Source organism: Perissodus microlepis, chromosome 20 (assembly GCF_051167445.1).
Source record: "Perissodus microlepis isolate ML-2025 ecotype Zambia chromosome 20, ASM5116744v1, whole genome shotgun sequence".
NCBI lineage: Eukaryota > Metazoa > Chordata > Actinopteri > Cichliformes > Cichlidae > Perissodus > Perissodus microlepis.
The window spans coordinates 3,659,226-3,803,404 of NC_140480.1; the positions used below are offsets into that span (position 1 = coordinate 3,659,226).

General features: G+C 40.5%; 2 protein-coding genes and 1 long non-coding RNA gene across 4 annotated transcripts; 1 reads left to right on the top strand and 2 right to left on the bottom strand.

The window, feature by feature from the left end:
* Positions 1-22,782: 22,782 nt before the first annotated feature.
* LOC146363841 (uncharacterized) lies at positions 22,783-27,060 on the bottom strand. The gene is made up of 2 exons (XR_014799107.1): positions 26,547-27,060; positions 22,783-24,067 (listed from the first exon to the last, which is right to left on the bottom strand). It is a non-coding gene; the product is annotated as an uncharacterized LOC146363841 (long non-coding RNA).
* A 208-nt stretch (positions 27,061-27,268) lies between these two features.
* cpne5a (copine Va) lies at positions 27,269-114,333 on the top strand. 2 transcript variants are annotated; one of them, XM_084918380.1, is made up of 21 exons: positions 27,269-27,587; positions 40,587-40,627; positions 41,464-41,510; positions 48,669-48,772; positions 49,875-49,914; positions 50,884-50,898; positions 51,059-51,135; positions 68,542-68,605; positions 72,964-73,067; positions 73,348-73,452; positions 75,734-75,775; positions 75,987-76,062; positions 79,163-79,216; positions 79,768-79,829; positions 95,605-95,651; positions 97,782-97,963; positions 103,340-103,467; positions 106,143-106,245; positions 108,799-108,856; positions 109,105-109,178; positions 110,312-114,333. In XM_084918380.1, the coding sequence occupies exons 1-21, from the start codon at positions 27,478-27,480 to the stop codon at positions 110,495-110,497; spliced, it is 1,719 nt and encodes a 572-aa protein (XP_084774506.1). In that variant the 5' UTR covers positions 27,269-27,477; the 3' UTR covers positions 110,498-114,333. The 2 variants fall into 2 exon arrangements, with proteins under 2 accessions (XP_084774506.1, XP_084774507.1); XM_084918381.1 differs by lacking the exon at positions 50,884-50,898.
* Positions 114,334-131,059: 16,726 nt separating this feature from the next.
* Positions 131,060-135,465, bottom strand: dclre1b (DNA cross-link repair 1B). The gene is made up of 5 exons (XM_084918175.1): positions 135,257-135,465; positions 134,787-135,070; positions 133,883-134,048; positions 133,577-133,759; positions 131,060-132,990 (listed from the first exon to the last, which is right to left on the bottom strand). Exons 2-5 carry the CDS (start codon positions 134,982-134,984, stop codon positions 131,777-131,779), a joined length of 1,761 nt encoding a protein of 586 aa, XP_084774301.1. The 5' UTR covers positions 134,985-135,070; positions 135,257-135,465; the 3' UTR covers positions 131,060-131,776.
* Positions 135,466-144,179: the final 8,714 nt, after the last annotated feature.

Here is a 144,179-nt window from a genome sequence, read left to right on the forward strand (position 1 = left end):
CTGAACTCTGATTGTGTATGTGTGTGTATAATATCAGAGGCCCTCAAAAGATGAAAGAAAACACACCTATATTTCAGTCATGATGTGGAGATGTGGAGTGCCCTTTTTGAAATGTCACCATCAATATGTCTGTCAAGTGGCCCAAACAGAGGAGAGGGGACGTATGTTGTCCGTGTTTTCCTGCAGGTGCTTTTTTGTGTGTGTCTTTTACAGATGTGTTCACTTTTAGACACGAGTGCCTGTTTCAGTCAGTGTGTGTGTGACTGACGCTTCAGTCGTTATGCAACCTTGTAGAAGAAGTAATAAGAAGCAGAACCCCGCCCGACATTAAAATTTTGGCGAGGCGGTGCTGCAAAAGCTGTGGGGAAATTCTTGCTGTTAATTGGACTGTGAAGGATTTTACTGCAGATTCAGCCCACTCTCCGTGTCACTCTTCTTCTCTGCAAGTTCACCCCATGGCTTGTTTAAAAAAAAAGAAAAAAGAAGCATGCTCGCTTACAGGATGTTTACTGTTTCTGTTTCTCTCTGACTGTGTTCTCTCTTCATTGAAATATTCACAGAATACAGTTTTTGCTGTCACAGTGCTGTTGTAAGGAGAAAGCAGCAAGCACCTCCAGATATGTTGCTGTGATTTATGGGAATAATTTGACTTTCTTTTTCCTGCTCTGTAGCCTGTGATAAATGTAACACGCAGGGGATTAGTTTATCTAAGCACAGAGATTAGAACTTACTGCATTTAATCTTGTTTGTTTCATCATCTACTCTTTATTGATTTGTGTGGGTGAGAATGGTTTTGGGCCACTTTGTCATTTCTCCTGTGTGTATGTGCATGCATGTGCTAAACTTGAATTTTTTGTAATAGACAGACATAAAAGTTAAGAATAATCTTCTCATCCAATTCTTGTCAACCAGTGTATTTTCAACAGCTCTAATTAAATATAAGTGGTATACAATGTAAACAAAAACACAACATAAATGTTCTGCAAATCACTCGAACTCTATATTTAATTGAAAACAGTATAAAGACAGCATTACCATGTTTACATGGAAGCATTTTTCTTTAGAAGTCCTTTAGACTCGTTGGTGACATCTTTAATAAAGCTTTTTGATGCTTAAAATAAGAAAAGAAAGAACAAACACCTGGTGGAACATCTCAGAGGTAATTAAGTGAGATGGCAAACAGGTCAGTAGGCCAAACATGATTGGGTGATTATACCAGATTATACAAGAAAAGCTGAGTCTTTTAGAAGTAATGACGAGGAAGGCTTCACCCCTCTCTGATTTGCCGAAAGACTGTTTCAGCAAATAGTTCTGCTATTTAAAGGTTACATTTTGCAACACAAAACTGCAAAGCAAATAAGGACTTTCATCACCCAGAGTAGATAATAACAAAAAAAGATTCAGAGAACCTGAATAAATCTCTGCACACAAGGAGCAAGACTGAAAACCAATAATGCGCCGCCAATACAGCACTGCATTAATAAAAAACACTAATGTTCAGTTCAAATGGCTACACAGCATCACGAAGCTTTTTCTTATTGATTTTGCCTCGCAAAGAAAACAACCCCTCGCTGTGCAAAACTCTTAAGTCCCCCCCCTCCATATCTTTATTTTTTGCTAGGAAAATGGGAAATATGTACAACAATTTATTGAAATGTCCAAACATACATGGAAACACAGTATATAAGACAAAAACAGGGTTTGCACAATTCTAGCAATTCTAAGGAGGTAGAGCAGGTCACCTACTAATTGGAAGATTGGTGGTTCGATCCCCATTTGCTCCTGTCTGTATGCCAGGGGTGTCGAACTCCAGGCTTCGAGGGCCGGTGTCCTGCAGGTTTTAGATCTCACCCTGGGTCAGCACACCTGAATCAAATGATTAGTTCATTACCAGGCCTCTGGAGAACTTCAAGACATGTTGAGGAGGTAATTTAGCCATTTTAATTAGCTGTGTTGGATCAAGGACAGAGCTAAAACCTGCAGGACACCAGCACTCAAGGCCTGGAGTTGCCTACCCTTGGTTTACCATATAGCGTTTAACAAGCTTGAAAGTTAATATTTGGTATGACCACCTTTATTCTTCAACACAGCCTGAGCTCTCTTAGGTAAGCGTTCTCATAATTTCTTTAAGTAGTCTTCAGGTTCACTGAAGGACATTTAAAGCTCTTCTTCAGACGCCTTTTGTTCTGTTCTCTGTTAAGCTGATGTCGCACTGCTTAAGTACTGTTGAGGTCCTGTGTCAGATCTTTGTTGGATCTTAAGGACATGACTGGCAGACACTGTTCACCTGCTGTAGATATACACATATTTTTTTGTCCTCCACTTGTCTGTCTTCCTCAATTACTTAAGGACACACTGCACACCATGCTGATATATGCCAAATTTGCAGCAAAGAGCTCTTTAAGAATCACCTTGTTGGTGCAATGATACAGTTTCATGCCTGCCAAACAGTGCTATCTTTGACAGGTTTCATTACAAAGTTCATAAAGATGCAATTTAAAATTGATTCTTTGCTAAGTTGTGTGCTATGTGTAAACAAAACACTGGTTTTGTCTCTAGAACGCCTGGAGAACTATTGCTCAGGACCAAAGGTTACAAGAAAGTCTGGCTCCTTGGGAAGTATAAAGAAATGAGGGGTAAATCGAGACTTTTGCACAGCACTGTACAGAAACAAAAAACCCAGCAGTCCATTTGAAGCAAACGAGACAAAATCAAACCACCTTCTCCGTGTAGTACAACACTGCTCCACAGTGGGTTCAGAATCGGCTGAAACAAAATACAAACAAAGGAGGCTCTGAACTGCTGATCCGAAGAAAAAGCTTCACTTTCAAAAACACAGCTGGTCTCAATTTCCACCAGTTTACAGAGCATTGTTAAAAGAAGCGTTGATGCAGCACAGGGATAAACAGCCCTTTCCCAACGTTGTTGGAACGTGTTGCTGGCATCAGATTCAAAGTGACCCCTTCTGAAGTGGTTTTCTTTTTCTTTTCTTTTTTTTAACTAACACCACCAACAACAAGATTTCCTTTTTTTTATTATAGTATTTATATGAGATGTATTGTTATTGTATTCTATTTTGGATAAGTTAATGTATAAAACATACTATCATGCTACTACAACATTAGATTTTGCTGAAGCTGCACCACACAGAGCTGCTTTGATATGATGCAACACTTTATGTTCTGCACCTTTGCCCATTAGCAGCATGCTTCAATATGAAATGACTATGGAAAGCATGCTGATAGACTTAGTTCACATTCAAGAGTTCCACTGTGAACGCTCACATACCAAAACCCTGCTGGCATTAACGTTCAGTGTGAGATGAGTGTATAGCATCTGTGCCTTGCTAGCTCATCTTCACACATTTGCAATACGGTTCCTCAGACGGATGTTATCCAAACAAACATTATTTGCATCGAATGCTGATGAAACAGTGACTGATGATGATGCCAGCTCATGTAAACGGCGATGACAGGATGTTGCTTCAAAAGGAAGTTTCTGCATATGCAAAGACATTTCTCATTCTCGCAACGTGTTCGCTTCACACACAGCATATTTGTGCATCTGCTAGAAGTTCCTTTCTCCCTCTCCCCCCTGCCCCCTCGTCCTGTCCCATTGTAGTGATCAGAATTGTTGTCTGAAGGCTAAAAAATGACAGAGTTACTTTCACAAGTAGAGCATTACTGCCTTCGCTATAATGGTCCACTTGATTGTCATATTTGATTAAAACTTTATTAGGATTTTTTATTTTGGATTATTACAACCATAATGGACAAGACTGGGGGGTGGAAAAGGAGGGAAAAGTTGAGGATAATGGAAGGAGAGGACAGGGAGAGAAAAATAGAGGAGAAAAAGAGCGATAGACAAAGAAAAGGAGAGAATCTACAACAGGGAGGGGGAGTTTAAGACCTGAGCTGACACACAGACAAAGACAAACACGCACACACACACACAAACATGCATTCCCACCCTCATGTGCACAAACACTCACACAAACACTCAAGTGAGAGACACATAGAAATGGATTCCATACTCACACTCCTCATACACACTCTATACTCCCAGGTCCAGGCACCAATACCCCCCAGAGGGGCAACCAGCCCCCACACCCAGTACATGGTCCCATTCACTCTGGGGTGGAAACAAGCAGACAGTCCCGGTGCTTGCAGCAACAGAGCAGCCACCAGCCCAGCTCCTGCCAGACAGCAACTGGCATCAGCATGGACCCTCCCAAGAACCCTCAATGGGGGCACCGGCACCACATTGTTGGCTGAATGAATGAACAAGCCCTCCGAACGTTGTTTAGTGTGTCCATTCCCAGTGCCCTATATGTACTTGTCATGAGAATGTAAGTAATGAGAGTGTCTAAGTTGTGGAGTAAAATTAAGACACAGACAGCCATGAGGGCACAGAGAAGGAGGCCCTCCCCTGCACCTCAGTGATGCACCTGCATGTGTGGTGGTATCATGGAAAACTACACCCACCCAACATTCTGTCAACTCCTGGACTAAATAAGACAATAGACTCCCAGGTTGTGTCCATCGATCTCCCGCCTGCAGAGTGGTCTCCTCAAGGGTAGAGAGCACCTGCAAAAGATGGTAAAAACCTCCCTGGCAGCTAAAGGGCCCTCCCTGTTCAACCAGTGCACTGAAGGCTTCTGGGCCTGGCCCCAGTGCATGCACCAACCTGCAACCCTGGCAACACAGCAGCCAGAACCCCAGCCCACAGACAGAGTGCCCTCCAGAACCCCAACTTGACTTGAAGTTTGCCTTGTGAGCTGATTTATTGCAGTAATGTGGCAGCGGCTGAAGGTGTGCAGAAACGCTGCTTTACCATACAGGCTATCTGTTTATGGAGCTCAAAGAACTCTACCAGACACTTGTTGAAACAGAAAAAGATTTTCAGAGTCCCCCCCACCCCCTTTTTTTTTTTTGTAACTCACAGGCAGTTACAGTGTACAGATGCTAAACACATGTGACACTGAACTCTATATGTGTGCGACATCTCAGAAGGTACAATGGCAATGTAAATCTGTTGACTCTGTAATCCCAGCCTAAGGGGGCGACAATCAAATTTTGGAAAGTGTGAAGGACAAACTGTAAACATTGTGCGAATGAAGAAAAGCATTCGCTGTAAGTAAGCAATGAGTCCCTTTCACTTCATCGCCTCTTCGCTCATTTGATTGTGGAATACGACGGAGGCGAGCGAGCTGTCATTTCAGTCGAAGTTGTCAAGCGGCAGCTGCTGGTAGTAAGGAATAGCTCAAGGGACTGTTGACGTTAACGAGTCCACAGCAAGCCTGTACTGCTACCAGTACTCGCCACTGATGAGTGCTTTATTTTTTTGGCCTGCCAGCAATGACTTCCTTGGGCCCCTGTGTGCACACATATGCCCATCAACTCTTAAAAATCACGCTGCTCCTGTAATGAGGAAAACCATAATGGCAGATCCTGCTTGGAGCATTCTCTGGCTGTGATGGTTGCACCAGAGGGTCTATGCATGGAGAGCAGGGGAGGAGGTTGCTTCAGCCGGCAAGGCAAGCTTTCCTCATTATCTAGATGTGAGAGCCACGAGGGTTGAATAACACCGAGGGTGGGGAGTCACATTAATCATGCTGTCACACACATACAGGTTCCACTCCAAAAACAGTTCACACCACTGCACGCTGCTGCAGTGCAAAAGACAACAACCAGCCACAGTGGTGTTTAGTCTCATACCACAGGACTCTTCAGATTTTTTTCTACTTAGCAAGCAGATCACTCTTGATAATGTTCAGGGATGTGTGCAGTACTGTTAGTCCTCCTCTGGCTCAGCAGTGCTCCATTGCACCTGCGTCTGATCTCTGCGTGGGAGGAATCCAGCTGTTTCCCCTCAGTGAGCCATTGGTGGTTACCTGTTGTGAGCCTTACACAGCAAATGTTCACATATAACTCTTTCTGTGTAGTCATTCCCGGCCGTTCTGCACACAGTGCACAGGGAACAAGTGCAATAATTTGCATGAATATAGCTGTGAGAAAACACTGTGATAAAAGTCCCTCCCACCCACAGTGGAAAGCAAACTTTGATCAGGGTGCTAGAGAATAGTATCCCTGCCTCTTGGCGCTGCAGGGGCACGAGGCTACATGGGTGCAGCATTTGAGATTAGACTCAGTGCTTACTGAACAAATAGATGAGGTCAAAATGCTTTTGGAAAGTGCTCTGGGTGGGAGGCCCCTCGTTTCTCTCACTTTAAGTTGTAGCCCAGTCTGTGATGGTGCCACTGAAGGCAATTTTATTTTTATCAAACATCTAAATTATTCAGATTTTGTTAAAGATGAACAGCCGCGCTTCCTTCACTTTGCATCCTGAAGCAGGCTGATAACAAGTGTGCTGCTGTGGCACGACGACGCTGCAATGCAAAATGTAGATGATGCTGTGGACTATAATTCAGAAGATGATACATTTCTCCCAGGCTCCCAGCCTCCAAAGTAATTCAATTCATTTTATTTCATTGATTTCCACTGGACGCAGTAACGTCTGCCGTGGATGCGGGCAGGCAGGAATTTCTAACAATTCAGCCCCTGACAAGAAAAAGCAGCTTTGTGGATGATGACAAATAGTGACAAGTGTGTATGCGCATGTTTTATTGCACTTCTGTTTTTGTAAGATTCATTCTGAGATAGAAACCGTCTCTGCTCAATATTTCTTTGGGGCAGGTTTAGTTGTGTTTTGTATCGTAAGCAGCCTATTTGAGGTTTGAGGGTCTTTTTATTTTAAGACAATGACAGACAGTCCACCGGAGAGCCTTAAAAAAAAGCAAAACTTGATGGGTAAAATGATCATTTGTGGTTGAATTTTTGCCCACATGAGATTTAGTATTTAAAGTACAATATTAACTCTCTTTTTAGCAACGTTTTAGGGTTTCACCAATTCCTGGAAGACAGATCTTCCTCTCCAGAGGCCAAAACATCCACTATGTTCAATTGGCTAATGTTTCTGCAATCTGGGAGTAGGAAGGTGTTGTATGGGATAGCAAATGGCAAAAACGATGCAAAGAAGAGAGGCGAGAGTGAACTGAAATGATAAAAATTGGGAAAGAGATTAAAGATGCTAAAAAACTCTTTGGAGAAGAACGGAACTGAAGAGTGGATTCATTTCTTTCTGGGATTGATGTCCTCACATATATAAGAAGCACACAAACTTGTGTGTTTATTTTTTACTTTTTGAATTCTTTCATCAGAAAATAACAAGAAGCCGTCAGCTTTGTTTGTCTTTCTGGCATTTTAACTTTTGCAGCCTTTGAAGATATTAGGATTTTTTTTTCATTAAGCCCTCTAACACGTCTGTTTCTGTCAAACTTTAGGCTGATAGGAGAACTGCTCTCTTTTATTCACCTCATTTCAGTGTAGTTCTTTCTAAGCGTTTTGACTTTTGTTGAGAATTGTATTCGTCTCCATCCTCTTCGTCTGTGTCTTATCTTTTGCACACCTGAGCTTCCTGGAAGGGGTTTTGTCCTCCATGATATGCAACTGAAAGATGCACTCAAGCAGTTTTACATGTCAAATTCATTTTCTTAACCAGAGAAGTTCTACACATCAAATTAAAACCAGTCTGGTATAATTTGTAATAATCTGTGGCTGAAAAATGTCACACAGATATAGCTTGACGGACAACGACACTTAAAATGTGGTAACTAAACACAGAGGATGTTACAAAGAATGCTATGAAGATGCTTCGAAGAAGGATGTTAACATCCTCCAAGACAACCCCCCCTCAGTTTGTTCTATTAATTTGTTTTTCTTATTTACAAATTTTATTTGTTTCAGAGTCACATTTATTCCAATAATGCGCCACGTTAACAAGCTTTACAGACCCAGAAACACACTGTGGTTTGAATTTTTCACAGAACTTAACAGTGTGATGCAATCCACTGGGTGTAGCACTGATATGACTGGTTAAAGTTCAGCTCTAAGACCCTGCCTACACTTGGTTTTAAAATGTGATTGTATATGTAGATTTCTTTACTTTCAGTATCACTTCCACCAGAAAGTCGAGGTCTAGTAATTGAGTTTGGGCTCCTGTTTTTAATTTAATGGACATTGTGTGTTGTTTTCTGAGGGTTTCCTTGTATTTGACCTTTTCTGTTTAACCAGTATGTTAGTTTTCTTGTCTTTCCTCACTGTGACTTCCTATTTTATTGTGGTAATGACTGTCTGACTTGTCTGCCTCTCTTAATAGTGTCACCTGAGTCCATTGGGCTTTCAGAGTCTTGTTTCTCCCCCTGTTAGATGCCACGTTGCCTGCTTTCTGTCTGGTTTGTTCTCCCCTTACATTTTGTGCTCCTTTAGAATCCTGGATCAGTGTTTGTTTCTGGATTTTGTTGCATTGGTCCTTAAAAGCTCATTTTTTGTTTATTAATCCTATCTCAGTGTCCCTGTATTTCAGTCTTCTCTCGTGGAATCACAACACAAAGACTGTCACAAAAGTACTGTTTCGACTGTTCCTTGTGAACCAAGCATGCAGTTTGTTTAGCATGACCCGTTCCAGCTACTGCTCGCTGGACAAAGTCATTTGCAACTTGCTAGAGGGCACAAGACAAGGCGGACATTTTTACAGTATCATTGTTAGGGTGGGGTCAGGACAAGGAGGATTACTGAAGTGGCTTATGTAACTGATTCACAAGGCAGCTTGGTGGTCATTAACGCTTGCACTGAATGTGTCCACTCATGATCTGAGGGCCCAAGATGCATATTAAAACCAATTAAGCTAAATTAAATCCAGGGTCTTATTTACACAGAAAACTCTGGAGGTTTCTGGACAAGGAGAGAAGAGTAACACACTCTGAAGAAGCTGAGCACCCTTCATGGATTTTTCTGAGAGTCGGCAGCTACAAACCCTAGCCTTTCCATTATGACGGTCACGTGGTGGAGTCTCTGAAGCACTACTACTACTACTACTGAAGAGACCGTATCAAGCATGCCTCAACATACTTGTAATTGGATTTCAGGTGCATCATAACCCTTATTTTGCAAGTGACCACAGTTATGGCAGACGACAACCGGCCTCGAAACAACCGCACCAACACACAGTGACAAAAACATGTGACAGGCAAGACAAACGGAGCCCAATGAGCTGCCATCGGATGATAGAAACTAATTAGAGAGTTTTCTCTTCCGCTCAAGGGGCTGTCTTATGATTAAGAGAGCCCAATGAATATGCATACGAACTGAGCACAGGGATGGCAGGATCTAGGTCAGGCTGCTGGTGGATGATGAGTTGCCTGTGAAGTGAAGCAAGGAGGCATGCGGCAACACCACGCTATTCAGAGAAACCCTCAAGAGGTACTCAGATACAAGGAACCCTAACTTTTCCAGATTATGTCTCCAACAAGTTTATGCATTCTTGGCATTCAGAGGGAGGCGGCTCATCAAGCCGACGAGCCCTAAATGACTTCTCTAGAGATCGTTTCTGTCTCTTACAGCTTGGCATTTAAATACAGCAACTGGATTCATTGATTGGACAATCTGACCGCTCTGCAAACAGAATGTGAAACATATTTTCACAAAAATGGTGGAGCGATGTCGTACGCTGCCAGAGAGAAGGCCGCCAGAGTCGTTCTATTGTTGGTGGGGGGGAAAAAAAGCACACCTGCAAACCACGCGGAGTCCCTGGAGACAAATAAGCGAGAGATAAAAATAAAAAGGCAAAGATTCGACCGTGGCCCGCTGTGGTTCACGTATCCCAGTGACCCTTCAGTGGTGTCTGAGGTAAGGTGGGTGTGCAGTGCAGAGCTGCTGCTGATGTTTTCTGCTCTCCTCTCTCTCCAGGATCATTACAAAAGAAATTACAACAGCTGACAAATTTCATAGCCTGTGCTACAAACCGCCGTGGCTGTGTACATGATCTGCATTAATAATACAATCCACAAGCTGAGTTCAAAGTTAAAATTTCCTTTGGGTATGAAGTGAAAGAGAGAAAAAAATGTCTGCCACACATCCGAGTCCTCCCAGCTGTCTCAGCTGCCTAAGGAACAGATCTGTCAGAGGATATGAGAAATGACCCCAGTATTATTTTCTTTTATTAAAATGTGCAAGCATTTTTTTTTCTACCACTTGCAATCACACTTGGGAATTATGAAAGGTTATATGATCCCTGTATGCATGACAGCTCTCAATAAATCCAGTTATTTCTTTCTGTTCATTTTTCTTTTGGATGGAAAATGATTGGAATAAATTACCCTGTGTTACTGTACGTGCGCAACATTTCAAAGCAGAAACCACAGAGACACAAACCTGCAAACCCTGAGCTTTTCAAAACACGCTTACGTAACTACAAAGGTATCCGTGACTGTAATTCTCAACCTGTTATCACCGGAGACTGGCCTGACATTATCTGTGAGTTCTGCAGCTGGTTCCAGCCTTGACTTACAAGACTCTGAAACATCCTAACTGTGCTCTACAATAAGGAATGCCTTCACTTTATAGGACCTTGCATCTCTGTCTCAGTATAATGAACCCCCTGACAGGGGACTGGCAGGGCTTCAATACAGTAAAACAAGCCTGTTTTCTGTCCCCTGATTTTCAGCGATGGTGGAAGAGTGGCTGGAGACATCACATTTCTTTGCTCAATCAGTGTAACAGATGAATCCCTGCTACAATGATGGTGGCACACACACACATACACATCTATGTCATGCATATATATGCACAGAGCGTACCAGTCCCGTGATGCCCTCTGTGGTTTTCTTCGACACACAGAAGATGAATGAGCCAAAATCCCTCACTGTTCCCATCGGCATGCTAAGTGAAACCACCTCACATCAGTGCAGCTCAATTGGACGGAGCAGCAGAGTAGAAATGGACTAAACACAATTTTTCAGTTGGCTTCAATTGTTCATTTGTACTCTTATGTATGAGTTGATATCCACACACACACACAGACACACACCTCCTCTAAGTGTAATCTGAACATCATCGCACCAGAGGGATCTAATACTCCCCAGTTTCCTTCTCTTTAGAGGAAGGAAACAGCACTGACAAAGTGATCGGATGGTCTGAAACGGAGAATGACAAATGTGTTTCCAGCTCAGCACAGAGGCGATGATTTATGTGATGAAAGGGAGAAGCTTTCCTTTTAGTCTTTTAGGAGATTCAGGGTTCACGTTAAAAGATGCTACACAAATAGGAGATGCTTCCTGTGCTTTTCTAGAGCTGCCAGCACAAATTGTTAGTTCAGGTTTTCTCCGTGAATTCTAAATGAAGTGACAGGCATGTTGTAGCTGCAGGGACATAGATTGACCAATCAGTAGTTGTCAGTTCCTAGATTACTCAGACTACTAAGTGAACATGGACGTTTTATTTTAGCTAAAAGACACATAATTAGCCAAAAAGAATACAAAGCAACATCCCTGTGTACAAAGCACTAAAAGCCACGTCTAACACTTGTCATCAGACGAGGTTAAAAAACAAGCGCTGTAGTCAAAGGCAAGGCACTGTGCAAAGCAACTGAGGCGACTGTGTAAACATAGTTAGAAAACAACAGCACTAAGCAAGGTAAAAATACAAAAACAGATGCATCAACACATTTTTTTAGTGCAAACAGCCTCACACAAACAGATTTTGGTGATTGCAAGAAGCTCTGCTGTCAGTATTTCTTCTCCATCTCATGCTGCTCTCGCCTGATGCCAGAAGGCTGCAAATTTGTGCCTCAGTCTCTGCATTAGACATTTATTTTCCACAAGAAAGGAAAGATTAACTGAAATTAAGTGAATTCATTCAGTGTTTCTTTTTTTCTTTTTAAAACACGACAAACTTTTTGCACAGATGGCACGGTTGTCCTTGAAAAGTGTTTGCTAATCGACAGAGAGGCAAAAAAATGGAATTAAGACCTAAAACTCAAACAGGCAAAATGCCGCCTTTAGCAACCAGGAACTTGGGAATTGTTTCCAGTAGTTCATCTGCTGTAAATTTACAGTAGGTTGCTTCAGAGATGTTCATTTCAAAGCAAATGCATGGAATGTTTTCAGACTACACAATAAAAGTTGGTATTACAGACTCTCGAGAGTGCTCTGTCTTTATTGTAAGTCATTTCACAAAAACAGGAAATGCCAGCAGCGCAGATGCACTGATGTCATAACATTTAGTGGTATAACAAATATACAAATTCCTCCTTTAGGAAATGCAGCGCTATCACAGTAGAAAAATTAATACCAAGCAGAAGATCCACACTGAAAATTGTGCTCAGAGCTCTGTTTAATATCAATTTAATTAATCAAACAAGCCTGCGTTTTGTGAAATGGGCGACTTTATGATAAATCCATAGCTGTAGCTGTATGAAGCATTTTAATTTCTCATTGTTTTGGTTTATTCTTCAGGTGTTTGTGTGTCAATGATTTGTTTTGTACTGTTTAGCAGGTACTCTATGTACAATCACCTGTTTCTGAAGGTATTTGAGACCAGAGGGGTAAAAAGCAGGATGAATAGTGGAATTTTACAAAACTCTCAACAGCACAGATTACTTACTTTTGTCATTTAAATAATAAAAATCTATTTTTTCCCACTGTTATCATAAAAACACACACAGAAAAGTCAAATTTGAGTCAATAAACATAGTTAAATACATGCAATCTTTGGCGGTCCCCAGTCGTCATGAAGCATGCGGCTTTCCTGGGGATTTGCTAATTTAAAATATACTTCATGGAGCAGAAACTACTAGCTTTAACTTTCTGTTTTTTCCACCCAGTCTTAAGTATCCTGCATCCTGCTGGAGCAGCTGATAACAGAATCGACGAGCCGGTTTTACTCCTTTAAAAACACAAAATGAAATGTGTATGTCTCTTAGATAAGAATATTTATTTGAATGCTAAATGGTGACTACAGATTTTTCAAACACGGGAGAAGGCTGTATCTCTGTAGACACACTCATGCAGGATAACAGGTTTGAAAAATGGGATTTGACTTTCTGTCTATTTGACTGTCTCTTTCACTGTATGTATAGATTACATTGCATTGATCAATAAGAGTTGTCATCATGGATAGATGTTTTCCTTCCTCTTTTCTTTCCATAACTGGAAATTGGAGCTAATGAAGTGCGCTGGATTCAGTGAGTTGTTGGCCTCATTTTGGGGCCCATTATATTTAATCCTTGTTTTGAGAATTAAGTATGCTGAATTGATCATACCTAATTCATTCCTGCTATGTGCCACTGCATGGAATAACAACTATTTATGAGTTACTTTGACACTGAAGAAGACTTAAAACATGGTGACTCAGCTAAGTGCTGTGAGTGGGGTTTAAGGGTTTTTTTAGACATTTATTTAGAACTGATAATTATATACTTGGAAAGTGTCAGTCAGTCAGTATCTAAAATTATCTGTATCATGTCTGCATTCAGATTTAACTAAATAACGACCATTAAAACATAAAAACAAAAACAAAACATTCGTCCAGTTATGTAATGGCGAAGTTTCGCCTTCGTCTGTGTCTCCGTGAACACAGAGGAACTCCAAACAAACACACTTTCTTTTTCAGGTGTTCATGTTCATCATATTTTTAACTCTATACCACAGACTGTGTATTAAAGTTGGACGCAGTCACTGTGAGATCACTGATGTGCTTGTAGCGTTTTGAAAGCTCATTGTTGATCTTTTTTTGAGTCAGATGTCACCATATTTAGACAAGAATGAACCAATATGGACACTCTCTTTCAAACATGGTTAGCAAACTGCATTCAAACACTATAATGGCGCAATGTAGCTGACTAATAAGATCCCAGACTTTCACTTGACAAACTGAAGCACAAACCTTTTGGGTGGACTTTACCACACAGCAAGCCATTATTTATGGTTATACTGTTCCATTAAAAATGCTCCAAAAGACACCAACATGATCAGGAGGTCCAGTTCAGTGACTGCTGCCCCCCATACTTTCTTTCACTATGTAAGTAGGCGTAGAGGAGAACAGTCACACGAGAGAGCAGCTACAGTGTCATATGACCACTGCATGAACTGTTGTTTTTGGCCACTTGATTGAAAAAGAGGAGCAGAGAAGGACATTTGTAAGAATAGTGGATTTAAATGTTGATTTTTATCTCCATTACAGGCAAAAACTATTATTAAACTGAATAGTGGAACAATAACTTAATAACGATAAGGATGCACAAACAATTCAAACGCTGGAAAGCTTTCTAACCAATACTAGATGGCATAGATTCAAAAAGGTGTTGGAATCATTCCTCAGAGATTTCGGTAAGAGATGTACATGATAGCGTTACAGAGTTGCTGCATATTTATTGAGTGAACATCCATAAGGCGAATCTCCCGTTCCAACACATCCCCAAAGATGCTCTATTGGATTGAGATCTGGTGACTGTGATGGCTATTTGAGTAGAGTGAACTCACTGTTGTGTTCAAGAAACAAGTTTGAGATGATTTGAACTTCGTGACATGCAGCTTCCTGTTTGAAGCAGCCATCAGAAGATGTGTTCACTGTGGCCATAAAGGAATGGACATGGTCAGCAACAATACTCAGGTAGATTATGACATTTAACACTAGAATTACTGAGCCTTTTTTTCCCTGGTGCAAGTCCCTACTACTAGATTTACTAGCCTGCGCAAATTTGCGTAAATTCCCCCGACCCTAACACCTCTTGGCACCCCGCTGAGATTTTCACAGGTCTTCAGCTCCATTGTTCTCCTGCTTTTGTTGTACAAAGACACCCTCCCCCAACCCCCAACCACGAGAGATTCAGGTCTTTCCTTCCCTGCAAGGCTACTTTCCTTCCTTACCTGCAGGGTACAATACACCATGTTAGTTCTTGTCAATCCTTGTCACTACATTGCATGCCTGTCCATAAGCACATATACACAGAGTTGTACATATATTTATATAGCCACACCTTACATAATATGCATAAAGTCTAGTTATACACACACACACACACACACACACACACACACACACACACACACACATCTATATCTACATATATATATATATATATATGTGTGTAGATATATATATAGATAGATAGATATAGGTGTGTGTGTGTGTGTGTGTGTGTGTGTGTGTGTGTATCCACACACCAATATTTTTTGAATACATGTGTCCATATTTATGTTTCCAGATTGTTTGTATAGTGCACTTTCTATACCGTGCTCTTTGTACAGTTTTTATTTAGCTGCTTTTGTCTTGCACTGTAAACTTTTTTGCAATGACAATGCAGATTTTCCACTTGTGGGACAAATAAATGCAGATTTGTTGTGTGTGTGTGTGTGTGTGTGTGTGTGTGTGTGTGTGTGTGTGTGTGTGTGTGTGTGTGTGTGTGTGTGTGTGTTTGTGCAACATTGGCATTTGTTTACTCAGATCCAAGGCAGGCCAAACCTCTGTGTTACAACCTACATACAAAAGACACACATTCACAATATATGGGTACACAAGTCTGTTTTATTTCAAAGTGTTTCAGACTTTACAGCGTTTGCAGACCCAGTGTCCATCATCCCTGCATTTGGTACAGGTGAATTTCTGACATGTTGCACAGGTAAACGTGCTGCGATTCCTGTTGCAGCTCTCTTGCACTTGGCACTGCGTTGTCTTTACAGTCCCTGGCACAGCAGCTGCAGCAGCTTCAGCAGCCTGCCTCTGTGCTAATATTTCCTTGAGCTGCATGAATCGGCAACGAAGTTGCTGAGCTAGAAGACTCAGAAACAATCTTCTTTTGCCTGTCCACCCTGTACATGCCTTGTACAAAATGTAGGCATTCACCGCCGCCAGGTCCAGCATATTGTAGAAAACCGCTACTGGCCACCTGCGTGTTGCTGCTCTTATGGAATACATCCGTGCCATTTGGTCCAACACGTCTACACCACACTGTAAAAGCAGAGAGAGAGAGTCATGAGTATATGTTTTTTTTTTTCTATAGGCCTGTATAACACACATCAGAAAACATTGTAGCACTGGTGTAAAATTGTACACACATTCACATACCTTCATGTGGTTATAGTCTGTTATCGTGTTGGGTTTCCTCTTTCTGCCGTCACCGATCATCACGTCTTGGTGCATGGAACTTAGAACACACACAGTCTTGGTTTTTTTAGGTGCATAAATTGTCAAGGAGACACCGCCACTTCTAAGCACTGAAGTGGAGAATACCTCTCGCTTTGCAGTATCTTTTGCAAGTTGAGGAAGTTCACGCCGGACTTTATTCACCGTGCCCAATAACGTTGTTTTGCGCTGCAGCAGTCTGTGCGACAGTAACAGTGAAGTAAAGAAATTGTCCGTTGTGACGTTTCTCCCATCATCCAAAAACGGCTCCATCAGTTTCATGACCACGTTCTCTGCCAGCCTCTCTCCCCTCTGAAGACTGGGGTCCTTTCCCAAGTAAGGAGATGCACTGCAGACATATTTGGTGTCCAAATCCATGGCCATCCAGAACTTGATCCCAAATTTGTCTGGCTTGGTTGCGATATACTGTGTGAATGGACAACGAACCTTGGTAGGGAACAGCTGTTCATCTATGGTCATGTGTTCTCCTGCAGTGAAACTCTTAGCACAGTTCTCGTTGAAGCTTGTCCAGATGTCGGAGATCGCCGCAAATTTGTCTGTTTTCACCCGTTCTGCCCGCGTGTCCCTGTCATCAAATCGAAGGTGTTGCATAATTGAAATGAATCTATCTCGGGGCATTGTCTCTTTGATTACTGGCACCAGAAATCCTTCTGACCAGCAATCCACAATGGCACCAACAGGACACATGATTGCTCTTACAAACAGGATTGAAATGAATGCCATCAGTTCATGAACTGACAAATTCCAGTCCGGCTCTGTTCTGCGGGCTTGATGTACTGTGCACTCTCTGATGGTCTGCAGCATTCCCACATGTAACAGGCAAAGGAAGCTTTGGAGCACACTTGTAATCTTACGCTGTCGGAAGATAAACAAATAGAGAATGGTAAATTTACATGAATCTCACTCTAAATGGGTTTATATAAATATCATATCTACTATGGCAGTGACAAACCTTAGCAGACTCTGTGGGTCCAGGTTGTGCAGTGAAGCACGAACGATTTGCTACTGCACTGGGCATTCCAATGTCCTCTTCAACCCACACAGTGCCGTCTTTTGCCGTGTGGCTCTGGCTGGGCTTCCCAGTACCACGGGGCCTCTTCTGTGGTGGCATGTTGGGTTCTTGTTCCGTCTCCTTTTCAGATTCTTCTGAGGAGGTATCAGTGGCCTGCTGGACAAATGAAACCTCTCCTCCATCAGAATCTGCTTCGTCCATTTCCTGAAGCAAGGCCAAAGCCTGTTGCGCGGAGAGGTTCTTCCTGCGTGGCAGTGATACGGAGGCCATCCTGATGTGCATTCTCAGAAATGCGAACAAGAAATCATTCTCCCGTCTGGGTCAGTCTGCTTTTATGCACAGCACTGTGCTGTAGTCAAGCAATGCCACTCCCTCACATACACAGTGACAATGGAACAATGGAAGATCTGTGCTGAGAGTCAAGGAAGGTGTGAATGTGCGTCTTTTATATTTGCAGGTCAGTCAATGTGTGGGATATTTTGTATAGATAGGGCAGGCATTTCTGAAAGTTGTAACACAGAGGTTTGGCCTGACTTGGACCTGAGCAACTCTGAGTGAGCAAATGCAAATGTGCCAGGCCTCAAGGATAATGGGTGGTTTGCACAACAAAAGCTGGAGGAGAAACGAGCTGACGACCTGTGAAAATCTCAGCAGGGGTGATTAACACCTCGGGACTTGCACCAGAAAATAAAAAAGCCAGTAATTCTAGGGGGTGTTGGGTTTAGGGAAGTTACGCAAATTTGCGCCGGTTAGTAAACCTAGTGTTAAACTTCCATTGTTTTCATTCAAATTCTGTTGTTTTCATTCAAATTTCATTGTTTTGATTCAAATTTTGTTCTGTTCATTGTAATTCCGTTGTTTTCATTCAAATTCTATTCATTTCATTCTAATTCCGTTCTTTTCATTCAAATTCCGTTGTTTTCATTCAAATTCCGTTGTTTTCATTCAAATGCTTTTGTTTTCATTCTAATTCTACTCTTTTTCTTCAAATTCTATTGTTTGTTTTAGAATTCTGTTGCTTTCATTCAAACTCTGTTCTATACATTCTAATTCCGTTGTTTTCATTCAAATTCTGTTGTTTTCATTCAAATTCCATTGTTTTGATTCTAATTCCGTTCTTTTCATTGAGATTCCGTTGTTTTCGTTCAAATTCTGTTGTTTTCATGCAAATTCTTTGGTTTTTGATCAAATTCTGTTCTTTTAATTCAAATTCTGTTGTTTTCATTCAAATTCCATTGTTTGTTCTCAAATTCTGTTGTTTTCATTCAAATTCCGTCGTTTTCATTTTAATTCCGTTGTTTTCATTCTAATTCTTTTGTTTGTTTTAAACTTCCGTTGTTTTCATTCAAATTCCGCTCTTTTCATTCAAATTCTGTTCTTTTCATTCTAATTCCGTTCTTTCATTGAAATTCCGTTGTTTTCATTCAAATGCTGTTGTTTTCATTCTAATTCTACTCTTTTTATTCAAATTCTATTGTTTGTTTTAGAATTCTGTTGCTTTCATTCAAACTCTGTTCTGTACATTCTAATTCCGTTGTTTGTTTTCAAATTCCGTTGTTTTCGTTCAAATTCTGTTGTTTGTTTTACACTTCCATTGTTTTCATTCAAATTCTGTTGTTTTCATTCAAATTCCATTGTTTTGATTCTAATTCCGTTCTTTTCATTGAGATTCCGTTGTTTTCGTTCAAATTCTGTTGTTTTCATGCAAATTCTTTGGTTTTTGATCAAATTCTGTTCTTTTAATTCAAATTCTGTTGTTTTCATTCAAATTCCATTGTTTGTTCTCAAATTCTGTTGTTTTCATTCAAATTCCATCGTTTTCATTTTAATTCCGTCGTTTTCATTCTAATTCTTTTGTTTGTTTTAAACTTCCGTTGTTTTCATTCAAATTCCGCTGTTTTCATTCAAATTCTGTTCTTTTCATTCTAATTCCGTTCTTTCATTGAAATTCCGTTGTTTTCATTCAAATGCTGTTGTTTTCATTCTAATTCTACTCTTTTTATTCAAATTCTATTGTTTGTTTTAGAATTCTGTTGCTTTCATTCAAACTCTGTTCTGTACATTCTAATTCTGTTGTTTGTTTTCAAATTCCGTTGTTTTCGTTCAAATTCTGTTGTTTGTTTTACACTTCCATTGTTTTCATTCAAATTCTGTTGTTTTCATTCAAATTCTGTTGTTTTCATTCTATTTCCATTGTTTTGATTCAAATTCTGGTCTGTTCATTCCAATTCCGTTGTTTTCATTCAAATTCCATTGTTTTGATTCTAATTCCGTTCTTTTCATTGAGATTCCGTTGTTTTCGTTCAAATTCTGTTGTTTTCATGCAAATTCTTTGGTTTTTGATCAAATTCTGTTCTTTTAATTCAAATTCTGTTGTTTTCATTCAAATTCCATTGTTTGTTCTCAAATTCTGTTGTTTTCATTCAAATTCCGTCGTTTTCATTTTAATTCCGTTGTTTTCATTCTAATTCTTTTGTTTGTTTTAAACTTCCGTTGTTTTCATTCAAATTCCGCTCTTTTCATTCAAATTCTGTTCTTTTCATTCTAATTCCGTTCTTTCATTGAAATTCCGTTGTTTTCATTCAAATGCTGTTGTTTTCATTCTAATTCTACTCTTTTTATTCAAATTCTATTGTTTGTTTTAGAATTCTGTTGCTTTCATTCAAACTCTGTTCTGTACATTCTAATTCCGTTGTTTTCGTTCAAATTCTGTTGTTTGTTTTACACTTCCATTGTTTTCATTCAAATTCTGTTGTTTTCATTCAAATTCCATTGTTTTGATTCTAATTCCGTTCTTTTCATTGAGATTCCGTTGTTTTCGTTCAAATTCTGTTGTTTTCATGCAAATTCTTTGGTTTTTGATCAAATTCTGTTCTTTTAATTCAAATTCTGTTGTTTTCATTCAAATTCCATTGTTTTGATTCTAATTCCGTTCTTTCATTGAAATTCCGTTGTTTTCATTCAAATGCTGTTGTTTTCATTCTAATTCTGTTCTTTTTATTCAAATTCTATTGTTTGTTTTAGAATTCTGTTGCTTTCATTCAAACTCTGTTCTGTACATTCTAATTCCGTTGTTTGTTTTCAAATTCCGTTGTTTTCGTTCAAATTCTGTTGTTTGTTTTACACTTCCATTGTTTTCATTCAAATTCTGTTGTTTTCATTCAAATTCCATTGTTTTGATTCTAATTCCGTTCTTTTCATTGAGATTCCGTTGTTTTCGTTCAAATTCTGTTGTTTTCGTTCAAATTCTGTTGTTTTCATGCAAATTCTTTGGTTTTTGATCAAATTCTGTTCTTTTAATTCAAATTCTGTTGTTTTCATTCAAATTCCATTGTTTGTTCTCAAATTCTGTTGTTTTCATTCAAATTCCATCGTTTTCATTTTAATTCCGTCGTTTTCATTCTAATTCTTTTGTTTGTTTTAAACTTCCGTTGTTTTCATTCAAATTCCGCTGTTTTCATTCAAATTCTGTTCTTTTCATTCTAATTCCGTTCTTTCATTGAAATTCCGTTGTTTTCATTCAAATGCTGTTGTTTTCATTCTAATTCTACTCTTTTTATTCAAATTCTATTGTTTGTTTTAGAATTCTGTTGCTTTCATTCAAACTCTGTTCTGTACATTCTAATTCTGTTGTTTGTTTTCAAATTCCGTTGTTTTCGTTCAAATTCTGTTGTTTGTTTTACACTTCCATTGTTTTCATTCAAATTCTGTTGTTTTCATTCAAATTCTGTTGTTTTCATTCTATTTCCATTGTTTTGATTCAAATTCTGGTCTGTTCATTCCAATTCCGTTGTTTTCATTCAAATTCCATTGTTTTGATTCTAATTCCGTTCTTTTCATTGAGATTCCGTTGTTTTCGTTCAAATTCTGTTGTTTTCATGCAAATTCTTTGGTTTTTGATCAAATTCTGTTCTTTTAATTCAAATTCTGTTGTTTTCATTCAAATTCCATTGTTTGTTCTCAAATTCTGTTGTTTTCATTCAAATTCCGTCGTTTTCATTTTAATTCCGTTGTTTTCATTCTAATTCTTTTGTTTGTTTTAAACTTCCGTTGTTTTCATTCAAATTCCGCTCTTTTCATTCAAATTCTGTTCTTTTCATTCTAATTCCGTTCTTTCATTGAAATTCCGTTGTTTTCATTCAAATGCTGTTGTTTTCATTCTAATTCTACTCTTTTTATTCAAATTCTATTGTTTGTTTTAGAATTCTGTTGCTTTCATTCAAACTCTGTTCTGTACATTCTAATTCCGTTGTTTTCGTTCAAATTCTGTTGTTTGTTTTACACTTCCATTGTTTTCATTCAAATTCTGTTGTTTTCATTCAAATTCCATTGTTTTGATTCTAATTCCGTTCTTTTCATTGAGATTCCGTTGTTTTCGTTCAAATTCTGTTGTTTTCATGCAAATTCTTTGGTTTTTGATCAAATTCTGTTCTTTTAATTCAAATTCTGTTGTTTTCATTCAAATTCCATTGTTTTGATTCTAATTCCGTTCTTTCATTGAAATTCCGTTGTTTTCATTCAAATGCTGTTGTTTTCATTCTAATTCTACTCTTTTTATTCAAATTCTATTGTTTGTTTTAGAATTCTGTTGCTTTCATTCAAACTCTGTTCTGTACATTCTAATTCCGTTGTTTGTTTTCAAATTCCGTTGTTTTCGTTCAAATTCTGTTGTTTGTTTTACACTTCCATTGTTTTCATTCAAATTCTGTTGTTTTCATTCAAATTCCATTGTTTTGATTCTAATTCCGTTCTTTTCATTGAGATTCCGTTGTTTTCGTTCAAATTCTGTTGTTTTCATGCAAATTCTTTGGTTTTTGATCAAATTCTGTTCTTTTAATTCAAATTCTGTTGTTTTCATTCAAATTCCATTGTTTGTTCTCAAATTCTGTTGTTTTCATTCAAATTCCATCGTTTTCATTTTAATTCCGTTGTTTTCATTCTAATTCTTTTGTTTGTTTTAAACTTCCGTTGTTTTCATTCAAATTCCGCTCTTTTCATTCAAATTCTGTTCTTTTCATTCTAATTCCGTTCTTTCATTGAAATTCCGTTGTTTTCATTCAAATGCTGTTGTTTTCATTCTAATTCTACTCTTTTTATTCAAATTCTATTGTTTGTTTTAGAATTCTGTTGCTTTCATTCAAACTCTGTTCTGTACATTCTAATTCCGTTGTTTGTTTTCAAATTCCGTTGTTTTCGTTCAAATTCTGTTGTTTGTTTTACACTTCCATTGTTTTCATTCAAATTCTGTTGTTTTCATTCAAATTCTGTTGTTTTCATTCTATTTCCATTGTTTTTATTCAAATTCTGGTCTGTTCATTCCAATTCCGTTGTTTTCATTCAAATTCTAGTCATTTCATTCTAATTCCGTTCATTTCATTGAGATTCTGTTGTTTTCATTCAATTGCTGTTGTTTTCATTCTAATTTCACTCTTTTTATTCAAATTCTATTGTTTGTTTTAGAATTCTGTTGCTTTCATTCAAACTCTGTTCTATACATTCTAATTCCGTTGTTTTCGTTCTAATTCCGTTGTTTTCATTCTAATTCTGTTGTTTGTTTTAAGTTGTTCTTAGTTGGTATTAAGCGGCCCAGAGTGTGGCAAAAACATATCCCCACACTATTGCACCACCACTGCCAGCCTGAACCTCTGGACGGGCAGGATGAACACTTTAATGGCAGTTTCTGACACTACCATCGGAATGTTGCAGCACAATGAAGACTTATCAGACCAGTCAACATTTCTCCAGTATTCTTTACAGTTTTTCTCAGTCGCTTTGGTGCGTTCCTCAGAACACCATTAACATTTGCACAGCAGTTAGTGCATTTCCCAAAACAATTAGTGCAAACTGCAAAACCTAGTGGATAGCCTGCAAAAGCACGTCACATGCACAGAATTGATTATCCATACCTCAAAAGCAAGTATCCATGTCAATGAAACTGTCAGTGCCATCAAAATGAAAAGTCTTGACACCATCTTTATGAACAAGATAGTCAAATGGCATTGTCATGTTTCCACTATGACAGTTTATAATTTCAGTGTTTCCCATTGCAAAAACAATTGGTGACACCTGAAAATGCTGACGACAGCACTATGGCCTACCTGTACAGCCATCTGAAATGTGCAGTAAAGTCACTGTAGATGTTATGGGAGTCTTGGGAGTAACTGAGACACTGAATACGTACGTTTCACATTTCCATTGTGTAGAAGTGTTTGTAATCCTACAGAATTGCGCAAAAGAAAAATATGCTACAGTCACTTGTTCACTGTAGAATACATGTAAACATAAAATCACCCATTTGGTAGAGCTGTGCACTAATGTGAACAATAAACAGCACATGTAACAGTACAGTAAATCATTCTGGCACATCCAGACGTTCCTGTCTGTCTGGCCACATATTTTCATCTACATCACAACAGATGTTATCCCTCGCAATGCAGCGAGGAAAGTATCTCCTGGAGTGGCGAATCCATCCTCTGCAGGACCCTGCTGTGATGTCGTCACATGCTGCATCCATGGCTGCTAGCAGGGCCATTTGCTCATGTGGATGCCGGTCATAAACTTTCCACCTCCAGGCAGAGAAAAACTCCTCTATTGGATTAAGGAATGGGGAATATGGAGGGAGATATTCAACCAGAAGTCTGTCATGTGCTGCAAACCACTCTCTGACCTGATGGGAGTGGTGAAAACGGACATTATCCCAGACAACAACATACTTGCTGAGTTGGCCTCCACCTCTCTCATTCTCAGGGACTAGGTCCCTGTAAAGAGTGTCTAAAAATGTCAGGAGATGTTGGGTATTGTATGGACCAAGAAGGGGGATATGGGTGAGGACGCCGTTGTCTGAGATGGCTGCACACATGGTAATATTCCCTCCGCGCTGACCAGGGACTTCAGTGGTTGCCCTCTGTCCAATGCGATTTCTTCCACGCCTTCTGCCTTTGGCCAGATTGAAACCTGCCTCATCAACATATATGAATGTGTGCAGTGTTTCCCTGGCTTCCAGCTCCAGTAGACGCTTTAGAGAGAGACAGAAATGCAATGTCACAATATGCCTGTGTACAGTAACAAACAGTAATGCATGCATTTGGTAAAACACATTGTAGAGTATGTGCTGTGGAATTGCAAGTGTACTGCATGAAACTACGAAGTACTGTAAAACAGTTTGCAGTGCAGAACATAGAAGACCAGCTTTACCTGCACATACTGGTGACGGATCTCCTTCACCCTGTCACTGTTTCGTTCAAATGGCACCTTATACAATTGCTTCATGTGGATTTCATTTTTCTTGAGTACTCTGTCAATTGTTGAAATTGAAACAGATTCAATATTGCCAAATACCGTGTGATTCTCTATGACAGCGCTTTGTATTTCTCTCAGCTTTATTGCATTGTTTGCAATGACCATTGCACAAATGGCTTCTTCTTGCTGTGGGGTAAAAAGGGGCCCTCTTCCGCCTCCGCGAGGTTGTCTTACAATCCTATGTGGTGCAGAGTGAACTTTTTGTGAAATTGCAAATACAGTACAGTAACATGTGATGTGTCTGAGATGGCACAGTACAGTACAGTGTATTACTGTTTGCATACCTGTTTTCCCTACGGAATGTTTGGATGATTGAACTGACAGTAGTTCTTCCAATATTGGGTTGCACCCTTCGACCAGCCTCCTCCATGGTGAGGCCGTGATTGACAACATGGTCCACAATTGTAGCCCTTATTTCATTAGGAATCCGCCTATATCTGCCTCTTCTCCCTCTTCCCCTTCCTCCCCGCATCCTCACCCCTCTTTCACGGTGCTGACCTTCCATTTTGTGTCACAGAAGTGTAGAAATGGTACACACTAGCTCCTGCGCAGTTTATATATGCTTGCCAATTGGGGATTCACAGGATTCATCCATAATTGACAGTGAACAAGTTGTTTGTCATTGGTTACAACTAAACTTTCACACGCCTCCTCATGAGTGACAGCTGTGATTCACCTGAGATCAATTGTTCAATTTCGGAGACATTTCCAGGAAAAATGATACAGAAAGGTATAGGATTTGCTTGACAGATGGCCAATATTTGGCATGTGATAACTAGTTCAACAATTTTGTGTGTGATGACTCAAGCAATGGATGTATGACTATTAGTTTTATTGGGAACGACTATTCAGCATCCATAGGTATGATTACTTTTGACTGACATGACATAAGCAAATGGAAATGTCAGAAAGCAGCAGGGAAATGTATGGAAGCAACTGATTCATGTCCAAAATCATTTGCAGTTTGTTCAGAGAGAGGAGAAATTGCTACTATGATGTGCACAAATGACTGAGTGTTGTGGAGGTTGAACTAATAGTTATGAGAATTTCAATTCTGATCTGAGAAACGCACCAAAGCGACTGAGAAAAACTGTAATTTTGGTGAGCCTCAGTTTCCCGTTCTTAGCTGACAGGAGCGGCAAAGTAGACAACCATGCCAAGATGATGTGCCATGTCTTCTTGACCATGTCTAGATACTTAATTGCACTGAGTTGCTGCCATGTGATTGGCTGATTAGGTATCTGTGTTGATTAGCACATGTCAGGCAAAACCAATGACTATACAGTCACTATGACTAAACCAAAACTATTGTGCAGTACAGTAGATGGTAGAATCAGCAGTTAACATTAAAACTGTTGTTTAATGTTCCACTTGGTCGCAATAGATCTACATAGATGTGCATGTTGACTAGTATGACTATATTTGAGTAAATATTTGAAATACTGTTAGTGTCTGAAAAGTAGCGATATCAGGGAAATGATGTGAAGCAAAATGATCGCTGTACTGTCGCCATTATCTCGAGTTATTTTATGCTGCACAAAATAAAAATGAAAAACATAGTTAGAGTAACTTGTAGCCTTTTGTTCTTGTTGGTGTCAGTTTCACCAGTGCTGCTGGAGCTGGCCTGCTGATGCTCAGATGCAGAGCAGGTGTGGGTGGTGCCACTGCTGTCTCTAACACACACACACACACACACTCCCCACTCCCTGCTGAGAGGGTTCACACAGCTGTAATTGCACTCCTGCCAGAGCTATAGGAAATGGGGTGGCTGCGGGCAGAATCAGAGGAGAGCCTCGCAGCAGGTGGCAGGGAGCTGAGCTCAGAAGGGAGCTTGAAATCAGCCAACCAAAGGCCACTGTGGAGCCTAATTACACAATGAACATGAATAATGATGAATCTGTGCTCTGTCCGAAATATGCAGCACTCATCGCCCAATCAGCTCAAGTCTGTAGCAATAGTGGCACCACTGTTTGTAGATCTCTCACAATGACGGATGGCCTATAGCATGGACCACATACAGACTCTATGGCTGAAATAGCTATAGTTTGTACATGTGTGGGCATTTCATTGTGTAGCAAATGTGCAGTTTAATTTGCAGTTTCTGTATGAGAGCAGGGAGTCTTTTTATCACTGATTACTGTGACATAACTCCCCCATAGATCTGCACAACCATGCACACATACACAAAAGTCTACCTTTGAACTGAGCTTTTGACAGGTTGAATTTCTCCTGGTTTCCTCTTGTTGTTCAATCAGGAATAATGATGAAATGCAAATGGAGCTCCCCTGAGAGCACAGCCTCCCATGTAGACTCCTGAAGAAGAATATTCTGTAGGTGTGGAGGAAAAAAACCCGAAACTGTAATTGTTTTTATGAAGATAAATGAGGAAAGAGGCTGTGATTGAAGCCGCAGGAGTTTGAGGAGCTGTCCAGATGCTGAAGGAGCAACAAACAGCCTTCCAGTGAGAAATAAAAGCTGGTATCTCTGAAGGAACCCGTGTCCTTTTAACACTTGTCTTTGAACATTTTACTTGGGTTTAATTTTCAAGCAGGGGTTTCATTTTTAGAACAGCCAAACAACCGAAACAAAAGGGAAATTTCACAATATATATATATATATATATACTATAGAATTCGAGGCTATTTGCGCCCTCCGGTGCTTATTTATTTTCTGTAACTCTATTTAAAAAGCAATCTGGACCAGAATAAAAGGCGTCCGCCACATATCTACAGCTCGAATCTGCAACGAGTGAGAGTGTAGTCGCAGCCCCGCGTGTAGGAGAATGCAGACGGGAGGGGAGGAGTTCACGTCTTTTACTTTTCAAAGCTCCTCTGGCAGAAGAGCTCAGTCTTTGCCTGGAAAACCGCGGAGTTTGACGCTGAGGCGTCCCGGGCACGTGACCCCCCCCCCCCCTCCTTCAGCCAGATTAATCGCTTCACCGCTGCAGCCCCCGATTAAACTTTCCATGCTGTTGCCCGTCCGACGGACAGCACTTTGGAGGTTTGTGTGGACCGTGTTCGCTCCCGCTCGCTCGCCCGTCCGCCGCGCTCCGGCTCTCCACCCTCGGCTCTCCAGGTTCAAAGGGGCTCACGCGGCCAGTGGAGCTGGCCCGGGTCTCCAGCACGCATGGAGGGAGACGTTATGGACAAAGTGGAGGCCACGGCAACGGTCCGCGACTTCGACCCCATCAGCGGAAGCATCCCGGCCACCAAAGTGGAGATAACCGTGTCCTGCAGGTGAGTCCATCGGGGTGCTGATGCTGCCCCGTCTGCGTCAGGTTTGGGAAGCTTAGCGCGTCTTTTGGCTACATTTTTATGTGAGAAGCACTTAAATTTTTTTTTTCATTTTCTTTTCATTTTTAAGGCGTCATTTACCTTTTTGATGTTTTTACTTTGTTATTTATTGGGTTTTTTTCATTTTTAATAACCCTGCTTAATATTTCCCCATTAAAAAGAAGTATAAACATGCTAAACAACAAAAAACTTTCCAGCCCACCAATAAACCCACAAGCAAAAATTATTTTTAAGCAGTTAAAAAATATATCATTAGAAATTCAGCCAGCGACTAATTAGAACTGCAGTGATGTCCTCCCCCGGTTACAGTGAGCGAAAGATGCTGTGATAGAAACCAGAGCGATGCAAACTTTTACGCATATTCCGCCCTAAGATTTGCACTTTGGTGTCTTATTTCCATAAATCAGGTCGGGTACGACGCTGTGTGCTGTGCACGCGCCCAGTCGCGTGCCTCGGGAGATGCCGAGCGACGTGGAGTTATTATTGGCGTGCCCGAGAGGTTTCCCCCGAGGCAGCGTGTCATGTGTCAGCCTCTGCAACTGCTTGTCAGGCTCCCCCGAAACGACTGTAGTTTGTCACCGAGACGTAAAGATGAACACTAAACAGTTTTTTCCTCCCAGCAGCCTTGAGCTGAATCCCAAAGTAGATGCAGCGGGAAAAATACCACGGATGTGACAGGAGCCTGCTCGACTGGGTAGGGTGGGGCAGCGCTGGTTGCAGGTATACGCACAGTATGTACAGTATGATGCTGAGACATATGAGAGCCTAAGCGTGCAGGAGGTGCAATTTCAATGAGAGCTGCTCATAAAATGTGATGTGAATCTGTTTTTCAGTGGCCTCCCTCCAGCTCTCATTTTGCCCTGTTTCACAGTATTTAGCTCTTTTCACCTCCCGGCTACATACATCGTTATGTGCATGTAAATGAAGTAAATAAAACCACAAGGGAGAGATTTATCAGCCAAACACCCCGCTGCCATTGTTTTCTTCCCTTGTCTGCAATGTTTACTCAGTGAGTTGCCCGGAAGGAGAATTGACTGTCGATCTTGTTTAAAACTGTGATTTTTAATTTTAAATAAGCTTTGTAATCTTACCTTTGCGAGTTCATCAAACAGCTTAACAAAACCAACAAAGCCGTTAGCATGTAGCTGACCTTTTGTGACATTCTGGATATTAATTAGCCAGATTTCAAAAACGTGTCAGCTGACCTTTATTGGGCGGACAGGTGACGAGATGATGATTGATTTTTGTTTGAGGATGATGAGCCGCATGAAGCCCCGTGGGAGCATTCTGCTGTAGCCCTTGTTTATGCAACAAAAATAGTCAACTGTGTAAAACTGTGGTAAATTCGAGTGTGTGGGAAGATTGCGTTTGAGGCAGACATGGAGCTTAGGGTGGGTTTTATCCAGTGTGGGGCGTTTGGTACGAGTAGCAGCTGGACTTGTGTTGCTTCCCTCTTGGAGCACGCTGTTGTTTTTTCCCTGCAGACATCCGAGCTTTAAGCCAGGGCTCTGTTGATGCCCCCAGGCTCTGTTGATCTGCAGCGCCCTTGTCATTAATTTCTCTCCAAACACTAGCTCTTGGACTCAGTTTGATGGAGAAGGAAAATTTATTCCTGCTTTCACTGGGGCCTTGAAGCATCGTCTGCTTTAGATGCAAAGGCTTCAGTTGCTGTCTGTTCTTCTTTGTGACTTGCGGGGATTGCTGCAGTCTGACCTCTGACAGCTGCTTCAGTGGACATCTCAAAAGTTGAACTCATGCAGAATACACACCAATGCACGCAGCTATTCTATCCACTTATCAGGAAGTGTATATTTTATCTATCCAGTGCAAGCAAACAGAAACAATTGGTGTTATATGAGGGGAGAAGCCCGGGCTCCACAACTCTGTGTAATTGATTTAGCAAGCCTGAGAGCTCTGAGATTGCAGCGCACATGGAATTGAACTGTGCCGTGCAGCCCTACAGGCATTCTCATAACCCTCTGCCAATATTGCAGCAAGCCCGTCTGACAAACTAGAGGGACTCAGGCAGACAACCGCTTATCAAAACAAGTGCATATCACAGTGATAGCACATTGTTCCCTGTCTATGGCTCTGATTGGCTTTGCTCACAGGTCAACCAGTGAGCCATACCCCGAGCATCTGCTTCTTAGCTGCGAGGACAGCACTCTAACTCAGCGATAAGATGGCTCTTCAAACTCAAGTAGCCTCTTTTCCTACATCTGCCTTTTATCAAACACAGTCAAGTGAATACATTTTACTGGATTAGGACCAGTTGTCCCCTGGTGTTTTTACATGTTGACCCCTCCAAGTCTTATGTGGCAGTAATAAATGTGTTGATTAGCTAATATTAAAGCAGCTCTGGTGAATGTTTTGTAAGTTGTTCGTGTGGTTTGCTTTAATTATGAGCAAAGGAGTAAATGTGAATCCTTGTGGACTGCAGAATGTGCCCTTTCTATATCTCAGCTTAGCAGGCTGTCTCAGAGTTTCCATGTACAATGACTTTAGGGAAACTGGGGCTTTAACTTGGTGGTTCCACTTTTAGGAATGAATGCTGGAAGAAATTTGCACACAGACAAAATAAGGAAAGAAAATCCCCCCCCTAAAGGCTTGACACGCTGAACTTTATTTAAGGAAGATTTTTTACTCCCAGTTTCTCGTTTGCTCATCAGAATGTGCATATAAATCCAGTAATGATTTGTAAATGTTGTGTTTACCCTTTACGCTTATGTGACTGTAACAAGGGAGGGGAATCATTCTGATAAGCTCGACAAGCCTGACAAAGGTTTACAACCCTTATCAGAACACAGCGACGGAGGGGTGGTGGTGGGGATCCTGCTTCTGAATGATTACTTTTTTGGCATCACATTTTTTTATATAGTTAGAAATGACTGAATAATAAAACTATTTCGTTAAAACAAAAAAAATATGCACTTGTGAGTAGACGATTTTACTGCGCACTGTTCATGTGCTTTCAAGGCGGGATATGGAAACAGCAAGAGTGGTATCAAGGTCATTTTTTAAAATACTTAATCAAAAGTTTCTTGCTATAAACTGAACATTTGGCTTCGTCTGTTATGCTTATATGAAAGCAAGTTGTGTAACAAAGTTGCACGAATGAGGGCTTTCATGTGGCTGTTTCAGAGGTGTAAACTCCTTTTTCTGATTGTTTTAGCACAATAGACCAATGACACCAGCAAGCAGAAGGACAAATGTTTATTATTTATTTCCTTGCCATTTGCCAACATAGGCCAATTCTAGAAATTTACTGCTCCTCTTCGGCTTGTCAAAGCACACCCAGGTAGGTGATTACAAGTAAAACTGGGTGACAGAGCTGCCTTCCGTTTCCACTGTGCTCCACCTCCCACCTGACAGCTTGAACACAAACTTTATCAGCCCCCTTCACCTATTTCACAAAGACAAAGACACTGCAAGCTCGTCCAGCCCCTTCTGTTCCCTGCTGTTGCTTTAGTGCCTCCCTGTAACCATTCATTTGCTGTCATAGATTTGTTAGAGTAGCAATGCCTTCAATCGATGCATTCCATAGCTGGAGGGAGGGGGGGTAACTCATCCGTGCCACTCATCACCCGAGGGATTCATTACCTGTTGAAACACACAGGGGCCACATGACTTCCAGCAGTCTTGCGACAAACCTGTGCAGGAGGGGTTCCCCTGGCGCACAGGGCCACTGATTGCTGTCCCCGCGAGGTCAGTCTGAAGACTTGAGGCATGTCTCTGGATCTGGTCTCTTCCCGAGACAATCATTGCGGCAGAGGGGAAGGCGTAATGAAATCATCAGGACGATTAGGATGTTTGGTGTCACTGCTCGATGCAGCAAGAGCTACTGCTCGAGCAGAGCAATTTGGACTCGAGCTGTGTAACCAACCGTTTGTTTATTTGAATGTGTCGGCATGGTGTGTAACTTCGCTGCTGTTGTTATGTTAATAGCTCTTATAGCTGCTACTCTCACTCAGTCTTGGATACCCATTTAGTAAAAGCTGTGACCTGGTTTCTCTGGTTGAAACATGCTTTTGTTTTGCTCTGGCAGGCAGCAAGTTTGAACTGAACCAGTCTGCATTGTGTAAGAACATAAAATATTAATAAAAGATCTCTCTGAGTAAGAGAGAAATTTCAATTTGCAGCGTTTTCCTTGTGCTTTTCATATTGTGATCTGGGTTAAGACTGACCTGAGGCAAGCTTGCAGCTTTTATCTTACTGGATGGCTTGTGTTTGTGGATGATGTGTCACATCTGTTTTGGTGATCAAGGCTAAACGACACCAGGGTGCCAAGAGGAGGCAGATTTTAATTTTTTTTTTTGCTCCCCATTTTTGTGGATGTTACATTGCAGCAGACGAGTCTCACAGGCCGATGAAGCGGATAATTATGCATGAACCCCTGACATAGTGAAAATGAATTTGGATCCCAGACACTTGGCTTGTGGTGGTGTCGGTGTTATTAATATATTCTCATTTGGGATGTATGACAGCAGAGGGGGATCCCATGGAAGCACAATTGCAGTGCCATGCCAGAGGTTTATGACACTCTGCATGTTGCCTGCCTCATGTGAAAGTGTTGATTGGAATGACAGGGGAAGTCAAGAGTGTGTTGTAGCAATAAGAGATCAAAGCAGTCCCCAGTGGCTCAGAAATATCAAGCTGCTTTTGTCACTATTTTCCGAAAAACTTAAGGGTCAACAGAGTATGTTGGAGGATTTGTCGTGAGGGCGTATTTGACCTAATATCACAGCGTGTCTGGAAAATGAGAGCTGATGGCAGATTTGCACAAAGTGTGACAGGTTACTCGGTGAAGATTTCTCCACATTGCGTTGCATATGTTGAAGGTCTTTCACTCGTTGGCAGTCTTAGCTGAAGGGCTAAACGAGCTACTCAGTGTCAGCTTATTGTCGTCTCTGAGGATTTTTTCTGTTTCTGCATTAGAGTGGACATGTTATTCAGAGTGGACATGTTATTCAGAGTGGACATGTTATCCAGTAGCCATAAGGGACATTTCAGCCAACATGTGTGAGAATGTGTGCTTTTGGTACAAAGCTATGCATAATTTTGTGCGTGTTTCTTTTTTTTTTTTAAATTACAAATATATTTAATATTCTCTATTGGGAAATGGATTATCAGTCAAATTTTTACACGCTACCAAGCAAATGATTATAAGCTTGTGGAGGAATTCAGTCAAATTTTCACTGAAATGGGTTTTTCTATGTTAGAAGCTTTCAAATGGAACATGTAAGGTTGTAGTCTTTAAGCAGATTGAGTAGGCTGAACCCAGGTTCAAAGCCATAGGAAGTAAAAAGTTCTACAACAAAGTAACAAAAAAATCAATTGTTAAAAGATGTTTAAAATTTCAATTTATAAAGTCTTGAATACCTTGAAACCTTGGATATGGGCCAGTACACACATCTCTGATTTGTTTAAATAGATCTGCTGCTGTGCTATTGACCGCTTTTCTTCCCCAGGTGGAGAGGCAACTAATGAATCAGAGTTTAGGTATAAAGAAAGATTTCGTTGGGAATAAGAATGGGGATCCTGGCTTCCTTCAGTCCAACCGGCCACATTTATGATCAGTGATGTCATAAAAACAGTAATAAGTGTGGATTGGATTGATGCAGATGAAAAAGTTGACTTACAGAGATGAGACTGTTAAAATAATGAAAGGTTTGCTTATACAGGGTCGAGCCCATCAGGGCTTTTCTTCTATTTCTTTGTCTTCTTTCGTTGCTCTTTTTAACAGTCAACACAGCCGATCATCTCCCTCCATCTCACCCATTTCACTAGTATCCTCTTGTCACACCAACCATCTGTGTCCTCCTTCACTACACACATGAATCTCTTCAGAGGTTTTCCTCTTTTCCTCCTGCCCAGCAGCTTCATATTCAACACCCTTTGCTCAGTATATCCGCTATCCCTCTTGTGCTGATGTCCAAAGTACCCATCTCAGCTTCGTCTCTTCAGCTTTGTCTTCAAGCTGCTCAACCTGAGCTGTCCCTCTGATGTACTCACTTCTATTCCTGTCCATTCTGGCCACTCCCAGTAAATAAATCTTGAAGTCTGTAGCACAACCTTTTGTCTTTTTGTTAGGGCCATATACAGTATTAGCAGTTTGCTGAACTATCAGCATAAACATTTATAACAGCTGATAAATGAAAAATAAAAGTAAGGAACAGTTGGGAGAAACACCCTTCAACCATGTTCCGACTGTTGTCATCGCATAGTATGTCCACCAGAGGGCAACTTAACCATCAGCTGATCCGAGCGCAGTTAGGCAGAGCATAAACAGGCAAATAACTACTCGCAATAAACTTTTTTTGTGTCTGAAAGTAAAAATATATTGTGTGCTATATCGGTGGGTACTGGTCTTTAAACCCTATGCTGTTCGGGCTCTAATATGGACATGCTTATTACAGCGTTTATCTCATAAAATTAAATAGAGGAAGATATTTGTTGAGAAACATGGAACACTTACTTCCAACCCAGTCAATTAGTGTGTGTTTGAGTGCATAGGCGTGTGTCACAAGTTGGTCTTACGTCTTTTTTTCTCCCGGCATTAGTTAGTGTTTCTCATTTCACGCTCATTACGGTTTACCACCACCCACCTGCTGTGTGTTGCTTTCACCTATTGATGCTCAACATGTGTCCACCACCAATTACGCAGCCACAGTTCTCTATTTCCACACTATAAGGTGCGCTCGCAGCTCTCTAATGCTTCGCTAACCTCAATTAGTGATATCATTTCTTTGTAAATGATCATCATCACTTTTCTTTTCACTCCACACTTAGCAGAATGCATGCAGAGTGTCTTCTCTCTGTTTAAATGATCAGTTGCCAAAATATGCATGAGCTGATTCTTTACTGTGCCCAGTGTGGTGCCTAGAGTACAATTCAGAGTGCTTTATATTGCCATTTTGTAGCTGATTTGGATAGTGTATGCCTGCAGCTTGGTGCTTTTTTTGGATTGCCGCAAGTTCACACTAGACTCAGTGCAAAGTGCTCTGCCAAGAGTTATAAGCCCTATAATATCAGTCTGTATTTCCCTCCCCTTCTTGTAAAAGGAATCTTTCTCTGCACAAACCCTGGGCTGTCACAGTATGCAATTAGCAACATTATTATTCCCAGATCGGACATTAGCAACATGGCAAAAGCCAACCTGATACAGGGATTTGCAGCGCATGTGCTTTCTCATTTATTACACGAGCAGAAGAGCAGGTTTATGACTGAGATCCTGTCACTCCCTGTGAGATGGCTGCCCAGGGAGTGCTCTGCTGCAGGTATGTCGACCTGGAGAGATTCGAAGCAGAAACTGAATAATTAAACAGATGGAGGAAAAGAAGACACCTGGTGCCATCACAGTGAAAGACATCAGATGTGCGTTTCACTAATAAGGAGACCAGATTGTGTGTCTAATGTAACAGAGGGGAGGTTTTAGAGCTCTCGACAAAAGCAACATTACCCTGTATCGCTGATCGTGACTCCAAATACAGACAAAATGCAGCAAAACAAAGCCACACATACATTCCTGCTTAAATCTCAGAGAAGGTTCTCCTTTGTATGCATGCTATCTGATGAGCTTTGCTATATGGTATGCTATACATAATTTTTGCGCTATAAAAAATTTATTACCCTTAAGGAAAAGCTGAATATTTCACTGTACATAATGGGATTCCTCTTCTTTGTAGCACTATATACGTTCCCCTTTTTGTTCTCTGACCTTTTGACCCTTTACATCTGCTCAAGGGCTTGTTAGACAGGAAATAGTCCCACGGACCCCATGATCCGTAATGGAAAAGGCGAGGTCTGTCATCTGTCAAAAGAGAGAGCGAGCCATGAGGCAGAATAGAAAGTGAAGTGACAGAGAAGACTTGAAATGCAAACCATCCTTCTGTTTGACCTCCCGGCTTCCTCCGCCGTCTCTAATGTATTATGGAGAGTTTTCTTCCTGTAAATCAGTCTTACTTGACTTTCAGGCTCTCATTTGTCATGTCCTCGTAAAAACCAATGAGGCAGCAGCTCATTGGCCAGTTAGATTCAGGACAATTTTAAACCACTTTCCACTGAATTAGATACCATTTCTCCAACTTGCCAATTAGGACTTTGACAACTTTAAGGAAGCAGAGGAGACTTAAGGCACTGGTGACAATAAGGCACTGTGGGCACGGGAATTAAATTCCACATTTCTTAGTTTAATAATAAGCCCCTTGGACCATGGAGTTGCTAAATTATCTCCAGGGATCTGACTGAGAGGGAGCGTTTTCCTAATATATTCTTTTTTAATTAGAGTTCAGCAGCCAGCCATGCTTTAGAGGTCAAATCTCCTTCACACTGGGCATTCAGTGAAACCATTTATCAACTACAGCGCCTTTTGACACATTTATACCAGCAGAGAGAGTTTGTAGATTTGATTTAAGAGCTCGTGCATTTCTGGGCCGATGCTAATTCAGCGTTTACAGAAATTCCTGGTTGTGGCTTATTGTATTTATCAACTGAAGTGTGCATAACCAATAACTATGAGCTTAATTCACTGCCAAATAAACAAACATCACTTTGTGAGGGATGATTAGGCAGAGAAAAGAAAGCTATTAAGATTATATTCTGCTTTTTTTCTCCAGCGAAATTGAATTTATTCTTGTTAAACATCTAATAATGCACTGCTGACTCTTACTACAGGCGCACTAAAATATGAAAAACTTAAGTAAGAAAGAAGAGATTATTGCAATCAAAGTTTTAATGAAGGTGACGGCATCAAGAGCAATAGAGAAAAAAGGAGAGTTTGCTGTTTTCGTTACATGTTTTTTAAATGAGATGGCCATAGTGATCACAAAAGCGCTGGGATCTGAAAGCAGGCGGATACATGAAATGGTGTGAATGAAAAATAGCTGTATCTAATTACTTTTGTCCTACTTTCAATGAACTTCATCTTCATCAACAAACTTTTCCTACATCGGCTTTCGGGATAATGATCTTCTCTTATCCCACTGAGATTTGCAAAGAGAAGGAGTTAACTTTTGAAATAGGCAGCGTTACTTCAGTGAAAGCAGACGGATTATCTGAGATGTTAATACCCGTCCTACGGCACTGATGCGCACACTCTGGCCATGCGCACATTAAGCTCCTGGATTAATTTGTACAGGCGTATAAATCTGTATACTAATCATTTCTTTCTGGAATAAAAATGTTCGGCAAAAACAAATTAAGGTTTAGCCAGGTAAACGAAGGCTTGTGCTCTACAGGAACATGGAGCAAAACTAAAAGAGGATGTCATGTTTTCCACTCTTGTCTGCTCTGAGAGCAGGGATAAGGTGATGGACAAGCTAATTGTTTGAGGGTAATGGATGCCAGACAGTAACAGGTGGATACAAAGAAGCGGTTAGTCATGGATGGCTTTGTTACTTCCAATGATAATTGCACTGACAATCGTCCAACTGTAGTCAGGTCAGCCCAAGGCTAATACCCAATAACACCGCATCTGTCATTTCCCCACGTTTCCCTGTCACAGAAGATTTTGTGTCCAGGAATGGGGAATTACATGTACACGAACGATGCCCTGCTGCTTGGATTCAGTCCTGAACCCTCATCTATATTCATTGAAATTCTGCTGTCCCCTGAAGGGAAGAGGACTTTTCTGAATTGCGATCAAGTTATTTAGCGGCACAAGCTTTTGCACTTTACAGATATGCTAATGAGATCCCTGAAAACATTGGGAACATGTCTTCCATCTAAAATGGTAAATGATGATAGCATTGCTTTATGTTGTAAAGGTGATGCCTACCTTATTAGAATTTGCACAGAGGGAACATATTAAGGGAAAATGTTCAGGGTTTTAGCTTAAAATAAGGATGACATGAATAATATTATTGCTGATTGCGCCTCTTATCTGGATTGAGTCAATAAGCCAATCAGAGTGCGTGGCTGCTTGAAAAGGTGCCAGATGATGATGATCGTAGGGGTGCAACGATACACAAAATTCACGGTTCGGTTCGGTTCGGTTCGACACTTTGGTGTCACGGTTCGATATTTTTTCGATACAAAAATAATAATAATAATTAATTATTATATTATAATTATAATTATAATTATAATAATTTTAATTCAAAAGTACAGTTTTTAAATTTAATGTTGCTGAAACAACAAAGTAATAAAAAAAATCTATCTGATCGAGAAATCACTCATCTTTGGAAAAGAGAGTTTATTACAGAGAAATGTCTCTTTCCAAAATAAAAGCTATACTATACGCTTCTTCTGGAGTATATTCTCAGCAGCATATTAAACATATCAGGTCCCCATAAGGAGAATCATGTGCTAACGGCTGTCTAAATGACTCGGGTAAAGTTTGTAGCATGCGTGCTTGTTGTTTTTGTCTGCTTCCACTTGTCTTTGCACTAGGATGATGTCGGCGTAAATGTGCTGTCATATTCGTTGTGTTCCCACTAGTGCTGTCAGCGATAATCTCGTTGAAATGACGTTAACGCCACAACACGGCAAATCTCCGTTAACGAGCTACCGCGGATCGCCCCGTGCGTGGGGCTGGACGGCCAACACGTTAACGAGCTAACTGCGCTAACACATTAGTTTCCACCAATGTAATTGAGCATTGTGTGGCACATCTGACATACTGTTTTACTTTTGTCCATGACACGCTTACCTTCAGGGTCATACGTCACATGAAAACCAAAATAGTTCCAAACGCCACATCTGAATTAGGGTGGGGGAGGTTCAATTTGCCATGTTGCAACGAGAGCTAACTTCTGTCTCTCTAGCTTGCCCTGCGCTCAGTGAATCTGCGTTCGACTACTCCGCCTAGACTGCACTGTCGAGCGCAGATCCACTGAGCGCTCAACACAGACAGCATCGTCAGAAGGAAAGTTGATAAAACAAATAAAAATTTTTGTATTGTTCGATACATATGCGTACCGAACCGAAAGCACTGTATCGAACGGTTCAATATCGATACGAGTATCGTTGCACCCCTAGATGATCGGTGTTAGCAAACTGGATAGATCTTTCACGAAAGCGTGAATGCTTTATTTAGAGAGTTTAGCGTGTGCAAAATACTACAGGCCACCAGATAGTGATGGACTCATTCAGTCTAAGATATTGGTTTGAATGGTTAAATAAATTCAATTCTCATATGTAGTCTGTTTTGTAGCTTGTTGGTTCCTGGCCTGAGTCATTTGGACACCTTACATTCACTCTGTTGCTGCGACAGAGCTGCTAACTTGTTAATTGCCACACTCTCTCCTCTGCGTTGTCATGTACATATGAGGAAAGCTGGGTGCTGTGCTCAGTATCAATAAAGGCTGCTCATTGGTTTGTACATGGGTGCTAAAGAGAAGCTGTGATCATGATTATTTTGGTCAGTGCTGAGATCTGGATTATTTAACATGATTATCTATTAACTTTTAAAACATCAGGCATTATTTGAACTTTGAGCACAAATTGTATTATTTTTGTCACGGTTCTGGGTCGGTTCGACCCAGCATTTTGAGTTTATTATGTTTTGGTTTATTTTTTGAATGATCGTTTTGTTCCTCTTGTGCTTTGTCGATTATTATTAGAATTCTATCTTTCTGTTTATTCGTGGTCAGGATTTGTTGTCTCATGTATTGTTTGAGTTTCATGTATTATTTTCTGTCTGCCTCTCTGTGTTGAGTCCGTGTCTTTGAGTAGTGATTCATGTTTCCTGTTTTATTGTGAAAGTCTTTGTCTTATGTTAGTGTGTGCAGCTTTGCTCCCCCTGTCTTGTTAGCCCTGATCTCTCCCAGCTCTGTCTCCCTCCTGTTTCCCATTCCCTCATTACCACCCTGTGTATATAAGCCCTGTGTTTTCCCGTGCTTGGTGTCGCGTCGTACCTTCGGATTATGCCTGTGTGTTTTTGTGGTCAGTGTTTTCGTATGCAGTACCATTGCTCAGTTTGTTTTGTTTTCTGCCAGTGAATAAAGCTGAGGTTTTTTTGAGTTACTATTCAGTGTTCGAGTCCTGCGTTTGGATCCTCCTCTCCGCCTGCCCGCACACAGAGCCCTGACAATTTTTTGTGTCCGCATCTACTTTTCAGATTACTTGGAGCCAAAATGTTTCCGAGCAGCTGTTTTATCCTCTCCCATTGCTCAAAGACTGTCTTTTTGTCCTTCGGGTTTGAGCTGAGCTAAAAATGCCTGCTCTCTAGGGCTTTTTTTTATAGGAATGGGTGCAGGCACAATTGTGAAGGGGAAGATGCACAGGATTTCTAAAACAAGACAAAAAGAAGCAAATTATTGTGAAACTTGATTATCTTATTTTAATAATCTTTGAAAGTTAAAACTGTGATTGAGTGTACAATTAAATATATTACCCAGCCATAAATATGCCTAGTTTGAACTGTTTATCTGTTTCTTGAGCGTTTTTTTTAATGCCACTTGTTTTTTTTTTTTTTTGCATCATTTTTAGATTTACAGTTATCTACTAAACTTACACGAATAAAAGAAATCTGACATTTAATGTATGGTATTCTATCTTCAGGTGTTTTAAAAAAATGTTTTTGTTTAATACTCACATTTCTGCATTTTTTAATTTAAGGATTACATATTCTTAAAAGGATTTGCAGTTTCTGAGTGCACTGTAGAGACAGGCTGCTTTTATAGGTAGTGTCCATTCTTTGAAAGGCACCTCTGCCTGTTACCTCTGTCTCTTTCCACTGCACTTTATTGTGCTCACATGGAAATGATATCCCACGGGGCGGTGTGGTTTGTGTGAAGTTGAGTATGGTTGTTGAATTACCGTGCAATTATGTTGTAGCTCTTTGCATATGGCATTCAGTGATTTCACAGCATGAAAGAAGAAGCATTTTTTGTATTGTGTACAGCTGTTGCCCTGCAGTCTTAAACGGAAATTGCATATACACACACACATGCAGGACTCTGTTTTCACATTTTGATGTGCAACTCTTTTCTTCTCTTACAGGAATCTGTTGGACCGAGACACTTTCTCCAAATCTGACCCTTGTAAGTTCTCAGCTTTTACGATGATAATTGCAGCTTAGATTTTCCTGCGGGAGATTTTGCTCAGAATATGGTTCGCTGACACCTCGTCTCCATTTACAAAGCTTCACTTTTTATTTTTGCTGAGCTTAACTTTGATTCAGTTTACTGCGCTGTTTCAAAGTGTTCCTTCAATAACTGCATATCATTTGCACAATAATGTGACAACCTTTCCTTGCTGAGAGCTAAAGTACCTTAATGCATGCAGGGTGTAAACGCCAGCCTTTGAATACAAATGGCTATCTTTTGGTGAGACACATGGGGAAACGCCATAAAGGCATTTTCTTTGATACTCCCTGCAGGATAGAGAATGGAGGGGGAGACATTTAACATAATAGGGAGGAGGTAAAAGCCCTTTGTGTAAATAAGCTACTGGGAAAATAGCACTGACACCCTGTTTTGTATTCACCTGAAGCTGAACCTCGGTATATATGACAGGTCATGTGGTAGTCACCCGCCCCAGCTTCATTTAAAGTCGCCAGATCTAATGGGAATCAGGAGAATCCCACAATGAAGAAATTGTGTTTTGATTGCATGGGTGTCGCTGTGTTCAGGGGCTCTCTATCTTGATTTTCTTTTTTGATTGTGGACAGCATACCTAGAACCATCAAGCTTGGCAGTTCATTATGTTGTCAGGGCGTGGCAAGATAATTAATCATGAATGTCAGCAAAGAAGGAACAAAACAAACATAATTTGAAGAGGCAGGATTCTTGATTGAGATTGTTTGGTGACGTATTCTTCTGTTGTGCATTTTTCCTCTCTCTTCGCTGCTATCTCATCCTTCTTCATCACTTCTCAGTGGTTGTGTTGTACACCCAGGGCGTAGAGACCAAACAGTGGAGAGAGGTAAGCGATCACACCGTTTCCCTGTCAACACAACTCAATCAGTCCGTCTCTTTTCCGTGACATCTTACTCTGTTTATCCCGCTTACCCCCTCCCCACCCTCCTCTGTCTCAAGGTAAATGCTGTGAGTGCCAATCACTTGCAATTGACTGACCTTGTAAATGCTGGTGCTCTGATCAGCACTGTGTTAGCTGTGACTGATTAAGGTGGCAGCTACATGTATCATTAAAGATTTTCCTCTGTGTCGCTGTCCCCTCTGGCTTCCCCTCTGATCAAAGCAGACAGAGGTTGCAGTAAGACATTAGGCCCGTCTGGAATTGTTATGTGACACTGTAATCACAAATTAAAGGCATACACTGAAACTGCAACTTAAATTAAATCAATTCTTATTATTTTGATCTAAGGCAGTCGAACTAGTCTCTTTGCTTACACATTGAAATCGATTGGGATTGAACGGTGAGTGGTGTGACTTCAGATTTAAAATGGGAAAGATCTGATACCCCAATAAAAACAAAATAGTTTTGTTGAGTTTTTGCTTCCAAAAAGGCAAAAATGTGTTTCAGTTGTACCGCACAGATTGATAACTTGGATTTCAGGATTCACTGGACAAATTAGTAGCTAAACAGTTAAAGTATCACCAAATTTTACTCTTTATTTCATAAAATATAACGGTATAAGCAGCAATGATCTCAGTTTGACTGTCAAACCTAAAGAATAATCTATACCTGTAGCCACTCTGCTTAGCTGCTGTGTGAACCTCAGTATAAATGGCTTTACACTCCACTATTTTTCCCTTGCTCTTTTTTAGCTTAGAGAAACTACAAAGAAGAGATGTGAAATGAGTTCAGAGAAAAGGTCAAATGTTTATTTGAATCACAAATTACATCTTTTAGATTGTAGATTGGGAAATGCTCCATCAGCTCTCCATAGTTTGATTATATTGTCTAAAAGTAAAAACAAAAACTGAACTGAGAACAGAGGTAACACAAGCAGACCCAGAAAGATTACCAGCAGATTGGATAATATGAGTAAAATATGAGTACCACAAAGAACAGGTGAGAAATAACACGAGAAACCACATCAGGGATCAACAAGAATTACCAGAAACAGTGTGGCAAACAGGCCATTTGAAAAAGCACTGTGGGCAAGGAGACAGGGTGATAAACCACCAAAAGCTCTTCCACTGCTCCAAAGCATACCATCTGCCTTTTTAAATAATATTTTTCACTGTATGAATGGCTCGTCCAGGATCATAACCATAAAACACCCCCACAGGTGCCACGGACAAAATAAATTTAGCATTAGTAAGAATTAGCCATTTGCAGGATGAAAGATGGAGGAAATTTTCACTACATTCGAAACAGAAAATTGTCGATTCTATGCCCAAGTAGTCCTGTTCATTCGTTTTTTTTTACATTCAGGATATGAACTCAAACAATTCTAAGAAATTACTGGTGGATCGCTAGAAAAATGGTGATGAGATGATGAGATGGTGTATTGCTCCAGACATTTCCTCCACAGAGACATTGACGTTGGTGTTGCATTTTGAAGGAGGGGAAGTCGATATACAAGGTTGTACAAACCTGGGCTCTACGCAGTGGCTGATCACAGTTTGAAGTGGATGTGAATGTCAGATTGTTGATCTCCAAAAGTGACAGATAATGTGTGACACAGACACCCCTTATCTGACTTCAGAGTGGTGCTGGCTTAAGGGGCTTCTGATGGTAGCAGACCATCTGACATGCAGTTTGGACAGATCATAAATCCTGCAGTGGCCCCCGTAGATGAAAGAAAATAAATCTTACCTTTGCATGACAACACACACACATACATTTGGTTTATATGTCTGAATACCAGACCTACCAAGTTTTAAAGAAACACATTGACATTTCAGTCTTCTTAAAGTAGAGCATTAGAAGGTCAATACTGCTCTTAATTGCCCGTCATCAACAATATTGCAGAAGTGGAAGCAGAGCAACTACGGACGAAAGTTTCGGCCTGTCTCAGCAATGCAAAGCCCCCAGCATCCAACATCACCATGGAGGAGAGGAAGGCACAACATTATCATCCTTCCGGCAGACAAGGGTAGGTGCACAGTATTGCTAAACCAGAAAGACTATCATGAGAAGATTTTGTCACTACTCAGTGATGAAAATACTTATGAGCCCCTGAAACGAGACCCAGGAAGTGGCTACAGGAAGAGGGTGATAGACTGTCTGAAGCAGTTAGAACAAGACAAGGCTATTGACCGGACCTCATACCACAGGCTGTACCCAGGGGAGTCTACACCAAGTCTGTATGGTTTACCGAAAATACATAAACAGGGTGCACCTTTAAGACCGATTGTCTGCATGATCAACTTGGTCACCTATAACATCTCCAAGTTTCTGGCTTCGATCCTCAACCCGCTGGTGGGCAGCTCTGAACACCACATCCAGAACACCCTGGATTTTGTTGAGAAGGTGAGAGATGTCATTATGGAGGCAGATGAAACCATGGTCTCGTACGACGTGACATCTCTCTTCACTTGCATCCCAGTCACAGAAGCATTGGAGGTAGTGTGTAAGAGATTACAGGATGACACCAACCTCAGCAACAGGACCACTCTCAGCATTGACCAAGTGTGTTGGCTTTTGGAACTGTGTCTTCATTCCACCTACTTCACATACAAGGGTGAGTTCTACAGGCAGAAACATGGGTGTGCCATGGGCTGCCCAGTTTAACCCATCGTGGCCAATTTGTACATGGAAGAAGTGGAAAAGAGGGCTTTGCTATCCTACCCTGGAACACCACCAAGCCATTGGTTCAGGTATGTGGATGAGACCTGGGTGAAAATCAAATCTCAGGACGTAATACATTTCACGGATCACATTAACTCAGTGGACCGACACATCAAATTCACCAGGGAGGATATGAAAAGTGGCAGGTTAGCCTTCTTAGACTGTGAGATTTCCATCAGTAATGGGGGACATCTAAAAGCTGACGTGTACCATAAACCTACACATACGGATCAGTATCTAAGGTTTGACTCTCATCATCCACTGGAGCACAAACTGGGTGTCATCAGGACGCTACAACACAGAGCGAACACCATCCCCACTGACACAGCGGCCAGGGAGGCAGAAGAACAGCACATCAAGAAGGCCCTGAGTAAATGTGGTTATCCCAGCTGGACTTTTGTCAAAGCGGGAAAGGCGCCAAAAGAAAGCTCCAGCCGATCCAGGAGAGAAGGACAACCGCTGCCTAAGCGAAAACCTGTAGTGATCCCATATGTGTCAGGAGTATCGGAGCAGTTGAGACGCATTTTTTCTAAACACCGGGTCTCTGTGGCTTTTAAACCCCAAAACACGCTGCGCCAAAAATTGGTCCACCCCAAGGATCGGGTCCCCCGACACAAACAGAGTAACATAGTGTACGCTGTTAAGTGCCAGGAGGATTGCCAGGATTTATACATCGGGGAAACCAAACAACCTCTGGCGAAGCGGATGGCACAACACAGAAGAGCTACCTCGTCAGGCCAGGACTCTGCAGTCTGTTTACACCTACAGGCCAGTGGACACTCTTTCAAGGATGAGGATGTAACATCCTGGACAGGGAGGAATGCTGGTTTGAGCGCAGAGTCAAGGAGGCCATTTACGTGAAAAGGGAAAGACCATCTCTGAATCGAGGAGGGGGCCTAAGGGTACATCTGTCACCATCTTACAATGCTGTGATTGCAGCCATTCCCCAACTCTCTGTGAATGGTACTCATGGCCATTGATCAGTGGTCTTTGATCAGTGGGTTTTGGTCAGTGGTTGTTGATCAATGGTCATGAGAATTTGCATAATTATGATTAAGGAACTGACCTCCCAGCCCATTGTTCCTTCAGTGGGCTGGTTTCAGTCATTATGCAAATTTACTGTTTATAAGATTTGGGGAAACCTGCAGCCAGCTGAGACTGAAGAAGTCACTTGCATGAGTGACGAAACGTTTCTCCCACAAAACGCTACGTCCAGATGAACAGATTCAACTTTTGGAGATGCCCGTCATCTTCAGCTCTCTCCCTTCTCCCTTCCTTTTTTTGGTACTTCTATGCCGGAGTCTTAATGTTTCTTAGGGTTGTGATCGATTGCCGGCCAACCCTTTGACTCTGGAAAAAAGATTGACTTTCATTCAAAGCCAGCAATGTTGGAAAAATCAGGTCAGGACACAGTCCAAAGTTGCCTTTATAACACCTAAGTGATTTCTCGCTACTTGAAATACTCTTCGATTTAGGCAATGGTGCTGTCTGCACCGTGCATACACTTGTTTGCTGTGAATTCACTGGACAGCTACCTGCTCATGTTGATGCTGTTGAACATCACACAGTTTTCATATTATGCTACAGGCACTTGCAATCTTATTGCCTTTGATACGGTTGCTTCGAACATGGAGACCTGGTCTGCGACTACTGCTGTCTTTAAGGTAGCTTTGGTGCATCCAGACGGCGATAAATACGGAGTTGGTCTGCTATGAGTTTGTGATCAAGTTGGCAATCGCATGCAATCGTTTTGTGATAATACCATGGTCACTCTGGTAAATCAGAAAAAAGCTACTTATTGCTGTCTATTTAATATATTTTGCCCTTTATATACAAAGAAATTGACATTAAACAAAACCTCACAGATTTGAAACAGAGGTTTAGAAATTCCTCCACTAATAGTGACACAGGCACTCAGCAGCCTTGCTTTTATATACAAATATAACCAGAATACAGTTGAATTGAGTCTCTTATTGTAAAAAAACTCAAAGGTAGCCCTCATTGGCATGGACTGACTCAGACTGATTGCAATGTGTTGGCAGTGTGTTTCCTAATGGCAAGGAGATCGACTTCCTGTTTTTACTCTACTGAGACTGAGCAGTTTGGGAGGAGAAGCAGACTGGAGACTATTTACTGTCAACAGACATGCATTGCAGATTTGCATTGCCAAGTGCATCTCAAAGAGAAGACAAAGAAGTCTAAGAAAGTTTTCTGGAGCCTTAACAACACTTGAGGTTGATGCTTGACAGTTTTTCCTCTTATGTCTCTGAACGAATGTCTGCCGGCCTTGACTCACAGAAAAGCAAGTCTTGGTACTGGTAGCGACGCAGTAATATTCTGTTCCTAAGCCAGAAAGTACTTTTAACATTTTATCATGCAAATATGGATGAGCATCAAGTGTTGCGCTCATTCGTGATAAGTCTCCTACAGTTGTCACCTCGGGTTACAGTGCCCCACCTCGAGCGTACAAACTGCGGGTGCAGGCTGAATGCCTCTCCCTGAAGGAGATAGGCCTGTGTCTTCAGCTGCAGATGACAGCTGGCTTCACGAGCAGCCGAGTCAAGCTGTGCAGAATTGATAAAGCGGAGTGCCTCTTTTGCCCCTCTGTCAGGTAATGTGTTTTTGTTCTCCTGGGAGTAAGTGTGGTTGGTAGCCAGTGTGCCACCAGCCATCTGTAATCCAATTACCCTTCTACGGGACAAGCTTCCCCATCAGCTGCTGGTCATTCACACACCTCATCAACAGAAGAACATGAAAGCAGATGTTACACATGCATTGTGTTTTGCTTCCTAAGAAACCAGTGAGCTCTTAACTCACTTTTGGTCACAACATGAATCTGACAATCCATCATTTTCCTGCAGCATGACTTAAAGTCTTAATATCCAACTCCCTCATCAGTTATTACTCCAGGTGCATGACAGATTTTCCCCTGTCTCGCACTTTCACTTACCTGAGCAGCTGACATAGTACAACCTGCATAAATTCCTTTCAAACTCCTTGACGTTAATCTTTTTACCAAGATAAATCTTCTAACGTTAGGGCTCACAATTTATTTCAGTACAGGGTTACTTAAGGGAAAGAAGTCACACTGCCAGCACCCGGATATCCCTGCAGGAAGGGTCTTTTTTTTCTCTCTTGACAGTTAATTGTAGAGCTTTGCAACGTTGGCTTTACATGTTGGCCGTGTACTTGCCAAGGTGGAGATAATGTGTGGAGTGGGAGATCTGTTATTTCCTCGGGTGGCTTTTTTAGCTGCTCTGGTGCTGATTCTTCTTCCTTTGTTATATTTGGCGTGGCACCAAAGTGAATATGCTATAGCCCTCCCGCTGCCACATACACCTTCTGTCATTAAAAATAGGCTGCTGTTCGCTCGGGACAGATTTCACCTTCTTTGCGTTTGCTGGAGCAGAGCTCTCACATTTTTTGACAGGAAAAGCAGGAGAGGAGGTAGTGACACACACACAAATGCACACAAAGTAGTTAAACTTTTATAGACCTAGACACACTTTTATACCTGATGGCAGGCTACACTTGAACAAACCCACACTCTTAGACTGTCATAAGTTTCACACAATCCACCCTGACTGTCTTTGCATTAACATCGGCGTCCATCCGTTCAACATATTCTGCTCGCGTAGCGTGGCTTGTCTGCTTTCATGTTAGGACTCACTTTGAGTCTTAACCCCATTGGATGTAATCACAAAAGTGTGAGTCTGTAATCCCGCTGTTTCATCTCCTTATTAAGCCCTAACACTGCTATTATTAATTCACCGTGTCAGTTTATGGTTACTCTTTTTTACCGGCGATGTTTTATTTATGCAGCTCGACATCACTTCTCTGACTTTCTGACTGAATTATTCATGTCGGATAACAATTAATGCGTGTGTGCTCACGAGGAAGAGGGTGCAACTCTTTCCATTTTTGTTGATTTGTTTGTCAGCACATCACCTCATCACAAAGTCTTGCTGTGTAACACTGATGTAATGGTTTTTGGTGTCTGCCCTGGCAGCTTTACTTTTTCTTCCTTTTGCAGGAGTGTTGTTAGTTCCCCTTTGTAAAAGCAAATGTAAAAACGCCACTTGCCCTAGAAGTGGCTTTAGAGAATGATGGAGGCGTGAATGTGGTATCAAAGAAAATTAGTGTAATTGGACTCAATAAAATGCCTTCTGCAAGCTTATGCATGCCCAGCACAATGTGAAAAGGTAAAGAAGAAGAAGAAGATAGAACCTTCTGATTTTTTATTCCTGTTCTGATCTCAATGAAAGCTACTAATTCAGATGGCTGTTTGGTAGCATGATAGATGGGATGGTGTGAGGTAATAGAGCAGTAAATACAGATTCTCAAAGCTTCTTGTTCACGTCTACCTTGTCTTGTCTCTAGTTTGGGAGAACAGAGGTGATAGACAACACGCTAAACCCAGACTTTGTCAGGAAGTACATCCTGGACTACTTCTTTGAGGAGAAGCAGAATCTGCGCTTTGACGTGTGAGTTATTCTATTTGATCCATTTCTCTGAGGACACACACTGAGGTTTTTTTTTAGTTATGCCACCCTCTTCTCCAGTTCTTCATTTATTTCCAACACAGCATCTTCTTAACATCCTCTCCCTTACCGTGCTTCCTTGTCCCCCATCTATCTCATCATCCCTTCTCCCCTTTTACCTGCCTGTCATTTTCTCTCAAAGTCACTCTTTTTCTATCTTCTCTTGCTCGTCATCAGCTTGAGTCTCTCCCAAGGAATTATTCATTGGTGCAGTGTCTCAGTAGTCATTCGTTGAGTGGAGATTGGTATAAGGTGATAAATATTTCATATAAAGTTTTATCCTTAATCTCCCTGCTGCTAAGAAAAGCAAATGTCTGAAAGCAAGTCCCATAAAACTCACAAAGACCGCTGTCCTGGCGTTCCTCTGTTGAAAAGGTCTGACTAGTGAAAGGGTCAGGAAGGTGCAGCTTCATTTTGAGGTCTCCCAGAACAGAATCAGGATAATTTCTCCACCCCCTTCTTCCTGCAGGATTGGAGATGTTCTTACAAAAATCCATATCCGCCAAAGCATGAATTCCCTGGTGGACTTCTAGGATGTTTCCAGGACTGCACCGAAGGTCTCTGAGGAGTTTTAGACACTTAATGAATTAATTTGGTGCAAGACTGGGACAGTAAAGGAGGGAGTGCACTCCCTCACAATCTGTGTTACTCATTTACATCTCTCTTTTATCACAGAGGTGGGAGGCAGGGCGTGCTCAGATTTAATTATTTTTCCATTAAGTTTGACTGGCAGATGCTCCAAACCTACTCTCCTTTGGTGGATTGTTTCAGTATGTGCCCCCTGGCAGAGAGTGGAAATTACATTCATAAACTATAGAATGACTTCCTTAATTAACTGTCACATTACTGCTTAAGTGTTTCTTCCCCCCTCCCCATTTTTTCTTTTTTTTTGGGGCTAGGCGGCTCTCCCCCGGTGTGTGACTGACAGACAAAAAGTGTCCACACCGCAGTCACTTTCCTTTAATTAGCACCAGCACAAAAAAAATCTTCTGTTGTCGTGCCCACGCACTAACCTCTGCCATTTGTGGTCTCTTTGTGATTTCAGGTATGATATTGATTCTAAAAGTCCAGATCTGGCAAAGCATGTAAGTGAAAAACTTTTCTAAGAGTCGGGAGCTCAGCTTTCCTTCATACACAACCCTTCAGTCGTCAGTGCATGTGATATTTAGGTTCTATGCAAACCAAAGTTTGTAGCATCTAAATGCTCAAATATATTCAGAAATAATGAGTGAATTGTGCTTCATCTGCCAAAATGTTGTTTGTTATTATTATGACTTTTTTTTAGTCTTTCATCAGCTAAAATGAGCTATATTATTCCTCTGGAGCGATAATAATCAAACTTTCATTTGCATCTGGCATAGACTCATTACTTTTTTTTTCTTTTAAATGAGAAATGAAGCATTGCACATCATTATCAAAGCTATTCAACACATTTCCCTGTGTGCGCCGTGGTGCTCTTTGCAGCTGCGAATTTTGATTTCCAAGACAGCCGACAATTTTTCTAAACAGTATCTATTTATTTTAAAATGGCAGGACTGTCTGAAAGGCGAGGTCCTTTGTTGTGCAGCATACATTCAAGAGAACAGCTCATTAAGGTGAATGTATGTTAGTGCCGTCTTTTATGCTGAAAGCTTTGATAGATAAACTCATACAATGCAGACACAAAACAATATATTTGCAGCACTTGGTTTGCATACTGCCAAAATGCTCATCATCAAATATGTCACGTGACGCTTTGTTGTTGCGCTTTTGCATTGTGCTCCATACTCTGGAAACAACCTGTGTGATGTGTGTCTCCGTCACCTTCCTTCTTTTGCGCTCTTTCGCTCTCCTGTTCGCTTCCTGTGAGGCTCTGTGACTCTTTACCCTCTGCTGTTCTCATTCTGCCTCTCTGCTCTCTCACATTTTCACTTTTGCTCTTCTTTCTCGCACTTGGTTGATGACAGTCTGGTATTTGAGTCATGTGTCTTCTGTTCCATGATATGCTCTGTTGTGTCACTGCTGCTGCCTGGTCTCTCTCTCTTCTTCCTCCTCCTCCTTCTTCACCCCGGAAGCCAACCGAATTTAACGTACGTGTCTGCCTCAGACGTCCTAATTAATAACTGTACAATGCTTACAATTATGCTTAACTCCTCACGGCCTCTCCTTGTTACCCCCCGTGATCCATTTGAATGTTCCCATCCTACGTCTCTCTCTCGATCCCACTTTATGCCCTCCTCCCCATGGCAGGACTTCCTGGGACAGGTCTTCTGTACGCTGGGAGAGATCGTGGGCTCACCTGCCAGTCGCTTGGAGAAACCGCTCGGGTGAGTGGAGATTTCACAGTGTTCAATTTGCAGAGTTGTGTGACAAGCATGGTAGGCTCTGTGTTTTTTAAATGGAAGTAGACAAAGAGCAGTTTTAATTTGGAAGTTTTCAGATATGAGATAATGAAAACTCAGTGCCACCTCTCAGCCTATTCAATCACAGCATGGCTCTTCTGCTGGATTTCATCCATGCCAGCGAAGCTGACATCTCCCTTCTAGAGCCATCTTTATTGTACATTACAGTGTGAGATTAGACCAATGTGCTTGGATGGGAATGGGTAATTGAACATGACCAGGGGCTTCCACAATACAATTACTGTCATTAGGGAGGTGATCTAGCTCTAAGAGTGGATTGAAGTCAGCAGGAGACACATGACACTATCAGCTCCTTAGTGTAAACTGGGAAATAAGAAAGCCTGAAGCACTTGGCACCCACAGACCTGTGTGCAGCTCTTTGAGTTATGTGTCTTTTTGAGAGTGCGAAGGAGGGTTTGACACACTGTAAAGCCTGTGTTGGTGTGTGAGACCATGAGTGCAAAATATATGCCTCTATGTGAAGTATGAAGCGGTGCTGGCCCCGGCAGCGGGGGGGTTTGTGAGAACAGCAGGGCTTTGGTGTTGACCATGAACTCAGCCAAGGACCGGGGGTTGTGGATTACAGAGCTCGGTGCCCTTCGGTGTTGAATAAGAGGATGAGCAGGATCAAGAGACAGTGTTCACCAGTGTGCTGTAAACTAGGCTTCACATAAACTAGGCTTCACACCTCACATCAGAGACAGGGAGGAGGATCAGGAGCCCCAGGAACACATGATGGAGAAAAGTATTGATTCCACAAGCTCAGCAGGGTACCTTGATCATTCCCGAGAGGGTGATGATGATCATAAGTTTGATGTTACAGTCCACAATTTATAAAGTCAAGAAATGAGCCCCTGTGAAAACTTTCACTTGGGTTGCTATTAGCTGTTCCTTTCAAGTTTGGAAGTAACAATTCACGAAGCGCAAGAAAAGTGAAGGTTTCTTTTGATTCTTTTCAACTCCATGACACTCAGTTAAGGGTGCAGTTTTCATCTGCCCTCTTTTTTTATTTGAATAGTTAAATAACGTGCATGAGAAACGTAGTTGTTCTCCCCTCCTGTGATAGACGAAATCCCAGAAGTTGTTTAATGGCTTTGTGCTCCATTTCCTTGTCATACATCCTAAAGTGACACTGTCTCTCTGCGCCATAGCTTTGAGGAACAGCTCCTGCAGGGACTGAGGAAATCTGTTAGTCATGCTTAAAGGAGCCCTCCCAAGGCACGCTGCATTCAATGACCTGCTTAAGAAGCACATCAGCACCCCTTTCCCTATTTTCCAGACTTCATCTTTCATTTATTCGTCTTCCTTCCATCTACCAGATTCTTTTCTTCTGGCTTGACCCCTTTTTTCTTCATCGTGTTCTTTATTCCTTTTGTTCTTCCCGACCTCTCCCTCTTTTTCTTTCTGCTCCAACCAGCACGCAAGCACATATCAAAGCCTAAAACTTACCCAAAGTTTAATCCAGTCATAATTTTGATTTTAAATCTAAAGGCAATTCTAACTCCTCCGCCTCCCTTTTTTAAACTTTTTTAGGACCTAACTGCGTGTTTACAGATTCATATGCAATCAGCTTGGAAGATATGTGGCTTCAACTCTTTCCTCTACAGCTATACAATATACCAGTAGTATTTTACTGGCTGGCAAGAGGATAGAGGCAAGCAATTTTGGCATTTTCACCCATGCTGACAGATAGTAGAGACAGATGGAAAATATGGATAGAGAGAGAACATTAACACTGGAGATGAGGAGCAAAGCTGGTTTGCCAGCCGTTGACATTTAGCCTCGCTTTCCCAGTGTTTACATAGCTGAAAAACTATAGTCAGTCAGTTAGTATTCTGACAAAGATAGCAGGCTAATATACAGAGTGACCTCCTTAAAATGAGAAATATGAGATTTTATCTATAACTGAAAAAACTGCATATAGGTGCTTCACAGTTCAGTTAAATAAAATATAACATCACCTTTTAAGTGAAAGGATAAGACAGGTCCATTTCACCATAGATGCCCTCCAGATCAAGATCAGCCAGACCCTGCAGGAACTGGAAATCCTTCTACCCTCTCCAATCTTAGAAGAGGTTTACAAGTTTGTGGACAAGGCTCAGCGGGCCCAACACTCTAAAGGAAAAGAAAGACAACGCAGGAAATTTCACACCTTGCTTTCAAAAACACACACTCCTCATCCTGAACCTACACAACCCAGAGAAGAAAACACACCTGAAGTCAGTCAGGAGAAATGGGTTAAGAACTTTTCAGACAGGATTCTCACTGAACCTGAAAAGAGAGTATTAGCCAAAGGACTCAATTTTGCCATTTCTCCACAACAGTTGCCCATAGTGGACCTCATCACAGCCACAGAATCTGCCATACGGATTAATAAATTATCACAGACAGAAGCAGAGCAAATCAGGATGAAAGTCTCAGCCACGCTCTCCAGTGCCAAAGTCCCTCCATCCAACCTCACAATACAGGAAAAGAAGGCCGTCGCTTCCCTGAGCAAAGACCACAACATCACTGTTTTACCAGCTGATAAGGGAAGATGCACCGTGGTCCTAAACACTACAGATTACCATACAAAGATCACTACTCTCCTCAGTGACAACAATACCTACGAAGCCTTAAAGCGAGACCCCACAAGCAGCTACAAAAAGAAAGTTATAGTTTGCCTTCAAGACTTTGAAAAGGACAAAATTATTGACCGCCTTACATATCACCGCCTTTACCCAGGGGATGCCATACCCTGCATCTACGGACTGCCTAAAATCCACAAGGAAGCTGTCCCACTCAGACCCATAGTCAGTAGCATAAACTCAGCCACTTATAACATTGCTAAACACCTTGCTACCATCCTTGCTCCTCTTGTGGGGAACACCCCACACCACATCAAGAACTCCACCGACTTCACCGACAAGGTCCAGAAACTTACCCTGGATCCAGATGAAACCATGGTGTCCTTTGATGTAGTCTCTCTCTTCACTTGCATACCCACCACGGAGGCCGTGGAGACTGTCAGAAAACGACTACAAGAAGACAGCTCCTTGGAGGACAGGACCAACTTCACACCCGATCAGATTTGCACACTGTTAGACCTCTGCCTCACCACTACATATTTCAAATACAACGAAGGCTTTTACAGACAAAAACATGGCTGTGCCATGGGCTCCCCCGTGTCACCTATTGTAGCCAACCTTTACATGGAGGAAGTGGAAAGGAAGGCTCTTGGCTCTTTCAAAGGAAGAGTACCCAGCCACTGGTACAGATATGTGGACGACACCTGGGTCAAAATCAAGACACAAGAAGTGGAATCCTTCACTGCGCACATTAACGCTGTGGATAAAAACATCAAGTTCACCAGGGAAGACACAAAGGACAACTGTTTGCCTTTCCTGGACTGCGCTGTGCACATTGAAGAGAACGGCAAACTCAACATCGAAGTTTACCGTAAGCCCACACACACGGACCAGTACCTCCTCTTTGACTCCCATCACCCTTTGGAACACAAACTTGGAGTAATTAGGACCCTACACCACCGGGCAGAACATGTTCCCTCTAAGCCTGAAGGAAAAAAGAAGGAACACACACATGTAAAGGAAGCACTCAAAACGTGCGGCTATCCTAAATGGGCGTTCTTAAAGTCAGCAAAGAGGCACAGAAAAGAAGACCAGACACCAACGAGGGAGGATAAGAAGGACAGACGCAACAACATTGTCATCCCCTATGTAGCCGGTGTATCAGAAAAACTTAGGAGAGTTTTCTCCAAGCATGACATCCCGGTGCATTTCAGACCCAGCAACACGCTCAGACAAAAACTGGTTCACCCGAAAGACAAAACGCCAAAACACAGACTTAACAATGTGGTGTATGCTGTACAGTGCAGCGAGGAATGCCCAGACCTCTACATTGGAGAGACCAAACAGCCACTTCACAAGCGCATGGCACAACACAGAAGAGCCACCTCCACAGGACAAGACTCAGCAGTCCATCTGCATCTTAAGGATAAAGGACACTCTTTCGAGGATGCCAATGTTCACATTTTGGACAGAGAGGACAGATGGTTTGAAAGAGGAGTGAAAGAAGCCATCTATGTCCACTGTGAGCGACCATCTTTGAACAGAGGCGGGGGTTTACGACACCAACTCTCTGCCATCTATAATCCAGTTTTGAGATCCCTTCCCAGACGCCTTAACGCCCACTCACATCCTGGGCCATCTGACCTCAGGAATTCGCATGATAAGGTGGGGCCAGGTTTCACAATGAACACACCCGAAACTCTGGCTGATTGGGACCCACACCCAGTTTCACACCTTGGCTCAGGCGATTAGAAGATCATCAGGGGGTCCTTTTGTCCCTCTGTGGGGGGATACTCCCACTAGGTTTATATCTGGGACTCTCCACCATTTGACCTTAGAACTGAAGAAGCTTCTCGGATGAGAGGTGAAACGTCTTCAAGTAACTTAAAGAAGTCCAGACGCTTTTCTTTGCAAGCTCCTTTGACTACGATGACCTGGATGACTGAGAACCTTCACAGACAAAATATAACATCACATCACATCCTTCCCTCCACTTGCCAAGGGTGCAAAGCACCCTTGAATACTTTTGGTTCCTTTCTCAGGGAGTGCTGCTAGCTTGAGAGACACACATATCTGAGCTAAGATTAGCACATTAATGCATGCTGCTTAAGTATAGAAAGAGAGTTTACAGACATCTCAAAATGCAAACACAGTAATATACCTTATGTGTCGTGTCCGTCATTCATGCTACTGCTCACAGAGGTCCAACAACTCCTGTAAAGGCAATTTTATGGAACAGACCAGTGGTTCATTACAGACACAGTGGTACAAATACTTCCGTTTATAATCTGTTTTTAATGAGAGGCATGCATCAAAATTATTGGTGCAGGAAGAAATGTCAAGCTGAGTGACTGATGGGGTGAATGGCTTCTTTGAAAAAAAAAAAAAAAACCCACATGGGTGCTGTGACACAGCTTTCTTAGCTTTGATTGTTTTTGTGTTGTTGTTGTTTTGCCTGCAGGAACAAATCACAATATAGTTGTGTAGGTACCATAATAATAGTGTTAATTTAAAAAAATAGCTGTAACCTTTCCTGTCAGTATGGTGAAATATACCACACACAATATGTTTGTACAGCATATAAATGCAGCACAAGATTAGCATGCTAAACCCATTAGCCTACCCTTACTGTGCCCTTCTGCTGCATGCTTAAAGCTGGAAATGAAACATAAGGAAGAGTACGACTGCTGCGGGTGTGCCGATCAACCCACACAGGGAGGGAGGAAAGCTGGAAATATACAAAAATAACATATCAAAGGCATGCATGTGGAACTGAATAAATTGAGAGCTCACATAAAAGCTCACCTGACCTGTTTTCCTGTGGGAAAACCAACGCCTTCAAAGGAATAATGATGTTTTTCCAGCACTGAACACAGAAGGATAACTGACAAAGAAAAAAAATCTTTACACCTTCTGATAGGTACAGTATGTTGCACTTCTCATGCATTTCACACATGAATCTGTTCTGTGTTAGCTCCTCTTTCTAGCAGTTATAAGGAAATGAATAAGCTCTCTATTCATTATAACTATTTAAGTAAAGACAGAGGTACTAAGTTCGTCAATTCAATACTGTAACTCACTGTTTACATGTACTTACCATTAAAAGTTTAGCTTGAACTTGGCTCAATTATGACCGTCGAACTCTGACGATGTTCTTGATTTACCATAAATATATTTATAGCCATGCTGCATACCTTTTAATGACTTTTTTTTTGGCTAAACAGACCGTGCATAAAAACATCAAAGTCAAAGGACAGGCAGAAATTGCATTAAGTAATCCCATGGGTAGGGCTAAAAATATATAATTAAAAGAGAAAAGATGAAAGTGTAGTTAAACTGATAAATGTTCTCTTGAATTTTTACTTGTTTTGATGAAGATATATTTTGTTTTGAGCATCCTTTGATAAAAGAAAGTGTAGTACTTGATCAAAATCTCAAGAAGTTTGATCTCAGATTTGCTGATAATTAATTTGTTTTCTCTGCTGTGAGAATATGTGGCTTAATTAGTGCGGTGGCTAATGTGCCACACAACACATTCATGTCTAACCTGATTTGTGATGATAATAATTACAATTATTTTAAATAATCACCAATCATTCTCATATGGGAGGTGCAATGTCAAAGCTGTTATTGTTTTCCCCTCGTGAGTCAGAGTGTGTGCGTCATTGTGACGGTGTGGTAACTGGAGATACCTAGTTCATTAGAAAACACCACAATGACAGTTTTACATACTTTGGCAGGCGTCTATGTGTCCGTTTGATTTTGGAAACAGGAAAGCATCTCAATCAGGACAGCTCAGTGTTTCTTCCCGCATAGTTTTAATTACTGATGTTAAAGCAAATGCAAATGCAACTCCTGTTCAGCAGCCTTGGGGACGAGTTCAGGGTTGCTTGTATTTGAGAGGCTCTACTATATCTGGACTCCAAAGATTCCTGGGTGGTATCCGCAGGCATCATGGTACAGACAGGCAGGAAATGGAGAGCCCAGGAATGCCTGGAGGCATCAGAGTCCCAGCTGAAACATAAGCTTTTTGTGTTCGCGGTAACATCTGGTCAGGCAAAGGACAAGTGCCATCAAAGAAGAGCGGAACAGCGTGATGGTGGACATGCAGCACCAGGTTACATGGATATGGTGGGAGCATACAGTGCAGAATGAGAGCTTGTTGACTGACAAAAACCCAAAAAGATCGACTCACATGCATATCCTCTTTGCTATGAAAGCAAGACCACATGCTAAAGACCATCACTGTTACCATCTCCAAAACTAAGGCCAAGAGCAAACATATCTGCCAGCAGAGCCTGAGGAACTGCTACAATCTCAGCCCAAACCTGCAACGTGGCTGCTCACCTCAGCGTCAGACTTGGAACTGGATCTGGAGAGATATAGAAACTTCAAAGAGGCCAGACACGGCACCTCTATCAGTCTCCTCCATGCAGTTGCTCCTATTAGAGCTCACAGTTCCCTGGGAGGAGCACATGGAGGAGGCAAATGAAAAAAAGAAATCCACATATCAGGAGCTGGTGGGGCTCTGCAGGAGGGGAGACTGGAAGGCATGCCGCAAGCTTATTGAAGTGGGGGGCAGAGGATTCACAGGTTGGTCACTGTGGAAGATCTACGTGCTACTCAACATCACAGGGGCTGAGAAAACGTGAAAGAAAGAGCCTCCTGTTGGCTTTGGATTAGGAGGAATGTTCCATGCGTTAGTGCTGCTGGGACACAAGCCAGGGCCTCATCAACCCAGACTGGTTTGAGTGTATTTGATGTTGAATCACATCACTGAAGATATTCTAGGTCATGTTATTGCAAATGCAAAAAAACTTCACCACAAATGTTAATCTGTCAATCAGTACAGACTTATCAAATTGCGTTTGTCACATGTTAAGTGATATCTGATCACAACAGCGCAATGCAGATGTTGAAAGATAAGCAGTGAACGGAGAATATGTTTTTTTTTTAATAAAGCTTAGTTCTGCTTTCATCAAATCAGCAATCCTTTAATTTACTGAGTTATCTCTCTGTCAAAACAAGTCAAAATTCAACATATCAAAAAAACATTGTGTCAGTTCTCTAATTGAGTTTAGGACTGAACAGATATTCAAGACAACAACAGCAATACACTGATGCAATCTAGCACAACAGCAATAAGATAAAAATCTTTGAAACTTCAAACTTTTCATATCTGTTGCGATCCGGTTTATGTTGTCTCATTTAATATTTTTTGTTTATTTTCAACAGGCTAATTTTCATCCGTAATCTCTGGTCAGATCTTAAAAACCAAGGTTTTTATTAGACTTATATTCCATCCTTCTGGTCACCGGGCATCAGTGCACGTTGGGGTGAAAAAACACTGCACAGTTTTAAACTGTAACTGCAGTCCAACTTATTTCAGTGTGCTAAAAATCTCATCTTTGAGCAGAACTGTGTCATCTTGAAGTTTGATGAAGTTGTAGCTGATTATTATTTCACTGAAACAAATATGTTTGTAAGCAGTAGTTGCCGAGCCCCTTCTCTTAATTGCTTTGCAGTCTTATATGCACACAGGCTGTTTGCAATTATAAAAAAGGCAGATCGAGTGTTGAAATTGATAGTAATTTACTAAACAATGGGTTCTTGATTCACACAGAGATAGCCTCAAGCTGCATTACTCTCTCTGTGGGCTGCTCTCATCAGCAATAATGCTGAAAAGAGGACCAAACACTGAGGCAGACAACGTGAAAAATAAGACTGGTAAAAGAACATACAATAAAATAAAATAACAAGAGATAAATAAACTTCAAAAATATCTAAAAACTGGTATCTAAAACAGTAAGTATTCTGCTCACCTCTTAATCTTTGAATTTACATGTTTTCTGTCCCATTGCCCAACGACTATAAAATCACCGCCCATTCAGTCTTCCTTTATAAACATTTATAAAGTGGAAACATTGGAACCATGTTAACCCTGCCATGAAGTGTCAGAGCACATTAAGTTACAGAGAGGGTCTGTAACTTAACTCTGCTAAATCAATAATTGCCAAGTTCCAAATCTCCTCTCACATTAACATCAGCGCAATGACTGTGTGCCAGGAGCTTCATAGTACAGGTTTCCATGCCTGAGCAAGTCCTGTAGGTGTCCCAGTACTTTTGTCCATATAGTGTGTGTTTGTTTTTCAATAGAAAATATGAGGGGACTTTTATACTTGAACTTGAAATGGCTCCTACGCTCCAATAGCCAGCAGATATGTCTGTGAACCTCTGCTTGGCTCATCTGGTTTAGTGCTCTCTTTGTTGGAGGAGCCAATAAATAGCTTCCTATTCAGGTTGTCTCTGCATTCTAATGTCGTTATGACAATACGATCTCTGCTCGAGGGATGGATTGGGTGACGGGTCAGTTAGAGCCACAGATGAAATGGTTTCTAACAGGGTTCTTTTACATAAGCTAATTATGAAATGCAGCATTATATTGTATTCAAAGTTAACAGTTGAAATACTAAAAGATCAAATACGTAATGTCATGCCCGCAATATTATTTCAAACTGCTGTGTAAACTCGCAGAGTGCTATAACTTACCATAAATTTACTCAGGGAAAACTGAAACAAAGGGCATTACTTGTCTCATCTTGACTTCAGAGACTCACAGTTCTTTGAAAGTTGTTGGTTAATGTAGATGGCTGACGGCGGCGCTTCCTCTGAGATGAAATAAAATCACAGATTTAAATAATGAGTGGGAGTGAGAGAAGTTTATTTGTTAGTGAAACTGAAAATCCCTAATCCAATTATTCTTGATACTGTAGATGGGTACATGCAGCCAGGTACAGTGTTTCTTTAACTTTTAGCCCCTCGTGTTTGTCTGTTTTACTTAATTGGGAGGTGAACTGTTCTAGACGGCTTATACTAATCAGCATTCTCTGCCTCGGAGCATCACACACAATTAGACCATTCTGCTGCCTTGCTAAATGCCAATTTGGGCTCTAAGGCTGAGCACTAACAAGAGTCCCTCTCTAATAATGTGTATTCCTGCTTAGATGTATAAAAACCCCAACTGTGCTGAGTGTACAAGAACCCTTTTTGTCCGATGAAACAGGGATTTATTAGGTACCATTTTGCTTCCATAAGAAGCAAAAAGCCTCCCCTCTCTGCAGCGCAGCTCTCACAACAAACTGTTTGTTTGCCTTGCCTTCCCTCTCATTCAGATAAATTGTCAGCTACATTGCTCTGTTTATGACTCTTCAAGGACTTTGGAAAATTTCTGCTTTATGCCTCCGATGAAAGGAAACGGTTCATTTATATATATATATATATATATACTGTGCTTGATATAAGTATTGTCTCTTAAAGCTCTGCGGGTAATAAGGCAATAGATTTTTGTCTTAACGCTACTAATCGAGGCCTCAAGTGCAAGCGCAGGCAAGGGCAGTGGAGGTTTTTACTCATCCGATAAGCTTCGCTCATTTCTTTTGCAGTCAGAGCAGACAGTGTTAATTTCTGTTATGACCACAAGCTGTGTCTGCTGCAAAGGTGAGAGAGCAAACCGAAAGGCACTCTGTGTTGCTGATCTATCTATTCAGAGGCTGAAAACAATCTGTCGGTGTGCAGATTGCAATCAGAGGAGGTCAGGGCAACCCACTGCAACATCATATGAATTTCATTACATGTGCTCAGCGCTAGGTGAGGGGGCGAAAGGTGGCTCAACAGTAACACTGCAGGGAAAACAGAGGGCAGAATGAGCTGTGAGTTGATATTACCTACAGTCATAGTAAAAAGAAAATACACCCTTAATAGTATGGTTTTAGTTATTGTGGAATAATAAGAGTAATCGACATATTTATTTTATGATTATTTATGTAACAAACTAAGTCAGAAGCAGGTGCTGCTAATCAAATTCACTTGTTTAATTGAAGGTCTGAAGCATTCAGGTGTGTGTTAACATGATTCCAACAGGAAAAGACGTCAGTAAAGGTCTTAAAGAAGCAATTGTTGCTGCCCATCAGCCTTGGAAGGTTTATAAGGCCATTTACAAAGAGATAAAGATTATTCACTAGTGGAAAACATTCAAGTCAATTATTATCCCTTCCATGAGTGCACATGCCAGAAATTTACCTCATGCAGTGCTCAGAGAAATTGCATCAAATTCAGTAGCTGCATCAGGCCCTACAGGCCTCAGTTAGCATGTTATATGTTCTCTAATTGAGTTTAAGTATAAGTTAATGACTTTACAATTAGAAAAAGACGGAACAAGTCTGGTTTGGGAGGGTTGCAGGAGAAAACCTCTTCTCTATAAAAAGAACATGGCAGCAGAGCTTAGGTTTGCAAACTATCATCTGAACAAACCACAAGGCTTCTGGTACAAAGTCCTATAGACAGATGAGACTGAAGTGGAGATGTCTGGCCACAATACACAGTGTATGGAGAAAACCAAGCACAGCATTAACACTTCGTACCGACTGTAAGCGTGTTGGTGGAGTGGTGATGATTTTGTTGTTTGAGCTTGTTTACCAAAGTATTCTAGAGTCAGATGTGAGGCAGTCTGACAGCTGGAGCTTGCCATAAATTGGGTCATACAACATGGCAATGGTCCCAAACACAGCAGCAAATCTATAACAGAAAAGGCGAACAAGAAAAGAATCAAGGTGTTGCAATGTCCAGACCGTAACCTGACCTTAAGAGAGCTGTGCATCCTCTAATGCGCACAGAGTGGGCCAGAATTTCTCCACAACAATGTGAAAGACTGATAAAGTCATACAGAAAGTGATTACTTCAAGTTACTTAAAATTATCCCTGAAAAAATGATTCAATACACTATTTGACCATGAGGTTTGCTTAGTTTTTTATTTGCGGCTTCTGCATTTTGGCTTAATTTTTGTTAAATAACTAATGACCAGGTGGAAACTGTCATGTTTTGTTGTTCATCTGAAGTTGCATTTATCAAATTTTCAGACCTGGTTAGGATCAAATAATTTTTCATTATATCCTGATATGTAAAACCTTAGAACTGACAGAGGGTGTACTTTCTTTTTTTTTTCTGCCATGACAGTAGTTTAAAAGTGCAATAAAATGCATTCCAAGTATAAAAGCAATGGAAATTGGGCATCTTTCTTGGCGTTTCATATAGAGATGTTCTTTGCTTGCTAGGGGGAAATTGAAACTGACTCGTTATGCTCTCTTGAAGAGTTTCTGTTACTGGCAGAACACGGGGATTAGAGTGAGCTCGCTGTCATGAACAGGTTTTGCCTTTAGACTGAGAGAGAAAGTTTCCTTCTGACTGACAGCTGCTTCTTCTCTTTTGCTGTCAAAACAAGCGATTTTTAGCTTGCAGGTGGTTGATGACAGCCTCATTTATTCAAAATCTCAATAAAGCAAAGATTGTTATAGTAATTAAAGCCTGCGCTGTTATTTATGCAATCAAAACGTCAACACCAATCTCATTACATCACTATACTCATAGAATGGAATACAGTCTTAATTTAATCAAATTTCTTGTTTAATTAGTCACTATATAAATAACACGATTAGCTCCATTGAGGGAGATCGTGGTGATTGTCTTTACCCGTCAGTGGTACCCGGTGAATAACACGTGACTGGAGTAGTAATGGAACGAAGGATGGCAGGTTCGTGATAATGTTGTCTCGCACCATGCGCCTCGTTTCCATCGGTAAAAATGTAAACACATTCTTTCCTTGTGATGGTTTAATAATATCTATTAGACATTTTTCTGTGCCACAGTTTTTGCCCTGTTTACCAGCTTTGTGCTCATTCTGACAGAGCCTCAAAAAGCTTAGCACAGGTAGCCTGTGGCTACCAGCCTTGAACACAAACAGCATCTCCTCCTGCAATACCTGTAGGAAGGAGCTCCTGTCTGAGAAATACAGCGGGTATTCTGGTGCCCTTTTGAATAAGCCGTTGCACTTTTCATCCTCTTAAAAAAATCTTGGGAAGGTGAAGGATTATGGATTCTTATCGGTATATGAAGATCAGAGGGATTAGTGGTATAATCCCATTTAAACCCACAAAGAGTTTTGGCAACCTTGGCTAATTCTGTTCAGCTATGATATGCCCACTGCCCCATATGGTTACAGTGGCACAAAGCCCGATTATCTGCCTTCCACCCATCTCTGCTAGCCTTTGACTCGACTGGAACTCGTTAGATTTGTTCATTTATATCAGTCCCCTTGTCATCCAGGCAGATTTACTAAATTCACTGACCTGGACAGTCGCAGTGAAATGCAGTTAAACCGATCCTTTTTTTCTCGCTGTGCTTGCACCTAACCTTACTGAATAATTTGTTTTAAGTGATTAATTGCCATTTAGGTGTGAAATTGCAATATAACACTTATTTGCACAATAGCAGTGCAGCCACTATGCGTCACAGGAAAAAAAATATGCAGACCCACCCTGCAGAAACTGCAGTGTGAAAAAAAATCGCTTTCTTCTTCTAGGACTCTCACTCATGTTGTTGAGCAGATAACCCTCTCTCACTCTCTTATGCGTGACACGTTGCGCTGTCGTTAAATATCAAGACCATCCCTCATCCTAATGACCTAATGTGAACGGCATCAACAATTGCTTCCTTCTCCCTCTTCGGACTTTAATCTCACCATCCTCCATTCACCCGACCGCCGCACAGATAGGTAATGGAGAATACAGGGATTGTGAATCACTATTTCATGACAGCAACTGCCTCTAGATGGGAAATTATAGAGGCCATACATCGAGCCTGAATATCCATATTATAATATGTCATGCCTAATAATCTCTGATGCTTGCGTTTTGGAGGAATAAATGGTTCGCATACATGGTTCCCTGGCAAATAGAGACACCCAGTACTCTCATCGGTATTCTGCAGAACAGCAGTATCAAAAACTTTGGGCAAGTAATTGTAGTAATGTTGAAATATGCTGCTTGATCTCTCTCCATTCAGTTGATCAAACAGGGGTTCTGTCAAGGCAGCTGTAGCTAACCCTCTGTTTCAGAGCTAAGAGCATGACAGCACTTCTTGCCTCTGTTTCTTTCTGGGTAAAGGAAGCTGCTGTGCTACAAGGCACTATTTCATTTCTCTCTCTATTTGTTTCTCTTCTTCATGAAGTTTTGTTTGATCCTGGGGGATTCTGTTGAAAAGGAGGAACAGCAGACATGATGCTAATCTGACTTTAAAAATTAGTCCTGCTGAGGTTTCTGCACTGGACTAGAATTTAGTTGGTCAGGCCCTTATGGTACTGTGTCTGCTGAGTGCCAAGGGAAGCCTGTAAGTGACTGGATGAATTATGGAGGACTAAGAATGGTGGAAAGGATCATCATACATACTTAGCATGCGGTTATTGCAGTCACTACTCACCTGTATTGCTATGCTGCAGGAATATTACCATATTGCATTAATCAGCCTTTTATATTAACAGGCTGCCAGCCTTCTCTGAACAAGTTGTCCACATTAAGACTTTCTGTAACTCAGAATTTAAATGCTGTTATTCCTTCTTTAAAAGAGTTCTCTCTCGGCGTCATTCCCCATTGTTACAGTTTTGGTTACTAAGCCAACTATTTGACTTTTGCCATGTATCGAGAACAATCTCACCTCCAGGAATTACTGTAAAACAGAGCCATCTGTGTGCTAGAAAACCTATTCAGGGCAATACTGTGTATTGACATGCACATTCATGATAGTGTAACTTGAAACAGTGAAGGTCTCAAATTGTTGCTGTGCTAAGCTGGGGGATTGCCAGGCTGTGAAACATCGCAAAATAGCTTCATCTTGTTGTACTGGACTCGTTTAAAAATGTTACAAATGTGTTTTGCACTTACACGACCACCTTGATTAAATCCTGTTGGTTCCCCACAGCTGACAGAATGTAGACTGTGTTCATTGCAGATTTACAGGAAAGAAGGACCACAGCCAAAAATTTCACATAATTTCATCATCAAAGCATTTTCCCCACTGAAAAACCATCAGTATATGAGTGCTGTGAGAATGAAGCCTCCTGATTCAGGACACTTTGTATCACCTGCAGTCACATCGCAGCACGGAGCAGAAAAATTTAGAGAAAAAAACCTCCCAAAGTCACGTTTGACCGATAATTAGTAGGAACTGTATTTATCCATTCAGTGCTTGCTTGCTTGCTCTTCACGTTAACTAGTCATTGTCAGGGGAAATTGCAAACTCAATAATGCATACCTGATTTAAAAGACCATTGCCCTTTTGGTACCTGCTCTCTTCTCTGCCGCAGAGATTAGAGCAGGGTGGTGCATCTAAACGTGCCTGGAGCTGATACTTTACCAATTGCTGGATCTCATTTCCTGGTTTAATAGGAATATCTAACATTATTGTGACCTCAGGGAGATAATATGACCTGTGGAGCGTGCAGGGTTTACTGGCATCATTGGTTTGAGCTTTACTCGCTTTTCAAGGCGCCATCAAACTGCACGGTGGTGACTTGGAGTAAAGCATCAATAATTCAAGGACAGTTAATTCACCCTGAAACGGGTCTCTGTGGACCTCCAAGATAAAGCCCGAAAACTAAGCAGACCTGCTCCGTGATAGTTCAGTTTTTCCTTTTGCCTCATGAAAGCAGATGCAGCAGCCACAGTTCAGTGCTAAGTGGATTTGTGTTGAGGTACAGTACTGTATAAAACTCTCTCAGACCCTCATTTCTTTATATTTTAGTACCCAGGAGCTGGACTTTTTTAAATGTAAAATTTTTTTAAAGTGGTCACGAGCAATAGTTGTCCAGGCTTGCTCAAGGTCTTTCAAAGTTGTTCTTTGAGCATTGGCTGCTTTTTCACTCATTTTCCGTCTATTGCTTGTATCTGAGCACTTTTTTGACCTATGAATATTTCAAGCATGACAAAGGCGCCTAACTCAAGGGATGAACCAGTGTTGTCTTTACATCTTAGACAAACTGGCAAACAGACAATTTAAAATCTCATCTTTAGACACTTTGTTACTAACAGGCTTTTGCAACAACACAGACGTTGTTCCTTTCTTTAGCAGAAAGGTGATTCCCAAAGAACCATTAGCTGAAAACTTTGCATATCTCTACTTTGCAGTGTCCTTAAGAAATTTGGAGAAACTGAAAAAGTGGAGGACAAAAGTAGTGACAGCCCCCCCCCAAAAAAACTATCTACCTCAGATAAACAGCAAATCATATTCTTAGGAAATAAGAAAAATCTGGCAAAGACCTGAGAGGAACATTTCTAGTCTGAAATGTTCTTAGTGGAAGAGTGGCCAGATGTCCTTCAAGCACAAGAGAAGCCTGGAGAACTATTCCTCCACAGCATGACAACTGGTTTTATAGAGCTTTACTTCTTGTGATGCAGTCCTGGCAAACCTGATTGAGATGAATGGAAAACACCTCGTACCATACGTTCTAAAAACATTACAGAAATCTCATGTGCAGGCAGGCTCGGGTTCTCTGATATAATCCAGTTCTGAAAGTTCACTTAGGTTCGTGCTTGAGATTGATATTATGAATAAAGGAACTTTTGCCATTATAGTCAAAGGCTGCCTCTTGCTTAGCAGTATGTATGTAGTAGTACTGATATTCAGATCAGCTATCACAGCTTGATGAACAAGTCTGTCACAGCAAGTCTGACCTTCTAATGACTGGTCTCCAGCTAAGGCCACAGCAGGACACTCGTGTAATTTCCTTTTTTATCCAGAAGGATGATGGGAGCTGTAGCAGCTGGAATGCTATTGTATGATTGGAAAACAGATACGGTGTATTGCTCTGTGTTGGGTCGAATGGATTCTGCCTTCTTCTCACAGCTTCAGTGGATGCTGAGAGCTGGTTAGATTGGATATCAGGGAAAAAAAAGTCATTTTGTTCCGCTTCAAAAAATACAGCCAAATAACATTTAGGACAAACTGTGACGCAGCGCTGTCTCTATTTTTGTTAGAATCAGCCACTGGATTGGCAGCTTAGTGAAGAGGTGATGTATGGAAACACAGACATGCAGAGAGCGCCTCTTGTGCTGCGATATGTCTTGATCATCTGCTGGAGCGTGAATCAGTGGTAAACAACTGCAGCTTTAAAGTCTCAATATGGTGCTGGCAATCGGGAATCGGAAGAGCTCGGCTTCTCAGCAGTCTGATATCACACTGCTCTGAAAACTTGGGAGCCTATATTTATAACTTGTTTTTGATTCACTTAAGGTGGAGAAAAAGGAATAATGTGCTCATTAGAGCTGTCACACTGTCATACTAAATTCTATATACTACTGAATTTAAAATACAATTGGATGTGAAAATAAGCCAGAAATGAAGCCTTATTGTACAATTCAAACAAAGAAGAATCTTAGAAACATAAATATTTCTAATTATTGATACTTCTGTCTCTCAAAAAGGTTATTCTTCTTTATATGGCTGGTTCCTTTAGGGGTTGCCACAGGAAATCATCTGCCTCTATCTCACCCTATCCCTAGTGTCCTGTTCTGCCACTCCAACCCTGTGCGTGTCCTCCTTCGCTACATCCATGAATCTTATCTGTGGTCTTTCCTCTTCTATCGCTCAGAAGGTGTGAAATCAAACTTGTAGAATAGAAAGACACAAGAAAGCGTTTCAGCTCCACTTAGATACTTCAACCCCTTTCCCAAAGATAACCGGACTCAGTGGAATTTACAAAAGAGGATGCTAGAACTACTGACAATTCTTGCTGTTTACTGGCATCATGGATTAGTATAGCAAAATGCAACACAATGCCTCTAATTGTTAACCTGCTAACATCTAAAAAAATGGTCAAAATGGATCGCTGTGAAAGTTTTACTTGGATGAGAGAAGGATATGTGTTTGTTTTCACAGTGGTATACCCGGGAAGAAATGTGGAACTGTTATCTTGTCTGCGGAGGAGCTTGGAAACTGCCGAGTAAGTCCAAAAAGTTTTAACCATCATACTTTTTTTGTTTTTGTAACTGTTTACACTTTAAGTGTCAGAGTAAATGTTTTGCAGTGTTCACTTGTCTCATGTGAACTCGACCCTTAAGCATCATTACATCTGAGTTTAAATGAGCGAATTGTTAAATTGTGACACGTCACTGTGAGATCGCCTGCGTTGCATGGAATTGCTCCATTATCTATGTTTAGCGATGTTCACGAGTCCACTGAAGTGAAGTGGGATATTTAATATCCTTTACTCCAGCGAGATATATTGTGCCATAACTGTCCCCATTAAACGAGCAGGATATGCCGTGTTACTTTGCAATTGCGTTTGCCATTTGGAACTTGTGTACATAGTGGATATGCTATGAGTTTGAATAGCTATTTAATGAGACCGCCTTCATTTCAATCACTAAAACAGGCACTTGCTCCTATGTAGTGTGCGTTAATCCATGAGTCTGCGTTAATAACCTGTGTCCACTAATGCCCATTGACTTTCTCTCCACACTGCTAAATGAAGATAGTAAATAATCACATTATACTGCTGCCAGTGGAGCAGGACTTATTGACCGGAACAACCGGCCTCCCTCAGAGGCTGAACAAAAAGCCCTTGAGCTTCTCTGTAAATGTTTTATGATTCCCTAATACATGTAAGCAATGATTCAGTGGTTTCTAACTTCCTGACATACTTGTTTAGCTTAAAAAAGCACCTTGTTTAACAATCATTGTACCTGACTAGGTGTTTTTTTTTTCTTATTGTTTATTCCCTGACAAATAAAGAGTCTCCTGTTAGAGTGAGACTGATAAGACATGCTGATAATGAAACCACCATGATAAGCATTACTGATTCTGCACTGCTGGATTGAAGTGTCAGTGCTCACAGTCATTGGAGGGCTGCTGTGAGTCATCAGGTGCATTGGATCTGCGAATGATAGGAGTTAGCATCTATGCAAAGCACCTCTTCAAGAGGCGATTCAGTAATATAAATGCAAATGATCGTTACTGGTACAAATGATGATTTCCCTTCTCCCAGACTCCATTAGAGAGACACCGACTAGACATGTCACCGCAGACCTGCCCTGTATACACAGAATTTAACCCCGAACAGAAATGTCTCAGGCTTGAGAAAAGAACAGGCAAATGAAAGCAACGACGTACTAAAAGCGTGACTCCGAAGACAGCGCTGTCAGCACAACACCACACCTGTGAATTCTTACAGTCTGGATTGCCACCATCCATCTGGTTGTTGTTTATTCTATAATCCACCTGTGACCAATAAATGGAGGCAGCTGAGTTGCAGCATCGCCTGAGGTAAACACTGCAACTCTTGTTTGGGGAAAGTGAGACGAGCAGAGGGAGAATCGACTGGCAAAGTTCTGCAGGGACTGTGAATCGAGAACTGGGTTGGCTCTCACCTTCGTGGTGGATTTGCCAGGTATCATTAGACAGAGCAACAGCCTCTGCATGGATCAAAGGCTTCCTCTTGGCTGTCGTTGCCTCTGGCACATAGGAGTGCAGAGCAGTGGCTGGCTCGCTTCACATCTTCCACACGGTCCAGCTCTGTCTGATTTAAATAAAAGTAAACCACACAACATTTAACATATGGAAGCTGTAAACCTCAGTCCTGGTTATCAGTTCGACTCACAATTGTTCACAATGTGGCGACTTTGTTTATAAAACTTGACACCACAAGTTTTCTACAGAGAGGCTTTTTAGTCTGTACAGAGCAGCCTCACGTCCTATGAATATGGAAAAAGCAATCAAGTAAATGAAATGAAATAAAATAACACAAAACCTCTTGAATGAATTTAAACTAGCTCTGGTAACATTAAAACCCTGATTACACTAACATTTTTCATTTATCAAGCAAGTGTTCTTCACTTTTTGAGCTTACATAATGCTCATCCTTACATTGACAAAAATCCTTCACCTGAGGCTTACAGTCATAATAGACGAATGCTCGGATGAATGGAGTGATGCGCGAAGCTTATGATTCATTTTGTGATTCACTACAGTCTGCAATCCCAAGGATGTCATAAGCTTGTGTAACATGAATTCAGGCACTGTGTGCATTGCTTTGTATCTCTTTGAATAGACCCACCCCACTCTCTGTAAGTGGCAGTGTGCATTGCTCTGCCACTTACCCCATGCGGTGATATCTTAGTAGAGCAGAGAAACGGGTAGGAGGACGTAGACTGAAGTCACTATTCCCCTGCTGCTCCTAAACCTCAGTGGCTGAAATGAATGTTCTGCCTTTTCCTCGCTTAATGAGAGAACACTGCTAGGCTCCGATGTGGGTATGTGTTATCCATGCCTAATGAAGGCTTAGGGCACTGTGCTGCCATGATAGTGTAATTGTAGAAGCTGTGTCAGGGTTAAACAGGACAGTTATACTACGGATCTATTTTTTAAGGGCTTTCATATCTGACCTAAGCAAACTCTCCCAACATGATGTGTTGGTTTTAACGCACCAAACAGCACCTTGGAAAATTAAACGTTCTTGTGAAAAAACCACAGCGGGAGAGCTTGACACACTGCAGGTAGAAAATGCAAAGATATTGCAGGCTGGATAGAAAGGTAGATAATAACTGAAAATGACAGTAGGAAATGAAAATGGATATATAGCAACCCATTCAGCTGCCAGCGCTGACTGTTTTAATCATAGCTTTACTCCTCACCTGCTTCAACATTTCCACCACAGTGAAAGGATTCAAACTGTGGTGTAATCAGATTAGCTCATTCTTTAAATTGTTCCAGTGCAACAATTTCATTCTTTTGGACTCTAAAGGAGTAACTGTGTTATTTCAAATAGTTCAAAATAAGTGTTGTTTATTTAACATTGGACCTTGTTGAATACTCTTATTCAGTCCACTCTTCTTTTTAGCGAGCCCCTTGAACAATAGGCAGGTTGGAGTCCTGCATATACAGTTAAAAAAAAGTACATAGCTTCCAGTGTGGAAATATGACGCCAGTGAAGTGTCATTCTATCTGAAGGTCACTAAATAGCAATAGCTGTGGCTGCAAAGAGTCTTCTGGTCCTATAGATGTCTATGAACATACAGCTCTCTGATGTAGCCTCTGTAAATACTTTCCTGCTAAGTTTATGGACTCACTCAATCATTTTAGATCATACTGAATAGAAAATTAAGTCTATTATGAAAATCTTGGTCATACCAGGTTTTAAAATGTTAGATTATCTGCCGCATGAAACCCGCGCGCTCAAAGTAGCTACGCCCACCTTTCATCCTCTTCTTTTATGCCATCTTTTGTACTGGCAGAAAATGAGGACAAGCATAATATCCCCCTCTTAAGGAGAAAACTTTGAATTATGTAGTAAGCTCCGTGGTAGTGCTGTGTCCAAGGCAAAAAGTGATGTTTTTGGGGGTTAGCGAGAGGCAGGTCAGTGGCAGACCGTGTCCGACTGATGTGGGTCAAAGCAATCAATAGAGGCCCTGCCCTGCACCATGCTGGTTTAGATCTAACAGCGGCACTTCAAAACCTAAAAGCCCTGAAGACCAGCTGGGTAAAGACAGCTCCTCTTTTTGCTCCTTGAAAGCTTCAATGTCTTCTGGCATAAAACTTTAACAGACTCTAAGATGTGATAATAAGACCCCCGATTTACATATGTGGTACGTTTGGGGGGGTACAAAGCTGTTAAGAAGGTTTGAACATCATTCAGGTGAAGATGATGATTGAGATGCTGATGGAGAACACTTTGCAGAGCTTTTCTTCTGATGTGGACATTTACCTGTCCAGTGTGCCCATTATGCAGCTTCATTATTGTACTATATAGTGACCACAGGGAGCCAAACTGGAATCAAGAACATTATGGAGCATGCTCTTTGTCTTTGATGTGGCAGTACACATTGAAATGCTGCCTAAATGAGTATAATTATGATAATACCAGCCTTTCTAATGTATCATTAGCTGCACTCACACCCCCCACATGCTTTTGTACACAGGCCCCTCCCCTCTCTGTGTGCAGGGTGTTAGGATCCATTTATGTGCCTCTGTATGGTTACTCTTATTGTTATTTTATACAGCACAAGGTATTTTCATTTCCCGTGTTCCATCTATATTGTTATGCAGGTGTTGCATAATAAAGAAATGATAATGAATGCATTTGCAGGTTTTTGAAACTAGAGCCCACTGTTTGGATTTGCTGTCCTCTTATTAAGATTCAGTCAGCACTTTGCTTTTAGTTGGTGCTTCAGTGCTTTTATGTCTTGGCACACAGCATGTGTACACAAACATCGGGAAGCAAACACAGCCAGTAGCATGGATTTAAAGTGTCCTGTACTTTTCCGTCATTCCATTTCTCTGACTGCCTTCCTCCTTTGTTTGTAGGATTACGCCACCATGCAATTTTGTGCCAACAAACTGGATAAAAAGGACTTCTTTGGAAAGTCAGACCCCTTCATGGTCTTCTACAGAAGTAATGAGGATGGCACGTGAGTTTGTCTTTCGCATTTGCGTCTCTGTAAGTCTTCTGTTTTGGCGTATCAAAGCCGGGCTGGAGGGCATGAAGCTCCAAGAGGAAGGGAAGCAGGGTTGAGAAAATTGGAAATAAGATCGAGACCCCTTGAACTCAGCTGCATACCGATGAATTCATGCAGACATGGTTTCAAGGCAAAGCAGTTTTCTGCTTCAAATGTGAGAAGATTTAATCACTGATTTTTTTTTAAGTGTTTGTTTATATTTTAGAGATGTTTGTTTTAACTGCATCTCCAGGTTCACTATCTGCCACAAGACCGAGGTGGTGAAGAACACACTGAACCCTGTGTGGGAGCCCTTCTCCATCCCTGTCAGAGCACTCTGCAATGGAGACTATGACAGGTAGGTTAACTGATGATGTACAGGTGAGTCTCATGAAGACAAACAAATATTCCCACACACTCAGTTTGTTTTTCAAGGAGAAATTAAAGCGGTGCAGAGTTTTAATATGTGGTGTAGCTCTTACAAAGTGGATCAGGGCTATCAGATTTAGAGCAAATTGATTTTCTAATGTTATTCTATCCGCTGCTGAAATAGACAATTATTACAGGCTGACTAGCACTACATGCCACCTTGCCTGGCTCTTTATTGATTTCTCCACAATCACAGAGAGCCTTTCAGAGCATTGCAGGGTTTCTGATTGGTTTCTCTGGTGGCAACTTCTAGCTTATCTGAATCTTTTCAGAGTGAAGGGCATTGCAGAATACCCGAGGAGCAGGAAGAGTTTTGGCAGGAAGATAAAATAACACGAGCGAAAAAAGAGAGCGAGAGGAGAGGGAGAGTCGGTCTAAAGATGTTGACAGGTGGCTGGAACAACACAGGAGCCCTTCTATGTGTGTTTGTGTGCAGAAGCAGGAAAATGTTTAGACCCAGACAGCCGTGTGAGTGTGTAGAAGAACATGTCAAACCATGGCCTCCGCTACACTGGGTGTCAGCGAAGGTTCACTGCTTTCAATCCTGTCTCTGTTCACCTGCCCGGAGAAGCTAATTGGGTCAGACAGATGGAGCAGAAGCATGAAAGTATCCTGATTCCCTTTGAGGATTTTGATGACCAGAGAAATCTGCAGCCATTTAGGGTCTCTTGGCTTTTCTTTTAAAATATCTACAGTTTCCGAGATCTATACAGGAGACCTGCTGCACGGCTGTTACAATTTATCAGTCTTTTCATTCAATACTTTTCAAATCATGACACTTTTATTTCTCTTTAAATTCTATAAGTAGAAATGGCCTGGTTTCTCCCCCACAGGCTTTTCTTTTGGACTCCAGTAAAATGCACAGACAGGGTGGTCAGTGCTGTATTTTCTGCACTACCGTCTTTCATTCTTGTTCCCTTTTCTCCTGCAAATATACAGCAAAATTTACAATATATTAATAATGATGTATTGACTATCTCTCTGCAGTCACATTTTTCATCCTCATGAGAATCTGATAAATCTCTTGCAATCATTTGTCTTCGATAGCGATCAGAAAGTGAAATCTCTCCCATTTCCACTCCAACACAACGCCGGTTTCAGAAACTAAAATGAAATTGAATCGAGGATCGAGCTGCCCCCAACTCTCCTGATTATAATGATGCTGATTCATCACAGGCAAATCATCTGTCACAAGTGGCCCTGAGTGTCAAGAATCATTTGTTTTTTTCATACTGGTCAAGATTGCAAAGTTTTCTAACTCTGACTCTGAATGTCTGGTTGCTTTAGAGGAAGACAAGTGATGAGTTCATCACAGACCATTAGAGGAAGTCTCCTTTCTTTGTGCGTTACACAATTTGGACATTTGTTAGCTGAGAAAAATAGTACAGACACAATTAGTTCAAGTCAGGATAACAGAGTAGCCCTCCGATACTTATCCGCCTCTTGGATCCTCTGACAAGTGACTGACAGCAGCAGCTGATGGGAAGATGGGGGTGGCAAGCCACTAGTCTAGTTTCCATCAGTCTGAGAAGAAAAGAGGAGGCATCTTCCTCATTCTGCCTATATTCTCTCAGGCTTGCTCATTTGTGTTTTCTCCTACCGACTTATTTTGGGAACTTGCGAAATATGCTATTTCCCAAGAGGTTATTTTTCTGTCTTAGGCATGTGGGGAGAAAATGCTTTACCTAAACTGTTGGTGTTGTCGCCCAGCTCTTTACTCTGTGAGATACACAAAAACAATTCATTTAAGTATTTAATGCTAGTTTATTAATCCGCACCATATTTTTTATACATAAATTAAGCAGACAGAAACCCAATAAGCTCTGTGAATTTGTATTATTGTCAGTCTTGCTTAAATGTTGGCAATTACTGAGACTGGCGCTTAATAATCAGCTAATAAATTTTGAAAACCTAACATGACTCAGGCTGCCACGCAGTATAGCTTCAAAGAGAAAACAAATGTTGTCACCATTAGATCTCCAGAAAGATGTTTGTGTCTTTTGCATGCAAAACACAGAGCATGCTCTCTTTGATGGCTTTAATTCAGCTTTCACTAACAATTAATGAGCTTAAGTAACTTGGTTTGTCACTTTCAAAATGCTCTTTGTAACATTTCTCCTCAAGAATATTAAGTTTGTAGCTCACGCAAGGCATTAATATGTTCACACAAGGAAACAAACACATTTTCTGCTCTTTGATGTGCTTCCTAGGACAATCAAGGTGGAGGTGTATGACTGGGACAGAGATGGGAGGTAACTGATACACAGAGGAGCGTGTGCACACACATGCACAAGAGAAATTTATCAAAGTTTTTTTTTTCATCCCTAATAGACAACGCTATTTTACTGTCTTTACTGACTACTAAATTATAGTTACTTTTTTTTCAGTACACATCAATGGTTATGTGCTTTTATCTTCCACCAGTCAAGGCTGTGATGACGCTTTTTGTCTCCTTTCCACCAGCCATGATTTCATCGGTGAATTCACCACAAGTTTCAAAGAGCTGTGTCGGGGTCAGAACCAGCTGAATGTGTATGAGGTGAGCGGAGATAAAATCGACCAATACCATCATCACCTTCAGAGCAGCGGACCTTTATGTAAAAGCTGCAAATATTGACTGCTGTATGGGAGCTCGTTTGCTTTAAGCTGCTTCCAAGTAGAATGCAAATCACTTTCTGAAGCAGCCGTTTAGTTGTGCTGGTCCACTATGGCAAACTCAGTTTCAAGTGAAATTCAGCACATCGAGCAGAATGTGACCGGCCAAAGCTATGTGCGAATTATTAATGAATGAACCTTGGAAGCACCTGTGCCAAAAAATGATTCTGATGGCACAAAAAGAAACCTCAGCTTCGTTTGTGCATGCTAGTGTGAGAAACCTGCCTCAGTCTGAGAACAAATCAGCGTGCCCTTTATACTCAGCAAGGTCTTGTTTCATGACAGGAAGTTCTACAAGTCTCACTTGTTTGAGCAAAGTTGTGGCTGTTCAAGATTAACAACTAGCCTCCCCTGTTTGTCCTCACCCTACCCGCTATTAAGCCTCTCAAAGGTTAAGTGGTGCCATAGATCGACTGGGGAAGAGTGCTTCTGCGGTGGGAATACAAATGGAAATGCGACAGAACTATGTTACTTATTCCTTCCTTTGGATCGCACTCAGAAAGTCTGAATAGGTCCCTGCTCATTAAAACAGTTGCCATATTACATTAGCCTCTGAATCAGTCATAGAAGCACTCTAAGAAAAGAATAAGGCCAGTAAAGGTAGAGAGTAAGGGAAAAGCTGATGAGTTAGGTTAGGAAAGACGGTGCCCTTTTACACTGCTGACACGGCATAAGGATGTGCATCCATTACCCTTCACCAAACCTTTCTATATATAAAACGCAGGTAAGGTCAGAGACCTTAAAAAACTTTTGTGATGTGGACAAAAATGACATAACACCACCTTCTCATTATGGAGAAATAAAGAAATTCAGTATGTCACATGCCACATTTTTCAGCTCTTTGCATATTTTTGTATATTCAACGTGACGTGCAGAAAGCTTGTAAACATTAGACGACAGCAGGCTAATGCCAGTACAGGACGCTGTAACTGAATGTGATTCCTTTGTGATGTCATGTGAAGTTTTGGCGGCTGAGTGATGGTCACAACGCTGTGAGGCATAATTTTTGGAAGACGAGTTCAGGGGGTGCTTTTAGAAAGTACAGAACCAGAAAGGAAGAGTAGAGAAGAGAGACGAAAGGAGGGTAGAATGGGATACCTTTTACTTTATTATCCTGCACAGCTTCCTCCAGGCTCATGCTTTGTGTTTGTGTGCAGGCCTTTAGAATGAGCAGTGCAGATATTTGACCTTGTTTTTGGCTGCAAGCTTAAATGTAACTTTAATTTAATGCACTGAAGGCTGTAATCACTCTGCTCGCCTTGGATATCACTCAAGTATTTCCCAATTTTTAGCTTTTAGTGAAGTCTATAGGTTTTTGCACAGTGTTGCACTCATGCCCTTGTAAAACACCACACAGGATTTGAAATGAAGCACCCAATATCTAATTGAAGTGCAGCGTATAACCTCTAACCATACACCGGGTAACCAGAAAAGCAAGCCAACTGTTTAGGAATTAGACTTTTTTATTAGTCCCTCTATTTTCACAGCATATGTAGCTGGACAAAGTAATTTAATACAAAATGTCAGCTATATAAACATACCGAAGGCTACAGCCTATGCATATCAAAAAGTGCAAGGTTTTCTCGCTTGAAATGCTCTGTCAGCCTCGCTCAGTCGCTGCTTATTAAGGGAGCTCTGCCTTTTTTCTTTTTGGCTAGTTTTGTGTTCAGTAAGTGAAAAACATGCTCACTTGGGATGGAATCAGGTGAAAGACTAGGTCATCTAAAAATATTTAATGTCTTTGCCCGAAACATGCAGTGAAAACAGCTTAAGAGCTCTTAAGCTGTTTTCACTGCATGTTTCGGGTCATTGTCCATGTGCACTGTGAAGCGCTGTCTTGTCAGTTTTTCTTCATTTGGCTGGAACTGAGCAGAAAGTGCAGCTCTGTCGTCTCTGCTGCTTTTATCAGCAGTCACATCATCAATAAACACTAGTGACCCACTTCCACTGGCAGCCATGCATCCCCGTGCTAAAACACCGCCTCCACCATGTTTGACAGATGATGTGTTTTCCTTTAGATCACAAGCTGCTTCTTTCCTTTTCGGCGCTCTTAGTTAATTTTGGTTTCATCTGTCTCCAGAGACTTCTTGTTCCAGAGCTGGGCAAGATTTTCTAAGACATTTCCTAGCAAAGTGTAATCTGCTCTTTCTGTTCTTGAGTGCCACATGTGGTTTGCAGCTTGAGCTAAACCCTTTGTAGTTACATGAATGAAGACTTGTCGTGATTGCAGGCTCTGACACGCCTACCCCTGTTGAGGTGCTCTTGATTTGGCTAGAGGTTGTGAAAGGAATTCTGAGATCATTCAGTTTAAGTTATTTTTCATGGTTGTCCAGGCTTGAACTCACCAGCGCTTTCCTTCCTTTTAATAATTAGCCAGATTGTTGTCTTGGCCACTCCTATATTTTCTGCTCTCTCTGATGGCTCACCTTTGTTTTCTCAGGCTAATTACCAAATGCAAATTTTGGAATCAACTGCATACCTTTTATCAGTTTAATTTACCAGTTAATTGTACAATTACTTTTGATGGCATGGGAATGGAGGGACTGCGCAGAAAATTTGAATTTGAAGCAATATTTTGAGCTTCATTTCCTTTCTTCCACTGTGGTGGTACATAGAGGCAAAAGCACAAAAATCGTGTCACTATCCAAAAGCTTGGACCTGGCTGTATGCATCTGCACTTGCACTCATTCTGTATGTGGTTATAAGCACCACAGCTGGCAGCATGCATGTAAAATTTACAGTAGACTGCTTATGCTTATAAAAATCCCTCTGAATTATCTGCACTTTGCTGGAAGGCATGATCAATGGTATCTCATTCTCACCTGCTACAGTTATTGGATTCACTCCCTATGCTCCATTACCCTTACAGACATAGAGTAGGAGGACAAAGATGTTTTTATTACTTGCCCAAGGGTGGATAAAAAGAATTGTGCTGCAAGTTTACATTATCATTATCCTTCGTTCCCATTCTGCCTTCATACCAGGTGGTGAATGCCAAGAAGAAAATAAAGAAGAAGAGATACATCAACTCTGGGACGGTGAGTCTGAGATACTGTAAGAGCAAATCTCCTTGTGCACGCACACCCCTGCCTGCCTTCTCTTTTGTATTCAGCAGGAAGTTTTCACTAAGTGGATTGCATGAACTCTGTTAAATGTTTTTGTTCTATTCCCAGTCCCTGAGCTTATGATCCAGACAGTGAATTTAAGTAGATGGGAAAACATTCCCATGACCTCAAACGGGATGATTATTCAAGTCTGTAAAGCTAAATAAAAGAGACTTGTGTCTGTGTCCTTTCACTGAAGAATAGTGACAGAAGTTCATAAATGAGCTGCGGCTTTGCTACAGCTCTTAGCGTATACTGTGACTCTGTAATTAAAATTTGTGACTAGCTATCCATCAAGCTGATCATCCATCAGTCCACAGGCACACTGACGCTCAGTGATTGTAATTCTAAGGCGCTGCTTCGGCAACGCAATAATTTTGCATGGATAGGTCATTTTGAGAGGTCAGTGTTAATGTGTAGATCGGTAAATTTTGTTTAATTAAAAAGGACGAGTTAATCTTTTGGGGCCTTTTTTTCCCTCTCAGGTATCCTTGTTGTCATTCAGTGTAGAGTCAGAGCACACCTTCCTGGATTACATCAGAGGAGGGTGAGTCATGCATTTGTGTGCAAGTTACATTGCTTTGTTTATGTACTCACGCTGTTTGTGTTTCACCTCTACGAGTGGCTCACAGAAACTTTGACCACATAGTTTCATTTACTGCACATCTGCACTTAAAAATTAGATTTGCATACTGGAAGTTCACTGTTTGAATTTAATTGTGCACAATGATGGCTGTGCAGACTCCCTATTAGTATGGGTTTAACACATGTACAAGTAACATATTGTGTCCAGTAGTTCATCTGTCGAATGGACCTTTTAGTTCTCAAACACAGGTGTGACTAATTACATTGATTATGGCTTGCATGCAGATAGAACAAAACCTTCATTAACATCATTAGAGACACCTGTGCTGTCCCACTTTGTCATGTCAAAATGACTGCTGTGAAGAGGGGCTTTGGAAAATGTATTCATCATTTGGATTATTTTTTTATGATTTCCTAGACAGGCAACTTTTAGCACATAAGACTAATGATTCCTGTCAGAATATTTTATGTGTCCAAAATTTAATTTGATGGAGATTTCAAGTTTAAAAACAAATCTTATTTTGCAGTTTATTACACATTTAAGTGTTAAGCACACTGATAAAATAATATTAGCTAAGATATATAGCAGTTAATATAATAATTAGCGCTGTCAGCGTTAATCTCATTAAAATGAGGTTTGATTGATTGATTGATTGATTGGTAATTTATTTCAACATGTGAACAATATACAAGTACATTTAGAAAAGAAAATAAGAGAGAAAAAAAATACTATACAAATTACATACAAAAAAACAAAAACATTCTGATTAATTTACATGTTGAAAGGGAGTGGGAAGAAGTAAACACTTATTTAATCCCACCCCTTTGCCATAAATTATCAGTGAATATTTAGTCAGCTTCCTTACTGATATAATTTGTAATAAAAATAGTGAACAGATTTCTGATATACTATATACTATAATATCACATCATGAGTTTTTTGTTTGTTTGCTTTTAAATAGAGACATTCACTTAATTTAAATATTTTCCTTTTCTTTATAGTTCGAGAAGATCATATTTTTATAACTCTTTTTGAACAGTTTTATGTTTGGACATTGCTTTAATTCCATATTCAGACTGTTCCATAGTTTCACTCCATGAACAGAAACACAAAAGCCTTTTCTTGTAGTACATACCTTCATTGTTTTGAAGTTACAAAAACCCCTTGAATTATAACTTCCTTCTTTCAAAAAAAACATACTCTGAATATTACCTGGCAGTTCTTTATTTTTTTGCTTTGAATAGAATTTGTGCTGTTTGGAAGGAGGTTAACGCCATAACTGCATTAACGTGGCAAATCTCCGTTAGCGAGTTACCTGTGATCGCCCCGTGCGTGGGGCTGCACGGCATCAACACGTTAGCACGGTTAGCTCGTTAATGGGCAGAGATTTGCCGCGTTAATGCAGTTATGGCGTTAACCTACGGTGGCCCTGAGAGGCCAAACGGACTGCAACTTCAGAAAACACTTGCAAAAACAAATATGCTGCAAAAAGAAAAATGCTGCAAAAAGAAAAACACCTGCAAAAAGAAAAATGCTGCAAAAAGAAAAACACTTGCAAAAAGAAAAATGCTGCAAAAAGAAAAATGCTGCAAAAAGAAAAATGCTGCAAAAAGAAAAACGCTTCTTTTTGCAGCATTTTTCTTTTTGCAAGTGTTGTTCTTTTTGCAGGTGTTTTTGTTTTTGCAGCATTTTTCTTTTTGCAGCATTTTTCTTTTTGCAAGTGTTTTCTGAAGTTGCAGTCCGTTTGGCCTCTCAGGGCCACCGTATTAACCTCATTTTAATGAGATTAATGCTGACTGCCCTAATAATAATCATAATCATAGTATCATATCACTGTGACATCCATGCACAGCTGTTCTTGCATGGTGGTGAAATCTGCAGTGTTTAAATATCATTCAGGTAACCACTGAACTAGAAAGCCATGGAATTACAGATTTCACCACACTAACACGCTTTAACTATGCATTAATGGTTGTGTTTGGGTGTCATTTCATGGGAATAAAACAGCAATACGATATTGCAGATGCTTGTATTGACATTTGTAGGCTCAGTTTCAGGATTTTTATGCTAGCACTGATGCTATATTGTCAGTATAACACAGTACTTAATCATTATTATCATATGATCATTTACCACTCAATCCAGTATGTGAACACTTAACATCCATCCCAGTCTTTCCCATCCATCCATCACATTTCTCACTGTTAGCATACCAACATGTCCTCCAGCCTGCCAAACACAACACGAACGCTTAATGCTACCCTTTAGCATCTGTGCAATAACTATAGGAGACCCAGCACTCTGGCTGTTTGAGTGAGTCATCTGCTCAAGAAAAACAGCTGTTCTGTGTTCATGGTCATAGATAGTGGTGCTGCTGACTGCAAATAGTGATATGCTGAGCCTCAGCCTCTGTTTGCTTGTATTGTATAACCACTGAATCAGGGGTATGACAGTGGGATAGTGGTCTAGAGTGATGTAGTGTGTGCAGAGCACCTGGGTTTGCTTGGACTTTTCTGATGTTTGCTCTCAGATATTTGCTGTCAAATGGAGGAAGAATAAAAGAAAAGAGGTCATAAAATCATTTAAATTCAAATTGATTTTCACCGTGCATAAATCTGGTAGAACAACAGTCAATAGTGAGTGTTAAAACTTTATACAGTGACAGCCATCGCTGTGACTAATACACGGAAATGAGTCAGGGCTGTGAGATTTAACACAGTAGTTTTAAAATGCATTACGCTGGCTCCCCCTTTTTACTTTGTATCCTGTTGTTGCTGCCCATGGCATAACAAGCACTCATCCATGTTTTCCTCAGTGTTATTGAGTGCGGTTACTGAGGTGCTTCTGATTTTTCGCATAACAGCTCAAAGTGTGGCCCTGAAGGAAACGATTGTGTCCACAGCCACAACTCCGGAGTGAATGAATATGAATGATTATGATAGAATATGGAGAAGATCTGAGGGCTTAATTAAGGGCGAACATCCTGTCACATATGGAAATGTTTTTCAGTGGATCAGTGGCTGCCCTGGTTTTAGTTTTCTGCTGCTTTGCTGCTGGTGGCTGAGTGTCCCAGATCTGTCCCGTTGGTCTCTCTCCAGCTCCCACAAACGGACACACATACTGTACCCTCACACACAGCACACATTCACTCACTGTCAAAACAGCAGCGTTTTCACCTTTTTCTACTTGTTCGACTCTGATCTAATTTGTCCTTGAGAAACCGAAGAAAAATGGAGGAAGAGGGGAAATGGGAAAACAATGAGGTTAGAAGTACTGATACGATAGATCAAACTATGTTGTGCTGTATTTACTCTCAGATTTTAGTTCTTCTGGGGGTTTTTTTCTCTCATTTTTATGATGGGGCAACCTATCATCATTTTGGATTCACCAAACCAGATAAGCAATTATCCAAGTTCACAGCAACCTACATATGAGAGCTGATACTTGGGGAACATGCACTGTCCTACTGCCTTTTTTCTAAACTGACATTTAGAAAAAAAAGGGGCCTCAAACCAAGCTGTGAGAGAGACTGCACTGACCTGTTTAAAATTGTGTGCATTTATTTATAAGTGTGCGTTGAATAATTAGTAGTAAACATGCTTATGTCTTGAAGTAAGATTAAAAAATGGTCTGTAAAGAATTTAGTGTACCATTTTTCTTGGATTTTGTCTTCATATACAGGAACTTGTGAATATGGACAGCAGTTTGATCCTCAGTGTCTCTGGTCTGCATGTGGAAATGCCCTTGAGCAAGAAGCTGAATCTTAATTGCTCTGATGCATCTATCTGTGTGTGTGTGTGTGTGTGTGTGTGTGCTAGATAAAGTGCTTAACTTGAATACAGTAGAATAAAAGTGCTTTAAGAGTGTGTGTGTTTGTAAATGGGAGAATGTGGCTTGTGTAAAAAGCACTTTGAGTGGTTAGGAATACTAGAAACTGCTTTATCAACCCCAAGCCATTTTCAAACTAAAGAGACGCTTTCTGTCAGACTGCTATGGTTCCTAAATATAGAGAAAAAGACACCACTCCAAAGACCTTCCATATAAGGGTTTAAAATGTCTATTTTTAGGTAGTTCCTTTTGATTTCCCTTTGTGCTTCCACGTTACACCTCCAACACCTCCTTCCAGCCCCCCCGCCCCGATGGCCAGCAGAGAACAGGGGTGTGTGAAGACTCCAAACCTCCCTCCTCTCGCTCATGTGTAGTGTTGCTGCGTGTTGTTCTAAGGTGCATTTAAAACACGGGAGAGCATGGTGCTGCTGCCAGAGAGCAGCAGGTGTTAGCACGGCCCCTCCCGAGAACCCTCAATGTCTACATGGATTTAAAATTGAGAGGTGGGCACCGGCGCCAGAGGTGGGGTTGAATACACAGACCGTTCACTGGACGCCGTTAACGTGCCCACCCTCAAGGCCCTATGTGTTATGAGAGTGTGAGTAATGTGGATGTCTAAGTTGTGGAATAAAATTGAGGCACAGGTGGCCAGAAGGGGACGGGGGGGGAATGCCTCCCCTGCACCCTGGTGACACACCCGCACCCCAAGGCCCTACCTGTGTGGGTGGGTGTGTTGGAGGGAGGCAGCCGGGATGGGGAGGAAAAGAAGGGAGGAGCAAGATGCCCCTCCCTGGGGCCAGCTCCCCCGCTGACCCCAGTAGGCACCCTCGTCCTTCGGCACCCACCAAGGCAAGGGAGCCCAGGCCCATCCAGACCGGGGCCTACGGCAGCAGGACCGCCCAGCCCCACAGGACCCGGGGCAGCCCACCCGACCCCACCGCAGAGGAAACTGTACCCACCCTAACATTCAATCATCTCCCAGACTGCACAAGACAGTAGACACCCAGGTTAAGTTTATTCTCCACCTCTCCTGTGACTCTCCCCCACCTGCAGAGTGGACTCCTGCAAGGATGGAACAAACTCCCTGTCAGTTGAAGAGCCCCCTAGTTAGGCCGATGCGCCAGAGGCCTCCTGCGCCAGGGCTGAGCGCCCATGCACCCACCCGCCCACAATCTCGGCGACACACCAACAAGGACCGAAGCCCCCAAGGCCCAGCCAGAGCCCTAGCACGGAGGCGAAGCACCCCCGAACCCCAAGCCCCCACACCTGCCCCGGATCCACTCAGGGGCAGCCAGGCTACCAGGCCAGTAACCTACGTCCGCCAGCACAGACCCTCCCCCAGCCCTGCTGCACGCAGCCACAAGGAGAACACCCTCTAAGAGCAACCAGAGCCACTAACCAGGTTATGACCACAACCCCTGGGTTAAGCCCTCCAGGGATAACGTCCCTAGGGATTCTCCAGACGCCCTAAGCCCGTCCCAACCTCCACATCAACCACAATGGCGAAGGCGGGACCAAACCACGACCCCCCCACCCCCGGTAGGTGATGGAGCCGATCATTCTGAATCTTGCACTCAGAATTATCCAGACACCACACACATTTATCCACACTCTACAGCAATTTCGTACAGAACCTGCCCATATATCAAAACTCAGCGTTTCCCAGCTGCAGGTAATTGATCTGAACTGCCACAATGTTTCCAGAGAGGAACACGTGCACAACACTTGTGCGTACACTGACTTATTTTGCTTGGCACATTACTTGCTCTGTCATCAGGTCTGATGGTTTGTGACCTGCTAATTTGTGCTGCTCTTGGTAGAATGCCTGTCATTAGCAAGAACTGGCTGCATCTTTGTTTATAAATTAGCACAATGCTAGTAGATGACCCACAGACCTTTTAAATCCCATTGGTGCATTTATTTTAGTTGGAACCTTACTCTGATTTGCTCTGTGTAAGAAATCTGGTGTTTGGACCCAAGAACACGAACATGTTTGTTTCTGTTACAGAGGATTTATTGAATGATATGAAATCTGGTGCTACTATGCATTGCATCCACCTAAATCTCTTTTTACGGAAGCTGCTTTCATTACGTTTTTAAAACATTGAGTTTTATTTCGAAGCTTGAAACAGCTTTTGATTCATCCTGTGGTAATTTTCACATAAAACTCTTTCAGACAGAAGTTAAAGAGATGATCCCATTAATTAATGTGACCCAGGCAATATGTGGAGTGGTACTTCATCTTTTCGTTACAACCCATTTAGAGACGTTAGGAGCCCATCGTGCCTGTGAAAAAGGCTGATGACAAAAGCTTCTTCTTTAAAAAGATGTGGCAGCTTTGAAAAAAATATGGGATCTCTGCAGGAAAATCTCTGCAGCATCTGTGCACTTATTTTTTCTCTTGAGGTTTTTTACATCATCATGAAAGACTTGCCTCTGTCCCTTCTGTTGTCTCCCCAGTGATTTCTTTGAGAAATACTGTTAACAATGGCGGTGCTTGTGTATTTAAATTCTCCTGGAAGATTCGTCTCGAAGAAACTATTTAAAATACGACACTTAAATACCGGCTTCAGAAAGTTTCAGTATTTCGGTTTCATATCTGCTTCTCTAAGTCAGAGCTAATGTTAAGTCAAGGCTTTTGTCCCCTTTTTGTTTCTGTTCAGAATAAAACTCTGCAAGTTGTCAGCAAGTTGTTTATGTGCCAAATCATCTGAGAGGTAGAGAGCAGATGTAAAGTATGTAGATGTATTCTGGATGTCATTAGACTCAGCTGTCAAAAATAATTTGAGAATGATAAATTGAAGTCAATATCCCACGTGTAACACAACATTAATTCTTACTTAGCATTTTAATGAATAATGTTGTGCCCAAACCACCACTACTTTTTAATGCGTAGGATGGCATGGATCCAGAAATGAACTTGTGTATTCCTTAACAGTTTCCATCACTAAAACATTTATTGCAAATTTTTGTTTTTAAGTTTATTAATTATTTCACTTATTGAATTTATCATCAGCAAAAAAAAAAAAGAGTTGATAAACAACAAATTATAAAGCACTTTGTTTTAGTATTACATCTGAATTGTGCAGATTTTAAGACCTATTGAAAGGTAAATACATTTGGTGGTTAGAGACTGATGCACGACTAAAATTGTTGCAACTGTGTGCAGTGAACTTGCAATCTTGTTGCTTTTGAAATGTTCTGCAACCACTTGCCTGCAGTTGCTACCTTTAAACCGATTCTGATGCTTCTCTCAAGACAGCGATAAAATGGCAAAAAAAGTTGTCAATTACATGAAATCAGGTTGTGGTAACCCAAGCAAAATCACATTAGTGCCTGGGAACCTTGCTATATACAACCTATACAACCTGAAAACCTATAATACAACAAGTTGCATAACTGGCTGAGTGCACTGCTCGTGTCAATTTCCACTCACTGCTGCAGACTGACACAGATTGATTGACACAGATGGTAATTATTTGCAAACCTTTGTCAAAATTTTTGAGAGTGATTGCAGTTAGAGCGTGATTGGAAATGGGCGACCTGTGCACTCACCTTGCAGTTGAGAGTTGTTGCTCAGAGCATGATGACATTGGATGTTTAACCTCTGGGCAACTGGTTGGTTGCTGTACCTACTTGCAAACAGTCACCAAATGCAAAAAAAGGTCATTGCAATCCCTGGTTAACCACCATTTTCCTAGTTGCAAGAAGGCCGCTATTCTATTTTTAAGGCCCTTTCACGTAGGAAGCAGCAAATTCTGCGCCAACCACTAGTTTGATCCAATAACTCAAATTTTGTGTTGAGTTCATAGTATGTCACTTTTTGCTGCTGCCCATGGCCTTCACACCTACTACAATATATATGCCAGCTTCTTGTCTGCATTTCTATAGGTTGCACAGATGTACGTCATTGTGGTGCATGTGAATGCTCCCCGGCCTTATGCCTATGCTGCACTTTGCTCAGAGCAGCGGGAAACCATTATTGCTCTGTGCAAGTCACAGAGAAACAATGAGTTTCAGCGCAGTGCATGTCACTTCCTATGTGACTGGGCCATAAAACAGCCTTAGTACAGTTTGATACAACATCAGTTTCCAAGAACTGGTAATTTTTAGACTACTACTATAATCAGAGATATTTTGATACATATGGGAAAAGTGTGAGGAACAAGCCTTTGCTGTTCAAAAAGAAAATTGGCGACACATAAGGAAAGCCCAAGCTTGCTTTGAATAATTTGTTTTGGACAGGCAAATCAAAGATTGAGCTGTTCAGTCACAGTGACAGTAAACATGTTTGGCACAGACCAAGTAGCAGAATCTCTTAACCAGTGTGGAGCATGGTGATGAAAATGTTATAAGTTGGGATTGCTGCTTAGGGACTGGGCAGCTTGCAGCTTGATTAAACTATGTGCTCAGCATTATAGCAAAGAAAGCTCCAAGTTACTGTGAAGGCATACGTTTGAAAGGTGAAGTGTGCTGAATCCTAAAGACATTGTAAGTAAAAACTGAGCATCACTGAAAGACCTGGTTAAGATGTAGAAAGGCAATATTTGAAACCCACTGAAATAAATAATTGAAACTGGGAGTTTTTGCAAGAAATCCCATAAACATCTTGCTGTGGAAGATTTTTTGCATGGATACTACAGAAGATCTATGGAAATCTCCTACAAGAAGTTACTTCTGTTAAAGGATGAAGTCGTAGCTTTTGAGGGCAGAGACTAGTATTACAATAAATCTATTAATATTGTTGTTGAATGAATGATTGAAGAGGTATTTTTCTTTGCTGTGCTGTGTTCAGTGGAAGATGCAATGAAAAACTGCACCTGATCTAAATTTGGCTTGTTCTGCCCTTTAAAACTGTCTCCTCGTGCAGTGATACACTGTTCCTGCTGCCATATTTGGAACACTCATTGGAAGTCCTGTCAGTGCATCAGGCAGCATCTCTGATGGATGCTGGATCACCTCCAGTGTGTTAAAATCCCAATCCTTCCACTTTAGTTACATTTTGGGGAAGAGGAAGAATATCTGGTGAGAAGTTGTGAGCACTGAAGTAAAACATGGTGTTGACAGTCTGACCCTGGGGACAGATTTTCAGTGCACAGCACCCCTGAGTGAGAGAAAATGATGAGCATGCTCTAGGTCATGCTTCTGACAGAAGGCTGCTGTTTGTTCTCAGGGCAGTGGCAGTGCATCGTATTCTTATCACACTGATAATCATGAAGGTTGGGTAATCTCTTGCCTGCTGATGGAGATCCTTTCACACTTTAATACTGTGCTGCTCCTTCTCAGAAGTCTAGCGCCTTGCATGCTATGGTTGGGGGTGAAGTTTGTCTGAAACGTGACAAATAAGAATTTAAAGATGCCAGCGATTTCCCTGATAGCTAACCATTCATCTTCATATACAATTAATTTTTTTGCACGTCTTCAAGGAAAGTCCCCGTGGAAGTTCTCCAGTAGCAGTCTTTCTGTAAAATCATCTTCCCTGGCTAATTTCTTTTCTGCTCTCCCATATATTTAAATTTCCCAATGTTGACACAGACTTTGATGTCTGCTCTTTGGGGTTTCTGCAAAACGCTCTGGTCCTGTTGTCAATCATGCGACACACGCTGCTGCCCATGCTGTGCTGCTTTCAGACACAACAGGAACAGTCCTGGATATCCTTTATGTATAGACACAGTATAAGAGAGGTTTGCATGTCAAAATATCCCATCATAAAACAAATCTCCATAGGATCTATTTACTTTTCCACCCGACTGTCAAATTACCACAATCGTAAAAAATTTATCAAATAAGAAAAGGTGCATAAAAACTGGTGCTTTGAACAGACTGTCGATTTGAAGAAGATTGCATAGCAGACTGATGAAGAAAATAAATCAGAATAGGCTTACTAGTGCTGAAAGAAAAACAACGACCATGTTGCTTATCCATGATGGGAAAGATTAACTGTATCGTTGAAAAATGATACCTCATGATACACATGAAGAGACTGCCAATTTGGAGGACTGGAAACAACTTAAGACAACTGCAAATACTTGTCATCACTAAGTTAGATGATATTTAGTTATATAATTTTGTCAAATATTTGTCTCATAATGTTTTGCATTAGCCATATTATGAAAATTAACTTCACTTATTTAGCCTCAACCTTTAAATGGGTGTTGAGAAACACTGGCAAACTGCTAATGGGGGTTTGGGAGCATTTGAAATGAGAAGTACACAGTTTGACAGCTACATTATGTGCACTTTTATGCTGTTTTATTTAATTACGTAGCATGTGAAAAATAAAGATGCTTAGAGAAACAAGAGGTTAGCTGTGTGAGAACTAAGTCAGAAACAAGGTATATTTCCTACATACATTTAGTACAAAAACATTTTTACTGTGAACAAATACCACAGTTTTGTGATATTATGGAAAAATACAAATATGTAAACGTAAAAGAATAAGATTACATTGGAAAGTTACTGTGCATTATGCAAGTTTCTTCTAATCACTAGAAAAAACTTGCAAGATTTAGTTTTGGCTTCATTTTTGTTTTGATGTATTCTCGTTCGCAAGAACAAAAAAATGCAGTTCGTGGATTCAGGCACAGAATACTGTGTTTGTCCCGTGGATCGCTTAGTTTTGATTTGGCATCTGTACTTGCCTAGTGAAAGAGATTAGTTTTCTTCAACTGATGCAAAAGATTCTACTTGAACGCGTGCCAACACCGTCATTCAGACAGATGATGAGAAATGTGAGTAGGAGCCTGAGCAGCAGGCTGTATACAAAAGATCTGATATCAGATTTGATATTTTAGATCGCTGCTATTGATTTCTCTCCTTTCATGTGTGTTCTCTTTGCTGTTCCGTTTCTAACAGGTGATAACTAGCACGGTGCATTTTGGATGATATGTGAAGCAGAGGGGGGAAAAAGCAATTTCTTTTCAAGACCCACCATTGCACTCTGACTGGTTTCACAGTGAATTGGTTTTTCATTAATTTTCATTAACCTCCAGTTGTGGCAGAGATATAGTCAAATAGAGGTAATTAAAGTCCAAAAGCCACATGCTGCTTTGAGAGGCTAATGAAAGATTTATATTATTTTCATCACATATTGAAATGTTTCTTTTTAAATTAAATCTCTAGTGAGATTGGTCATATAAAGGCTGGTGGGGAGCTTCTATTGTGTTGAGATCTTATTAAGGTTTAATAGTTTCATCCCAAAATATCCTGAGAAATTGATACTGGTTTTTTTTTTTATTGGATTTAGGTTAGCTTTGTGGTCAGACTGCAAAATCGCACTGCACAGAAACATACAATTTACTGGCCTTTGCTATTTGCTGACTTTTGAAAGAGAGGTGTTTCTCAGCTGTGACACTCAGTCTTCTGCAAGGTTATTTTTGTGATGCAGTGCTGTTTGTTATCTGTCAGCAGCTGCAACAGCATAGTGTTCTCTTTATGTGTATCTGCATGTGTTTGTCTGTCATGGCAGAATGTGGTCATGGACTATAAACTTCATTAAAGCACTTTCACATGATAACTAAACAAGATGTACTGATGCTAAACCCTTTCAGATATTTCTGGTCTGCTAGGCTGTGCAGTCTGGTGATTTGTTGTGATCATACAGAAGTTTGAGTTTACAGTCACCAGAGGCAGAACAGTTCACTTTGAATTCTTTAAATTTATGTATGACAAAGATGTACGTTTTGTCCAGGGAATCGGCACAGCTAGAAACAGTAATGACAGTTTCCAGCAGTGTTAGTGCAGCTACTCTTTTTGATAGCCTCTTCTACTGCCACATGCTGTATATTCATGGATATTCATGGGGTCTATGTCCCCTTTGCTGTTTTCCAGTTTTACATTCACCCACTTAGCTTTTTAATTTTTTTTTAGCTTGTTGCTCTTTTGAAAGTCTGGCTGAATGTCGTTCTCACAGTGTACAGCTATTGCTTGAAAACCCCAATACTTTACAATCATGTCCCATGCAGTTTTTTAAGTTTCTAAATATGCAGTATATAGAGAAGTAGTGGACTACCTAACATTACACCTTCTGGAGCTGTTCGGCTTTGGAAACCCATACCACAAAGCTCCCAGCACAGTTTTTCTGCTGATGTTAACGCCACAGGAGGTTTGGAACTCTGCAGCTATTGAGTCAGCAAAGTGTTGGCAACTTTTACACACTATGCACATTGACAGTGGCGATCATGCTCTGTAACTTCGTAGCTAAGTTGCTGTGGTTCCTAAATGCTTCCACTTTGCATTAATGCCACTTTCAGTTAAAGATCTAGGAGGAAGAAATTTTATAAACTGGCTTGTTGTTGTGGTGGCATCCTGTTACAGTACTACGCTCGAATTCAGTGAAATCTATAGAATGACTCATTCATTTACAAATGTCTGAGGTGCTTTTTAAAATCTAGCTTAGCACTGCTATAAATGGACAAAGTAATAAAGAAACCCCTGTCAGTATAACAGTTAGACTGCATTATGTATTTATACTTTGCTAGTAAAAGGGCAGCGATTTATTGAAACATATGCAATAGAATGGAAATGCAGCATATAAGGCAAAAAACAGTAATTCTAAGAGCTTGAAAGTAAATATTTGGTATGACGTCCGCATATTCAAAGCTCTTATTTGGATGTTGGCTGCCTTTTGTTCCATTCTCTGTGAAGATGAACATACACTGCTACAATATTGTTGAGGTCCAGGCTCTGGGGAGGCCAATCCATGACTTGGTGTTCCACTGTGTGTTTTTCTATCCAGGTATGGTGTTTGGGATCATTGTGATGCTGAAAAATTAATCTCTTGCCAGTCAGATGCTTTCCAGATGGTGTTGGATTAATACCATGGCTGGTGAAGCAAAACATAGTGGCGCTGATGGTGCTTTTTTACCTTCAACATCCATCAGTTTTGAAATGTTCCCCAACACCATTGGCTTAAATGTTTCCCAAAAGTTCTACCTCTCTCCTGACCCCCTTGGGAAAGACTTAGAACAGTTTGAGCCAAGTATTTCAAATTTGGATTCATTGATTTCCAGTTCTTGTGTAATTTGGCATACTGCAGTTGTTTCCTCGCCATTTCCTTCCTTAATAATGGCTTCTTGATATCCTATGAACTAATTTCTGATGTGGATTCAGTGAATAGTAGGTGGATTAACTGAAAGGCCAGTTAATCCATGACAGGTCTTTGCTGGGTTTTTAAAAAGTTGTTAAGTACATGACTTTCAGATACTGTTCATCTGCAGTTGATAGGCTTTATTTAGTCGTGAACTTTTTCTTTTGCCCTCCACTCTTCCAGTTTCCTCATATTTGTTAAGGAAGCATTGCGCACAATGCTGAGATAGTTCTTTGGAAATCCCCTCGTTGGTACAAAAATACAATGTTATGAATGTCTAACTGTGTTAGTATATTTTACAGATTTAACTAATAAAATGGGGAAAAAAATGTGTTTTTGCGGCAGACTGCGCATAACAAACCTGAGATAGGTGCCTTTTAATGCTTGAAATATTCACAGGTCAGTGTCAAGAGGCTTAACAGACAAAAAATCATTCCTCTGAAAATGGTCAGGTATGAGAACTGGATTGAAAATTTGTGAAAAAATTCCAATATCCTGTCAAAAACCTTTGAGAATTTTGGCTCACGACCATTTAAAAAACATTATGAGAGAGTCTGGCTCATTGGAAGCAAAATATTAAAAATAATGAGAGGTAGTGTAGGTGCACTAATGAGGTGGCAGTGGATTGTTAATTATCTTTACTGTTGTGGCAGTCTGTTCACTGGTGTAGTTTATGTTTCCAGAGCATACTGATGAGACTGTAAATTAACTGTAGGTACATTGTTTGTTCCCAGTTTTGCATTACATACAATAACCCACCCTGCTCAGATTGCTCTGCAGGCATTTCACATTACAGGCCCTTGCCATATGGTGTTTGTCTAACTGGAAGGGTAAAGTCAATATGACACTGATACGTTTCTGCCTGTTTTATACTGTTGCAGTAATTCAAGGTGATCCACAAACTGTTTGGGGAACCGTCATTTTAGCTTGGAACAAAACTGAAAGGAGAGGAGACACTGAGTGGCAGAGTGAAAGGACAAACCGGTGCCAAGAGGGAATTGTTGGACTACCTGTGCTGAAAGATTTGTGTTGAATTAGATTGTATGAGGCCATTTAAAGGCTGATGTCAGATTTAAAAACGCCTGGTGAAATATAGGAAATGGTGATGGTACATTAATTTGTCCACTGAGTGATACATTGCTCGAAGAGGAGCATAAAAGTTAAAAAAAAAATGACAGAAAAATTACCAGCTGTCAAGGACAAGGATAAAAATAACATCTCCAGATCAGCCATTGGTTGTTTGCCAAAACTGGCAATATTACAGCATCAGTCAACATGAATACATATTGATTTTTTTGTCCCAAGAACATAGGCATGCAGTGCAGTCCAGAGGTTTTAGGTACTTTAAGGCAGCGGTCCCCAACCCCCGGGCCTCGGACCGGTACCGGTCCGTGAGTCGTTTGGCACCGGGCCGCGAGAGTTGTATGGTTTTCAGGGTTTTTATCGGTTTTCAGCGTTATTTTGTTATCGTTTTTATCGTTTACTCGGTTTTCCTTGGTCTTTTCACATGTGTTATGAATAAATCTTCTTTTTTTCGGTACCGGTACTAGTTTTATTTTGTTGTATTTATCCGCGACACCTTAAAGGCCGGTCCGTGAAAATATTGTTGGGCATGAACCGGTCCGTCGCGCAAAAAAGGTTGGGGACCGCTGCTTTAAGGTGTTTTCTTCCTTCCTATACACAGTATCAAATTGGAGACATTTAGAGAGCACAAAACTGAACTATTCATTTACAAATATGATGCAAGGTAATGCTATGTGATGCAAAAAAACACTTCAGAATTTGAACCATGTTGTAGGTTATTTTAGGTCAGAGTTCAGCAATTAATGTTTAAGTATGAAACTGTTCATAATGATCCAACAGACAATTTGAATAACATGCCCAGAGTCTACTGTCCTGTAGTATTGATGCTAACCCACCATCTAGCTTTTCTAGCCAAACATTCAAACTAACCACAGAAATCAGACTTTCAAATCGAGGCAACATGCCACCGCAACAATTCCCCTTTGTCAGCTGAATGCTCGGCTGATTAATGAGCTGAGGTCAGAGCCTCCCCAGGAGGACGGTGCCATTATCTACAATACTGTGCTTGTGGGAATTTCTGAATGGAGGTGAAGCTAGGAAAAGGCAATCAGTGTTAATCACAATGAAAGAGCACGCACTTTGATCTACGCCCTTCTTCCTTTCGCTCCCTTCGTCTCTCTCTCTCGGGAAATAAACAGATCCAGCAGAGACTAGTTAGGCCATGTTTAGTTTCTGTTCAAGGTTTTGGCTACCATTATGGGCTCATGAATAAAAAATATCCAGTAGTTTTTGACTTCTTTTTTTTGGCTGTAGGTTGCTTTTTCAGCCTGGGCGCAGTGAATGAAACTGAGTTACTTTATTCAGATGCTTTGTTCATCCACATATCTTTCCTGATGTTTCATTAAGCCAGCTGCAGCGACTCATTATGTGTTTGTACAAATCACTGGGGAAATGGCTGTGCTCTTACCAGGTTTTCTGCTTTTTATGGTCTTGTAGTTGTGCTGTTAAATCTTTAAGTAATGTAATCATTAAAAGGCTAGAACAGTCCTCTGGATGCAGTATAGCAATAAATAATTTATGTATGTATCTCCTTCACTGTTTTAAAAATTAAACTATTAAAGCCTGACTCCAGAAGATATATTGTCAACACTGTTTGTGGTTCAGTTTTGTCGCACCTCTTCTCAAATAAGATCACAGAGGATGCTGAAACCTGGGAGAGCTTCATTAAACTGCAGCATCGAGTTTTCCTGCCTCGCTTTTGTTAATAGCATCCTTTCCCCTATTCATCTGTTTCAGGACTCAGATTCACTTCACAGTGGCCATTGATTTCACAGCATCAAATGGTGAGTGTTTCAACAACCATCGCCCTGCTCTGCCTCCATTTGTCATCTCATGTATAACTACAAGATTTGCTATTATTCAAAGAGGGGCTGGAGTTTCATCTCTGCCTGTGATCTCCCTTTTTTTTCAAGGTGTTCACATGTCAGACACTATTAAGCGCTCCTACCAGCCTGCAATATATAAAAAGAAAACTTTAAATCATGTTAGTGATAATTAAAAAAGATGGTAGCTATAGTATATATACCGAAACATGTACAAATATAGAAATGCACAAAATCGAAAATCTTCAGTGGCCGGAGACCGTGGTATGAATAAAATTTGTGCGCTCGTGTACTATGAACTTGTTGCCTGTGTGACGATTACTTCAAATGCAGCGACTGGGTTTGCAGCTGCTTGCAGTCAGTTGCCCTTTTTAAAGTGACTGGTGCATCAAGACAGCGATAAAGTGGCAATAAGCTGGAGTCAGTCGCTATCAGTATGAAACTGAAGGGGTTCAAGTTGTAATTACATGCAATGTTTATGATATTAATGTGATTAACTGTGATAAATCTAGAAAGGTTGCAAATGTGTCACCATCTGTTGCCGTTTACATACCCAGAAATTCACATTTACTGCTAACATTCAGTCAGAATCTCTGAACGCCACAGATTTGATACAGAAATTCAGAAATTTCACCACAAATAGTAACAAAATTACTTCAGGATGTTGATTTAACTGCAAAATGACATAGACGCTCTGCAATTTGCTCTTATTTAGGAATACAACCAGAATACAACCAGCTCAGTTGAGTTCCTGATGTGTCATAGATGTCTTGTGGTGCAGGCTGACCGCACTTTGAGAGCAATCTGTCTGTGTTATAAATTAGTTTAACTCAATTCACTTGAATGTTATTTATATACCGCCAATTCACATCAACAATTGCCTCGAAGTCCTTTTATATTCTAGGTCAAAGACCCTGCAATAATAGAGAGAAAATCCCAACAATAAGTTGTACCATGTTCATAAGTGATTAAACTTCTGTTAAAAACGCCACTAGGTTTGCAAGAAACCTTAGATCACTCACAATCCTCAAAGCATTATTGCCACAGGCTTAGGGGGCAATTGCCAACATCACTAAGAGGGTAAATTTCACTGGCTGACTGGCCAGGTTGCACTCCCAGGTGTGTTGAGTCGGGGTTTTCCCCTCCCAAGCAAGAAGTTTCCAGGATGTGGATTTGAGGCAACACAGCGTGTTGGTTAAATAGCAGTTTATGCGAAAGTAACTGCTCAATAAACAACATTTTCCACACATAGTTTTGAGAGATATTTGCAGAGAGTGAAGTTAAAATAACAAACAGTTGAAATTTTGGAAAGTCTGTCTGTTCCTGATTGCTTGGCCGCTTGCATGCACAGCTGGGATTCTTAGTTTCTTGGGCTGGCTTTTCCCATAGTGCCCCACACATCTTATGGCCTTCACTGTCACCATATGTCAGCATAACTAAATACCAAGGGTAGATTTTAAACCATCGTGCTTCACGGCACCATCTGCTCCACCATCACTAACAAAAAACCAAGGGAATATCTTTTGGAAGAGCAATTTTTCATCCCTCCAGTAGAACTAACACCAAGGCACACAGAAGACACTTTATACCAGTGTTTATTTTAATTAGTTATCTGTCTCTGCATAATGTTTAATGGCATTTAAGCTTTAAAATATAAAAGTAGATGACCAGTCAAGCACAGATGCCAAATCCTCTCAGCTGAAGCGTCTTTTTTAGTGTAATCAAACACAAGTATTTATTGTGTTTCTGACGAACACTCATTAGCTCCATCTGGGATAAGTTGTAATAAAAATAAGAGATAAATATATTCAGTGGTATCATTAATCTGTTTAATAATATTATCCAACTACTAAATCAGCAAACATATTAATTCTGTGAGATAATAAGGGCTCTTATTATCTGTAGGGAAGCCTTATAGTGCAAAATAAATAGACATCAAGTTTTACAGTTATTTTCAATAAGGCAGTCATTTCCTCAAACCCAAATCTTCAGTTTAGCTTTAGTTTGCTCTTGTTTCCCCTGCCCCGGCTGTCAGTTTCCTCTCAGTCTGATGGTCTGCATCAGTGACTCTGACTTCTCTCTTCTTAAAAGGAAATCCATCACAGTCCACTTCACTACACTACATGAACCCATACCAGATGAATGCCTATGCCATGGCCCTGAAGGCAGTTGGAGAGATCATCCAGGACTATGACAGTGATAAGATGTTCCCTGCCCTAGGATTCGGTGCTAAGCTTCCCCCTGATTGGAGGGTTTCCCACGAGTTTCCACTGGTGAGTAAACTACGGGATTATTTTAGACACCGACGTTGTATTTCGGCATCTGGTTCATTGACTTAATCTGAATCAGTGGGAAGATGATTTTGGCCCTCCCACTGGAGGTGATCCCAGGGAGTGCTCATTTGTGTGTTTATTTTCTACGTGTGGGTAAGCATGTTGAATGTGCAGTGTAGATGTGTGCATTTTGAGATAAAAGCAGCTACATCTCTGACATGCGGAGCTCAGGCTGAATTCCATTTACCTTTTATAGTGCAAATTAGGTTCTGTAAGGCTGACGGCTTCTTAAATCAATTTAGCTTCACTCAGTAATGTGCTCTGGCTGCTGCATAGTACAGCCTAATGAGGACTAGGTCTACAGGGTAATGTCTGCATCACTCCATGTTTCCATTAAAACTTGTGAATTAAGATTCATCTCAGCATATAATTGAAGTCTCTCTTTTTTTCTTGCCATACTCATGTAAGTGGGTTTAAAAGTAAAGTTAAGTCTTGAGTGAAATGTTTCTTATACTGTGTATGTTTGCTTTGGACTGTGCCTTAATGGGCAAGGACGCTAACCTTTGAAGCTAAGTTTGACAAGAACATCTCTGTCGGCTAAAACAGTGTTTTCAAAACGCCATTCAGCCCTCAACTCCACACCAGTACTTTAGAAGTACCCGTGGTACTTGAGAGCACATACAGTTACTGCATCACTATTGTTATAATATTATTTACAATATTGATTAGCTTTGACCAAATTACAACCTGAAGTTCGTCGACTCTCCATGCACAGTTATAAAGCAAGTGAGTCTTTTGATCTTGTTATTTCTACATTTCCAAACTCCAGAACATGCAAATCTAAAGAGCTATTGGCTTACAGTAAAGAGGGTTGCAAGATTGATCGTAAAAGACATGAAACTAGCAGAAACCTGTGATGCTTCAGTGTCAACATGTTGTCCTGAGGTCCAAACTTCCAAGTGCACAGACAGAAAACATGCCCACCACTAAAATAACATTCACAAATTTCATATTTGAGATTAGGCCAGGAGATGTATGAAGACAGAGTTTTTTAAAGGTTTTAGAACTGGTGAAATGAGAGTGCCTCTAGATGTAGAAGATGGATGTGCGCGGCTGGATCACTTATAGACATCAGACACCACTTCACCACTGGCGCCAGCACAGTGGTGAAGGTTCTGGTATGGACTGTGCTCATTAAGGATGAGCAAGTTGGAGCTTTTATACAACTCCCAGACCTTCTGCCAGCTATCGGAAGATACCACACAACACTGCAGCATTCAAGAGGGCGATGAATTTTATGTAGGACAATACTCAAGCATCAGAGCAGCTTAAGAGCTCAAGAATGACTGAATAATGACCTAACCTTTTCTTCCCCACATGGCTTAAATTCCGCTGATAATTTGTGAACCTGTCTCAGTGGTGAGCTTTACAGACAGTGCAGGGGAGTCTGTTTTCTTCTTCATTAAAAATTGATTGCAAAAAGTGGAATAGCTGTTAGACCGCTGGTTATATTGGACACTGAATATTTTTAAAAGGCCTAAATGTTGTTTAATTAAATTTTCTGTTGCATTTGTTAAATTTGTAACACACAAACTTCCTTAAGCTTTTTCTTTGCTAAATATTTTTGATTTGTAGTTGAGTAAAATTGACTGAGAGCACTGCTTTTAAAAAATTAAATAAATGTAGTCCTAAATAAATAATTTTGTCTCTTAACTGGGCACGCGGTGGATATGGTTCAGTTTGTGGCTATGATTGGCACAAAACACTACTTTAAATGAAGCTCTGTATGAATATTTGATTCTTTAATGTGTTAAGTAATTTTTTAAACTACTTTTGTTTGATTGAGGAAATCTGGCCATCCTGCCCATGCAGAAAAAGACATTTTAACCACTACCATTCACAATTAAAAGTTATGTTGTATTGTTTTAGTCATGAATGGTTTTCATACATGCACCGCTGACCGATGGGACCTGAAATGATCCTTAACCTGCTAGTCCCCTTCACATGAACTTTACTGTACAGCATAAAGATTGCACAATGTTTGATTTCACAGATGTGCAGGTAATGGTCTAGTGAATTGTTCTACTCGAGTAACCCTGGTGTCTAAATCAAAGTAATTTAAGTAGCATCACTCTGATGATTGGTGGCTTAACACTAGAATTACTGAGCCTTTTTTCCCTGGTGCAAGTCCCTACTACTAGATTTACTAGCCTGCGCAAATTTGCGTAAATTCCCCCGACCCTAACACCTCTTGGCACCCCGCTGAGATTTTCACAGGTCTTCAGCTCCATTGTTCTCCTGCTTTTGTTGTGCAAAGACACCCTCCCCCAACCCCCAACCATGAGAGATTCAGGTCTTTCCTTCCCTGCAAGGCTACTTTCCTTCCTTACCTGCAGCGTACAATACACCATGTTAGTTTCTATGTGCAATATTTCTCATATGCAATATTAGTTCTTGTCAATCCTTGTCACTACATTGCATGCCTGTCCATAAACACATATACACAGAGTTGTACATACATTTATATAGCCACACCTTACATAATATGCATAAAGTCTGGTTATACACACACACACATCTATATCTACATATATATATATGTATGCACGCACGCACACACACACACATAGATAGATAGATAGATAGGTATATATATATGTGTGTGTGTGTGTGTGTGTATACACACACCAATATTTTTGAATACACGTGTCCATATTTATGTTTCCAGATTGTTTGTATAGTGCACTTTCTATACCGTGCTCTTTGTACAGTTTTTATTTAGCTGCTTTTGTCTTGCACTGTAAACTTTTTTGCAATGACAATGCAGATTTTCCACTTGTGGGACAAATAAATGCAGATTTGCTGTGTGTGTGTGTGTGTGTGTGTGTGTGCAACATTGGCATTTGTTTACTCAGATCCAAGGCAGGCCAAACCTCTGTGTTACAACCTACATACAAAAGACACACATTCACAATATATGGGTACGCAAGTCTGTTTTATTTCAAAGTGTTTCAGACTTTACAGCGTTTGCAGACCCAGTGTCCATCATCCCTGCATTTGGTACAGGTGAATTTCTGACATGTTGCACAGGTAAACGTGCTGCGATTCCTGTTGCAGCTCTCTTGCACCTGGCACTGCGTTGTCTTTACAGTCCCTGGCACAGCAGCTGCAGCAGCTTCAGCAGCCTGCCTCTGTGCTAATATTTCCTTGAGCCGCATGAATCGGCAACGAAGTTGCTGAGCTAGAAGACTCAGAAACAATCTTCTTTTGCCTGTCCACCCTGTACATGCCTTGTACAAAATGTAGGCATTCACCGCCGCCAGGTCCAGCATATTGTAGAAAACCGCTACTGGCCACCTGCGTGTTGCTGCTCTTATGGAATACATCCGTGCCATTTGGTCCAACACGTCTACACCACACTGTAAAAGCAGAGAGAGAGAGTCATGAGTATATGTTTTCTTTTTTCTATAGGCCTGTATAGCACACATCAGAAAACATTGTAGCACTGGTGTAAAATTGTACACACATTCACATACCTTCATGTGGTTATAGTCTGTTATCGTGTTGGGTTTCCTCTTTCTGCCGTCACCGATCATCACGTCTTGGTGCATGGAACTTAGAACACACACAGTCTTGGTTTTTTTAGGTGCATAAATTGTCAAGGAGACACCGCCACTTCTAAGCACTGAAGTGGAGAATACCTCTCGCTTTGCAGTATCTTTTGCAAGTTGAGGAAGTTCACGCCGGACTTTATTCACCGTGCCCAGTAACGTTGTTTTGCGCTGCAGCAGTCTGTGCGACAGTAACAGTGAAGTAAAGAAATTGTCCGTTGTGACGTTTCTCCCATCATCCAAAAACGGCTCCATCAGTTTCATGACCATGTTCTCTGCCAGCCTCTCTCCCCTCTGACGACTGGGGTCCTTTCCCAAGTAAGGAGATGCACTGCAGACATATTTGATGTCCAAATCCGTGGCCATCCAGAACTTGATCCCAAATTTGTCTGGCTTGGTTGCGATATACTGTGTGAATGGACAGTGAAGTGAAGCACGAACGATTTGCTACTGCACTGGGCATTCCAATGTCCTCTTCAACCCACACAGTGCCGTCTTTTGCCATGTGGCTCTGGCTGGGCTTCCCAGTACCACGGGGCCTCTTCTGTGGTGGCATGTTGGGTTCTTGTTCCGTCTCCTTTTCAGATTCTTCTGAGGAGGTATCAGTGGCCTGCTGGACAAATGAAACCTCTCCTCCATCAGAATCTGCTTCGTCCATTTCCTGAAGCAAGGCCAAAGCCTGTTGCGCGGAGAGGTTCTTCCTGCGTGGCAGTGATACGGAGGCCATCCTGATGTGCGTTCTCAGAAATGCGAACAAGAAATCATTCTCCCGCCTGGGTCGGTCTGCTTTTATGCACAGCACTGTGCTGTAGTCAAGCAATGCCACTCCCTCACATACACAGTGACAATGGAACAATGGAAGATCTGTGCTGAGAGTCAAGGAAGGTGTGAATGTGCGTCTTTTATATTTGCAGGTCAGTCAATGTGTGGGATATTTTGTATAGGTACGGCAGGCATTTCTGAAAGTTGTAACACAGAGGTTTGGCCTGGCTTGGACCTGAGCAACTCTGAGTGAGCAAATGCAAATGTGCCAGGCCTCAAGGATAATGGGTGGTTTGCACAACAAAAGCTGGAGGAGAAACGAGCTGACGACCTGTGAAAATCTCAGCAGGGGTGATTAACACCTCGGGACTTGCACCAGAAAATAAAAGACCCAGTAATTCTAGGGGGTGTTGGGTTTAGGGAAGTTACGCAAATTTGCGCAGGTTTAGTAAATCTAGTGTTGAGCCCTCTTCTTCAGTTTCACCATCATCACACACTCAGCTTATTAAAACACTAGCAGCTCTTGCTGGATGTTTCCTAGAGGTTTTTTTTAAGCAAGTTGTGTTTTTTAAAAATTATTTATAGTCTGTCTTGATATATTTATATTATATAAATAATTTTATGTTATTTTCTGTGGTGTTACCTTTATGTTAGTAAATCTCTGTAGCAGGGAGGGTAGAAAGTGGTGTCGCTATGTGGTTGCTGCTAAACTTAATACAAATACAGAGCTTTAAAACAGGCTATCACTAAGCTTTCCAGTCTGGTTTGGTCCAACATGCTGCTGCTTATAAGCATAGTGACCTTCTAGCTAGTAAACATACTGGAGTATTTAGCACATCCACTTGTATTCATCTGAAAATCTAATAAATCACTTTAATCACTTTAACAGTTTAACACTTTAACACAAGATTAATTTTAACAGGTTAAATACATTTTTGTTGATTGTTTGACTCGGCCATTGTTGTAGTTTTTGTACCATTTATGTCTTGTTGTTTTTCCTCAGAATGGCAACGTCGACAACCCGTACTGTAATGGTATGGAGGGGATTCTTGAAGCGTACCATCAAAGCCTTAAGACAGTTCAGCTGTATGGACCCACCAACTTTGCTCCTGTTGTTAATCATGTGGCAAGGTACCAACGCAAACATCTGTCCCAGTGGATATATGACAGAGTGCAGTCGCCCTTTCTTTGAAAGTCAGTCTGTAAAGAATCTTCAGCAGGCAGCCATGCCATCAGAGGCATTAGGACAGTGAGTGATGGTTTCTCTGTGAATTGAGTAGAAATAATGAAGGGAAAATAAACAATCAGCTGCCAGGCTAAGACAAATAGAAATGGTAATCAGGAATTTGTGGTGCCAGACGTTTATTTTGCAGACATATAACGTGATGAACGTGGGGAGGTAAGGCGGCGTCTCTGGGAGGGAACTTGTAAATGGTCATGCAGCCTTTCGTGACTTGTATCGATGAGCCACGCTAGTCACTTAATGAGTTTTACTGTAAATGAGGCATGGCATTAATTCACAATTACAAACTCCTTGTCACTGCAAATAGAGTAAGTGCACAAAGTGAATTAAAAAGCTGTGCCTACAAACCAGCAGCAGTACATTAAACACACAGAAGACATAATGTGCTGTTTGCAGCTAAAAACAGTTGTGATATTAGTATATTAAGTCCCACGTATATAACGTGTCCCTGTGACCTGTGTTTCATAACTCCACTCCCCCTCTGTCCCTAAATTAAGTGTATTTGTTAATATTTTCCCCATAAAGATTCATCTTGTAGTAGATTAATAGAGCTTATGCAAAAAGATTTATTCAATAAAACGACACGCAAAATTTAAACTTACAAAATGTAACATATTTATCTATATATATATATATGTCTATATATATATATCTATATATATATATGCCCTGCCCACCCCCTACAGCTGACAGAAGGTTAAAGGACTTCATATCCATCCTTACGTAATTACAAATTATTATAGTGCTAAAACAGAGCTTTTTCCTATCTGCTAGTAAGTAGATCATCTATATTTAATCAAAAAGATAAATCAAAATACAAATGTGATCAATATATTAACAGAGAAATGTAGTCTGAGTAGTGAAAACTTGTTTTCATCTGAAGGGCTTTTATGTCACCTTTTGTTTCAGTATTAGTTTTGCAGGTTTCATGTAGATAATATTTGCTTTTCTCTCTCTCTTACTGATTTGTATAATAACAGTTATAAACTGTGAAGAATCCTTTTCCCCAGTGATGTTGTAGAGTGGGAGGAGCTATTTCAAGCCTGGAATCATCCAGTCTTAGAGCTTAAAATCCTGTTATATGCCTCACTAACAACTGGCAGAAGCTAAAGATTAGGGTGTTGAGATAACTGAAAGAACAAACTGCAGCTTAAATTAATTTAATTTAAAACCCACCAAAGAAAACATTCCCCTGCAGACCTTTATACATAATGTCAATGAATAAAAAAAATGAATAAATAAAAGTCTCAGAAGGATGTCCTATTTAAAACTGATGAAAAGATAACTATTTGCATAACCAGGAAATGATCTTAACAATGCAGTTCATTTGAGTAGTTGTGTTTAATGTGCATGTTCAACTTTTCCATCCACCACAAGCAGAAAGCTGATAAATTATTGAAGTCAGGAAATGTTGGTAAAAGGGGGAAAGATGTATGATGCATAATGTATAGTAAATGTACGATGTTGAGTTGTTAATGTTTTCTCCAGTTTAAGGATCTCATCTGTGTAGGAATCTACAAATTGAGTTTGACTCTGCTGTTAGTACTCTGCTAATACGCTCAACAGTCTCCAGTGAGTGTGGCCTACATTGTTGTAAGTCAGCTAAGGAAGACAAATGTAACTTTAGTCCCCTAAACAGCAGCCATCGCTTTTGCTGTTGTCACAGACAGGGCACGCTCTTTGATTAAACTGTCGGTGCCTCACAGTCAATTTGACCAAGCAGGATGCAAAGAGTGAAGCTTCACCTCTGACCTGTCCTTGGCTCTTGCAATGATCTGCCACATTTCTCCCTCTTTTTTTGCTCATCAAGTCTAGTAAGATGAATGCAAGGCAATCAATAATGTTCCAGAAGAATAAGACTGCTGCACTTGCATAAACAGTTTAATAAATTATTCATAGAGCAGCCAGCGATGGGCGATTGAATCTAGGCCACACTCACTGTGGTGTCTCTGATGGGTTTCGTAATAGTGTCTAGATAGACCTCTGAGACGTGAAGAGCTATACAACATATTTTTCTTCTTTACGTGTCTATATTAAGCTCTTGTGTCACACACTGTGCGGAGAGGGAGTTTGTTTCTGAGGAATATATTTTTTAATGTATTTTTTATCTCTCACACAGTTGTTTTCTGCTCCTCTAAGAGTTTCTCTCTGGTTGCTCCTGCATGCGCGCTTTTCGTAACTTTTTTTTTTCTCTAACATGAGCTGTTGTGCTTAAATCATTCTGTCACAGTCAGTTTCACGATCGTGGCTCAAGAGTTGGGAAGTCGCCTTGTAATCAGAAGGTTGCCGGTTCGAGCCCCGGCTTGGACAGTCTCTGTTGTTGTGTCCTAGGCAACGGGTGAAGACACTTCACCCGTTGCCTACTGGTGGTGTCCGGCAGCCTCGCCTCTGTCAGTGTGCCCCAGGGTGGCTGTGGCTACAATGTAGCTTGTCATCACCAGTGTGTGAATGTGTGTGTGAATGGGTGAATGACTGATTGTGTAAAGCGCTTTGGGGTCCTTAGGGACTACTAAAGCGCTATACAAATACAGGCCATTTACCATTTACCATTTCTTGCACCCAGGTATGCAGCAGCAGTGCAGGACGGATCTCAGTACTTTGTCCTGCTCATCATCACTGATGGAGTGATTTCGGACATGGCTCAGACCAAGGAGGCCATAGTGAATGTAAGTGCTGATTTAACACTAGCCTGAGGATATTAACCTCTCTCTCTCCATTCTTCTCCACTCTGCGGGACATTGGTTTTGCAGGTGCTTTAAGCTTACTGTGGCACTGTTCTCAGGCTTTCTGTTACTTTGAGGGTTTATAAGCCAGTAGCACTGGATTTGAGGATTTATGGGATGTTTCCTACCCCACTTCTTAGAGGCTCAGTTTGTCCAATATTTTTATTTCTTTCCGAGACCCTCAAGAGGCTTAGAGGCTCAGCTGAGATTCAACCTCTGTGCTACAGATGCATTGTCTGATCTGAGATCTGAGGCAACAGTGTTGCCAATTTTTTTAAAGTTTCATGGTGTTTGTTTTGTCCCATACTGCCTGCTGCATATTTCATGTGTCTTGACAACACTGCAGCTCACCTTTGGCTGGAATCTGCCCACAGAGGTAAGGCTGACGATCAGTCATCGTCGAGCGGGTAGAGCCTCACAGGAACACAGTGTTCAGACCCCCAGCAGACTGGGTTTAAAGGGAATTTGCGACTGTTAATCAAACCATTCGAACAGCCACACCTTCCTTTTAAGATCTTGTCTGCTGCTCTGCGCTCTGCTCAACCTAAACCTGCCACATCCTGCAGCCACTGGACCTGACTTCACTCTCTTTGGATGGAAGAGCTTTATTAGGTATTCAGCCTTTGCCCTGGAACGATGAATCATAAACAAGTAGCTGTGTCCAACATTCATCTCTGCATTTTTTTTTTCTTCCAGGCTGTGCTGTGTCATGAGAGCTAATTTAAAATACTGCACAGAGCAAATATTGACTGGTAATTTTACTGCTAATGGCCACACTGTATGGTACTGTATTTTAAACAGCTTAGCCTTCAGGGATTGATATCCACTTATCTGACAGAACAGCCTCAGAGGTAAATACAGTCTGCAAATCTTTTCCTTTGATGTTTTTCCTTGAAACTGAAAATTTCATTTTAATAAAATTGTAAAGCAGAGCCTGTTTTTAGCCCGAGAGGAACAGACATAAATTAATTTGTATGCGAAATTTAGATTATATCTGCAGTTGTCACTTTGCTGTTTGGGTGAGACTGACTCAGAAACCTCATAAAACTGTGGATATTTTCCTGTTAGGGAGCTTAATTTGGGTCTTCATCTTCGAGCTTCGGTGAGATGGAGCAACCTGATACAGAATACGTAACAGTGTTGGTACAGAATCAAATGAAAGCTACTGCAGAGGCAATGTACATATTTAGATTTTGTGGTAAAAGTTTTGTGAAGAAATAAATTCATGGGCATGATTGAAACATGGTGGTGCCATTCTTCCTGTCCCAAAATATTTCTGTAGTCCTTTAATATTAAATGAAACTGCTGATATCAGAGCGAATATCTGCTGAGTCCCTTTATATTTATTGTGGTTCTCTGCAGTGAAAGTGAAGCATCAGAAAAACTGGAGGAGTGACACTTTACATTACACGCAAAGTAACAAATGGTGTAAACTGAATAATGCAGCTCAAGCAACAGTATCAGCTCTGGCAAGTATATACCTGAGGGTTTTGGTCTGCTGGAAACTGGGAAAATAGAATATATAGGCTATTTTGTGCGAGAGCAAGAGGTCATGAGGAATAACACTAGTGGAGAAAAGAAATAAATCAGGAATAGAGACTGAGGGAGAAAAACGATAGAGACCATGAAAGGGGAGGTCCTCCTCAGTCTATTTACTCCTATCTGTGACAGGCCTCTCCCCTTGAGAGGTTTTTCCAGGAAAGCTGACCTATTTTTGCCCCTGTGAATGCATTTCTACCACAAGCATATATCATTCATTCATTCGTGCCAGGGCTTTCACGTTCTGCACACCAATGCCATGGTCTGAATTTATGCAGTGCAGTAACCTCTACACCACAAACCGTTGAGAAGATGCCCCCTTTCATCTTGTAGATTTATGATTTGTTTTGACTGTAGTTTAAATAGACACAACATGCAGCCGTTTTCTGTTCTGATGTTAAAGGCATTTGAATCATTTCTATAAGCAAACTTGAATAAATGGTTTTATACTGAGTGGTGTTTGCAGGATTTCTGCAAACTGCAAGAGCATTGCATAACCTTATGTTCTTTAACTACTATGAGATTGTGAATGTGTGTATATTGGTTAGCTAACAAATTCTGTGCGTGCTGACAGTTGTATCCACCTTGAAGGCCCTGGTTTGAATAATGCATTTTGCGTTTTCCCTTGGCTCCTTTTGGAACAAAACTATACAACACAGTGTGATGTGTAACATAGTCAAGACAACGTTCTTATGCTATTTCTAATTTATATTTGTCTTAGTTTATCTTACCCATTATCATTTATGTCTTCTCTGGGGAATTGTGCATGTCGGTTCATACTGACTGTTTTAATGAGATGTGTGTTGGTGGATAAATAAACGTAATTGGAAATGTAACCCTTTCATGCTCTGCGAAAAACTTTGATGGCTTTGGTTCTTTTTTGTTTTTTTGAAAGAAAATATTGTATTCCTGGCATGTGACTGACAACTGACTGTTTCTTCTTCTTGTTTATGACAGGCAGCCAAACTCCCCATGTCTATCATCATTGTTGGAGTTGGCCAGGCTGAGTTTGATGGTGAGGATACTAACTAAACACAAAATATGTGGAAAGCACTTTGTTGCCTCTTCGGATTAGGGATGGTTTGTTTTATTAAACCAGCTCAGACTTTCTGCAAAGAATAATAAATATTGTAAATGACTTCACAGTATGAAGACATATTTGCTCTGGAAAGTTTCATGATGAACTAACAAAGAGTGTATACATAATTTGGATGCTGAGGTATACTAGAGATTTGTTTAAAAATCCATTTTTGTTCTCTGTAGCAATGGTTGAGCTGGATGGTGATGATGTCAGAATCTCCTCACGGGGGAAGGTGGCAGAGAGAGACATTGTGCAGGTGAGACATCTCGGCTTGTCATGGGAAGGAACAGATCATTTTCTATAGGCATAAAAACATTAGGCAACAGCGACCATATTTTTTGTTTTTTGTTTTTTATTCCAGTGCAAAATATCTCTTAAAGTATGGCATACATTTTTCAAGACAGATGTCCTGTTGCATCACCTAGTTTTAGCCAGGTTTCATACTTTGGACAGATACCCTACATTTGAATATTTTGGTAGTTCACGGTTCACTCTATGAACAAAAGGTGCCCAGGTCCTGTGGCTGCAAAACAAGCCTAAATTACCACAGTGCTCGACAGCTGGTATGAGGTTTTGTGCTGAAATGCTGTGATTGATTTTGTCCAGATGTGGTGTTGTGCATTATGGTCTCATCTCTCATTGTTACAGCACTTTTGTGATTTTTTCAGATGCAACACTTTCTCCTGGAAACCCTTCCAAACAAGCCTACTTATTCAGTCTTTTCATATTGTACTGTTATGAACATTAATGTTTAATATGCTAACTGAAGTCTGTAGAGTCTGAATCATAGTTCTTGGGGGGGTTTGCAATTTGTCCGAGTATTGCACAGTCTGAGCTTGAGGTGAATTTGCTGGAAATGTGTTAAAACACATGTGAATGCTTTAGACCAGCAACTTGCCAAAACCTCTTCTTTAATAGAGGTGCTCACACTGGCTGAGGATCATTTTAAGTGCATTTGATTAGCAGCACCTCGGTGCTCCTTAAGCTTAGTCTTAACTCCCATGGAAGCAGTAAGGGTGTCTTTCACAGCACATCTTATAGTTGTGAGAAAACTTGATTTTTTTCCACATGACTGTATGCACATCAATCTACCATGGACTACCACTGTGGAGTCTTTCAATAACAGGACCATAAACTTAGCAGAAAATTGTTTGCAGAATTTATAAATTAACCGAAAACTAAATTTATTTTCTTATAGACCTACATGGCTTATAAAATTCTCTCTGTAATCAGAGAAGTCGCCCCCTTCTGGACATTACAAAGAATTTTCAAACCTTGGTGTTCCTTTGATTCATCATTTCAGTGAACCAGCCAGGAAACCAGGAAAACATTGCCAGTTTGATTCGGGGATTTTTAAAAGTAATGTGTTTCTTTCCCATGTCACAACAGTTTGTACCATTCAGAGACTACATGGACCGCACAGGTAACCATGTGCTGAGCATGGCTCGACTGGCTAAAGACGTACTGGCTGAGATCCCTGACCAGCTGATCTCCTACATGAAGAGCAGAGCCATTAAACCCAACCCTGTGCCAGTGTATTCGCCCAGTGATGAGCCGCCGACCAACCCCGTGTGAGCCCCTCCCCGCCCACACACACAAAGCTCTGCGTCGGGCAGAGCAAGGTTGAGATTGATGGGAACCCGTCTCCACCAACACTTCTTTGAAGCAAAAATGCTTTTGAGGCCCTTCCGTAAATATTAATCCAGCGTAACACAAAGATGATGAGACTCCATTGTGGTTTGGAGCAGTGAGACTGCAGAGGGGAACCTGCTATGATGAGGGAGCTTACTCTCTCTGAGTGCTTGAGGACCGGAGCGCTGAGAGACCGGTATGAAAGGAGCTTTGTTCGAAGGCATAAATATATTAGGATGTGCCAGTGTGTATCATGCTTGTGATACCTTTTGGAATCAATGTGTGTAAACTAGGAAATCATGTGTATAATAATTTATTTATTTATTGCAGGAATGATCTGTTCATTTTAGGGGGGGTTTAAAGGGTGGGGTATTAAAGTCATATTTCCCCAGAAGTTTTCCACCTTATATTTTGTGACCAGTATAATAAAAATGACCCCCATTTCTACTTTGATAAGGACTGTAATATAAGAGCATGTGACAAAACCCATTCAGCAGTTTATTAATCATGTTCACCTATGAATAATCTTTAATTGCAAGCTATAAAGTAGAGCACCTCCTGCGAGCTGTTGCTATATAGATATTTTAGCACCATGTCTTATACATCTTTCTTATATTTATATTTACAGAATGCACTAAATATTGTCCAAATAAAAAGCACAAAGGCAATAGTGGTGATAAGCTAAAATAAAAACTCTTATTTTGAAAGGACTAGCCACAATGACAATAATGGAAAGGGCCCTGAATTTTTTTTGACACTGTCTTTTTTATTTTAAATAGGATTATCACTACTATTATACTGATATTTAAATTAACTTGTATCTATCATAAAAACAAGCACATACTCACTTTTCCATGTAGTATGCAAGGAAATGTAGATAAAACTATTCTCATGCTGCCATCATTTTCCATCTTGCTGCTTCTTTCCATTATGTTTGTTGTGGTGACAGTTTAATATCTGAGATTTAGTTCAGTATTTTTAAAGGAGACTTCAAATACGATATACTTTTGAAAGACTGATGTCAACTAACAGCCATTTTTCTCCTCATTAAATTTGATTTGTTTGATTTTCCCCAGAATGAAGATTGAACAATCATAAATCTTGCAACAGAGTAAAAAATATATTTAGGCACTGAGTGTTTTTTTAAGTGACTGCACAAAAACAGACCTTTTTTTTAAATTCCATCCTGTCTGCTGTCCTCTGTCTCTCGACTGTTCTCAGATCATTTTGTTTTATACTAATGCACAATGGCCCATTTTTATAACTCATCGGGATGCTATTTAAATGCTTAAAAACACAATTGCACAATTCTGTTTTAAGATTTAGTTTAAGCTTGTTAATATATCTATCTATCTATCTATCTATCTATCTATCTATCTATCTATCTATCTATCTATCTATCTATCTATCTATCTATCTATCTATCTATCTATCTATCTATCTATCTATCTATCTATCTATCTAGATATAGATATCTTTATGGCGACTGTGTATAAATTGTGTAAAAAAAAAAAAAAAAAAAGACAGTTGTGGCCCAGTTGTGTACATCAAGTTATCCATATATAATGGCCATTTTCACATAGTCACTCAATATCTTGATCCAGATGTGCCTATTTATATGGAAACATATCCAAATTTAGTTACCCAGGTGTGATTCTGCCAGCATGTTTTAAGATGTACACACATAAAATGTTGGAGATGATAAAACACTTGTGAGATTAGGACTATTTCAGCCAAAGGAGCTGGTACACACTGTCTCCGCCACTGCTCTGCACTTTTTTATACTTACAGCTCTTCACTAAGAATCTTTGAAGTAATAAATGCTACCAGTGTCATCGAGCCTTGTTGTACAATATTCAAAGTCAAGACTTGTTTACAATTCAGCTGTGGCATTTACATGGCCTCAAGGAAAAAGTAAACATTCATGGGTTTTATTAAGAAATTCCTTTCTGTTTTGTTAGCACATTATTCAGTGTTTCAAAATGATTTCACTCAATGAAACTGGAGAACTAACGTTTACAAAGATTTTTTTGTGTTGTTCTCTGTGAATGTGAATCTCGGTTGTGTTTTCTTTTGTGTTCGGAGTTAAATGTGTTTGCATAATTCATGTTGCTTTAGAGTTTTTGTTTGTTGTTCTTTAACTCCCATGGCTGTGTTGCTCTCAGAGAGCAGAAAGAGTCTGATGATACTGCAGAAAGTCAGTCCTGAGGTGCTGAACTCCTTCTGTCACGAGTCCAGCCCCATATTTGGGTTTCTTTCCTTTAAATGTTTTCATTAGTGATGACATTTCCCTCTCAGAAGACAAAGCAGGGTTTAATCTGCTGACCGATTTCTTGGTTCATCACATTTCAAATTAGGCTGAGTTACATAATGGTCAAAAATACCAGGATGCCTCTACAGAAAGCCATTTAACACGATGATAAAAAAATCTATAAAAAACAGAAAATGTCCTGATAAGTCTTTTTTTTTCTTTTACAGAAGTTTATGGGCATTTCTATAAATGTCAAATGATAAAATTCAGTGTATGGTTGAAAATATGGGAAAACAACCCCCCAAAATGAATACGGATATTCTTTGTTTTAAAATGCTACATACTGTACTGTATTTTTCAGTGAATCTAAGGGAAATAATTTGTACTGAACACATTTATCATAAGATGAAGTATGAACTCAATAACTTATAAATATAAGTAATATAAATATATGCAGGCCTGCACTGCTTTTTGAAATGCTTCATTCAGTATTTAATGACGACTCAAAAATATTGTACGTGACACACAAAACAAACGCTAAACGAGAACAACCATCGCATTTGCAGGGGGACAATGAAAAAAGCTTAATGTGAAAATCCAAAGAATTGGGATTTGTAATAAATCTTTTAAAAAAATCTTTTAGACATTATAAATGCTTTATGTATGACGATGTTCTTCCAAAGTTTCATTCACATTGGCCCACTCATTAAGGAGGGAATAGGATACATGCAAACATAATACATACATATACTGTGCTCGTTAAACCTGAAACGCATGCAAATTTCCAAACTTTGTCTGTGGAGTTTTAAATAATAATTAAAAAAAAGTAGCACTGAACGGTTTTATGCTGTTTTTCTGAGATAATAATAACAATGTCCCCCAGTGAAATCAGGAAACTTCAATCCTTAGTAATATAGGAAAAAAAGCTAAATAAATAATCAATAACACCTCTGACACCTCTGAATTTTATTGCTCAGTATAAATGATGTCTTTTGCAGCAACAGAATTATTCCGTTTCTCTTGGTGGAAATGGCTTTGTTTCATTTTTCCACTTCCTTTCAAATTCTGTTTGAGGCTGAACTCTAATTATGTACATAGGCCCCGCATAAAGAACATTCAGTGCCAACGTGTGTTCAGTAGTTGAACTTGGCCTCTTTAGAAAATGTGCATGTTTGTGCCAAAGTGGCAGGAAGTTTGGTAGTTTGCCATCATTTCACCTGATTAGTGCATCTGCCAGTGCGTCATTATCGTTACTTAGGATGTATTTGGAGATAAACAGCCACATCCAGCATGTTGCATCTATTGTTTCTTTCATTCTGTTCCTATGAGACACATACTGTATGGGTTCTTCTTGCCACTACTCCTGTTTTATCCCAGGTTGTTTACATACCTCTCTTGGTCTTTGACTTGCATGCTGAATATTTCCAAACCAGGTGTTGGACATGATATTGTCGTCATACTGTGGTTTGTGAAATGCTTTGTAATGGATTGCCTTAAGATTAATAAAATATTGACAACTTTGGCAGAATACCAGTTGGATTTTTAATGAATGAATGAGAAATTATTTATTATTTAATTTATATTTGTGATTTTTTTTCTAGATGAAATAATAACAATAATAACATCTGGCAGATGACTCTCTTCCAGACAGATTAAAGATGGTGATGAGCATGCGGTGTGAAAGATGCCTTGTATCTCTCCTTGTGGCAGTGGATCCAAATAAGAGATTTCAAATGAGAGATTATTTGAGTAACTGCTCTGCTGCCTGTCTAAGCGGTGCAGAGAGGTGGTCAGGATTATACATGATTGATAACAGTTTGTTCAGTGACCTCCTCTCTACCACAACTTCAAAAGTGTCCAGTTTGCAGCCAGTCACAGACCCAGCCTTCCTGATCAGTTTATTCATTCTGTTGGTGTCTCCAGCGCCGATGCTGCTCCCCCATCAAAGTTCACTGTGCTTGCCACTAATGAGTGATAGAAAATCTCCATTATTTTGCTGCACACAGAAAAAGTAGCGCCTGTTCATCTCCTTTTTCTTTACAGCCTCTGTGTTAGTCTTCTGGTTTGGCCTGTTGTCAGTGTTGATGCCCAGATCAACCATTTCAAGGACAGACACAAGTCACACAGCCGTCTTCTTTCTTCTGAAGTCAATTACAATCCCTCCGGTCTTATTTACATTCAGAAGCAGATGATTTCTCCTAGACCACAGCCCACAAAATCATCCACTAGTGCTTTATACTTCTGACCCTGCTCATCACTAATACAGCCAACCGCTACAGAGATGTCAGAGTATTTCTGTAGGTATCGTAACACCGATTTGGAAGGAAGACAGCACAGTTCTCATGCCTCACTCGAATAACTTGCACAGTGCAATAACTATTCCCAGTAAGTTGTGAACATAAATTGATATGCAGTCTAATGTTTTGAGCGAGGACTTTATAAACAGTTTGTTCATGACAGCTAAGTCCAGTATTCAATCTTTCAAAGTTATGTTTTTGTATACCTCAAAACCACTGGCAAGCATGCCTGGAGGCCTAATGTTTTCCTGGATGTCAGCATGTAACTGTGACAAAAGTTCTTCAAATTTGTTACAAACATTCACTTGGCCTCAAGGATGAACTGATTAGATTTTGGCTGTGAAAGTAACATTTATTTGAAGACAGTGTATGGAGAGAATTTGATCCCATCTGGTGCACACGCTTATTTGGACTTAAGGATGAACTGATTAGAATTTGATAAGGAAAGCAGTAGAAGGTCACTGTGATCTCACAAATATGCTTTTGGTAGCAACTCTTAAATAAATGTTAAATATACAGATATTTTAACACTAATGTCTAATACAAGGATTAGTAAACTTTACTATCAGTAGAGACACGTATGCCTTTTTATTTAAGCTGTTGGTAAAATGTTTGTTTTGTCAAAAAAATGTAAAACTGCTCTAACAAAAGAATTTACCAACTTTGAGAGCAAGTATATTTGATCCTCTTTCATTTTAATTACGGTTACAAGGTATATTAAGTATAACTGAGCCTATCAACATTGCTAATAGATGTAACATTATTCTACAGTGGAGTATTAATGATTATTTAGTACTTCAGCTTTGCAGTTTTATTACAATGCCATTAACACCATGCTGTTGCTAAATATATAGAATCAGAGAGTGTCGATAGCTAAAACCGTTTTCTTCTTATTATTATTACTAAACAAAATTGAGCAATCGTGAAGTGGAAAGAAAGTGGCCTGCAGCTTTATAGCTACTTTGAGTCCTACATGCATTCTTATAAATCAAACAAATAAAAAGCTTCAAATATAACAAGGGTAATGAAAAAAATAAAGGTTTTATTTTGGCTAATGTGCAGAAAACACATCTGTCTATGCACAGTTAAATTCTCCAATTTTCTCCATGGCTTGTTTTTAAGGGATTTTGAATCCATAGCTAAGGGGACTCATGACTAACCATTTATGTGTATAGATTTAACAATTAAGGTTAAGTTTCTATTATTAATTATTTTATATTAATGTAGCTTTTTGCAAAGGGGAGCCACTACAGATGAGCTAAAGAGCTGCAAGTAGCAGCTGGAGTTGTGGGTTTGAGAGACTAATATGTAGATGTTATGACATTTCATATCCAAAGTTCAAGTCTGCACAGACGTGGATGTCAGCTTGAACTTGGCTGGCTGGCAGATGTGATGCATGCAGCTGCTAAGAAAGAAAAAGTTCTTGTTGGCACCATCTCTAATGGGGAAATATCTGCTCTCTCTAATGGGGAAATATCTGCTCTTTCTGCTGAGCAGGTAGGTACTATAACTAGCTAGTCACCAAGGTTTCATGAAAATGGATCACGTGCGATTGTAACATTTTCACTGACTTAAAGTTAAAGAAGTTAAAAGTGCTATAATCCCAAATATCATCAGCAAAATATTGCAGTCTCTCAGGGATGGTCTATTTCCAGTATACCTCTCAGCTCACAGCAGAGAAAGGGGAGGGGGGGTTTTCAGGCCGAAAAATTGGTAAAACAGCGCATGTTGCCTCATGTTCTCTCACACTAATGATGTGAGAAACAGAAAAGTGAAGTTTAGACTCACTTATCATTCAAAACTGTGCTGTGATCCCATGAGCATTTTGTTTTTATAGGAAATTATGAACAGATATAAACACAGACACTGAGTTGGAAGGCACTAGTTTAGGTAGGTTAAGCATTAGGTTACTAATACTAGCTGCATCTTTAGTGAAAAAATATTCATAATAGATAATGAATATATTTCAATTAAATCAGCTATAAGAAAAATTGATAAGTGTATTTTGCTTGTGGCAACTTTATTAAATAACATCATGTAAAAATAATGAGTAGATGATGTTAGTAAATTTCAGTATGATTTTATACTAATATATAATAGGAAGGGGTGATTTGACAAGGCTAAGAGATCTATGCAAAAACTAAAACCAAGTGTGTATTTGTCATGCAGCCCAGAGTTTATTATACTGAATTTCATAATAATAAGCATCAAACTAATAAGTTATTATTATCTCTCACTGTCTGCCTGTCTCAGTGTTCTTTGCTTTTCTAAGCAATCGTTTATTTGTGCTGCTTCACACTTGGCAGGTGTGTTCCTGCGAATACACAAGAAAGTGTTTGGAAGAGGAGTTCTCATATTTCAGCTAAAAGATTGCCCTAGGCTCCACTATGAGTGTGAGGAGATGGGTTTACACACACATACACGGAGGAGAAGAGAAACTGCTGTGACATGGACATGACAGGAAAAGAGTTACACTGATACATGCGGGCACCCTGCCGGGAGCGCTGGGACATTTCCTGGTGGTCTGAGGGTGACAGTGCCCTGCCATGAACAGTTAACCACTGTAAACTGTATATGTATAAACTTAAAATACATGTTCTTATGTTTGGTCCTGATTTGCTGCATTTTTATAATGCATTGCAGTACAGATTAAAAATGTAATTAGTCTATTGGTATTTATTAGAGAATATTTAGGCAATAATGTTAATTTCACTTAGATTGGCCCACAAAGTGAAATTTCTTAATATTTTCTGCTGCTCAAACTGACCTGAAATAGTTTCACTTTAGTCATTCTGGGTAAGTTATTTTCATATTTGCATATGAACCCTGGAAGTGCAGTGCCTCTGCAGGTGAGTGGCTATCTGGCCAGGCTAATATCTCCATCAGGAATTACTTTATTTTCTGTTTGTTCACTTGGGTGCCTAGTGATTGAACAAGTTACTTTACATGCCAAGAGTACTGTGCCTTAGGGCCTTGCAGTCAGGCCCATCTGATGTTGTTATATCCACTCTTAATGTGATATCTGGCTATGCTTCTGGATTATAGTGGCTTTTTAGAGCTCCGCTGAAAACAGCTGCCTGCTGTGGGAGAAAACAAAGCAATGAGAGCAGGGACAGCGAACCAAAATATTGTGGCCTTGGCTACTGAAAATGAGATGAAACTCACAATAAAGCTGCAAAAAGGCAATAGGAGCTGCAGATTCTGGCTATATTTCTCTGTTGGTTCACATTAGGCCCCTTTTTAAATATATATTATGCAATTATACCTGTTTTAACTTATAGCTCTTACATCAGAAACAACTTAGCAGATTACATATAAACTCCAACTCAGTCTCATTTATTTTCAAAATACACTCACTGGTCACTACAATGCACAGGTACTGGTTTGGAACCAATTTTTGCTTTCAGAGCCACCTTAATTGGGGGGAATCTCAGGTTTCACAACATCCTGTATTGAGACACTATGATCATGAAAAGAGGGACCTGGTCAGCAACAATACTCATCCCCCACACTGTTACACCACCAGCAGCCTGAATCATTAATAGCAGGCAGGATGGGTCCATGCTCTCATGTTAATAAAGCCAAATGCTGACCCTGCCATCCAAATGTTATAATAGAAATCAATCCTCATCAAACCAGCTGATGTTTTTCCAATCTTCTGTTGTGTAATTTGATCTCATGTGAATTGTAGCTGCAGTTTCCTGTTCGTAGTCACAGGAGCGGCAGCTGGTGTGGTCTTCTGCTGCTGTAGCCTTTTCGTCCACAGAGCTGCTGCTCACTGGATAGTTTTTGTTTTCAGATCGTTCTCTGTAGACCCTAGAGATGTTTATGTCAGAAAACCGCAGTTTTTTGAACACTCAGACTACTCCATCAGGCATCAACAATCATGCCACTTTCAAAGTCACTTAAATCACATTTCTTCCTCATTCTGATGCTTGGTTTGAATTTCACAAGGCTGTCTTGACCGTACCTAAATATACCGAGTTGCTGCTATTTTAAGACAAATAGAAATTTCAGTGTGTATCATAGATTAGAAACAAAAAAACACTTTCCTCACATTTATGTTTTTTTCCTCCATTTTATTTACTTATTTATTTATTTATTTTTATCAGGCTCCCTAATTTGTATCTACGCATCTATTCCTTTGAGAAACTGTTGTCCAATCAGGGATGAGTGCCATCCTTTCATAGACTGTGCCTCCCTCAGAAATGTGTTTTTCTCTTCCTAATTAGATGCACTGCTGAGGAATCAAGCTGTCCACCTGGGGAGAGGGAGACAGTAGCTGGAGTCATAAATTACCAGCCTAAGATAGAGGCAACACCTCCCTTGCCCACCCACTTACTGCTTGAACAATAACCACCAAGCAGCAGCAGCAAAGAGGGAAATCAACAGCTAATGACATAGAATTACACCGTACTTACAGTGCATGTAACATTTTACATGTATAATATGAAAAAAAGCACTCATATGAGAGCTCTGCTCAGAAGATTTTACACCAATTAGCTATTCTGGATTTCTGGCAGATAACACGACCCCTCCCCCCACAAAGAAAAAAAGATATTTAAACATCGACTAAATACACTTAGAGGAACAGTTTATTTCTTTACTTTTCTACCAGCAGACAGTTTGCTCAAAACCATTTGCTTGACCACAACAAGATCAGCACATCTATACTCTAATGCAAACACGTATTAACTCATTTTGTTCATTCAAAATTAAATTTATATTCAGAACCAAAGATTGACCATCATAATAGACATCCAGTCAAAATGTGGGGAAAGAACAATGAACAATGAATTTTCTCTAAATTCCAGCCATAGCTGTATAAACATATAATCTATATGAATATAAGTGGAGAACAACAAACTAAAACTATGTGGTCAAAAGGCTTTCTGTCCTTAAATGAGAAGTGATCAAGTGAACGTGATCAGGACAATCAGGGGTGACAGAAGTGAAATAGGGAAAAAAATGTGAAGAAATTCAGAACAAGCTAAGAAACTATGGATCTTCTGTACACTTGTCCTCAGAACTAGTGCTGCCCCCCACAAATGCTGCTGTGATTACTGGTTTTCTTATAGTGCCAGTGAAAGCCAATGCCTAGGTTTAGAAAGAGATGGTTTGGCTTAGATGCCAATGTGTTGGCATGTAAGGTCAAGGGGTTGTTGACAAGGATCCATATATTATGAACTGGGAATGAGAGACGCTTCCTACTGTTACTGCCAGCTGTACTTGATACGGAGTGGAACTATTTCTTTAACACGGCTAAATTAAACATTGGTAACATCTATTTAGTTTGTTGGCTCTTTAGTTTGTTAATATGTGTTCATCAGTCTTGGACAGATCTGTAGTACATTGTCAAATGATGACGTTGGCACAGTAAAAAAAAAAAGTCAACATATTCACTGCTGAAAATATAAAACTGAGCCAAAATAAATACTAAAAGTTTCCCCTTTTATATTAAGAAATGACAGCTTTTCATTTCAGACATAAACAAATTAACTCTGGGTGCATAATGAGGTCAGAGCTCAGTGTGGTCAAGAGGTAATACTGCTCAGACTGTTTTTAATTTGCTCATCAGGGTGAGGAGAGAGGTGTGCAGATGCTTTACCCACTCTAATAAGAGATCAGGGTGGACTGCAGCTTCAGCATTGACCTGGAAACCAACCAGAACCAGATGTCTTCATACTATGTCATCACAGAACTGCCAGCTTTTCCCAATTAAAACAGCCTCTCTCTGGTAGCAAGGTGAGCTGCCTTCATGTCTGGCAGTGGTGGGTGGAACGACATCCATCAATGCGTAGAGCTCAGGTCAGCTGCAAACACATTTCTTTTCAGATTCGGACTCCAAATCATTTCTCCCACTAACTGCACACCTCTTTGTAAGCTTTCTGCTCTGCTATTCAAAACGAACTCCTCTCACCTCGGGGCGACAACTCAGGTCTCGCTCAACAGCACAAACCCACTCACCGCCACAATTCTCTAGACGTTCTCCTGTCGGCTATAAATCATCATTAGGCTTCCGATAAGGAATGATATTATAAAAGAAAGTGCATTTTCAGAGCACTGTAATGAAGCGAGAGTGGAGCAGTGGGTGGTTTCCCATTACCACCTATATGAGATAATGTGTTGGAGACTTGTCAGCTGAGATAGCCGTCCACTCACAAAATAAATGTGATTGATAATCTTAATTATTGTATCAAAGTTACTGTAAAGAAAGAGAACAATTTCATATTTGCATTACCTGTTTGTTTTAGAGTTAAACTAACGAACACAGTGGCGATTTGACATAACCTTGAGGCATTGTGAAAATGTGAAAAAACACCATGAGCATTAAAAACATCAACAAATACAAAATGGAGATGAGCTGAGTGCCCACAGAATGATAGTACTGCCTTCTCAGGGGGGAGTCCGGTGTACTGAATATCATTATATCCTTGCAGAGGGAGCCTTATTTACTGTTTGCTTCATGCTGGAACAGCCTGTTCCTCATAAAAATGCATTTCCATTACAGACAAAAACAACTCGAAATTGAAACTGTCAGGGGTATTTTGCTGATTTTATTTGATTCTATATGGCAGCACAAAATACAAAGACTGAGAAGATAAATAACCCAGTCTACAACTAATAAAACTAGCGCCTGTGCAGTTTAACTGCCTGTACACTAAAGTGACAACTGCCTAACCTAGAGAAAAAGGCTCGGGCCACCCGACATTCCTTTATATTTTATTTCCAAGGAGTTCGACATAATAATGTAATTTTGTCGTAGGACTGCGCTCTCAGTCATTTCACTCATTTTCATTGCATTTCTTGAACCTGAACATTTTCATATGAATGTTTAATAATCCACTTAACATTGACCTACTATTCATTAAAAAAAGCACACATACACATAACAGACTACACCAAAAAAACAGATTTAAATCGTATCTTCAGGCACTTTGGTACTAGCAGCCTTATCCCGTTCCTTAATTGATGCATCTACTGTTCACTTACGTGCTGTTCACAAAAAACATTTAAAAATAAGAAGCATTAAAAGGGTTCAAGCAGACCTTTTTAAGGAAGGGAGAAAAGCCTGGTGTGCGCCAAATTACACAAGAACTAGAGTGAAAATCAACAGCAACAGGTTTGATGGAGAGAAGAATACAAAATGTAAATTTTTAAAATGTAAATCATTATATATGTATGGATATTTGGGACTGTTTGAGGCTGCGTTTTACCCAGTGACGTTGGGGATGTTGTCAGAATTGATGTAACTGGGGGAATTAGGAATGCAGAAACCATCTGGAAAGAATCTGGTTTGGCAATGGCTGTATTTTTCAGCGTGACAAAGATCCAAAATGCACTGTCAATGCAATACAAACATAGAAAAACATCATCTTGATGGAACAAAAAGCAGCCAAAATCCAAAGAAGAGCTCTGATTGTCCTTAAAGAAGCCTGGAGAACTTGAAGACTGCTTAAAGAAATTAAAAGAAAACTTTGGCTGTGTTGAAGAATACAGGTGGTCATATCAAACACTGACTTTCAAGCTCATTATAATAATTTTATACTGTATTTCCATCCATATATGTGCATGTTTCCCAGCAAAATATAAAAAAATGAGGAGTGACTCAAGACTTTTGCACATTACTGCACTTCACACCATAATTAGAGGCTGAACTAGCTCATTGCCAGCAGCAACTGTGATGAGCCATTAATAACTAAACCTGTAGCACAATAATAACAATAAACCTTAACAGTCTTATGAATAATATATATAAATAAATCAGATTCATTTATATATTATTCATTTATAAATATATTATTCATTTATAAATCTATAAGCAAGGCTCAGACAAAGTAATTTCCAGCCACAGTTTTATATGTTGTTCTCGAGGACGCGGACAAACAACATTATATTTATGACCCTGTGGGCAAATTGCCCAGGGTTGAAAAATGCATCTCTAAAACTGCTCATATTTATAACTCTCTCTTTCAGCCATATCATGGCACATGTGACACCCATTTTGGTGTAACTATCCTGATCTCTTGATGTATACAATAAATCTCACAAGAGAAGGCTGATTTAAAGACACTCTGATCCAAATAAAAAGGCTGCTGCATTTCTGAGCGCTTTCAGCAGCCATAAATTATTTCAGTAGTGAGAATCAGTGTCTGGTTTGCGTGTGCCATTTAGCATCAAACTGAAAAGTCCACAGTTGTCGACTTGACCAGCCTGTCATGCAGTAAAAGCCTTTGGAGATTTCAAATATATCAAAGTAGGTGGTAGTTTTCACGTAGTGCTTGGATAATCATTCCCACACTGACAGCTGCTTTGTCTGCTGCTTTCTCTGCAGTGCACTCTAAATGTATTTACTATACACCTTAGGTTACCTCTACAGTGATCTGGGGCTGGTCTAATCTCTGGGACTGAGAAGAGAGAAAATATAGAGGGGAGGAGATGATCAAGGGGAGGAAGGTGAGCGGTGAGTTTAAAGAGGAGCACTGGAAGGATAGAAAAGCTGTCAGGTGAAGAAAGGACAGAGGGAGGGTGGGGGGGCTGCAATATTGAGCAAAGGAGATTAGAGACAGCACAGGGGAGGGAGAACAGAACAGCAGGAGAGAGCATGGGAGTACAGTAGGAGTGAGGAGAGGAAGACAGAGCCCGCCACAGGGAAGCACTATCCTATGAGTCATTCACAAATAGCTGGATCAGAGCCTGTGCAAGCCTGAGACTCCCTACTATGGTCTGGGGGATTTTAACAAAGAGAGATTGATCACTGACTTCTCTCTGGAAGAAAAAAAAAAAGAAATAAAGAGAATAAAGTCTCTCTTAGTAAAGCCAAGGCTGTCTCATTGAGGCTCTTTTAAAGTGAAATATTGCAATGAGCGAATCAGTCCATGCACTGCAGTGCAGCGGTTTTTGATGACGCTCAGAAGCTCGCATGCTGATAACCCTGAACAATATTTAATGATTTTGTTTTGCACAAGTGGCACAGCATGGCGTCTTTTTAAAATGTTGAAAAACTCATAATTTTAATGAACATTTGACTGGAAAAGAGAATCGTAAAACTACAGTTCTCAAAATAATTGCCTTTATTTCTGTTTGAGTTTGGAAGCTTTTTACCTCTCCTCCCCAAATCCTTCTTTTCTGCCATTCTCTCCAGTCAACAAAGATGTTTTGCAACCACAGGGCTCAGTCTCATCCCTCTTACTCCCGCTCATCCTTGTGTGTTCACCCCCTCCGAACACGCTCAGACACATGCACTGCCATACCACCGCATGCAGAAACACTGGCACAGGCAACAGAAATAGCAGTAGACTGTGAGCGAAAAGATAACAGCCTCTGCTGCTGTGTGGGTGTGACACAGCTCTGCTTCATCATTCCAACTCTCTGCGACAGTCAGGGAAAAAGGGACTGAGAGAAATCACTATAAAGTGCAGAAACCAGTGGCTTTCTTATTTACTGTCTTGCTCTGCTGAAAGACTTGCAGTACTCTTCTGATGTCACCTATGCTGAGCTCCGAGGCTTTGAAGAGCTCCGGAAAAATGACAGATTCAGCATTTGAGACATTAAAGTGGAAATGAAATAAGGGCTAAATTTTTTTTTTCCTGAGGAGTCAGTTAAAAGGCCATCCTGTTGCTCACTGGTTTTGCCTGGAGGAAAGCCCTGTGTCAAGTCAAGCGGTCTGTCAAGCTGATAGGTTTGGTTTTACTTTTCTCTCCTCTGCTTCAGACATGAGCAGTCAAGTTGTAATGCTTGAGTGGGGAAGAGGGCTCTCTCTGCATCATGGATGAACGCTTCTTTAAACCCACCAAAACCCAGTTTTGTGGAAAATGCATTCATTTTCATGTTAGCAATATTTTCTACTTCCATAAAAACAAGATAAGGAAAAAAACTGCCTCTGATTATAAAAATTTAAGGTTCATTTTCTATTCGGGGAAGAGTGAGAGGGCTGGATTCCACTGGGTGCTGTCCGTGGTGCTGAAAAGCAGCCACATACATAATGAGGTTGTCTAAGACTGTGATTTGCAACCAGAGTTATTTTTGCAGATGCCAAAAATATATCCACAGTGTGTGAGTACTATTTAGTGAGCAGACATAAAAAACAAAACAACAACAAAAATCAGCTGAAAGTAATGAATAACCTGCCTAAAATTGAGAAATGATTGAATATGCAGTTCAGCTAGTTTGGCTAAATGGAAAATTTCACAAGATCCACGCATATTTAATAACAAGCAATAAATAAGATCCACAACAGGTAGAAGAAGAGGTGTTAGATGTCAACTGAGAGGTCTAAAGGGGAACATCAGGCAAATCTTTGAAACGACAGCTGCAATCTAGGGCTGGCAGTCAAAACTGGAGCTCTCCTGCACCACTTCAGAAGCATTAAAAACAGCTGTATTACCTGTTGGCAAAGATCCCAGTAAAGCTCAGAAACTTTGGTGAACCTGGAAGCCCACTGTGAGTGAGACTTACAGAAGAGAAAACACACACACACACACACACACACACACACACACACAACAAAACAATGTTAACACTCCTGTCTAGTTCAAAGATTTCCCCCTATAACTGCAGCAGAGAGTCTGCAGGCAACAGTCTGTGATTCCTGTGATTTAGTGCTTTGATACTTAAAAACCAAAGTTGGGTGTACTAGCCGTCATGTACATTAACTTTTTTTTATTTGTGGGTCCTGAGGGTGAGTGGATTTTAGTGCCTAGTAAGAGTTGAAGAATGTACAAAGAGCGCTTGCTTGAGCTGAGCTATAAATTACACAGCTGGATCATTCTTCTTTTCAGCACACGGAGAAATGTTAAATACTCAAAGCCACATTGTGATTCTGGGTGAATGACCTGGATCAGCAATTATTTCTGTATGTAAAGGAGACTATAGAGACTATGAACTAACCAGAGACGGTGCTAATCAGATTATTACTCTTAGTAAAATCATTGATTTGAAGGTGGGGCTGAGTGAATTGCAGAAGCCATGTCATTCTATTTTACTTGTGGTAAGAGAGCTTGGCCTTGCAGGTGGCAGTGTCTTCATGCTTTCCACTTTGAAGTAATGGTGTGTGTGAGGAATCCATTACTTTAGCTCTAATGCCCTGCTGCGATGTTTGTGGGGGTACGTGACACTCCATTTCCTTTCATTTCCTGGCCTCACTGCCAGAGGTTCAGATTCACAGTGTAAAAAAAAGTTAAAAATAAAGACAAAAAACCCTGCTCCCTTCTTCTTCCTGGCCCAAATTATTGTTAGGATTTTAGTCACAAACATGTTTTTTTTTTCTATTTTGATAATACCAGCGCACAGTCTTGAAATAGCATTGGTGCTGCAAGTGAGAAAAAAACAGGTTCACATTAAATTAGCAGAAATCTTAATGCAAATTGAGCATCTTGTGTTGTCTTGTCCTGATTGCATTTCAACCAATCTTAGGAGGACACAACTCTGCCCCCCTTACTGCCATGAAAGACTGCAAATGGCTACAAGCCAAGGCACTATAAGAGCTCGACAAAACAATGTGTTTCTCTCTGAATTTCTGGGAGTCCCCACGGGGCAGGTTGCATCCTGGTTATCCACAGAAAATGGAGCAACTCATTCAGTGGTGCTGTGTTCCTCCTCTGTCAGCGGTGTAGCCAGCACTGATGGTGAGCTGTAACCTCTGTGTACATTTACTTAACTACTGTCCCACACTATGAATTTAAGGTTGATCATATACCTCGACAGAAAAGAATTATTATACCTCTTTATTAAATTAAACTGATGTGAGTACTGTGACATGAAGACATTAAAAATTTAAATGATTATTTTGATTTTGACATATAATTCTGATTTTTTTTAAACTAACAAATCAGTTTATTTTGAAATCAACCAGGAGATTATCGTATGTAAAAAAAATAACCAGATTAGTTGCCGTGTTGAAAACAATTATGATAACCTAATGATGCAGAACAGCCCAGAGTGTAAGCATTTGAATAGCTGCAATCTTTGTTCTTCTTTCTTAACACGTTGCCACACTGAATTTGAAACCAAACAAAAGATACTACACTAAAGTGAAAAATGTCAGGTTTTACATAAACAGATTTTACACCAGTATAGGAGGAACACACGGTGCCTTTTAACACAGCAAGCCACTGGTTAGAGGTGCAGTAGTAACTGGAGAAATATTTTTTGTCAAACAAAATGATTAAATGCAAAATTCTGTGGGAAATATGTAGAGTCTGGGCTTTAAAAAATAGTATTAAATTGGCAGCGCAACACCAAGTTAAATTTATATGTTTTCCTCTGCCCCGCAGTGCTGTTTTCCCATCTAGATTATTTTGATGTGAGTTTCCAAAAATCCATTTGGTTATTAAAACAAATACATCCACCAACATGGTTGTGAGCAGCTTCATGCAGGAAAGTACGCTGTCCGCCCTTATCACTTTAGAAGGAAACAAAACTTTGACAGATTGACAGGAGGCAAACGTCAATGGCATCCCACTTGGCTGAGCGGTAATGTTAGTTAACTGCATGTGATGCATTTTCATACCTGAAAATATTCACAAGATGACTTTTTTTTCTTTTAGATTATTGTTAAAAATTGTAACTTTTTGGTTCTTTGAGCAAATGGCATCTAGTTCATTGCATTGAAGAGAGGGCACGCATTCTGCTTTTGGCTCCTCCTTTTAAGGGTAGGGTATCACAGTAGATCATCAGTTTTTATGCCAGATGCCCCTCCTGAAATAGCCTCCCTCATTTATCTTGAATAAGAAAGGGCACTGGGAGTGCACTGTTTTGTGACCCCTTGTGACTAGGTTACAAACATTTCTGCAGCTGATGTTGCCAAAACAGGGAAACTTACTGCAAAACAATGTAAACATTTAGAGGAAAGACATGCAAATTTAGCTTTTTGGGGTGAACTGTCCCTTTAAAGTCACAGAGTACAGGACCTTTAAATATGATAGTAATCCAAGTGGAGAGAACTTTTATACTGCTGTATTAATACTTTTACTTAAATAAAGGATGTGCACAATCAGCTAGTGGTCGTAATAAACATCTATCTGCACACAGTAAGGCCCGAGTGGCCCTCCCTCCTCCACACATGCTGCTAAACACCATGCAGGAGCTGGTCATTCATCCTTTTTGAGCACATGAGGAGACTCCTGTTGGCTGCTCATGTCAGCCTGACAACGCGCTGATGGTGACTTTACGATGTCGCAGTGTGACACCTCAGAGATTTCTGAACTTCACACAGAGACGACATTTCATAAGGCACTTTTTTTTCAAAGTCCAGCCTAATGGGACGTGTTAGTGTCACAGCCAACAACAACAAGAAAAAAGAAATGTTGATATAGCTGGATAGGATGCACTTTTTTTTTGAGCTATTGCACTGCTCATTGTGCTGTGCTGCAGAGTTTCAAGAACACTGCATCCCACTTTTTGAGTTTTCGTTCCTTTTCTGTGTTCTTTGGCAGTTTTATATGCGGTCATGTAAATATTACTGTGGTTTCAGTTTAACACAAACCAGCCTCTTGGAGAGTGGATTTTGGTTCAGCTGAAGTTTCTTTAGTCGATGCCCTCCCTGTGTTATAGAGAAAAAAACAAAAAACAAAAAAAAACAGATAGGCCTCCAAGACACCATTGTGTTTGGTACTTAAAAGGAAGGACATCTAGTCCTTCTCTGCAGTCAGTGCAGTGTGCAAGCTTCTCTGTATGAACATGGAAAGGACTGAAACTAGTCAAGATTTGGCTTTCACAATAAGAGCGCTGCAGGAATCTGGTATTTTTTAGAGAAATGGTCTGAATGCCAACTGCAGTCAAATATTTTTTGTGACTATCAAACTTAATGCTCATTAATATAAAACAGAGAGTGAAAATTGGGATTTTGTTCAAAAACACAATTCTATTCATTTTAATATATAAATTAAAAAACCTTCAAACCACATTTAAATGACAGGCAAGACATAAAGTAAAAACAGCTGTTTTTTTTTTTTTAACAAACTACTGCCATCTTAGGGAAGAATAAGAGCACTGCAGCAAGAAACAGCTGGGGAATATTTAGCCTACATTTACACATAATGCTGAAAATCTTTGTGCTACAGTTTGTGTAGTAAGTTATCTTAAAAAGTGCAAATTAACGTGTGCTCAGGGAATAACAACTTTAAATAATTTTGATATTAACAAACAGATTTATGTATGACAACAGATGACAAAAATTATGTTGAATCAACAGAAATAGATCTTGTGTAAATATTTTATTAGTATTATTTATGGCTTTATTAGCAAAAATTAAGTGAGGAGGAAATTATGACATTCACAAAAAAATCTAATAAATTTGTTTCCCCCCCGATGTAGTTACATCCATAACTGGAGTTCCTTTGGCTTTATTTCACAAGAAAACAATCTCTCTAAAGATAAATGCTTTCCTTTATCAAACATGTGGTTTTAATACATGTTTTTTTTTTTGCATGAGCCCCAAAGGTTGATTCTGTTCATGTGGATGTAGTGTTTTCAGTGGGAGAAATGTTTTGTCACCCATGCAAGTGACTTCTTCAGTCTCAGCGCACTGCAGGTGCCGTATAAACCGTTCATTGCATAATGACAAACTAGCCCACTGAATGAACAGTGAGCTGTGAGGCCAGTTCTTCAATCATTAGTATGCAAATTGTCATGACCACTGATCAAACAATCACTGACAAGTTAGCTCTTCTGTGTTGTGCCATCCGCTTCGCCAGAGGTTGTTTGGTTTCCCCTTTGTATAACTCATGGAAATCCTCCTGGCACTTAACAGCGTACGCTACATTACTCCGTTTGCGTCAGGGGACCCGATCTTTGGGGTGGACCAGTTTTTGGTGCAGAGTGTTTTAGGGTTTAAAAACTATGGAGACGCTGCGTTTAGAAAAAATGCGCCTCAACTGTCCCGATACTCCTGTCACATGAGGGATCACTAAGGGTTTTTGCTTAGGCAGCGGTTGTCCTTCTCTCCTGGATCAGCTGGAGAGATCCAGGGATTTGGAATTTATTTACCTGGATGATTGACCATGCATCAAGACATTGTGCATATGATAAACTACTCTGTATTTGTTTTTAATAAATTACAGCCAAAATTAATTTTATCTCACAATAAAAAGGCAATAAGCCTACGCTTTAAATACACTTAAGTACAGGGTGAGTATTGTTTTGCTGGTAATCAAATCCTATTGAGCTTGAACAGGGCTGGTTATGTAAGGGGTATTACATCTTTCAATATTTTACAGCAAAAAACAAACAGGAAGTCAGAGCAGGCAACCGTGAAACAGGTAACAGACCGAAGGTTTGGAGTGAGAACTGATTATTCTGGCAGGACATTTTGGTCCACAAAGATGACATTTTATTGAACCTTGTGTTGCTTTTTCACAGCTTTTGTATTGCTAAAATGTTACTGTTCGCTTATCACTCAGGCAGGCTGATTGATCAGAATCAGATTTGACCTTTAACATCACAACGTATGTTCAGAAAACACACGGTGCAGGGTACAGCCAAATTTTGAACCAGAGAAAGCCTTTTAAGCCTTTATGGTTCAAAGTTTCTGCCTAAAACACAAACCACATTATATTTACTATTTAAGCTCAAGAGATTCATCATTTCTGTTCTCTTAAAGATTGCTTCACTGTCAGAGTGGGCTGTTAAACGGTCACAGGAGGGGACTATAACGTACACAGCTTGTTTAGTGTTGCAAATAGTGCTGCTAACTTGCTTTGTTAATTGAGTTGATCATTTTCTAAAGTGTTGGGGTGAAAATGGACTCCTTATGTCACCTGATAGGATGTTAAATTAAACATAAAACAGACGCTTAAATAAAAAAATGAATCTGGTATCAAATTCTCTCACATGTAATTCTAATCCTGAGACTTAAAACTAATTTTCCCAGCAAAATCCACAAACTGTACAGATTGAATAAAGATTTGCTTGTGCTACCAAAAACATTAAAAAAAACAAAACAGTAACTAACACATGTTCACATTTAGAAAAAATGTTTATTCACATGGATGTTAAGTTACATCACGCAGCATCAGTGGTATCCACGAGCAATAATTAAACCAAATTGGGATGCATACAAAAAAAAAAAAGGAACAAAAAGTGCTCAGTAAGCAATAACATGTGGCTGATATCTTAATATACAAACAAGGACACAGGAGTGAAACTAAACTATAAACAGTGGTGTTTACAGAGAAACTGAGAATCATCACTATTCTCAAAAGTGGCCCATGGTGCAGTGCGGTTTCTTAACACGTATCCCCATAGTTTGGTATAGCTGAAGCACGTACACCCAAAGTGTGAAAACGACCAACACATAATACTGAGAATGTGCCTCAGCTTTGTCCATACAAAAAGTCACTGATTAGTTTTCCCGACCAACAAACGGATAAAACGTCTTCCAAATGAGAAATAATCATTTTCTGTCGATCTTACACAGAAAAATGCAAACGTGAGGGCAAAGCTTAAAGAAACAAAAAACAAAAACCATCACTTAACTGTTCCTGCTCAATAACCAATAAAGTCCAGGCCACACCAACAACAACAAAAAAAAAGAAAAAATAGAAATAGCACAAGGACTTAAAGCGCAGGAACAAGTAGGATAACTGCTTTAAAGTGCTTATGACGACACAAAAATACAAAAAGGCCTCTAAAAGAAGGCAAAAACTTCAACCTCAAAATCACCACAAACAAAAATCAGTCTGAGAGGTCATTGTCTTTTGAATACTGTAAAGGTGAAGGGGTAAACTGCTGCACAAAACTTTTCTGCAGGAGGCCGCAGCTCTTAAAGTCCTCCTCTGAGAAGGGGAGGTTCTTTAACAGTCTGTTTTCAAGCTCCTCTATATACGCATAGCTCAGCAAAGCCAGTGGGCTGGATGAAGCACAGGAATCATTATCAGGGCTGTTCTGAAATAATGTCACGCTGTCGTTCTGATCAATCCCGCAGTGCTGACTCATGGTATTCTCAATTGGCAATGTGTGGTTGTTCTCACACTCACTGTGCTGGTTATTGATTATTTTGGCACTTGTTTCTAAAGACAACGTTGTGGTCACACTGGGCTGCAAGCAGGCATTGGTGTTTGCCAGAATCTCCACTGGAGAGAAGCGGCTCGGTGCAATTTCGCTCAGTGGCGTTGACCCTTCCCTCGCTCTTTCTTCTCTGACTGTCTGGACGATGTTGAGGTTCCACACATCTCCAGCCCCTCTTCCATTTCTGCTGGGGGTGAGCTCTTTGCTCAGGTCCAGGAGAATACAGTCAGAGTCCTTTTCACTACTTTCTGTTTCTGTCTCTTCCCCAGATCCATCCTGCTCCACACACTCTGCCTCCCAGGCTTCTTCACATGACTTCCCAGATCCCCTTACAGGAGACTCAAATACCACTCCTTTAGGAACAAGAGGATGGAAGTGTTTGCGGCGAAGGCTAGTGTATGCTGATGAGCAGAGTTGCCTCTCTGGCTCTCTCGACATGTAGTGTCGGACTGACTCTGGTACCAGGATTTCATGCCGTTTTTTGTGAGGGAGTAAGGCAGAAAGACTTCCAGGTACACATTTTCCTACAATGGGTATAAGGCAGGTAGGTTTAAGTGCTGAGACAAAATCCTCCAGCTCTTGGTAGGAGGAGTGATCTGAATAGGGTACTACATGGACATAAGGGTGGAAAGAGATCAGGGGCCTGCTGGTGGGCAAGATGGCCAAAGTTGGTTGTTCTTTGTTCCACTGGTGCAAAGCAGAGGCACAAATCTCTGACTGGTCCACAGCTCTGATACGGCCGGCCCCTGGCTCAGTAGTGAAGACATCAGGCAGCTCCAGAGCTTTAAGGGTCTCCATTCTCTCAAAGCTCACCTCAATCCAGGTTTTAAATTCCATCGCCAGCTCCAATAGCAGGGACTCTTTACCTAAGGAATAAAGGCCTGCAAGATGGAATAACAAGAAAACTTTAGACCTGCAATAACTGACCTTTTTTTAGCTACTGAGAATCAGCAGGAACAAGCTGTGAACACAGGAATGACAAATCATCACCTTCTAAGCTGAGGGTGTGAATTAATAGCTTTGAAAGTGAGACAATGTTTATCAGAAATCTGAGGAAGAGCTTTGTGTTCAAAATATCGCACAGCTACAAAAAACAAATAAATAAAATTCTTCGTTTCAGTCCCAACATTGATACTGATATTGCTGTTTTTGTTAATTTTACATGTACGTTAATCTTGTTAATACGACGTTAACACCACAACTGCATTAACGCGGCGAATCCCCGTTAGAGAGTCAACACGGTTCGGCCCCGGCGAGGGCTGCACGTGTGTTAACTCTCTAACGGGGATTTGCCGCGTTAATGCGGTTGTGGTGTTAACGTCGTATTAACAAGATTAACGCTGACAGCACTAATTCCTATTAATCTTTGTCAGCATATACACCCAATAAAAAAAATACAAAAAAAGCCATTCATGCACAGTCACAATACCGTAACTGACAGGGCTGCAGCAAGCTGTTTAAACTGACCTATGATAACATTGTGGCTGGGGTGGCTGCGAATAATCTCCTTAATCTGTTGAGTGGCTCGCTGTCTTGATGGCAGGGTACGGTTGGGGTCACAGTTAGTGTTGTCCAGGTACAGCACATCTATAGTGGCGTAGGTCCTTAAGCATGGCTCACGCAGCATTGAAGGAGTGTATCTAAAGTCGCCTGAAATAAATCGGCGCGGAATGTTAATTTACGTGATACCAAAAACTTGAGAAATTAAATCCAACAGGACACAACTTGAGAAATTGCATTTTTCTATGTCTGAGAAGCTTCAGAGAAACAGACCAGTGTATAGAATGGAGCCAAAGTAGCCTTCGAATAGAAACATGACAGCCCCTGGACAGTGGTTGGCATCTATCAGTGTCACCGTGAGCCTCTCCTTGCCAATATCATCCAGTGGGAGTAGGTATGGCTCACCCACTTCTAAAGGATGGATCCACTGTTCTTTCACCTAAGCAGACATGGAAACATTCAGAGGAAAACCAAGAAACATCAAAACCTTATAAAAGACTTTGGTGCAATAGAATATCTGCTACTCCAGATTACGGTCAGATTTAGTCTGAAACACGTTTAAGGCTGATAAAAGATCAAAGTTTGGAAACTATAGAAATAACACACCACTGTTATTGTATATTTTGTATAGGGTTGACATGTTGTGCACTCAGATCAGACATGCTTGTGTTTATAACCTGGCAGTATTGAATGTTTATGTGAGTTACTGTTGCCTCCTATGAGTGTGAAACAGTCTGGCCAGTCTCCTCTGACATCAGCAAGGCATTTTTGCCCAGAGAACTGCCGCTCACTTAATGTTTTCTATAGCTGTCCACTGCAGGGTTGAGGGTTTGACACTTCATCTGTCAAAGTGTCCTTGGTACAGAACATCTGCCATTTTACCCGCTGCTTCTGTTTCTGTGTCGGGCTCTACTGTAGCCAAACACATTTGTTACCGTTCTTTGTGTTCCAGATATTTCATGACCAAAACTCCAGCTTCTTGGCTATAGAAAATCATGTAGCTGGATAATCATTAATTATACCTGTGCTGTACCTCCGGTGTGTTTGGCCCAGGTGTAGCCAATAGTTCTAACGAGCTCTAATTCAATAATTAAACGTTGTAGATTCCGTGCAGCACTGCTTCTACACTCAAACATGCATTTGTTTCTTGATTTTTAATGACTACACCCTCGCTTACCTGCAGCTTGAGTTTCAACAAAGTGGCGGTTGTAGGTGAGCAGTAGATGGGGCGATTGCTCCACGTGGACGTCAAACCTGTCGTGTGGTCGCTGTGCATGTGGGACAGAAAAAACAGCCGGGTACCCGGACACTTCCGCACATGCCAGAAGTCCACGGCCAGCGGCGTGTGGGGAATGACTTTCCCGTTTGCGGGCATTGTTATTGCCACCGCTTGAGGTCATCCAGCTGTGTGGTCAGTCGATAGATGTCACGAGTTTTTCGGCTGTGGCCAGCTGTTAGAGACTAATTAAAGTAATAGTTGGGAGTTTGACGGACAGTTAAGGTTGTCACAGAGCAAACTGCGTATTAAAATGTCAGCAGAAACACAACAGCGTGTTGACATAAACAAAAAAACAAAACCCTTCACTGGCTTCTGGCTAACGGAATCGCTAAATACAAATTTAACACTCGTTACTAAAGGCTACATACTTTTTTTTCGTATTGACCTCTGATTTTAGGTTCAGAAAATCTTCAGCCCAACCTTGAGCACCTTAAACAGCTGGCCGGTCGTTACATTTTCACAGTTGTGGTGCTAACAGCAGCTGATCAGCCCCGCCATTTCTGTTTTCAATTTAACGCTCAACGCCTCCTTTTCCTTCTTCTTCTTTGTTTTCTTTATTGTAGCGGTCATGCTGCTTATCTACAATACTGCCACCAAAAGGCGGCACTCGGCTGGATCCATATAAAAAAGACTAGAACCCCCCCCCAGCAATAGCAGTCACCTCAATATGCTTTATGATGTAAGGCAAACACTAAAAACCTCATCGAATGGTCCCCTCAGAGCAGCACTTGGCGACAGTGGAAAGGAAAAATAATGAAATTCCTTTTTATAGGAAGAAACCAAGGATGTAGCAAATCAATTTCAACAATATCCATTTTTAAAACTGTATTTGTAAATCCCTAAAAAATATATATTCAATACAGGAGGCTACCAGAAATACACAAAGTAAGTAAACTGTTGTAGTATCCACAAGATGGCGCCAATAGAGCGGAAACAGTCGCTTCATGGCAACTTTGCAGAGCATTTATTGTGTTTCTCATATTTTACGAGATTATAAATTGATAGAGAAGAGCGCTTGATTATTTCCTAAATATATTAAAGCTTTAAACAATTCTAGCGGGGAAAAAAAGGAAAAAAAAGAGAGAGATATACTGAAGACTTTGGTGTTTGGATGATGGATTGATTCCCCTCTGAAACCTTCGAGACTTACTTACTGTATCTAATATATGACTATATATATGTAACACTCATAAAAAGCATCATCCCAATATGCATTATTTGTTATATACATTGAGAAGGGGGTACTACTAAATGGGGTCATTGCTATGGTGATGATAGGAATCCACTGTAGCGCCCCACCCCCCGCACCTCTCCACCCTTTTCCTTTGCACGCTGTTCACTTTTCAGGATAATACCTGGGACTGCTGCGCATTCCTCTCTTATCACGCGGCATGAGTTCTCTTTCCATACAGGAGCGCATTAATCACATGCTGCTTTACAGTTAATTATATCGCCCCCAAATGCATACCGGCGCACGCATGCGCCCACTCTGCAAGGATTCAGTGGAACCCCTGTTACTATTCACTTCACATCTTTGTGATGGTTCCACAGCGGGAAACTGTAACTAATAAAGATTTTGTCCCTGATGTGCAATAGATGTGTTTATTTTGGGGGTAATGCTGCTCTACGTTCACACCTCCAGCTGCAGTGTTAAAACAGTGTCGAGAGACAAGTAAAATATTGATAACAGGACAAATATTTCTCATAGATATTCTAAGTATAATTATGCAGCTGTGCATAAATAAACAGTAACGCACTTCATTATTATTTAGTATATTCTTTCTCAATCAGCAACGCACATAATTAAATTCCTTAAATAACGCTAGAACCGCGCATGCACAAAACCACCGTGCCTTGTTGTGATTCTTCAAATATTATAGGAATGTCAGTGCAGGGAAAAGATTAAAATCAGCAGCTGTTTACATGTATCAAGCCAAAGGTTGCTGAGGTCAGCAGGAGCTGTCTTTCCTGTCATGGTGTTCTGCAAGAAGAAGAAAAAAACAAACAAACAAAAAAAAACAAAAGTGCTGTCAGACAGTACCAGTGATGCTTCATAAGCAGATGGCTGCACAGTCTGCGATCTGCCACTGCTGTTTTTAAAAGGAATGCTTTATATCTAACACATTCTCTTGCACTAATTTCAGTGTGAAAATGTCCCCATATCCTTTATTCCTCTCTAGCAAATGCTACTTAGGAAAATGTTACTTAAATTAATAGAGATAAAAAGATGTAAACCAATGTGATGTTTTTTGGCAATGACAACGATGATTAAATGAGATTCGGTGGTCCCATAAAAGTTTTTCTCTTAATTCTCTAGTTTTTTTTCCTAAATATATAACCATCCCCACAGGAATAAAGACCAGTGTGATCTATTTTTATTACCCCCATTCATCTGAGTCAACAAATTTGTACAGTCAGACTCAGTGGCGATGGCGGCTTATGTCTCTTTCCCTTCTGGGATGATGCAGTGGTGCTGCACACACACTCTCCCTGCTGCAGAGATATTTACAGACATGTGTGATGAGCTAAAAATGTCCCTCGGGGGCTAAGAACAAGTTGCAGGCTAGAAGAAGCTGGTGAGGACACATATCCTCATTTTGGCAGCCTCTCTCACTTATTCCATCTGTCTTTCTCTGTTTATCTCTCACCTTCTCCCTCCTCCAGTCTCTGCGCTCTTTGTTTCATTTTCTCTGCTTCAGCCTCTGCCATTCCTTCATCCTCAATGGGGTTTCAAGGGTCACACCTTTTATGCTCTTATTGTGTTATAAAAACAGTGTCATGATACCACAGTACAGTAGCATGATTGCTGTCTAGTCCTCTTTACCCTGTGTGTTGAGCACTACCTTCTTATCCACACTGCTGTATAACACCTATAGAGGTGGAGAAGCTGCACCACAAAAGCACGATTGTTTCTCCCCTCATGTGAATTGATAAGTTCAGTTTATTGGACAGGAGTGAGCTGAGAGGTGTGGCATGTAGTCAGCATGGTGGAAATCACCCACGGACCAGCTAAGGGTGCAGTTTTAGGGCCGCATAATGCACAGCCATGATTCGTAGCTTACTGTCATTGCAATGCTGCATACAGAGAGAAAAATGACTCTAATTTTCATCCCAGAGAGCTCCAAGTGTTTTAAAATTTCTTTTTATATGATGCAGGGATATGAAAAAATCCTCAGCAGTGAGGATTAATATAGGTAACATGCAAGCTGCAGGGCTGAAAACCCTCATTAATTGTCTATCAGGAGAAGCTGGGACATGGTCAATATGTCAGCCATACTAGCATTTAATCAAAACAGCATTTTTTTTCCCCTGAAAAGGGAACAAACAGATACGGGGGCCAAAGAAAGAATAAGAATACGAGCCGTTTGAAAAATGCACAAGAAACATGCTGTAACGCCAACGTGCTTTTAGACAGATTTTATTGTGCACAGCCCCCACATGCACCCGACTAAATACTTGAGAGCGGTTTAAGATGGTGGTGAGATGAGTCAAGCATTGTTTACTACACTGACACTGCAGTTCCTTCTTTGTGCTGTACTGAATTTGTGTAATGTTGCGTGTAATAGGCTATTTCTCCTTACTACCAGCACATCAAGTGTTCACGCACTGAGCAATAAGCAAAATATTGAATGTTAAAATGAGAGTTTAAAGATTTGGCACAATTTCTGCAGAAGCAGACAGGTTTGTTTGATAGAGAGATCCTCTTGTTGTCCCACAGGAAGACTAACACTGACAACTGACTGTCAGCTCCTCAAAAATACACTGCCAACAAACACATAATTTTTCTCCACAGGATGAAGACGAGTGTGATCATTCAGGAATCTGATTTATATACATAGCATGTAACATGTTCCGCATGACTGGCTTGCTGCTGAGATGACAGATTTTCAATTGCTTCCAAGTCAGCGCTGTTGACTCTCTACTATTATGCCTCTCATGTAAATTGGGACAAGATTTCATAGATTTCCTGTTTAGGTTAAATTGTCCTGTGGATATCAAGAAAAAAAGGGATTTTCTTTTTGGAAGCTCTTTTCCTTCCTGCGTTGGAGAACTATTATTGTAGGTAATTTACTGAAATGGCTTATGCATCAAATGATGGGTGTGAAGCAGATTGGCAGTAAAAGCATAATTTACTCGCAAGGGAAAAAACAATCGTACACAAGCACAAGAAACCGGATTTAAAGTGAGCAGCTTCAGAGAAAGGTGAGTTCAGAGACCATCATTTTGAATTAGTTTAATGGACATGAATGTAACTTTACTTTTATTCTTCACAGATGTCTCAGCTCTAAAGATGGGCTTTTCTTTGCCAGTGGTGCCCTGCACACCAAACCATAATAAAAGACATGATAAATAATTGATCAAAAAGGCCCCAAAGAAACTTCAATCACAGGGCTGCCATATACTTTAGTGAATCAATGTGCAAGACAAATGGTGCGTTTGCTCGTGATTTAGCAAAGTACTTCCCATGTGCATAATGCATGTATGGCACAGTATAGCACAGAAAGGGCTGAATTTACTGTTCATCCAGCACTGAGCAATGTTTGCAGTAATTCTGTCCAATGGGAATAGACAGAAGAAGTACTCTGTTGTGATTGTTGTGTTTGTGCCTGCAGAACTGGGGTGTTTTGTTGGTTATTTGCTTAGAGAAACTTCAGAGGAACTGGCACTGAGCAGCTGCAGAAAATGGGGTTAACCTTGTTTATACCTATTACTACAGTCAGGCTGGTAAAGCATGCAAACGTCAGAACAATACTTTACCCTGCTGGTAATGAGGCACCAGAGCGTGCACGCGCATACACGCGCATACACACACACACACACACACACACACACACACACACACACACACACACACACACACACACACACACACACACACAAAATCACAGTGGGCCTGAAGCTCAGTCAAGTGTGTTAAGTTGATGTGAGTATCCCTGTGACAGGAGCTTAGTATACAGTTTACTGAGAGAGGAAAAACACCAGGTTGGTAAAAATCCAGGAGCCAGTGTTTCAGTCTATAAGGCTGTGAGTAACTACTCCTCATTACCTGTCACATTATATCCACTAATTGACGAAACAACCAGTCTAGTAGATAGCCCCATGCACTTTGCAACTACAGATTGATTTGCAGTAAATGAAATAGTTGCAGTACTCTCATGGGACAATCAGAAGACAATCAATACACTGAGTCTGCAATATCAATTTGCTGTATAAAAGCAGGGACACCATCATTTTCATTGCTCATAAAATCCATAAAAATGCATTTTACGGAAAGAATCAACTGTAAAGTCATGTGAAGCTTCATTTTTCACAAGGCCTATCAGGCTCTAGAGACTCATAGCCCCGTATCCATCCTGCCACAAAAACGATGAGCTTGACCTTTGTCTGCAATCGCTTAAATGCAGAGTCAGTAAATTTCAAATATGAGATCAGAACCACTTATTTTGATAGCAGTTTAAGTCTTTTGTCCCCCAGTGGATTAGGCAGCTGAGGGAGTTTGCACAGGAAGACAGAAAAAGAGAACTGGGGGCTTGGTGTGCTGTGTCTCAGCGAGGCGTTCGATTTGAAAATCAAAATTAAATTGCAAACTCAAGCTATAAATGTTTTATCAGTTGTCACCACATTAATGCCACAGTTTATTTTGGCTTAGTGGATAAAAGGATGTTTTTTCAGTGATATGAAATTAATGAGGAAAAACTAAAACGATGGCAGATTTTTCAGCACAAAAAGAAAAAAAAGACAGAATCATTCCTTTAGTTTACCTTAGCTGGCTTTCTGGCTAACCCACTTCTGTTATGCTCTTGTTATCATTTAGAAAATTGTGGATTTGCACAGAGCAACAGAAAATGGTCGATATTACTTATGCGGCTCCAGTTGGGCTGACATAAAAGAAACTTTTGTGGCATATCTCCCGGTCGTTTTATCCCAGGATGCTTCCGTTTGTGCCTTTTTCTTCTCTCTCAGATGCCTTTGTTGTGTTTTCAACAGCAACCTTTTGTTTTTGTTATCAGGCTTCAATTTTCTTCTCAATGTTTTTAGATGGCAGTTCACTTGATATTCTGACATCCCAATATGTAGCACAGTATACTTCATCATGATGGTGGTAACTTTACTTGATAAGATGAAAGCTGTGCTTTTTGTGTGTCAAATATATACAAAAACAGATTGACACAGTTTTATGATGCATAATCATGCGACATACACCTTTTTTTTGTGTGCAAGACATTGGATTATATTCAAATATTGCTTGTGGATAGAATCGGTCAGTCAATCACTTTGATTGCTTGATCATGCACAGCTTCATAAATGCAATGAAAAAATACTCATCTATGTGTACTTCTTGTGCAGTTTTAGTTTTCAATTTGTGCAGTTCTTTCTAAGATGCAGCCAAACTGAAAAGCCGACCAATTATGACTCTGCGAGGTGACCGAGTCCAGAAGATTCCCTGAGAGACGGGGGACCCTGCTAGAAGGATGACCATCAATCAGTTCTTTTATAGACCAGCAACATGTAAGCTATTTGGTGTAATGCTCCTACCATGATGTCTGGCAAAAAACAGGCAACCCTTCTGATAATAATAACAGCACGAGGTTATCAAAGTTCTTTTCATTGCCAGAGACAGAAACACAGATCAAAACTGAGAGATGGGTAAATATAGATGATTCTTCAAGAAAAACTGCTCACACTTCATGCAATATGAGTGTCAGTCAACCAGGTGTCAAAAACAGGAGGGGCTACAGGACACGTTTTTGAGTAACCCAGGCAGTGCCCATATTTAAACGCCAAAGAACATCTGAGAAACCTAAAGTAGGATGTTAACAGCCCCCTTTGCATTCACTTTTCAAAGTCATAGCATGATCTCTTAGACCATAGGTGTCAAACTCTGGCCCGCGGGCCAAATTTGGCCCGCAGCCTAATTACATTTGGCCCGCGAAGCCATACCAAATTACTATTAGAGCTGGCCTACTGGTATTATACAGCTAATATATATATTGTTTAGTATTAAGCTTTGCTTGTTCCATATTCAGTTTTTCAGCAAAACTTGTTTGAGTCCATAAGAAAAGATTCATTCTTATATCTAGAGGAAGATTTTTTTTTTCAATAAATATTAATGTTAGCCCGCGACTTTGTACCAGTTTTGAATTTTGGCCCACTGTGTATTTGAGTTTGACACCCCTGTCTTAGACAATCCAGCTGTGGACTTCTATGAAGTGTTTTAAGGGTCAGAAAACGTTTGTATTTTTTTTCGAGCACTTAATAGTGAATTTTCATCATAAAATCCTTAGTATGGATTTTCAGGATAAAAAAAAAAGTCAAGCCAAATATATAATAATCCAAAGTCTACAAAAACTGAAGGGGAGTGAGAACATGTTTTAACATCGAATTTATTTGCCGGTGATTTTAAAACAGGCAGATGTGAGCACATGGGGGAGAAAAAGCCCAGGTAAACATCCTAGAGTGCTTCCACCTTAGAGAGGCGACAAAATTACAAACGCTCTCTTATCTTCTGCCCATGAACCAACCAGATGCTAATATGTAATTCTTAAGGATGGCCTACTCAGCATCAATTATAGTCACTGCAAAGTAAGGTGAATCTAAGTGCTACGGCGGTAGAGCACTGAGAGAGCTGATACAACAGTTTCAAAGATCATACAAAGAAGTCTTCGTGTGACCTCGGCATATTCAGGGCAGGGAAAATAAATTAGAGTAGACTGCAGATTCCCATGTACCCACTTAATCATAACAGAATTCATCCTGTTAACCTCAACCTACAGAATTACATAATTTATTTTGTATACTGGTAAAAAACATGCTCTGTATGGAGTGGAAATTTTATGTTCAGTCTCCTATGACTCTGGAGAGATGTGGTCATTCAACTCTATGGGCATTTTAAAGCTCTTCTTAGTGGTGCTGTCTCTTGGACCGCACTGCATTGAAAAGTGTTTCCAATTTTAATAAACGTTTACTGGCACTGACCAATGCCACATACCACCGCATTTAATTCTCAGCTGGTGTGCAACGCCCGTCTACTGTTCTGTCCTCCTCATCCATAAACAGGGCTGGACGAAACAATAAAAATGTCTTTAAATGTAATGCAGTTCAACACGACACCACAGAGCCAAATAACTGAGGAGCTGTATTTACTACTTTCAGACAGCAAAACTTGATTATGAGCCGTAAAAGTATTACAGGTCTGTTGCATTGGATTGCAGTAGGCTGTGAATCAAATGAGCTGGTGAGACAGCTTGCCATTCACATGAACTAAAACTACCAATATGAGTCAAACATGAGATAAATTGCTGTTCCCAACATGATTAAGACAACTGCAGACATTCCCTCTGAAGTCTGAATGCCCACGGCTGCAAATCTACGCAGCAGAGTGGTTTACAATAATGAGGCTTAACAGCAAGTCTTCATTTGTCTTCATTGTCTTCAACACTTGTCTGCTTTAACAGACTTCAAAGGTTGAAAGTAATGTTAAATCCACAGAGGCATTGCAACAATGAGCGGTTTGATAGCATGACAGCAGAGAGCATGGGTTAAAAAGAAGCTGAAATCACACACACTCACATTGCATCTTCAGAGCATTTAATCATCAAGATAGGAAACCGGTGTTTTGCAAGACTACGTCAGAGTTTAGAACTGACAAAAGGCATATATGTGAGGGTTACAACCCTATTCAATTTAGAGTTACATAAAAGACACAAACTGTAAGAATAGGATGATTATAAAGATGAAAGAAACATAGAGATAACATCACAAAAGCAGAAAATTTAAAATGTGGAAAAGAAGCAGGAACTGGAAAACAGAAAGCTGCAAGTTATAAAGTCACCAAAATCATCAAAGCAAACAATTAAAAGACGACATACTTTTCAACATATTTTTAAACATTCATGAAATTGTCAAATTAATAAATAGCTTTTAAATGTTTGTTTCATAAACACATCACATGCAGATTTTTGATCAACATTGTAGCTGAAATGGTGCGTTTATTGTTCTGATACACACACGCGCACACACACACACACACACACACACACACACACACACACACACACACACACACACACACACACACACACACACACACAAACTGGCAGTGGTGCCAAAAAGCTGGAATCAACAGAGCAGCACAAAGGACCAAGCACTGACATCAGTGACTATCAGAGGGGCTGCCACAGATGATGCCTCTGAAACCACCAATCTTGACATATACCTAACAGGGTCTGGTTCTCTGCAGGCACCAAAGTCAGAATGGTTCTGCACTACACTCCCATTGGTGGAAAAGAG

What these genes read in the sequence shown, in the direction of transcription:
- cpne5a (XM_084918380.1), top strand. Translation starts at nt 27,478, where the DNA reads ATGGAGGGAGACGTTATGGACAAAGTGGAGGCCACGGCAACGGTCCGC. An exon ending in CTGGATTACATCAGAGGAGG is followed by an intron (nt 79,830 to 95,604) that starts GTGAGTCATGCA and finishes CATCTGTTTCAG; the next exon opens with GACTCAGATTCACTTCACAG. An exon ending in TGATTTCACAGCATCAAATG is followed by an intron (nt 95,652 to 97,781) that starts GTGAGTGTTTCA and finishes TCTTCTTAAAAG; the next exon opens with GAAATCCATCACAGTCCACT.
- dclre1b (XM_084918175.1), bottom strand. Translation starts at nt 134,984, where the DNA reads ATGCCCGCAAACGGGAAAGTCATTCCCCACACGCCGCTGGCCGTGGAC. An exon ending in TGGCTCCATTCTATACACTG is followed by an intron (nt 133,760 to 133,882) that starts GTCTGTTTCTCT and finishes GATTTATTTCAG; the next exon opens with GCGACTTTAGATACACTCCT. An exon ending in CAGCCACAATGTTATCATAG is followed by an intron (nt 132,991 to 133,576) that starts GTCAGTTTAAAC and finishes TCCATCTTGCAG; the next exon opens with GCCTTTATTCCTTAGGTAAA.